This window comes from Tenebrio molitor, chromosome 9, assembly GCF_963966145.1.
Source record: "Tenebrio molitor chromosome 9, icTenMoli1.1, whole genome shotgun sequence".
NCBI lineage: Eukaryota > Metazoa > Arthropoda > Insecta > Coleoptera > Tenebrionidae > Tenebrio > Tenebrio molitor.
The window spans coordinates 13,103,448-13,247,626 of record NC_091054.1 but is presented as its reverse complement, the minus strand read 5'-3'; the positions used below and the strand labels follow the sequence as shown (position 1 = coordinate 13,247,626).

The following is a 144,179-nucleotide window of genomic DNA, read 5'->3' as shown; positions in this document are numbered from 1 at the left end:
GAGGGAAGATGAAGGGATTTACAGCCACCTCCAAACACTGTAGGTGTTCTCCAATTACGGCTGAGGATAGCGTACCACAGGCAAAAAGCATTGATTGGCTTATTTCGAATGTGTCTAACCAATTAGCTGAATAAGTAAGAAACAGAGGAGGACCGACATATTAATTACTAGTGATTACATAAATACTGACAATTGTATCTTGCTGAAATAGTCATCGTTTCTTAGTACAAATAAAATAAATGTTTCATGAAAATTTTCTTCAAACTTACTGACGGTTACTGGGCATTTATTCGTGACAGGCAGTATTTTTAAAGTTCGGAAAATTCGTGGAAGACACTAAGGCAACCAAACACCTATTCTCACTCACTCTCTCCTCTTTCTCTCTCGCAGATGCAGATCAAAAGCATTTACCTATAAAATGATAAAGTAACGTAGGATTATAATATGACTAAACGTTCTGTTGTTTCACTGTAAAATATTTAAAAAAATTCTTTTGTTGATACTTCACTAGAAAGTGAGTCTGTATCCATAGTTACCACTGATTGAAGGTTTCTCTTTCGTTCACTTCACTTTCGCTCATCGTTTTTCGCTCACTGTCTTTCACTCACTGGTTTTCATTGTACACGGTACAGAACTCATTCAAATGTATAGCATTTATACGCAGTGTACTTCCAGTCATTCATTTTCGTCTTATGATGACTTTTTTAGAGAAAATAGTTGACTTTTTCCTTCTTCCCATCTCAAGATACCTTATGCTTCCCCATTTTGTTCCGGACTTTTTTTAGACTTTAGAACGAGGATGTTTTCTACCCCCATTCAATACCATATGAGTAACATAGAAGAAAATTAATACCGTTTTTATCACCAAGATAGTGTTTGTTTACAATTTAGGAACATTTTCCTCTAAAACTAAAACCATGTTGGTACAACAACTTAAAAAGTTTTCAAATACACTTTTTCAAACTTAAAAAATAACTTCTAAAATGAGCACTCCACGAAATTCGCAACTTGGGAGTCCTCCATTAGACAGTCAGGATTCCCAGGGAAGTCCTTTTGACCTTTCTAACTTGGTAAAATAACAATTTCAACAGTAAGTACTAATAACCTCAAATTTGAATCTTCTTCAGGTACGATCCGTAATTCTCAACGAAGACATCCCAGCTCTCAAAAAATTGATGACCAAGCATGGAGAATTACGGGACACGGAAGGCAATAATCTTCTCCAAATATCCGTTATTTTAGAAAAGTAGATATAACTAAGTACCAAAAAATGTGATACTTCAAGTAACTACTTTCTTCAATTCCAGGAAGAAGATTTTCGACTATTTGTTATCCCTCGATTTGTTTCCTTTGGAAGGGTTGAATATGAGAGGAGAAACACCTCTGTACTTAGCCCTAAGTCGCTATTCCTTCAACTGGAGGTTCTTCAGCGAGCACTACGCCTTGGAGCTGATAAACAAGAAAGCCTGCGTGAACGTCAGCTACCCTTTTAAGCAGACAGTCCTGCATCTTGCACTACAGCGTCATTACATCCAAGTCGTTCACTTCCTGCTGCGCATCGGGGCCGATCCCGACGTCTTGGATGAATTCGGAGATTCACCCTTCCACAAGCTCTTCCGATTTGGAGGCAACTCGAGCGGAGTGTGCCAAGGAGTGTCCTTGATGCTCTACTACGGAGCGGATGCAACAATTCGGGACCGAAGAGGCGCCGCCCCTTTGGAGTTGGCACTGATGTACGACGGTCGTACCACTCCCAACGAAAAGGTCTCTCCAAGTTTAGTAAGTGCTCAGAACCATCTTCTAACCCACTCGTACAACTACTACGATAAATACCAAATGGTGGCTCCCATATTCTTCAAGCTGATGATGGAAGAGTCGCCTCTGTTATGCCAAATTGCACATCTCGTACAAGTAGTACTGACTCCCGGGATGCAGGCATTTGCGCTCACTTTCTTCTCTATCGATACAGGGTACTTGTCCATGATTATAGACAACTACGCGTACGTCATTGGTGGTACTTTTATGAGCGTGAATCGTATAGCGTGGGCGGATCCCATCAAGCCTGTCCTCCCTGGGAATTTTTTTGCTTTGATCAAAAGCCCACTGTGTACCCAGACAAAGGACTTCATTAGAAGAATAGACACCAACTTCTTCGTTAATAAGCTCGTCGAGTGTCAAGTCCCGAACAAAGTGGCCACAGAGTTAATATTGTATTTATCGCAATATGGCCTTGACCTCAGCCGCCTGAACATGAACCGTGTCCGCTCAGCTTTCGGAAGAAGCACCAAATTCATGAGAGCGCTTCAAATGCAGATTCAAGCGCTTTCGAAGGACAACTAGTGCGCTGTCCTGTTTACTCGTCATTCTTTTGTAAAAAATGGCGTCCTACAACCAGGGCTCCATTGACAATACTGCCAACTTAAAATTTCACACCCATGATAGGGTTTTTTCGTTTAGTCGTTGAGAATCACAGTTTAAATATTTGTAAGAGGTTTTAAGAAACTTTCTCAAAATTTTTATATTTACTTGTATTATAGAAACAATTCAATAAAAATGCTTGAAAATTTGAAAGATTTATTTTTGATTTTGTCCATTTTTCGTTACCCAGTCGACCACTTTCGAGTAAAAGGGTGACTCAAGCAACTTCTCTATCGACTGAAAAACGATCTCTGGTATTGGCCCCACACCCAAATAATTCGCAATGTGGTCGGTAAAGTTGTTGCAGTTGTGTTCAAAAGGGTGATACGATGAGGCACTGAAAAGCGACTGTTAGGCCCGAACCAACAAAATAATTTGCAAATTACGTCCAAGTGGTGTATTTTAATTCCTTGACGTACAGCTTGAATTCCAACGCAGAGATGTTAGTTTTCCCTAATTCAATTTTTTTCTGAGGAATTCCCTGCAAGAAACATGTTATTGTCTCATTTATTGCATATTGTCACAATTACCGGATTGTGAAATTTAATGCCGTTGTTACCAAACACGTATTCTTTGCCGAAGACTACGATACTGGTGTGCCAGACCGCCTTGACGGGACAGAGAGGCCCCAAATTACCACACCACCCATCTGACAAGTCGTACATATATAATTCTACAGTAGTCATTTCTAAGACTGATGTAGTATTTTCCGTGAGAAATTCAAGACCGAAATTGGTTTCAAGCGAATTAAAATTGATTTAGGAAAGACATACCTAACCTTACATTATTGGGACGAAGTCAGATACAAAAATTTACTCATTTTGGTAAGAACACGATGAAAAGGGATTTCAAATGTCTGATGAATGGAGTTTTATGGAATTTTTTATGTGATTTGACGGCATTTTTATGTCAAGTATTATATGTGTAGCCCGCAACACAAACTACAATATATTTCGTTCAATATCGCCAAACACTATTTGGCCTTATTTTCAATTTTTAGACTCATTTTCTTTTGAAATAACTAATAATGAGATTAATAATAAGACTATTTTTGTTTGGATTGCATAGGTTTACGCATTAATTTGATTACTTTTGAAATATTCCCACACAAAATTAAATAATGCTCATTGTTCCTTCTATGCAAACTTCCTTCCACAGCTTGTGTATGTTGGGTTGCATAGGCACCCCGTGTTAACCGTACACAACTGGAAAATATTCTTTTATTTAATATAACAAATATTAAAATACCCTATTGCTGTTATATTGTTATTCTCAAACAGTTAGTGTAGTTTCATCCTTATATAGATCAAAATTTTTAAATCGATCAGGGTTTTTTAATGATTTTATTAACCTATCCTAATCCGATTTGATTTTTTTTTCAACCACTAACAATTTTTTTAAATCCTTAGTTTGTTCTATCATACACAATGTTTCACATTTTTCACCTATTCCCAAGTATCTATTTGCCTAGTCCGTCTATAAAAACCTCAACAAACCTCAGGTCATTTCTACAATGTCTCTTCCTTTTTTATGAGTCAAATTTAATTATATTTATTTTCCACAACACTGTTCCCGTTTTTTCACTTCGCTGTTCTCCACTCCTTTTTCATTCTCTCAATTCCTGTAACCTTTTTTAATCTTTATTTCATTGCTGTTGTCGTTTTTTTAATGTTTATGTGCCATAAATAACTCGTTCGTTTTTATTTTGGCAGCGTAATTTTACAGGAGTGGTTAATAAAAATTATGTATAGACATCAAACACCCGGTCTCGGGGGTTGTTTCATTATAATGTTATTAGTGCTTGCATTAACGGATGACGTAATTTAGAAGATAGGGCGCCGGTGTATTAGCTTTTATTAAAATAATTGATTTGCGCACACTTTACAAAAAGGTGGATGAACTCTCAAACTTCCAAGATTTTAACGTTAATTACCTGTGATTATTTTAATGGGGGTTGTTGACTTAATTTTGTGCAAAAACAAGTTTGTCGTCAAAGCAGAATGATACCTACGCAGTTGATAGGCGATGTGTGAATAAGTGAATTTAGCTGAAAGTGCTGAAACATGCAACAAACAAAGTATTGCTTGAATTAAATTTAAAACATGTTTGCAATTCTGTCGTTGTAATATGTTTTTAATTACTTAGATCGTGTTACTATTTAACCAGCATAATTGAAAATAAAATAATAAAAATTTCAAATAAATGTTGGGAACAATGTTGGTCCAACAACTGACTCTTGCGGTGCTCCGCGATAGAGAGGCATGGACAAAGAGTTATTTGAATTATTGAAACTATTTTCTGATACGTTACCGCCGATCCAAGTAACAATGTTTATTTTTTAATCAAACTGATGCATACATTGTGCATTCAGTGCATTACCATGCCACATTTCGTTAAAAAAAGACCGACACGGTTGTTATTGTAGGGCGTAATGGAACAAATCTGCATATGCAAATGTGCCATTTATGGTCATGAAAATGCAACGCGCTCGTCTCCGAATCAATAATTAGATTAGAGCGGTATCAGTTTGGTTATTTTGTTTGTTTTCCAATTACGAAACCATTTAACAATTTATTAGCGAGCAATAACTACTGACCAAACAAGGCCCCTCCTGTTTGATCGCTGATTTATGTGGTTTTGGCAGTTTTGGTAAACAACCCTATTTATAACTAGGCCACTAAGTGGCGCAACCCTGAGCCTAGATCCGGGAACTCGTCCTCATTAAACACTATTGTTCATCTTCGTCTTCACACATCATAAACAATTATTGTTCAGGTGAAACGGGGAATTTTCCACGGGAGGTCTAAAAATAGAGGAGACGTTGGCGGGAGTCGCTTTTGTTTACTGGGACGGGGATGATTACTCCATTGACGCTGCCGGTTTCAGGAACGACACTCTTTAACGAGAAGTGACAGCAAATGTTGCTCCACGAAGTGTATGGAAAGGTTTAATAAGCAAGTTGTTGATCAGTTCAACGTGCGCAACCTTCAATAATATCATGTGTCAAATGGTTTTCGTAAACCATCTCAGAGTATTGGTACAAAACACGCTGTTCAACAACGTGCAACAGTTGCTGCATCGTCCTGTTGCTCCTTGACAAAGAAAATAAAATTAAATAATGAAATACATGCATTTTTGTATATGTAATAAAGAAATACATCAGAATAAGAATAGTTAAATGGACGGGTTTAAATTTGGTGTTTACGCTAACTCTAAGAATTTCACTTTTTCCCAAGCACATGCAATTCTGTTGACTTCAAAATTGTTCTACTTTTTATTGGAGATCAATCAAACCCTTCCAATAAATTTGCAATTTTTATTTACACTCCTCTCACTCATACATTTTATTTCCACGTAGATAACGTCGCTGCTGCGTCTTTAATTTCGTGAACTAATTTTCACTTTTATTTTGTTCGTGTTCTGAATACACCTGCAAGCAAATTTGTTAATTTCTACGTTGAAGCAATTTCTTTATAATTAACAATTCTCGTCTTTTAATCTTACTTTTGATAAAGTTTAAACATCATTAAAAAAGTCATCTAAAGTAATGAACATTTAAGTGATTCTCTCAATCAATATTTTTACTCATTTTCTCGTGAACATTTATTAATTAGGTAGGTATTCTTGTCACCACCCGAGATTTATCTGTTAGGGCTTCTAATATACAGGGTGCATCCGAATTCGACCGACAAACTTTCAGGGCAGATTCTAAGATCAAAAATAAGCATAAAATTCTTAATACATATGGGGTGAAAAATGCTTAGTTTGCGAGATAATCGACTAAAAAGTTCTACCAGCAACAAAAGGAATCAGGTGGAATTTTTTGATGAAACGTACAAAAATAAAAAGGAGCTAAATATGTACAATTTAGAAAAATTGTTAAAATTTCGCCCCCCCTGTTCAATGCTCAGATAACCCCATAAAATCCAAGGAATTCAGATCGTACCTAATTGGTTTGAGGTTTTTGTTTATTATCTCGCAAACTAAGCGTTTTTGACCCCATATGTATTAAGAGTTTTATGGTCATTTTTTATCGTAAAATCTGCCCTGAAAGTTTGTCGGTCGAATTCGGATACACCCTGTATAGTTATTTTTCTACTAGAGTTTGGAAAACTAATATATTTGAATACTAACTTGAGTTAGGAAAAGTAGAATATTTTTTCTAACAATAATATTTCAACACTAAAAGTTCAATTTTGATCGTTTCCTGAGATACGTAACTTGAAATCTGTCAAAGATAACCTCAAAATTTACAACTGATTAATGATATTTTAAGACTTTCCTTGAACTAACGAAAAACGTTGTTCAATATTCGTGCGCTGTTACTTTTCAGGTATTCGGCCTGTTTCACAAATTCTTCAATATCAAACGATTCACTATAGCAGTCATTTTAATAGAATCTCCTTAAATTTACTCGAGCGAACACCTTAAACGCTATCACAAATTTTGTTTTTTTTTTATAAACAAAATTGTTTCTCTATAGTAACGAAAACAGAAGAATTTAGATTCCACTTTTTAATTTAGAATAATTACTATAGAATATTGAAAATATCCAAATTTAATTTATTTTTCAAAACTCCAGTAGAAAAAATCATGTGTGCAAAACGTAGGAAATATATTTTTTCCGTACACGGCATGTTTTTCATCTCGACTATTGTCTCGATCAAAAATCCCATGCCTAATACGGAAAAAAATACATTTCCTAACTTATTGCGCAAATAGCTATTACCTATCCCTAACGTATGCGGAAAGAGACATTTTGCACTAATGTGCTCACGCAGGAAATTTCTTCCCCCTAAAGTTAGGTAAGTATTTTTTTGTATTTTTTATGAAATACAATATTTTTTGTAAAAGGTAAAATTATTATGTAAACACAGATAGATAGTCTATTTTTTTAATCAGAGAACCACGACCTGTTGATTTAGGTTTGTAAATATAAAATTGTAATAAATTTAGGGAATTTAATGATATTTATTGGCTATACCAGCCAACGTCTGTCATTTTTAATGTCCTTGAAGTACGCAAACCCGTAGCTAAAATTTGAACGAGTTATTAAAAATGCCTCGCAAAGTAAGACATTTATTAAACTCTCAAATTAGTTGTTATTAGTTGTTATTAACTTTATTAACATGCTGCGCTACTAATATCTCTAATAACCTCAATTTTTATATGATGAGCTTTTTCACCCTATGTCAAAAGTGTACAATGTTGTCAGCTCTATTTTGGGTGTAAATTGCGGTGTTGTGGTTCTTTGATTAAAAAATAGACTATATGGACTATTGCGGGCATAAAAAGTGGGACATCAAATTTCTGTCAGTTTTGAAAAATTCGATGTAGTTCAAGCTTTATTGTCATTTTGAATTTGACACTATTGTAACAGACAGTTTAAAAATTTATTTCATACTCCTATTTTCCTTTTCCAAATACCCTCTTCTTTTGATAAAGGTAAATTTTGATTGGGACTTTGCATTAAATAAATATTCACTACGTGCTTACTTACACTCATTCCCTACAATACTTAATGACAACGTCAATCAATTCAAAGTAGGGTTAGAAACAGATAGAGGTCAAGACAGTAATGTTGATGTCCCACTTTTTTTGCTCCCAATAGTACTTACATTCTTCAGTTATTACCTTGTCATTATTTTTTCTTTTATTGGTTAGTATTATTATAACGGGCCTTCAAATAAATTTATATTTCGAGCAACCTATGGAAATTCAATTGTTTGTAACATTTTTCCAGCGTAGAAAATGACACAAGAAACGCCTGACATTTTAACGAAATAAAGTTAGGTTAGAAAATATTTTTAATTTTTGTAGTGCATTCTCCCTATTCCCCCTCCACGGAATATGACAATATGAAATTGGGAAAAAGCTTACTATGTAAGCTGTATAACTCCGGAGAATAATTGGTTACGTACAAAAATTACTTTACCCTGTTAACAGAATTAAAATGTCGCCTACGCCTACTCTAAATATATATTTATTTGAAGGCCCGATAGCTTGCAAAAAATGAGTACACATTTTGTTTTATATTCATTATACAAAAGCGAGGAAGATTAATATAACTTCAGAACAAGTAGGATATTTATTTTTAACATTTAGAACATGCTTTTGCAAGTCCAAAATGAATTTTGTCATAAAGCAAGTAAAGGGACAAGGAATTAAGCGTTGTAGAACAAACAGATAATATTTTAAATCTTCTTTACATTAAGTCACTCAAAATGTACGTCAGTAAACAAGAAAAACCATTTCCTATTTAATTTTAATTTAACTTACATTAACATCCTTGATAAACAAATAGTTTATATTCAAAATATTTGTTTAGTTAGTAAACGTCAAAGATATTGGGCCACCTTTGGGTTCTTAACCACCAGGTAAATATAAATAACTGTAGGTACTTTATCTCACCCCCCATGATGGTCACAATATTTTTAACGTCAAAGTTCACTTCAGTTATAGTGTATATAGTGTCCGTGACAAAATATTCTTGTTGTCCAGAAGATAGTTTGAAAATTTTCTTATTATAAGCTATGCGGTAAGAACATTGCGTAATTATAGATAGCATTGAATTTTTTTGAGCTTTTCCATCCATTTTATCTTGATATTATGTTATATTTTGTCATACGTTGTAACTTTATTGCTGAAATTTTATAATCAATGTAAAGACAGGTGCTTGACAATATTAAAAATTTGACCAAAAATAAGCTAAAAATTATTTCATAAACGAAATTATCAACATTTGAAATTGTCAAGAAAAACTGATAGTTGCAAACACTTTGCAACCATTTTTCCAGAGAAACAATATCTAGGTCGAAGTTATTTAGAAAACACGCTGTAATTCAGATTGTTCGATGACACGACGCATGAAAGTAATTTCTGGTTGCTATGACACTGTCTTATAGAATCCTATTTCAGCAATTAGGATAATTTGTAATCGATACGTGGCTTTCAAAAAAATGCAAAAACGTTTCACTTTTAATCCAGCTAATTTATCTCCCAGGTTAAAAAATATTATACACGAGTATTTTTAGACACACCACCGTGAAAAAATAGTTAAGGTGCGTCCTTTGTCGTTACAATTAAAGTGTCCTTTGCGCCCTTGACCGGTTTTTCTTCTTAAATCAATATCACGAGTAATTACTTATTTGTTATTGTTGATGTGTTTTTTATATCTCGTTAAGTAATTTCTTCGTGTTGGAACATGGTTAGGTACAAATAAACTAAAATTCGCTCGATGGGAATAGCCGTTGTAAATTTTCGTACCCTTGCGAATAATTTCTTAGCCATCGTCGTCGTAATTCTGTCAGGAGCGATAATAAATTTCAGCTTTAGATCAAAATCCGTAAATAATGATGGCGGTGTGGTAGAAGCTGTAACGAGCATTCAAGCAAAAAACATCAAAGTCTGACTTTCAATGGTAATTTGTTGTCTGGAACTTGCGACGTTGAATTCAACTGAATATAAAGATTTCTCAAGTCAACTTAACGTTTATTCGAGTTGTGTTGTTGCACTTTTGCACCTGAGCAGGTCGTATTCGTAAAGATTTTATTGGCAAATTCTTATCAGTATTGATACAAATAACAAATTAGGTACACTTAAAGCAAATAGGCCGCGAAATTCAATTTGCTTTTAATGCCGGCCGTTAACGTAACCGTCATTTTAATAGTTTTCATGTAAAACCTTAACATCCTCGAGATTGTCCTGCCCCTACCGCAAGAGGCCTCGCTGACAATTTTTCTCTCGGTATGTTAATAGTATATTAAAGAACGAGTTTTATAAGGGTTGATTTGGCGCACGAGTCCCAAATGTAGAAAACGAGCCGTAGGGGAGTTTTCTATGGGACGAGTGCGCCAATGCCCTTATAAAACGAGTTTTTTATGTTATTTTTTCGAATTTGCACACTTGTTTTAAATAAAAAAAATAAATTTTCAAATTCTAGGGAATTTTGTATTAATTGGTAATTCAAGGTAACGGATGCAACTACATCTGCAACAGATGTTAAAAAGTAGAGTTGGAACATTAATATTGGAAGTTTTTTTGTGTAAATGACAATAATACACTGAAATATTGCTGAATAGCTTTACACTGAAGTAAAAAAATCTAAATTTTTTGTAATTTTTCTTAAAAATGAAACGGCAACGTAGCTTGAATAGTATTTTATTACTGTGGATATGCAGGTTGCTATGAATTGAACAAAATTAAAGTGCTTATGTCTTCTTCAGGAAGAGCGAATTTTTTTTTTCTAAGTGTTTATGAACTTCACTGGGTCCTTCCCTACCACGCTCTGAATTCGGAATTCGCAAATTTTGGAACACCCTGTATAATCAATTCTAAAATATAAAAAATAATTTCATAAATTCAGTACAATATGAGGCAACTTAACATTATGTTTTTCAAGACATTTTTTTATTTTTGTTATGTCATTGACATTAAAATGCCACAAGAATGGAGAGAAAAACAAGCTATTTTCGTGTTGTTTTCCTTGCTTCATCACAACTTAGCTTCAGCTTGTTTGTCATTAGAAATAAAATTATAAGTCTTCTATTTACGATCTCAGCAAAAAAAAGCAAAAGAAAATCACAATCTTTCGAGGGAAGATTATGTAGAAACAGTTTTTCAAATAGCCACAAGAGTAAAAATGGTGTCTCTACTAATTTTCAGTATATATATTTTTTATAATTATGGACGTTTACTTATCCAAAACAGATGTAAAGGTTTATTTTAATTTTTTTATTGTGAAACAAAATTTTTAATAAAAAAAAATAATTTTCATAATCAAAAATGATACAGTTTGAATTATTAACAACACGAACTCGCAAGACGAATTATCATGCTGATGACGTTCCCGAATTGACGAAATGCGTCAGAGCTGTCTTTAGCTGTTTGATGTACAAGACATGTCCTGCGTTCAAGATTCAGTCATTATCATCGTTAAGTAATTATTTGCTTCGTTATCGGGGAACAAATTTTAACGGAGCGAGTGGGAGGCAGGATCCAAGCGATAAAACGGTTTAGTCACAGTCGAATGAGTGGTCCATCCCCTGCGCTTTCATCCTCTCGTGTCCATCCAGCAACCCTTGATTGTTATTAAATCCGCAAGTCCGTCTGGGCGCCGAGTGCAAATGCCTTTGCACGGAGGGTGACGGCGTAAAAAACCTCCCCACCGAAAGATCTAGGTATTATTGATTTCTTATGACATCATGGGGTTGCTAGGAGACGCGACGCCGGCGCTCCGCCACCGCCAGGATCGACCCCTGGGCCGTCATTGCAGTCCGGGCCGCCCCCAGCGTACGAACCGTGCGAAAGATGTGCTAGACCCTCCCCGAAGATGGGCACGGTGTTGAGTTTCTCGCCCCGCGAACGCCGACCGGTGTACACGACGAGCTCCACCGGCGACTTCACTCTCAATAACTTCTCGTACGAGCAGCTGAACAACGCCAAGAACAGGGAGAACAAGAACACCACCACCAACAACTCGAACAACAACCTGAACAACATCAACAACAACGACAATGCCAGGATCATCTCGGAGAAGAACGCCCTCGAGAAGAACCTCAAGAAGCACTCGCTCTTCATCAACGCTCTCTCGTGGAAGCGGTTCTCCACCGCCAACAACAACAAGAAGAAACTAGACAACAAGAACAAGAACGTGACCGTGTTCAGGCAGCCGCTCGTCGACAACATCCACACCGTCATCGACAAGAACAAGAACATACAGAGCAAGCAGGGCTCCTACTATTCGAACTCGAAGAGCACCTCGGCGCTCGCCTTGGACATTGTTAGGGTTAATAACGCGAACAACAACACTAACCACCACGCGAACTGCGAAAAGTTGACCAACAAATCGCTGTTGCTCAACCAGAACTCCGTTAGTAATTCGCAGAACCAAGTGGTTCCTGTGGCCGCCCCCAAGAAGACTGTCATCCAAGCTTCCACCTCCGAACTGTTGAAATGTTTAGGCATGTATCTCCACACCAAATGCTACAAGTTGAGGGATTTCCAGGCGGGAGACGCGGTCATGTGGCTCAGGACCGTCGACAGGAGTCTACTCTTGCAGGGATGGCAGGTCTGTATCCAATCGATAAGTTATCGCCCCCGGACAGAAATTCTTTGGCGAATAATGCCTGGCTGGAATCTCACAAACCCTTGAACCCTTCAACTACGACGCAATTAAAAACAATGACATTTGCAAAGGGACGCCCACACAACTCGTTTGTTGTTTTCAATGCGGATTTTTGAAAATAACTCACACGACTGACAACAACAAAGTACACGAGTCTTTGGTGATAACAATTATCACGGGATAACATTGCAAATTGGTTCGTTCCTCTCTCATTTTTCTATTTATGAAATTAGAATAAACAATTTAAAATATTGCCTTATTCTGATTTTTCAAAAAAATTACTGCAACAGTAACGGAGGTACCTATTGTATGGATAATATGTATGTTTGGAAAAGCAGATTACTTATTTTACAAAGACTCAACCAAAGATATTATCAATACGATGACTACGTACAATTTTGATTTTTTTTTAAATAATGAAACAATTAAAAAAATCATCTTGCATTTTTCAAATAAAAAACTTCCCATAATACGAGTATAAGCAAAAATGATGAAAACTATTAGGAGTATTCGCAAAAAGGACAGTTTTTTGTAAATAACCTCATCAATATTTTAGATTTTTTGGAAACCTTACATGAATGTTCCAATGAGAAAAACAAATTACGAAACAATTTTTTCTTCAAACGTCAGTAAAATATGACATTATACTGCTGGATTGATAATAAGTGTCACTTCATTGTCTTGGCATCTGCAAGCTAGCGAGCGGCAGATAAAGTTATTATCTCCGCTGACGAGCGGCAGATAAAGTAATCTAGCTAAATCATTTGAAATTCCTAATTCAAATTTTAACAAATCCTGTTATTACTTAACAGTATTTATTGATAAAGTAAACAAAATTTTCCGATTATTGCAAAATCTGTTTTTGCAATGTTAAATATTTTTTTTCGACACTGTCAGAATTTGAGAATTTTCTCCTGTGTGAACGGATTTTGATAAATTTGTCAACTTGTCAAAACGAAACGTCAAGCTAATTTTAAAGATTTTCAGCGATTTAGAGCCTTTGGGGGCTCGTCGAACTAAAAACCTTGTATTCAACTCGTTCTTGCGTAATTTGGGCTTTTTTTGGCACTCGTGGACCTTTAAAACTCTCGTTTCACTCGAGTTTTAAACTGGCCCACTCATGCCAAAAAAAGCCCAAATTACACACGAACTCGTTAAATAAACTACTATTTCAAAATTGTGAATACTATGAAAAATTTGAACAAAAACATAAGTACCTACTTATAAAAAATTGACAAAAAAATTGCAATCATGTGGAGTCCAATAAAAAAATTATAGTTTAATGCATTACTTGTTTATTGCTTGTTTATTCATGAAATATTCATATTTTCAAAATGTATCAGTTTTGCACCTCCGTTTTCGTCGGAAATGACACCTTTTTGTTTTATAATGTGACATTATCCGGTGCCCTCGTAATATGGAGGATGTGGTAGTAAACACAAATTATTTATGAAAACGAGAATCATATAAAAATAGCTCCCGCAGAAAAAAATTGCTTTATCGGCAACTACCCAATTTGAGCCATAATTAGAAAGGGTTGCCCCTCTTTTGAGGTTGATGCAAATTTAATCAGACCCTTTGGCAACCGTGCTTGTTTCAACCCGGCGCATCCACCAATTTTTTTCTAAATTAAATGGAGGGTCTTTATTATATCATGACTTGACGTAGTATATTATCTGAATTCTTAAAAGGTTGAGGGGAAGGTGTCGAGGGAATTGTTAAGGGCTGAAGGGTAAAAGTGGCGAAGCCACCCTATTCTATGTAACGACAACACGGCTGAATGTTTCATGAGCCCAGCGTTGTTTTATCCCCGATGTGTGTATTTTTTTATTTGATTTTAATCAGGAATGAAACGAATTTTAGGGTGCGTTTTGGGCTTGGAACAAGCAATATATCGAAACAAGACATTTTTTGAACGATTCAGTGTCAAACATGTATGCTTGCTTTAGAATTTGTCTGGTCATATTATTAGAAAAAGTAATCAAAAAAGATAATTGAAATGAGTGGACGCGGCTCGAAATAGTTTTAATTTCTCGTGGGATTTCCCGGTTTAATTTTAATTGAAAACGTCCAATACCGACACTTGTTAAAACATGTACATTTTTATAGAATCTTAGATATTCGTAGAGCGCTAAGTAGAAGCGACAGAAATTATGACTAACGAAATTTAGAGCTAATATAATGGCTGCTGTGGTTGCTCACTGCGAGAAGATTTAATTATTTCAATTAGTGCGAAGTGGCGAATTCTCCTAATTGCTAATTACTTTGCAGATTAACACGTCGTCAGAATGAAAGGATTTGGATTTTCTTCATTTACAGATTTTCTCGCGTCACTTTATTCAGCCCCATAAACGGTATACTAAAGGTGCGTCTACACCCAAATTTACGTTTACAATTCGGTACAAAGCCACCTTTAAATAAGTAATGTGTCCACACGTATCGGATTTTCCATGGCAACCAATGGAAAATGCAAATTTTCATTTAATTTTAAACGAGCCACTGTTTCCCCTCTATAATTCATAATTTTACAGCATATTTGAGAATTTATGAACTCCACCAGATTTCATTATCAATATCGATTCTACTCCGGAAATTCCATCACGAATATTGACATTCTTACAACGTGAATTTAAAATTCGAATAGTCCAGTGTTGGAGATGGACTGACGTGTGGATTCCTTTGCGTTTGTGTTTTGTTTGTCTTCGCCCCACCCTGGATACCAAGACCTCAATAGCTTGGCACGTGTTAAAAATTTAGCGCCTCTCTGGAGCTTTCTGGTTTATTCAAAGTCGACTCTTGAGTTTTTGTTTGCTTATTCAACGCACATACCGCAAACTGTGTTCCTGCAGAGTTTACAATCTGATGTTTGCGTTCAGAGGATGTGCCGCAAAAATTCTCCCTTGAAGTAGCAACTTTTGCGTACCAAATCGGATCAATTTGCTGGCTCGTTTTCCGTGCAACCGCAACAGTTTTAATTTAGTAAATTTCAGAGCTAATTTTGTGGTATTAAGTTTTTTGTCATTAAAATTGTGACAAAGTAGTACTGTCTGGCACCGTAGTATATATTTTTATTAATACTTTTTACCAAGACATTTTCAATTTTAACAATTTATACCAATACCTTGGTTTGTTTGAATTTTCATTACATTTATTTACTGTTCTACATTCTTAACAGAATAAAACGTATCTTACTTTTATATTTCTGCATAAATATGAAACGTGTAAATACACGTTTTAAATTGGATTTTTTTCTGATCGTCATACTGACGTGTTGCGTTAACTAGCTCTTTTACATTTATATTGTCTTTTTATTTCTAACTAAAAACGGTACCATTTCATATTACAAAAATAATTTATTTTTTCTACACCTATTGGATAACACTGTAATTATTAATTCATTACCCACGGCCCGTTGAATAATAATTTCAAAACTCACTGCAAATATCATAGGAACTAGTTTATGAAGTCCAATTACAAATTTTCATGCAATGTTATCAAGTATACAAAGTAATAATTTTAAAACGTCAGTTTCAGTCTGTCTAATAATGAAACTTATTTATCTTTTTTTTTTCATAGTCGTAGAAAAAGTATAGTATTCTATTCGCCGATAATGGCTATTACTCGCTCGGATAAATTACGCCACTCGCCTACGGCTCGTGACACAAAATCATCCTCACGAGTAATAGACATCATTATCCGCTCATTCAATAATATACGATTGTTATTGTTTCATTATAAGATGGTTTGTATTTGCTAGGTTTACTTTTATATTTTCACACATTCTTTTACTGCTTTCCATTAACTGGGTATCTCCGTTGGGAATAAATAAATACATAAAAAAGAGGCACGGCATCGAGCCCGAGTTTATTTATAATAATCAAGTAATGATAATTTCATTGACAACACTCTTTTTATATTATCACTTTTTCTCTACAAGGTCACTTTTTACACGACATCTAGGTCGGAATTTATGCATACGATATTACGGATTGCAGACACATACTGGAATCAAGTAATGAAGCTATGAAATATTGACATCACAATGAAACGCGGTTTCCCTGGCGGCCACCCAACCAAATGCTAACCGCGCCCGATGTTGCTCAACATTAAAATAAAATTTGATTTTCGTGTTTTAACTAGATACCAAATACTTTATACATACTTACTTAATTGTTATTCTTTCCTCTAAGTTCTTGGTCTGCCTTTTATTAAAACAATATCTTTAGGTCTATTGTATTATATTTTTGATTTTATATTTTTCTTCGTTTCCTTAAAATTTATTTTACAATCATTTATTATCATGAATATTGTTTCTTTATTTCTTTTTTTATAGTTTCATAGGTACACTTCTGTGCAATAAAATTAAGTACAGCAAATATTTTATACACTGACCGGCACAAAAAACGACTCACTTCGCGACTCACTTTGAATTTTAAGTAATTCATTGTCTTAGAATTTTTTTTTGGTATCATGTTGTATTGGTAGGTGCTATTTAAGTTATTTTTTGCCAAAGAATATCCGACAAACAAAACATTAAACACAGCAAATAAAATTTTAATGAAAAAAAAATAAAAGTAATTTTCCAGAAAAAAATTTATGTTATGAAAAATTGCCAAAATTTGAACAGCATTTTAAATTAGTATCTCGTATTGTCACATTAAATCTTTTAACACGTAAATCAACCGACAAAAACACACCGTGGAAAAACGCAAATTTTCTAATTATTTATTTAAACAAAACAATTCGGTTGCCATGGTGACCATAGCACTCCCGATCATTGAAAATATCCCAATTTAACTATAATAAAGAAAAATAAGCACAAATATAATTTCAAGATCATTTATTTAAGAAATCATAATGAGTCGTTTTTTGTGCCGGTGAGTGTAGTTTAAACGGGACATGACGAAATTTTTAGCAACAAAAATATTTAAGTAAATCAGTAAATTTTTTTAGGAATGTCAAAATGACGCATCATTTCAAATGTTTTATCAGTTACCATAGACCCGTATTATACAACTGAAATATTGTTAAAATTAGTCATAAGACTTGTGCTTAATTTTATTGCACAGAGTGTACCTTCAAGTTGTTATTTCCCTTTAATTATTACTTTTTCACTACTTTTACGTCTCAGACTTTATCATAGATATTCTTATTTTAGTCCCTATCTTTTGATATTCTTTTATCCTTTCTTTTTTTATCATCATGTTTTCCTACTTTGTCGTTTCTTATCTGTTGTTTGTTTTTTATTATTGTCTTACTCCATCCTTCTTTCTTATTCTGTTCTCACACTCCCTTACTTTCTTCCACATTCATTTCTATGACACTGGCCATTGAACTTCTTTCAATAGTGTTAAATAAAGTCATTTAATTTTTCTTTTTCAACTAATATGACGTATATACATATTTTACTTTTTTACCAATTTAGCGAACATAAAACATTATGTTCTTTTGCCAAACAATTTTTTCTCAAAATCTCCGATTTTCTCTAGGATTGTACCTAATTACTTTTTTAAGTTTAATTTTGTCTGTTCCTTTCTCTTTTGCACCAATGCGCAATGTTGAGACATTTAATAATTTTTTATTGCACCACTGGAATTCTTTCCTTTGCAGTGTCTTCTAAATACAATTACAGTACAACCTCGATAATCCGAACCAATTCAGCACGAGCGTGTTCGGATTTGGCTTTTGTTCGGATTAAAGAAAACTATCCAAAAAGACTACAAACAAACTGAAAAATAATATTTATTCCAAAAAATAACATCAGAGCCTACTCGTTAAGAAAAAAATCTTTAATTGACGTTTGTTTGAAGATATTTGATTTATTAATGTGTAGTTTCATCGCTTTTTCTCGCATTTGCCTTAGCAATAATATTTGATTCAATGGAATGCCATTTTCCGTTGCCCATTGGATACAAATATTGAAACCAGCTAATGCTGTGCTGTGAAGAGTTGATCCTTCTTCAGTATCTGGTTCATCTTCTTCTGGTTCATTTTGTTCCACGACCTCAGCAACAATTTCATCGTCTGTAAATGTGATGTCTTGTTTTTCATCTTCATTGTCGATTGCCCATATTCTAACTTCATTTCTAGTTAGATTTCCTCCTTTAGACAAGTTATTTAGGAGTCCAGTCATAATAGCTAATTCGTTTTCTTTTGTGTTCTCATCCGGACGATTCCCTCTCAGTAGTGTGGATAATGGAAGCAGATCTTCTTCATCATAGGAATTATCTTGATTATCGTTAATGAAAGATGCGTCTTGAAAGCGATTGGGCCAAAGATTCTTCCAAGATTTTGTAATTAAGTTTACACTAACAGATTGCCATGCTTCCTCCAGTGAATAAACAACGTCTTTTAGGTTTAATTTTTTCAAAGTCTCAGAGATGTCATTTTCTGCACTTACAACTTGCAGCAGCAGAGTCTTGCGATAATGTAGCTTAATGGCTTGGATGACGTTCTGATCCATGGGCTGCAATATCGGTGTACAATTTGGTGGTAAAAACATGGTGGTAATTTGACCATCGTCACTAAGTAACTCGTCTTCACTGGGATGCCCAGGAGCGTTGTCCAGAACAAGAAGTGCTTTCTTCGGCAATTTTAATTCTGACATTTTTCTTCTCACGGCTGGTACAAATTCTTCGAAGAACCATTCCTTGAATATATCTTGAGTGACCCAAGCTCTAGGCTGTCCTTTGTAAATCACTGGTAAGGAACCAGTCTTAGTAAAAGCTCTCGGTTTTCTGGCTTTCCCAATTACGAGCAGTTTCAGTTTGTGGGTGCCCGTTGAGTTGGCACAGGGCATAAATGTTATCCTTTCTTTACTAATCTTACGCCCCGGAGCAGAATCTTCATTTTTGTGTACTAGAGTCTTATTTGGAAGAACCCTCCAAAATAATCCACTTTCGTCTGCATTGTACACTTGATCTGGTGTCAACCCGAGTTCTCCAATTTTCTGCAGAAATTTATTCTTGAATGGTTCAATGGCGGTTATGTCCGAAGAAAGTTTTTCCCCACTTACAGTCAGCTGTCGAATACCGAATCTATTTTTAAATTTGTCAAGCCAACCCAAACTAGCTTGAAAATCATTTTTTCCTGTAATTTTTTGATAAAAATATCTTGCCTTTTCTCTCAAAATTTCTCCAGATATCGGGGTATTTCGGCATCTTTCTTGAAGAAACCACGTGTAAACTGCAGAATCTACTGCTGGGTAAAATGCTTGCTTTATGGTTTTTCTTTTACTTGTTTCGGCTTCGCTAGATGCAATAAATTGTTTTATTTTCTCTTTTTTCTTTTTAATATCCGAAATTGTAGCTTTTCCTACTCCATATTCTTTTGAAAGTGCTGTGACCGTTTGTCCGTCTTCGAGTTTTTGTAAAATGTTATACTTTTGTAACAGAGTAAGGGTACGATGTTTTCTTTTTTCTGCCATAATTTTGTGTAATAAAGCAACGATACTCTCACAAAGACGCACTTCTTGTAACTGAAAATGCATTCATTGTTTTGTTCTCCCCACTTTCTTCTAACAGCTAGTCAAAACAAACATGTTATGACGGTGTTCGGATTAGCGAATTTGAACAACTGGTTTTGTTCGGATTATAGAAACAAAATATTTGTTCGGATTACTGGAGTTTCGGATTACCGGGGGTTCGGATTATCGAGGTTGTACTGTACAATTACAATTACATATAAAAGACAAATACAGTTGCTATCTTAACCTAACAAAAAAAAAACCATCCTTTACTTAATTGCTGTAAGGCCATGATGCAGTCATTTTACCATATCGAAAATGTAATAAATTAAAAATTAAATTAAACGATTAATAAGATAACAGAACGAAAATCAAAGGATGATTAACAAATGCCAACTACAGAAGAATATTCTGCATATATTCCATAGCTTAATTTGCTTGTTATTTATCTCTTCATTTTACAGCTCGTGTGTCTGCAGATTGTCTTCATCTATTCCATATTCTTCACTTAATTTTTTGCGTTCACGATCTTCTATTGGTTTTTAACCTTTTTTAGATGTAGGTATACAATTGTATTTCCTTTCCTTACATACATTTTCGTCTCATTCGCAAGTTTTTTAATTAATTATATTATGTTGGTTATTTTCACAATCACAATTCATCTAGAAAGAATTTTTGTTTTCCCCTTTTTTTCTATTTGCTTACAAAGCTACAATTAAATGAATTATTTGTTGCCTCATCTCGTATATCTTATTTAGGTTCACTCTGTAGTTATTTTCTTTTTTCTCCTATTTATAACTACTCGTACAGTCGATGGACAAATAAAACTGGGACAAAAATGACAATCACATAAGTCAAAATTTACAAATTTGCATGGTTTAATTACGGCTTTATCACAAATAGGTTAACTTTGGTATGACATATTATATAGACACTGACAAATATATTGACAATTCAATGATCTGATTTACATAGATTAAATTTTAAGTGTCCCAGTTTTATTTGTCTACCGACCGTACATATAGTATTGCCGTTATAACTTTTTATCTGCTCCGCCCACATAATTTGAACAATGAGAATCAAAGCCAGATTTAATCTGTATAATTTTTCATCACATTTGCCACGTAAAAAAGTTAAGGTTAGAATTTTGCTGTCAAGTCCACAATTATTGTTTTAGGTTCTAAAAAATTAAATGTCATTAAACCAATTCGAATGTCGGAAATTTTTACTGCGTAAATCAGATCGTCTTAACCTATTTGATCGGTAACTAAGAAAATGTAATGGGCGGGTCAGATAAAATGCTACGTTGTCCTTAGTATAAACTTATAATTAATTTATCATCCTGCGTAGTGTTGCATGTAGCAAACTTTTTTTTGATTTTTTTTTTGCAAAACATCAATTCAAATTTTTTTTCGTAATTTCTTCATTTACTTTTTCTCTCTCACTTTATATTTGAAAACCCAGCTTGTGTTATTTTTAGAAAATTAAGAATTAAAGGAATGCCAAAAAAGGCGTTTTTTGTTCGACACTGTCAGAATTTGAGAATTTTCTCCTGTGTGAACGGATTTTGATAAATGTCACAACTTGTCATAATGAAACGTCAAGTTAATTTTAAAGATTTTAAGCGATTTGGAGCCTTTTTAAGGGGCTCGTCGAACAAAAAAACGTTGGGCCTTTAAACTGACCCACACATGCCATAAAGAGCCCAATTTACGCACGAACTCGTTAAATAAACTACAATTTTTACTATATATTAAGGTTTTAAAATTATTTTCTGTGGTGTCTTTCTAAAAACGCTTTTTATTCAAGGCTAAAATTGATCCCAAACTTGTAAAATATTTTTTCCTGGAGCGCCATCCGCGTCCTCGTCCCCTCATTGCTTATTTTGCTCGTTTTTGTAGCATTTTCCGGTAGATTGGTTCAACTTTGAAGCTCCTCTCGTCGGCATAATTTCCTGTACGCTCTTCGGACCTGATTAGTGATCACCACCGAATTATAAAAAAAATAGCGAGCCGTATCGCGAAGAAAAGAACGCCACCTTTTGACATTCGCGGTGAAGGTCTGAAAGGTCATTAGTGTATGAAAGCGTTGTGTATTGTGATCGTCGGACGAAACCACCCCTCGCGTGTGGACTCGTCGGGTAATGATGCAGTTCGCCAACGAGGACCACGTTATCCTTGCCAGTTGACCAAGTTCAGGACTAAATTGGAACACTGCGCGCTATATAAGGATCGATCTCGATACACGGCGCCGTCTGACGCCCGATAAAAATTTAAATTCGACGCGATTTTTTTCGATACAGCCCTAATTTGCCGGGGGGTGGAAGATGCTGATTTGTGGCGGGCGACTATAAATAAAGAGGTGCAAACAGACGGGGTATTTTCGGCGGGGCTGTTACAATAGGTGTCAGGTGCAGAGACAGCGGTGCTTGTGGAATCGATAAAATATGGGGATTATTGTTCATGACAGCTAGAATAAATTGCAAAAATAGACCGAATTTTGACAGGACCATTCAACCCTTCAACCCCGTTTTCGGGTTAATTCGACGTGGAAGGCTAGATTAAAATAGAGCACCTGCTACAATACAAAATACAATACAATATTTGTCCTACAACAACCAATAGGAAATGGGTAATGAATTGCAAAAATTAATTTAGAAGTAAACAGCGAGAATGCAAAAATGGGAGTTGGGCGAGGAAGTCCTTTGGATTTCACATTGTTAATCATTTTTATGTGAAGAATCTTACAAATCATTCTTGCGTAATTGGTACTTGGTTATTCAGTTCGTAAATAAACTTAATGGTGATAATAAGTTTGAAATTAAATCCGAAAATCTCGTCCTTTTAGTGTGAAATAAACGTTTTTCAGTTTTGTAATTTCGTTTCCAGGACGTGGCCTTCATTAATCCAGCCAACGTGGTGTTCGTGTACATGTTGGTACGCGACCTCGTCGAGGAGGAGATCGAGTGCGAGCAGGACCTCCAAGCCGTCGTCCTGACTTGCCTTTACCTGTCCTACTCGTACATGGGCAACGAGATCTCCTACCCCCTGAAGCCGTTCCTGGTCGAGGACTCCAAAGAGAAATTCTGGGACCGTTGTTTAGACATAGTGAATAGACTCTCATCGAATATGTTACGGATCAACGCCGAGCCCGGCTACTTCACCGAGATCTTCACCGAACTGAAAGCCTGCGGCATCGGCAACATAAACAATATGGCGACGATGGCCTGCCAGACGGTACCTGTGGTTCCCTGCAACGCCGGCACGATGGCGGCTTGACGCAAAGAGGTGACAGTAGTTAAATTGACTCTGGCCGAGATGCCCACCGTTCCATGTGAAGTCTAACCATCACCGACACCATTTGTTTTTGTGATGGGGGAGCCAGTAGTACCTATACTTTGTATGACGGAAAATGTGTTCATGTTTATATTTTCGCAGGAAGACATTAACTTACCACAAGGGCGTCCGCAGAAATGCCGAATGTTAAACACGAACTAGCCGCAAAGGCAAAAACTATCTTCTCAAACAATTTCCGCCTCGCAAAACTGTTTCAGTGCAGACTGCCAACTTTATCAAACTAATTGTTGGAAAGTACACGACTTTAGACGTTAAACAACCCACAACTGTGACCTTCTCGACCAAATGTCACAGCGTAGGTCGCAAATAAAATCACAACAGCAAAAATTTCACAAATGCGAAATAGGTACCTAACGTTATGCAGGCTGTACATTTTCTCTCAATTTATTTTTTAAAGAAACATTTTAATTTACATTTAATGTCGAATAGTCGAATGTCGATAAAGTCGTCCACTACCACTGTCGATGTTTGACAGTCGTGTGCTGATTGAAACAATGTGACAAAATGAATCAAATTATATTACGGTGAATTAATTAACGCCTTCTAATTCAAAGTTTTTGTAGTTTTGTCTGACGTGAAAACGTCTTGTGATTTTACCGCCAGTGACGCAGGTATGAATTTTTCTTTGGGTTAACCTCAATATAAATCTGGACGTCAACATATTAAAGAGTAACAACAATTTGGACATGTTTTACAAAATTAAACATATTTCAAACAATTAAGATTTCTAAAGCTGGCTCTTCACTGGTGCGTAAATAAGTGCGCAGTACGTGATCACGTGATTTGTATCGACGAATCAGAATACGATCAATATTCCTAAAAAACACTCTCAGCTTGTGATTGGTTTACTCGAATCACGTGATTCTCTAAGATCGAAGTTTACACGTTAATATGACATATTCTATCGTTATTGCACGTTGCTGCAGGCAATGAGAGTAACTACCGCCAAAAATTTAAATATTTTACCAAAACTAAGGGAAAGAGACGACCTACGATTATTATTTAGTTCAAGTTTGCAGTCTACATTTTGACAGTTTTGTGTGGTAGACTGTCAGTTTTTACGTGCCGTGCCAACTTATCGCATAGTTTTTCGTTGGAACATTCCTAAAATAAGAATTCGTATTTCTGTCGACGCCCTATCACACTCTCAGAGTTGATAGTTCACGAGGTCGTAGAGTAAGGAGTTAGGTTTATATGAGTTTGCGTGTCGATGAACATGTAAATTTATGTGTTTCATGCGTCCATTCCATGTTTTCGTTCTTGTATCGATCACAGAGTTGGGTTTTGTAAATAATTGTTGTTGTGGAAAGTCACTTTTACTTGATTGGTTGGTCCGGGGTCCTTTTCGTGCACGCTATTCGGTTCATGGAGCTTTTTCGTCCCGCAAACGGGAGTGAGCCACTTCATTCATCCAAAAAAGCGTCTGTGGAGATCCAGCGGGTCATGAAACATATTTCTCTCTAGGTGTTACGTAACCATATCCGACACAAGTGTTTTGAATTTATTTTTGTGCGAGATCAAGAGATTTTGCGACATGGCCTGCTGGACCACCAGCGCCAGTAGTGGCGTTGTTGAAAATAACTGTGACAGTCGACGCTTCAATTTTTATGAGAATGAAGTGGCGCACTCTTTTTTCCACTGTAAAAGACATTGTAATCGACTTTTGTATTTTGTACAGCTTCGCGGGTAAGAGTGTGTTGTGTGCGCGGCTTTTACCCTCGAAAAATTTAATTTCTTACTGTTAAATAGGGAAAAATCGGTCGGGAGCGTGCAATTTGTATAATAGACTCACTCAGATGAGGTGAATTCACTTGAAATTTGCCATATTCTAGGAAATAAGTCTTAGAGAAATCGAAACGTATTTACTTTTAACCGTTGTTGTTACAATGTAACAATTGTAGAGATTTCATCAGGTGCGAGCGAACGTTTCGAATTCACCAAATGATTCGATTCGTGTCGTTTCGTTCGGGTATAACGTAATATTATATTTAAATATTTAAAAAAAATATCCGATGATAGGTATAAACCGTAATTTACAAATTTTTCTTACATGAAACTCTTAGGAAGAATGTTACGTTGGAGTCGTGCGTTATTCAGTTGTTACATGAGGCAATGTTTGTTTCTTTTTGGGTTTTCTTTTGCTTGTATTTGTTGAATGATGGATGTTACTTATTTTGTATTTTTGAAAACTATTTTTGTAATGATATATCGCGACACTAAACGGAGGAAATATTCTCGAAACAAGATCGAGTACAGTTTTCGATCAACAGACGAGAATAAACACGTGATATTTATTATAAATTACAAAAATTAGTTCGATAAGACTCGAAACAATGATATTAAAGAAATTTGTTTTTGTATGGAAATCCATTAGGCATGATGTGAGTGATACTATTGTCAAGTGACGTTGAGGGGTTATCGTTGGATAAATAAATGTAGGAAATATTTACTTTGTCTTCTTTTATTTATGTATCAAATGCATTGTACGGCGTTCAAATGAATTTCACATAAGCAATCAACACGGCGAAAGAAAAAATAAACTTAATTACTTAAAGTAAATGTTTGTTGAAGCAACAGGAACAAAACAAAGAATTCTGAAGTGGTTTGCATATAAAAAAAAAACATTATGGAAAATGACATCATTAGAATACATTAGGCGCTATCAACAAATCACAACACATAGTACCTGTTTCTGTAGGTATTAGGTCAAAGTCAAATATTTTTTTATTGCAGGTACATTGTTATTTCCATATTTATCAATTTTTTATTAACGACGTGTTCTGTAGGTTTTATTGGGTTTATGAATATCTCTAACTTATACTCAATTTCATATAAATGTGCATCTAAGCAAGCCATGAAAATCTGATTTTCTGTTGGTAGTAAAGCTAAAGCTAGTGACTTTGACTTTCAAAGTTGCTTGCTCTGCGCGAACCCCATTTTACTAATTTTTCAGTTTTTGTCCATTTTAACATTACTGATTTCAAAAGCAATGTTACGTCTTTTTACTGATTAAATTAAAGTAATTCTTATTTGTTTTTGTCTTTGTATTTTTACCAATTAAAGATTTATTGGACATGACCTTCATAAATGTGACTTTTGTAATGTATGTAACTAAATTAAAGGTGCTTTTACAAATGCACAGCTCACTTGATGAACATTTATATGAAATCAATTATATCTTGTGCTAAAACCTTCTGAAGAATAAGTAATACAATTTGATAATCAAGTACTGGTGTCAACAGAGCAATTCTAGTCTCAACTCAGTAGGAAACTTTCTAGCTCCATTTGAAAATGCTGGTGCTCATTTGTTCCATCACCTAACCTGTTCCGATATCCATCACTTTGTTGATGTTTTTTCGCAAGACTTTATCACATCTTTTCGTTATATCGTGTAATTTGTCATACGGTAGGTACATCAGTCTCACGTAGTAATGTCTTTATTTGATGCTGACACCGTCAACGTAATGTCAGTGTATTACCATCTTGTATACGTCGCTCCATCTTTGTAAATTGGGTTTAATTCTTGTCTTACGTCGTTACATGGCATTCTGTATTTCCATGCATCCTTTTGTTGCTATTAGGAAACACATTTTCTGGAATTGTATTTTGCTTCCGTTCATTGTTGCTATTGTTCAAGTCTCACCTCCCATTCGTTAGTAGTAGAACTGTTATTATGTTGCAAAGGCTTATTTGTGTTTCCGTTCTTGTCTTCCTCTCTTTAGATGTCTCGATTTGGTGAATTTCGCAAGTTTGTCGTTCATCTCGTTATTCCTCTTCATAGATACATTACCATTACATTGCAGATTTTATTCTTTAAAGGTCATGGTCAAAAATCATTTATCTTATAACTTTTCCATAAATTGTTCAATTGGATGATAACATTTACAAACAGTGTCGGATTTTTTACGTTGTCATTGTCATATAGGACTGTATTTTTTTTTAGCTGTCCAGAAAATACTTTTTTGTATTCAAATTCTTCAATCGATCGTTCTTTTTCCTTGTTATATCTGTAAGGAAGGTGATTATGTCAGTGTTTTTTTTCCTTGTGGAACAACAAAAAAAGCAGTTTTTCTTCAAATGTCCGTAAAATATGAGATTGCACAGCTGCATTGATAATGCTAAAGTGTCACTTCATTGTCATGGCATCTAACGAGCAGACCAGCGTCCGTGAAGTTATTATCTCCGCTGAGGAGCGTCCGTGAAGTTATTATTTCCGTTGAGAGCGTCCGTGAAGTTATTATCTCCGCTGATGAGCGGCTGTAAAGTAAACTAGCTAAATCATTTGAAATTCCTACCTGGTTTCTTAACATGTCTTGAATAATTTGTTATGAAGGTTTGAAGAAAAAATAATATAATGTTATTTGGAGTAAAAATGAAGTTTTATGTGCTTTGGCTGGTTTCGTCTGCCTCACTGAGTTCGGCAGCCAATCTACCAGCCGCAGCACATAAAACTTCATTTTTGCTCCTCATAACATAATATACTATTATAGATCGAAGTTTTAAATTGTCATCAAGTCTGCTTCTTTCCTTTTCCTTTTATAAATCTATTTCATCAGATACAACTCGTGAGTCGTGATTTCTTGAAAGCATAATCAAATATGAAAAGCGAATTAGGGTACAATGATTGCACTCTTATAAAGGAAGTGGCTGTCACATTCGTGATTTGTAGACATTCGCCAGGAGACCTTGTGCCTTACATATTTGTACAAACTCGATTAGAGGCCATTAAGTGGAAGTAGAGGGCTTCCGGTCGCGTGTCAGCGTCAACAACTAAGAAAAAAATCAATATCACGCAGAGAAGTTCATAAATTTTAAAAATAAATTCATTAAACTTCTGGACGAAAGTTTCGCGACATTATTCGATTAGATCCCCAACTGATGGATAAGTGGAAACAACAATAAACTTTTTCAACTGTCTGAAGTACTCGATGAGGATTTACTTTCAATCAAAGTGAATAAAGGTTTTGTGAGAAAATATATACCTATCCGTAATCTATTTATATTCCTCACGTAATGCAGAATCTTGATTCTGGTACAGATTTCATTTCCGTCTCGCATGTCGACACTTAAATTCGTAGTTTATGAATTACTTCAGTCAAAAAGGAGATCTAGGATTGTAGGTTAATTTAAAATTGTAGATTGTACTTTCCCCACTTAGATAACATCACTCTATAGGTAGGTACATTACACTGAAGTATGTAATGTATTTTTGTTGTTGTAGTTGTATATTTATGCAAATTGTATTAAAATCAACACTTTATTCACCTCAATAACCAGAAAATTCAAAATACAGTAAATATAAAAACATTTACAGTTTGGACTCGGTAAGCCAGCTGAAAGTTTGCGGCTTCCTGTCCGCTGAAGGACTGATTATAACATTAATGATGCTCGGTCCATCTGTCACTTTGAGCGCTTCTTTTACAGCATTTTGCAATTCGGAAATGCTGGTACAATAGAATCCTTTCCGTCCAAACAAGTTCATCATGTTTTCGTAACGAGTGGAAACAGATAGACTGGTTGGAGGTGTCCTGAAAATTATATTAATTATGTGTATGTTAATACAAGTGTGTAAACCACGGCCTCCTAGATTCATAAGAGACTCGTCTCTTATCCGGCCTGTCGCATTCGATAAATGTCTGTTTTTGAAAATTCCCCGTATAGTATATCCATCTAGCGACTTTAATGTGACCCATATATTAGTATATGCAACTAAAAATACGTATGAATAATGACATTTTATATAATAAATTGTCAATTTGAAAAACTAAGTGCAGTCGAAACTTTAAAAAATGCCACAAACAAAGAAAAAATGCGGCATGGAAGATAGGACTGAGAGATCATACTGGTAATATCATGAGTGCCCCAGAATATGCAAGTAGTAAAATTTTACCAAGATTCCAAAATTTAAGGACCAATGTAAATATTTCAGTTACCTTGCAAGATAGTTCTCTGGAAAAACTAGAAAAATTGTCTTTTTTTACTTATTCGGCAAGTACCCATTTTCAAATTGAGACGGCGGCAACAGCTTTTTTATGTGGCTACTTAATTATGAAAATAACGAAGCCAATCCATGGATGTGATTATTGCTTGTCACATTTACAAGATTCAAATTCGAAAAAGAAAATCCTTTTACTGGAATTAATTTATTACGAAGATAGAGGAAGACTAAGTTACCCCAATGATCAATTTGTGGGTCTAGTATAGTTTGGAAATGAGAAATTGGAATTTTAGCTTCTTCACTTGCAATGGGTTTTGGGTAGGCTCATGGACCTAGTATTAATACTACCTCCATGGGTAGGCTAAACATTATTGATTATAGATAATAATGAAGATTTACTACTATGAGCAGTTCATTCCAGGAGGGACAAACAATCTGCAGTTTGCCGATATTCGGCATCCCTTTTTAGTAACTAGCAGGTAGATAAACTTAACACTATCGTAAATCTTCATTTTTATAATCTACCCTAAACCCATTGCAAGTGAAGAAGCTAAAATTCCAATTTCCCGTTCGCAAACTATACAATTTACAATAATTTCAATAATAGTAGAAATTCTACCAAGCATTCCAAAGGAAAATATAAATTTTGTTTTGAAGAATATCTTGGCCTCATATCTTTCGGGAAATCCACTAATTCATTGTCCTGTTCGTGGTAAAATGTGAGTGAGACACTTATTTAAAAATTAGAGCTTCCTGTCATTGTAAATTTTTGTAACTTGCACTCATAGACAAATAAAAAAAAATAAGAAAAAAGAAAGTTGTTTACCGTTCATAAAAAATGTTTTGAGATTTTGAAAAAGTGTCAGATGTATGTGGGTTAAAACTTGAAAACACGCCTATAAAACAATAATTTCCTGCAAGGCAGGCAAACAGTACAACACATAAGCCCCGTATTGTGGCGCACCCTATAAAACAAAAATAATGCTTTGAACTACGAATGCGGCAGGCCGGATAAGAGACGAGTCTCTTATGAATCTAGGAGGCCGTGGTGTAAACACTTCCACAGGTTTGGTTTGAAACTGCGCTAATAAAACAGACATCCTGTAAGATCACAATTAAAGATACTTACACTTTAGTGACTTCACCGCTGTCTTGCAAATCATTGTAGACGTCTTCGGGTAGTCCCCCGTAAATCCCAGAATTGTTGACTACAACAATGACTACCGGCAGCTTGTACCTCACCATGGTCTCGATCTCCATCCCAGAAAATCCGAAAGCTGAGTCTCCCTCAACACAGATGACTCTCTTCTCTGGTTGGAAATGTCTGCAGTAGAGAGCGGCGGCAATCGCGAATCCCAATCCCACACCCATGGTGCCGAAAGTACCAGCGTCGAGTCTGTGTCTGGGTAAATCATTCATGAGTATCGATCTTCCGATGTCCATGGTGTTAGCCCCTTCGCTGACGATGATGGGGTTCTGGGGCAAAACCTGTTGTAGATGGTGAAAAACTGCGTAGTAGTTCAACGGTTCCGAGATGTCTAGAGCCATCTCTTCGACTTTCTTCTTATTATCTTCAATTTTTTTGTTAAGATCCGTCCACCAATCGGATCGCCTGTCGAAGACGAAGCCCCGCATTTTCAAGCCTTCGGCCAATTGCGCCACGGCGGGTTTAAGATCTGACTGGATGGCCACTGAAGATTTGACACTGTTGTGCAATTCCTCAGCGGTGATATCAATCTGGATGACTTTGACGTCAGAGCGGTATCTAGGGGGGCGGCCGAAGTGCAAAATCCAGTTCAACCTAAGCCGGAGAAAAAGACAAATTGGAGACATGAATAGAGACATTTGTATTGTGTCGATCCATTTACCTTGCTCCCAATAACAAAACGACATCGGCACGCTGCAAGGCCAACGACCTCGCCGGTTGTATCGAGTTGGGGTGAGTGTCTGGAACCACCCCTTTTCCCATGGGGGTGGCTAAGAACGGTAAATTAGTCGAGTCGATCAAATCGCGGACTTCTGGTTCGGCACGTGCGTAAGCAGCCCCTTTACCAACAATCACCAAGGGGTTCTGAGCCCGGGCCAACAACGCAACGGCTTCTTCGATGCGTCGGGGTTCGGGGAACGCCAGAGGAATTTCGGGGGAGGTGTATTGTGTGGGAATCTGATCGACTGTTGTCCTGGCTTGGAGCAAATTTCCGGGGAAGTCCAGATAGACGGCTCCGGGACGGCCGTACGTTGCCAGTCTGACGGCTTTCTCGACGTGCTGGGGAATGAGGGAGAGGCTGGGGGGGCGTGCGGCGTATTTGCAATAAGGGCGGGCCAGCTCCACCTATCACAATTAAAAAAAAAAAACGATTAGAACCGGATTGGCTGGATTTGATAAGAAAACGAGCCCATTACGCAACAGTTGAAAAACGCGTTACTCGTTGGACGCTTTTCGTTTCTTTAAACAAGGAAATGACAAAGAAAGGTGTGTTAATTTGTTCTGAAATTGTGACCAGACCTGATAACATTCTTGAAATCCTCCTATTCCCTCGTGGTCCTGCGGGCAAGATCCACCAATAACCAAAACGGGCCAACAGTTCACCTGGGCATTGGCCATTCCGGCGCACACGTGTAGTAATCCGGGCCCGGAAACGACCAACACACCTCCGGGCACTCCAGTTAAGTAACCGATGGCTTGTGCTGCGTAGCAGGCGGCCTGTTCGTTGCGCATCCCTATATAATGTATGCCGGCCGTTTGCAAAGCCATGCTGAGTTCGATCACCGGAAAACCGCAGATGCCGAAGACATATTCGATGCCCTAAATTGAAAAAAATATATTTTAACGCGTTTTGTAAATGGCAAGATATGTGTATTATTGGTTGCATACCTACGTCTCTGTTTACAATACAAAGTATTTTGGTTTATTTTTGCATAATGCATTTGGTCAAGTTCAATTTTGAACGCATTATACATCACAAACGAAAGATTGTAGATATATTAAAGCTACCATAATTAGGTTGCGCAGGTTTAGTGGACTTGAATGTTGTTTCAATTTTTTTATTTTGGTACAAGGTCCAAAGTTTTTGTTCTTAAACGTCACTCAGACTACATATCAGTGAGTTAGCACATTTTTGTCTTCCAAATGTGTACTGTTTTATAACAAAGATGAGCTTTACTGGTTTATAGATATACAAGGTGATTCACGAATAATAATGAGCCTAACAATACATGTCCCCCACAGTTTTTTAGTTTGTGTTTTTATTGATTATTCCACACAATGATTTAGATTAAATTTGACAAATGTAATGTTGGGCATGTTGACTATCTGTGACTATTGATTATGCTGTATAAAATTAAAATACAAAATATTTTTTACATCCACATAATTGGTACAAATGTAATGTTGGCTGCATCACAAATTTCGTTAGGCTTATTATTACTCGTGAATCACTCTGTATGTGGATATCCACATCACGAAAATGAATAAACTTGGTGAATTTAAAATCTAAGAAGCCTAGTTACGATATTTGTGGCGACATCTTTGAAGAGTATTAGGAAATTATGAGAGAGAACTACTACACCATGACATAAGTTTTATAGGTTGTGGTTGACTTGTTTACATGGGTTTGACAAATTTTACCTGTTCTTTGAGTGCCTGGGCAACAATAGCATTTCCATCGATTTCTTCCATTTTCTTAGCTCCTGTCAGTGTAACTGTTGCACCTTTGAGAACTTGTATAACTCTGATAACAACACAGCACAATTCACTTTGGCGTTTATCGTAACCAGTTCAACAACAACCTTCATAGGGGAGACACCTGCTCAGTAGCACGAAATCACAATGAATGAAATCGGTAGATTGATTGACTTTTTACTTATTAATCTACAATAAATCCACTGTTCTGTAATATTTTTGTTACAATCGCCTGTCTGTCAGTATTTTCTTTGGTAGGTGATTTAAAATAAACAAAGTATCACATTTTTCCAGTGTCCCCTAGATGATAATGTTTGAACTTTGAATGTTCGCTCACTTGTTAAGTCATTTGCAAATCTTTACTTAAATAAAATCAATCTAATCTCAAGAGTTGTTGTTTAACTATTTTAGTACAAGCATGCCACTACCTAGTACAATGTCGACAATATTTTTTTGTCCTGATACAGGCTTATTATACAGAGTGATCAAAAATAAAACAAATCAGAATCGATATATTAAAATCAGCATTGTCGTATACAAATTGACCAATGAACGACCATGGGTTTTTTAAAAATTGCGAACGTTTTATACCGGGACATTTTTTTTAACATTGAACATAGTCCATACTTATTCCCTATGTTCAGTTTTAAAAAACACAGGTCAATGCATGTATGTAATCACGTAACCAAGGTAACGAAAATAAGTACTTGACAATTTAACAAAATGGTCAAGTTGTTTGAAGAAGAAATACACATAATGCAGTTATTCTATGCCAATCAGAGCATTAGAAATGTGCCTGACATTTACATTTCCAATGCAACACATGATAGACCAATTCCATCAATCGGAACAATTTTTAATATTATTTCAAAATCTCTGGTGTTCGGTATAGTTGGTTGCATAACAACTCACAATGCATTGATCTGTGTTTTTTAAAATTGAACATAGGGAATAAGTATGGACTATGTTCAGAGTTAAAAAAATGTCCCGGTATAACTTTGCTTCTTTGTAAGACGCACTAAATCGTAAACTGTTACATATGTCAAGATTTTTTTGTACTCAACCTCAAAATCGATATTTCCCGGTTGTCCTCGGAGTGCGGGAAAAACGATTTCCCACAAGCGGTGGTTTTTACTTTGCAGCAGAAACTAGGGGAAATTGCATTGTAAGGTTGGTATTTAATGACGTACACAGACGGAAATGGACGGAAACGTCTGTGGGAAACGTCAATTCACATTGAACAAAATGAACGTTTCGTCGCATTTACAGTTGTAACATAAATTCTCATCAACACAATAAAGAAGTAATTTTATTAATTAATATAATATGTACAATTCAAATAGGTAAGAGTAATAACAGGGCCCTGAAAATAATTATTATTTTCAAGTGAAGAGGAAAAATTTGTTCGATATGTTGTGTGATCATGATCAATGATCATAGAAGGCGCTTGAAATTTTAATAATCGAGTAATCAGCGCGGAAGGTGCTACTAACCCAACAGTAAAAAGTTATTAATGTTAAATTTATGAAGATACTTTTTTAAATATTTTTGAGTTATTCGTTACAAAAAATATTGTACTCAACTTTTGCGGGAAGAGCAATGATTAATGAATTCAGTTGAAAAGGTGTTTTTATTTCTGTTGTTGGAACCATTTCAGAAACACCAGCAATAATATTGATTTAAAAATATGTAGCTCTCCCTATTCTTCTGTTGCATCTTCCTTAATCTCGTTCCACGGCTGAACTTCTGCACTTCCAAACAGAATGAATGCGAGGCCACAAACCGCGAACACGATTCCGCCAATCATGTAGATGATGGTCGATGCTATCAACTCATTATTCTAAAAAAAATCTCGACTGCTCTACTATCCAAAAACATCACTCTACAATCATTACATATTTTATATTCAGGGCTCCGCTTATCACGGGCACAAACATCCCTGTGGTCATCCCTATAGTATTCATGATCCCGTAACAACTCCCCGCAAAGTTCGGGGTTAGATCTTGGGAATTGATCAAGTGGCTAACCACCACGGCTCCGTTGAAGCCCTGGTTCATGACCAGGAGGACTATCACTCCCTCGTGCTGACAACCAGCGATTCGTATCAAAATCATGCACGCCGCGGGGATGAAGTGTGCTGCAATCTGATCGATTTAATGGGAAGACGAGAAGAGTCGAGAGTTTACAGAAGATTATGAAGAACTTTCGGATCTTGGTAACAGACATGACGTTCTTCTTCCTCATGCGGTCACCGATGATGCCGAAGATTTGGCTGCAGATGAGTCGCGCGAGGTAGGGGAGGGCGGCCAGCCCAGCCGAAGCCTTAATGTTGAAACCCAAGGTTTCCGCCATGAACTTGGGGGCGTAGGTCAGAATTAGATTGAGGCCCCACAAGTTGCCGAATTGGGCGGTGCACAAAGCCCAGAATGGAATGGACTTGAACATCTTGAGATAGGGGGGTACAGCCTAGAACGATAACTGTTATCGCCGCGGTCTTAGTGGGAAGATGTTGATGACTTTTTTTTTGGAAACGTGTCCTTCCTGGGAGTCAGCGATGTACTTGCGTTCCGCTTCGGACGTCCAGCGGGATTTTTCGGGGGTGTCCGTCACCAAAATGAAGAATACGATGCAGTAGACGGCCATAAATATTACCAGACAATAGAAACCCCACGCCCATCCACACATAGCGGTCACCCAGCCTACTAGATTAAATGTAACGACTGTTCCCAGAGTGTTGCCCATCATGGCGGCCAGAAACTTTCCTTTTTCGACGGGCGGAGCCCATTTGGCGATCAAGACGTTGACGGCTGGATAAGCCACGCCCTGGAAAGTGCTTTGTGGTAAATTGACACTTGGTGGTTAGTTTTGACGGACTCCCAGCATGCCGATCACGAATCTGTTGGCGATCACTCCTGCCGAGCCTCCCAACGTCGACAGTGGGGTCAGACCTGTCAAAATCGCTGAAGCTAAGCTAGTCCACATTATCACATGGAAAGGTCCTAAGAGCTCGGACAAAATCCCCCCAGCAATACACGTAGTCAGGTACCCCCAAAAGTAGGCAGCTAAGATGTTGCCCACTTCGCTTTCGTCCCATACAAATTTTTCCTCCATCTGCAATTCAACAATAATGGAGCTAGTGGAGACTTTGAAAAAAATACGCTTACCACTTCATCACTGCTGGCTTTCTTTTGATTGACGGTTGTGTTTTCCCCTCGCTTACATGGAGGAGTGCGATTCGATGACTTCCTGTCTACCATACTAATGATGCTGACTGACATATTGGACCTCATCATGTAATTTGTAAAAGTGGTCATGAAGATCATTACACCGATCCAGAATCGTACCGGAGGCGCCTCTGGATGAACGAGTCGTTTCGTTACAAATGAGATACGGGATAGTGTGGAACTTACTCATTTTGCTAATTTTGCAAACACAAAAATGCCAATACTGACAAACACTGACTTATCGCGTTGTTGATTTTTTATTTTTGAAACTGTAAATACTCCAAACAAATGAAGACTTCTGGTTTTGATAGATCTTGAAAATTCTGTGATAACATTATATGGAAACTTACACCAAATGGAAATCGTCACAGAAAACTGCGCATTCTACGCATTTGAGACAATCAGTTTCTTAAAATAATTTGCACACATTTGTGACGCTCCGAATTACTTAACTGTAAAATAAATTTATAGCCGAGTATTAAACTGTAAATAATTACACACTTATTGCGTAATTAGCTTTTGTTCGTGTATATTAAGGAATGTAACAACGTCAGTATCAAACTGAATTGTGTTTGAAGGTGTCTCCAGAAGTTTAAGTAAATATCGGTCATAATAAACATTGAAGTATTCTTTATAGTTATTTATGTATTAAGGGCATAATCAGGAGATTATGGCACGAGGGAATGTTTAATGCCCGAGGAACGAGGACTTTTAAATTCCCGAGGGCCATAATCGACAATTATGCCCGTGGTAGAATTACGGCCACGGAATTTTGGCCGTCACTTGTCATTCCATTGACATGAGATGTAAAGCGGCCCTTACTTATTCGTAACCTCACTTTCTACTATTACAAGACTTGTCATTTTGATGCTTACTAACTTGCAAGAAAACGCGCTTCCTCATTTCGTGCAACTTTGGAACAGGCAACAGGGATACTATCTGCACTTTATTGAAATTGGGGGTATTGGTAGCATGTTCGCAACTATGAATGAAGTATGACATTGACAAATTTTTGGATGTCAATTGCTAATGACAATAAAGCATGGACTACATCCATTTTTTTTTAATTGACATGAAAGTGACGGCCAAAATTCCATGGCCGCAATTGTACATACAGTGTGATTGAAAAAGAATGAGGACAATTTGAATTTGGCGCCTAGCACAGACAATTAAACATAGTAGGTGCGTTTTGTTGGGTCATCCAGACTGAACGGAATGCATCCCACCAACAAAACGGCTTAAAATTTTTGACAGTTTTGTCATAAAATCCCCACTTTCTAACACATTCCAACCGATCATTCTATGTAGTTTAACGGAATGAAAAGTTTCGTCGGAGTCGGTTTTGTGCACCAATAAAACGGTCGTTCCACCATAAACCGATTCCGGTTATGTACCAACAAAACGTACCTAGTAAGACTGTCTAGATCTATTCAAATTTCAGCGACGCGCGATACTAGCGACGCGCTAACGTAGGGCCGAACTAGATGTATAATAAGTTGCATATTCTTCAATTATTGCAATCGAATGTATAATTAGTTGCATACGGACATATTTTTTTGTTTTTATTTACCTATTTTTCATATTATGGTTTTATTTATTAAAACACAAAGACAAACAATTATCCAAACATTTTATTTCATTATTTTTAGTTTTCTTATAAAGTTTTTAATTTTGAAATTGTTTTTCGCTTATAACGATCCATGTAATAGATTATCTTTTCTCTGAGATTGAGTTCACAAATTTTGGTACGTTGAAAAACCTATAACACTTTGCCTGAGAATTTTGATGAATATGCACGTTCTGGGACAACTACAGGATCAGGAATCACAACTTCTGTAATTCACATAGTCATTAAAATCTTCGAATTGTCTGGAAAAACTGTATATATATATATATATATTCGTATGAAGAAAATTACAATTAAAATTCGAAATTCATAAAATAATTATGGTAAATTATATGTTTTTAATTTGTTGTAGCCAATTTAGGGCGTCTTCGGTAAGTAGATGTAGTTTGGAGAAACCTTGCTGGAATTTAGTAAGGGGACATTCTTCCACAATGTGTTGGATGGTTTCTTTTTCTGCACCGCATTCACAAGAAGGGTTTTCACGAACGTTCCAGTGAAACAACATATTATTGCATTTGCCATGCCCGGTTCTAAAACGATTTAATTTACACCAGATTTTCCTAGGTAGGTCAAATCCCGGAAGTTGTTTTGTAGGATCCTCAATTAGATTTTTATTGAAAATATCTACGTCTTGCCAGGCTGCTTTCCAATAGTCAGATTTGGAAAATGGTTCCATGAGAAATTCTTCTTTCCAAAGTGGTTTACGCGATTTTAATCTAAAGGGTGGTAAATTTGCCATGTCTTGTGTTATGGAGTACATGTTCGGTGAATTTTGAAATTTATCTCAAATTCGTTTTGTTACGTATTTTCTTCTAATATCGTACGGAATAATGTGCGCTAGGACATGTAGCCATGGTGTTGGAGTAGATTTTAAAGTACCCGTTATTATTCGAAGTGTGGTATTCAATTGAGCATCTATTTTGTTCACGTGTGCACTGTTCTTCCAGACAGGGCAACAATATTCTGCCGTTGAATATACTAGAGCTAGTCCTGTGATACGTAAAGTGTGTGCATTCGCTCCCCAACTTGTGCCTGCGAGTTTATGTATAATGTTGTTTCTCGTTTTCAGTTTCTGTCGTAACTTTTCGATGTGTAATTTGAAGGTTAGAGATGAATCAAGAGTTACTCCTAGATATGTCGGAGAATAATTATGCTTAATTGTAGTTTCGTTAAAGACTACTTTCAGTTTTCTATTTTTCTGGTTGTTTACGAGATGGAAACAGCAAACTTCTGTCTTTTGAGGATTTGGGCAAAGTCGCCATTTTGTGAAATATTTATTTAAAGGTATTAAATCTTCTGACAGTCGGTTTTCTACATTTTCAAAATTCTGATGTTGGTAAGCCATTGCTAGGTCGTCAGCATAGATGAAAAACTGTTATTTTGTGACACTGTGAATTTGGAACGAAAAACTGATGGGAATGGCACGGCACACATATAAAATCTAGTTTTTTGAGAACTTGGAAAATAATTTTCTGAAAAGTGGTCTTGCCAAATGAGTGAATTTTGTAGTTTTGAAGGAAGTATTCCAGAAGTATCTAAAACCTTTATCCACCTTTTTTCAATTCTGAAAATAACATTTTTTGTAATAACTTTTTTTTTCGAAAGTATTACTTACCGAATACGAACTTTTTGGTCAAAAACTATTCAAACAAGTTATAGTCAGGCTTCGACATCGCAGGTAGAAGAGGCTCGGGACAAGTACGAAAGTGGTTTTGGATTATTTAATAATTTTTATCATAACGAAATTGATTAGCAAATTTTTGACAATGATTAATAAAGATTTTTGAAACGAACAAATTTGATTTTTTGAATAAATCAAATTTCTCGCTGTCAACGTAAATAGCCGACTCATCATCGACTAAATACGGTTATTTAGTTCGGCCCTACGCTAGGGTTGCGCTAGCATCGTCCACGTCTCCTAGGTTTTATATGGACTTTAACAGTCTTAATTCGTTATTGGTCTGTGGCGCCTAGTGAATAATTTGTCATGTTGGTAACAAGTATTGACAGCAAAAATAAAGCACACACAACGTTTTATTCTATTTTATGATTTCTAAAAGATTGCATTGTGAAAATAAAAACCTAATGAAAGCTGAGGTTACCTATGTTGGTATTAGAGATGTTCCACCCAATATATCCTTAGCGGAATGATCTGACTCACTGACTCAGATAGGTATGGGAAGCGATTTTCAATTTTGGTTATTGTTTAGTTTTTATCTGTTTTTAAGTTTGTCTGTTTTTCTTTGTGTTTTTTATAAACTTGATTAAATTGCTCCAGTTCTTTTAGTTGCTGCATTTCGTTTCAAGTGTTCAAAACATTTTTAGTTCAATGATTAAAACGGAAAACATAACCTAGATATATTTTGTAACTAGATTTTGACGTGGGTACACTCTAGTGAAAAATTTTTATTCCCAAGTACAGTCAAAACAAGCATTTTATTTAAAATTTAATTTTGACAGTCCAGGAGTTTTTTGAATTTACTATACATTGTCGATTTAGATTTTTTTGACGTTTGTTTCAATTTTAAAAATTACGTGTCATGCCAACGATGTTGCCAACTAAAGATTTCAAATGTGTTACCAACATAACAAAATAATTTTCAATCATTTATAGTCACTCGGTATTTCATCACCTCGAGATGCCCTTCTGGGATTGGTAGAATTACAAGTCTTGTAACTCAGTTATGAAAGCAGTAGTAAATTTTTTGTTCTATTTTTTGACAACTTATTGTCGTCGACAGGTGCCCTTTTTCTCTAGGGCGCGAGTTGTGAAAGGCCCTGTATTCCCATTTTGCGACGTGTTAAAATGATTATTATATTGAAAAAAAATGAGCAGGGCTCTTTTTTACACAAAAGTATACAGAAACGGCATACTTATTTGTAAAGTAAAACTGAAACCTGAAAAATCCTCGTCTTGAATTTTTTTGCGAATCTTGCGACGATCAGCAGGGTGCATATTCCACAGAATCGTATTGTTAAGTCATGCTTGCGTCAATCCGAAGAAGACAAAAAAATGTATAACTGGTACAAATTGGTTCATTTCACCTTATGCATTTATATCAGAGACAAGTCCACTCAGAAAATTTCAACCAATCAGTTTGTAGTATTTTGAATCATTGGACCAATTAGGAACGAATTACACCGATTATTTCATTCATCATCGTTTTCGACCAGTCGTAAGACTTTATTTTTTGGATTATAATGATAATTCGATAATTCGTCAAGTAGGTTTCTCAGATGTTTTCAATCCTATTGCTAAAGTAATAAAATAAATACTGTTGTCAAATGGTACTATTTAATTCATGAAATAATCAACCGAATTACACTCTAGCTTTTGAAATGATCTGATTTAACACTCAAGCTCTCAAAATAGGTAACCACTCGTGTCACTTTGACATAATTAATACTGTCAAAGTGACACTCGTTGTTACCTAGGAGAGCTTTCGTGTTAAAAATCGATCATTTCAGAGCTCTCGTGGAATTACAACCGATAATTTAGTATGCTCCTCGAATTATCGCTGTAATTCTCTCCTCCTTCCCGGAATTATCATATACATTTTCTTCTCTTCCTTTTTGATAAACTCATATTTGACCCACAGTAAAATTTTTGTTGTTTGATAACTAAAGCTAGTTTGACACGATGCTAAATTTTCTAGAAAATTTGTTAGAAAATGAGAGAGACCCTCGATCAGGACCAATGAACGATCAGGATCATAGTCTGTCTTTGTCATTTTTACACAATTTTCTGTGAAATTTAGTATCGTGTCATACTAGCTTAAGTTAACTAACGCTTTTAGAGTCATAAGATTACGTATAAATAAAAAAAAATTGTGTAAAAGATGAAAATGAAATTTTCTTTTGTGAAATTGTCATGTCGAATACAACTCGGTGGTACGAAATTGCGGGAAATTTTCTCCTCTTTTACTCGTATTTGTTTCTTAGACAATTTCCACTCGTACGCTCACTACGGTATACAGGGTGTTAGGGAATGGTCTCCCAAGAATTTCAGGGTGAGTTTATCAGGGAAAATGTAGTCGAAAACCTTTATACCGCTTTTAGATAAATTGAATCGTTTTCTGAAAATAAAATTGTTCCCTGCTGTTTTGGGACTGCTGAAATATTGCTTTGTGCACGAAAAAATCTTGCATGTTTCGATTTAAAAATGATTGCTTGGTAACGATTTGAAATTTACCACTGTCAAAGTCTACACTTTGACTTGATCTATCTTTTATCCGTCACCTGCAAAGATTACAATAGTTTACAACGCCAGAATATTCTATCGAGGAGTATGCAGATATGCATTTTGTGTAGGTGTAGGAAATGTAACTGGAATGCCAATGCTGCTGTCCGGAGGTATGCTTATGTAATGGCAAACGGAGGATATTTTAAGCATTTATTATTAATGTTTTCAATACAAATACAAATCAATGAAGTTACACAGAAATTAACAAATCTTATTAGGGTCAGTGCTCGATTTCAAATCACTTCAGAGGTTGATCGAGATGTGGTATCACAAATGAAGCTGCACAAATAATTTCAGTTCATTGCAGCAATAAAAGGGGACTTACCTCAAGGTTGTGGCGAATTTAGATAAATATTTCGAATATAATTATTGATTTTGTCAATAAAAAATGCAGTCCTGGTAGTTTTTGATGATCTATTATCCAAGGGAAATATTTAAAAAACCGAAACATCATTGTGACAGTAGGTACTCGATAAAATCTGACATGAGGCATTGTTGTTTTTGATTGCTAAGCAACTGACTTTCATTACAAAATGTTAACTATTTATTTAATTATCACAACAATAAAATGGTGCAAAAGCTCTCAAACAGTGGGGCACTATTTAAAATTTTTATTTTTAAGAAAACCATTCATGTTAGGAAAAAATGGTGTTAAGGTTTTTGACCACATTTTCCCTCACAAACTCACCCTGAAATTCTTGGGAGACCATTCCCTAACACCCTGTATAAATTGTCGTCGAAACAAATACTGGTATGCGATCGAAAAGTTCCGGCAATTTCGTACCCACGTACTATTCCGGACACGGAATCTTGGCCACGACTGACTTTTAACTGACAAATATGTGTGAACTGGCCTTTATGAATCTAACCCAACTTTTGACTCGATAAAGCCATTTCCTTACTTTTTTAATGTCACAAGAAAAACTTCAAAGTGATTTTTAATAATTGTTATTTATTAATGACACTAATGACTGGTTTACATCATTTTTTTAGAAATGTCTAAAAAATGTTGGCCAAGATTCCGTGTCCGGAATAGTACGTAACTACGTCCACTGATAGAATGCTGTTTTTTAAATATCCTTAGATAACAAAATCCCCAAACCATTACATTAAAATACAGGGTGTTTTCGAAGTTGAGGAGTTCCTTTTAACATGTGATAGTATGCGTTGTTCTAAAGAGTTTTAGCCAAAATCACCTTAGTAAAATGTGTACGGCAATGAAGATACAATAAGTTAATTTTTTTGAAATTTTTGAAACCGGTCCTGCTCAAATTTGCGCTGATTTGTTAGAAATTAGAATTGACAAAAAAAATCAAATTAGCATGGACGTTAATCAAAAATACTGTCAGAGTTGTCACCTAATTAGTCGGAATTGCTTTATCATTACGAAAATAATGAGCTCACGGATATGTTGCTAATGTATATAGGCAATGTTATCACGTTATCAAAATGCAGCTGCGGCGTCCAGAGTACGAAGAGCGATTTCCGGAAAGATACCATCCTGGGCCACGTCAGTTATTAATCTAATAGTATAGCGGAGAAATAGACAGGACCGGACTCAAAATTGTAGAAAACCATAAAAATATACAATAAATTATCTCCGTTAATACAAACATTTTACTAAGAAGATTAAGGCTAAAATTCTTAAGAATAATGTATAGTACCTCGTGTTACAAGGAACTCCTCAACTTCGAAAACACCCTGTATTTACAAAATATCATGGATTGTATTGGTAATATCTTGAAACATTCGCGCCACTGATTCTTATTGGTTGTTATGAAATCCACGCGAAAAATAAATTATGACATTTGCAATTTGAAATTGTCAGTGCTGTCAAGTGGTTTAAGCATTTAGATTTGCGATTTTTCATCTTTAGAGCTTTGTTTTGTTTGTGTTTAGCCATTGCCGAAAAAAGCTGGATATTTTAATTTCAGTAGCCAGTTTTTTTCGGAAATTCGAAAATGTGTTGTGGGTTGCATTTTTAATTCTGTCGTTCTCATTATCACTCGTGAATACCCTGTATGAATAAAACGTAATATATTACTCCTACTATACTGAAGTTTTCTTTCGTCTTTCCTAAGTGCCAACATGCAGAATAATAATAAAACATCACGTGCAAACTTGCTCTTTCCATTTTTTTTTTAAATTTCGCGCCGAACCTATTTGTTGTAGCGTAGAGTGAACATTTTTAGTAACATTTATGTCAAGCAATCGATGAGTGGACATAGTATACCATCAATTTATAAAAATATGAAAATCACGTTTGATCATACATCAGGAAATTAAATATGACAAAAGCATAACATCTCTTCCTTCTACTGTTGATCAGTCTTGAACAAATTTAGATGGTAATTAAGTTTTGCACGGCTTAAATTTCATTAGAAAACGAAACATCTCAATCTGTTGGTTTTCTACTTTCACATTTATTTTATTACAAAATTTCTAATTTTGTATGTATTTACAGTTAATTTGAAAATTATAGAGTACACCTAATTTTCTACAGTGTGAAATGCACTTACATTTTTTGTCAATAATCAATGTCAATTTTGAGAAACAAAATGCCTAATCTAACCGAAAACGTGAAAGTGCTCATTCTTTCCAAATTAGAAGAAGGATGGTCGATCCGGAAGGTAGCCCAGTATAATAACATCGCGAAGAGCACCGTGCAGAGGATAGAACAGACAATATTATGGTGTTCTACAATATCAGCGACATTTTATGTTGTCAAACTTACCTAATTTATATAAAAAATATGACGCTCAAATTTCAAAAAGGCATCTTTACATGTGAAAAAAATTGTAACAAATCGACTTCTTGATTTTTGAGGTGTACTCGATAATTTTGAAATTAACTGCACATATTCCTTGTACATCATAAAATCCATATTAAAATAAACACTAATCCGAAAATAAATTACATGTTGACGTTACAGCCTACAATAAAGCAAAATTACATAGGTATGTACTATGGCGGACAAAAAATTTTGAACGATCAAATTTTGGCATATCAAAAAATGTCAATGTAAGCTGCCCTTTACTGTTATTATGACGTTTATAAATTAAGTCGAAAAATTGACAGTTTGAAGTAAACGTCTCTCAAGTTTATAATAATAATTTAGTGATACAATGCCAGCCGTATCTGAATTTACTAAAGCCAAAATAGTAACCCTTCACCAGAGGGGTATGTCGTATGGGCAAATTTCGACGAATTTAGGGTTATCGAAGGGCACTATCCATGCCATTATGCGGAAGTGGGAACACACTGGGACGGTGGTTCGGCGTCCAGGTTCTGGAAGAAGGCGGGTGTCTTCCGTGGAACAGAACGCGGCACCCCCCAACTATCATCGAAATCTGTGCCTGTCCATGAGGAATAGATTTTAATTGTAAAGTTTTTTTATTTTAAACTTTTAATTTTATGTTTAATAAATACATGTTATAATTTGTTAGTATTGTGGATTGATCTGTACTTTGAATTTTTTGATATTTGCGTACCAAAATACAACCTGTTGGGTCTTTCTGTCTTGACGTAAAGAGAACTAAATTTGGTTTCATCTATGATGAAGACATTCCTGATTTTGTGTTGATGCTAAACCTCTAAGAACTAGATAGGTACGCATCTACATTCTACACCACTCAATAGTCGAGGGGCTGCAGCAACTTTCGCAATTTCGGCGGCAAAGACGAAACGATTAAGATTCATCCACGTTCACCATTCGTGAGCCGACATAGGCACACCAAAATTTTTGTGTTAATCTATGATTGACTAATCTGTCACTGGTGACATGACAAAAAAGGCAAAAATAAAAAATGAGGTTAGTTGACCATAAAGCCAGTTTTACATTTATATGTCAAAGGAATAACAAGTCGTTCAAAATTTTTTGTCCGCCATAGTACTATTGCGGGCAAAAAAAGTGGGACATCAACGTCAGTGCCTTGACTTTTAATGTGAAATAACCCTTATCTGATGCTAACCCTACTTTGAATTGTCATTAAGTATTGGAGATTGTAGGGAATAAGTGTAAGTAAGCACGTAGTGAATATTTATTTAATGCAAAGTCCCAATAAAAATCTACCTTTATGAAAAGAAGAGGGCATTTGAAAAGGAAAATAGGAGTATAAAATAAAATTTTAAACTGTCAGCTAGAGTAGTGTCAAATTTCTATGACAATAAGCAAAGGCAAAATGACAATAAAGCTTGAACTACATTGAATTTTTCAAAACTGACAGAAGTTTGATGTCCCACTTTTTTTGCTCGCAATAGTACATACTTAAATTGCAAATACATATTAAAAAATTGCTATACTCCGTACGGTGATAGATTGCACGTTTTTAAATTCTAGTTCCAAAACATAAAGCAGTGAAAAATACTAAACTCTCCATCTCAATTGTTTCACGTTATGTAGAAAACCATTGTATCCCTGCAGATTAATTCCCGCCAAACCGGTTTCTGTGTCTGTCTTCTGCCAAAAAACGTGCAATCTACCAGAGTACGGAGTATACCATTTTATCCACTACTGAACAGATTTGTTGATTGTTTTTTCTCATTCCTAGTTTCCTGTCTTTCTTTACTATTTTGCTTCCACCATATATTTCTTTAGCCTTTAATCCAGGAAGTAATTCAACATCTCCTTTTTATCATCACAAAACCTCTGCTGTCTCCATCAGTTTTCTTCTTCAATTTTCTTTTGCCGCACATAATCAACCTAGAGACATAGTAACATATCTTTATATTTACTTTATCTTACCGTTTGATTTGGTAACAAATTTTTTGGTAATTGTTCACTTTAACTACTTCTGGAATTTTCGCGTTTTTTCTAGCTAAACAGCCTCAGGGCGTCCTTCTAGATTGTTTCCCATCATTCAAACCTTGTGCAAATGCCTTTTTTTTTCTCTCTTGATGTGTTTCAAGGTCGCGCCAATGTCTTAGTAAAACTAAAGGGTAAGGAAAATTAATTTGCACAAGGTTTGAGTGGTGGGAAACGATGTAGGAGGAAGCCCTGTGGCTGTCTAGCCAGAAAAAACGCGACAATTCCAGAAGTAGTTAAAGTGAACAATGACCAATTTTTTGAATTGAATTAAAATCCACTTTTTTTTCTTGAAAGTAATCTGAAATGTCATCCACTTGTAGGTGCTTTTGAAAAATTCACATATTGCTCTTCCATGGACGAACTATACCGACAAACTTAACCATGTGTGTAAAATGAATATGACAGGGCGTCAATTTTTCCTCTTTTTTTTGTTTCAAAAATGTCGCCACGGAATTTGGATATCTAAAATTTCTTATCGAGCGGACGTGTTATGTAAAAACACACCTTTCTGTAAACAGACGGTTCTCACACCTGTCATTGGTGCTGCTGTAATAGAAAATTTCAAGAATCGCCGTTAAAATACCGGAAAATGATCGTGAAAAATAAACAACTTGTTTAAAGAGTTTACTTATTATTATTTAGTATAATCATACATCGAGTAACTGAAATATAGGCCTGGACATTCACAGCGAAACTTAGAATACGATAAAACATACTACTTATATCAATATCATAGTAGTCCAGGCCACTACGCATTGCATTTTCAATATTTCTAACAAGACCAAAATAATCTGGTCGAAATCTATCACCGAAACGATTCGAAAATTTTTGTTGGATAAAAACCATAAAAAGAAAAAAAAAACAGTAAAAACAATAAATTGCAAAATTTACCTAATGAACACGTAATGTTTTGAATTTCTTAATAAACAATCTAAAACCTAACACAATACACAATTACATACACTCCGACATTCTATACCTCACGAGAGGCCATTGGATGGCCCGGATTCAGTAGTAATGCAAAAAAATCTTATACACTCAGTGTTGCCAGACCTACCGAATTATCGGTAAAATCTCTCAAGAAAATTTTCCAAACCTACATTTTGCAAAAATACGTAGTTTAATATTTCAATTAATTATGTGATTTCCACATTTTCAGTGTTAAATCAGAAACCTTTAATTCTGCAGCAAAAAGTGGCGACATCTGCAGGTTGGTTATCAGTAACACTGTAAATTGTGTCGCGTCTTTTTCGATCAGTTTATTTAAACAATAATTTTATTAAAACCTGCATGACCAACAAAAAAATGAGTAAAACCCCCGAAAAATAAAGGTTATAAATACGGGCAAAAAAAAAATCTTGTGACGTCATTTTCAACCGACAATTGCGTGAAAAAAATTATCGAGAAAAGATAATATAAAACGTAGCGTATTTAATTTTTGTTCATATGTATTTTTTTATATTTTTTTAAATAAAAATCTTTATGTAAAATTAAATCGTTTTATTGTCCAGCTAGGAAAAATTAAAAATCTACTGAAAAGTCCCGAGCTTATATACCGAAATGTCACCCGATGGGTTTGGCAACACTGTATACACTCTTAAAAATTATCGTTAATCTCATAGAACAGAGCAGTCGATTGTTCATATCAGACATAAATTATGGTGTAATAAGACTGGCACTAACTAAATATTTACAAAAATAATCTAATATTCTTACATACAAGTAATATTATCTTGGTGTAATTCCATCCAGCTTCGATAAATGTACAAACAAGACCGGCTACGCCGCCGCACTCGGCTGCAGAGGTCGCCACCCGAACCCGTCCGTCGATCTCGCGACCGCCGCGCCCTCTTTCGTTGTCGTCGCACGTTCCCGTGACGTCCTCTGTACTCCGCTGCGAAAATTTCGTTAAAAAAACATCCATTTTTATACTCGTCGATCGCGATCCTGCCGAGTAGTACACCCCAAAAAGGTTAAAATCTATCTTGTAAAGCTATAATCAGGAAGCCGTGCCGAGAATATAAGTTAAGAAGACTGAGTTACAACTATGTACACCATATGGCATTGTTCTCTCAACCAGCAGCAGCAGCAGACAAGTTGGCTTGTCCCGAGATCAGGGAGTTTTCATTTGTTTGCTTTTTTTCTTCCGGAGGATGGGAAGTGGTGCCATGACGCTCGTAATCTCGATTGCTTTTCTGTTGTTGTTGTTGTTTTACAAAATCAATGAAAAAATTCAATCGTACCAATCACAGCACAAATATAGAACTAGCGAAGACTTGAGTGTCCAACTATAACGAAATGATAAAAAAAAATCCCTAAACGAAAAACGTCCGCGTCGTTATTTGGTTACTCTTGCTCTACATTTGACAGCTGACACGATCGGATAATAAAATTGTCTCCAAACACTTCACTGCACTAAAACACACCGTGTCCGCTGTTATTATCTGCGATCTCTGTACAAGAGGTAAGTCTGTAGGGCCTGGGGCAGCTGCAGGCTCATCACTTTCTCTTCGAGGTGCTGCTTGCCTAAGCGTTGGCGAATCACGCGCCGACACAGGTCCATCAGCGGCAGCGGTTCAGCTGAAAAAGCAAAAAAAATAAATCAAAAACTACATTTATTTTCGTGAAGCTATTCGTGCGGCGGCGACCTTCGGGTCAACCGACGTGTCTCAATGATTCAATTAGCACGACTATATTAGCAAAAGTGATTCACCGGCTGTTATTGATGAATACATATGGAGACGACGCACACTAATGCCGCCAATTTAGACACAAATATGGTAACCCCATACGAAAATGAAGAAACAGGCTACGGATGCGGAAATTTCCACTCGTTGAAATCTTTCAAGGGTCCTGCATTTTCCCAGCGATTGGTCTTAATTTTTTTCGGCGAGGGACGCAGCGCTCCTCATTGGGACCGATCTTGTCACAGTATATTCTTTGTTGTTAACCCCAGACAACTTTTTACGTTGTTTGCGATCGTTAAAAAACTTATCGGCTCACATTTATTATTTATGTCGCCCTGATAAGCAACGATTATTTTTAATTGTTAACGTAGCTCATTTAAATTATCATACGGACAAATTAGTTACATTGTTTGTCGATGATTCAATTACAAGGTGCAATGTTATCGCTTTGTAAAACTACAACAACTAAAACGATTCCGATAATGGCGGCACGATTAATTCTCGCGGTCAAAGTGAGCGACAAAAGTCATAAATAATTTGATGGCGACGAATACGTGAAAAATAAATAGATACAACGAACTTTTTGCACGTGTGGAATTTGTGGCGAGTATTTATTTTGCGGGGAAAAAATGAAACGACTCCCTTTTCTGCTGAGCTCGACTGTCGGAAGTTTTCGTTTATTTAAAGCGTGCACACCCCAGTAAAGCTTATTACTTTCATTATTATTATCCTCGCGAGTGAAACGTAGTATTTGCAGAGCGTTTCGGCCGGTTTATTAGCTTTTCAGTTTTAATTAAATAACAACGCAGTAAACATTTAACAAGATCAATGTCAAACGAGGGTCGATTCGGAAGCCAATCTAGGAAAACCCGCTCAAACCGACTGTGCATTATCCTAGACCAAGGAAAATTGGAACAGGATCAGTCAATTAATCTCGGGATTAAAATCGAATTAGTTTTCGATGGGAAATAACCGAAAATTTCGTTTTCGCCGACAAATACATAAATATTTTCGCCATTTCCGAAGAAGCGCCTCCTCTTCTCGTTTCCATTGTTGTTTGCACAATTTAATTAGTGTGTCAAGTTTATACAATCACAAATCTATCGCGTTATGTAATTAGCATTGTTTACTGAAGCAAATTCTGCAATCGGGGAAAATGTCAAGGATCCCTTCGAAATCCGGCGATTTTCATTTCGACAGGAAATAAGGAAATACTTACGGTCGAGTCCTCCGATGTACCTCATCGTGATCTCGCAATGTCCCCAAACGGCACTAACGATCGGATACAGTTTCCTCCCCTTGAGTCCCCTGAACGCTACTCCCAAGTACTGGCCGTCCACCACAAAACTAAGCGTCCCCTCATCCATATCTAACACCACTAAAAACTTATCGGGCACTATGAAAGTCTCGTCCGGCTTTAACAAAGTCGGATACGTCACTCCGGGGCAATTTTTCACATCGTGGTACAATTTGTTACGACCTGAAAAGCCACCATTTAGGATCACGTTGGACAAAATCCAAAAGCAAAATTGCACAAGTAAGATTGTTCCACACAAAAAGGCCAGTTGTGCTTGTACGGCCAGCAGGACGTCCAGATTTTGATTCTATGGAGTGCTTGATGGCCATACAAGCTGGGCAAATGAACCAAAATTTTGACAAAATCTCTGTGTGATTTTTGCAATCTCTCTAAGCTACTTTTGATTGATCGTCTCGATTACCTAGATCCCACCCCCACGATGTGTCCGTACTGCCGACCAAACTCTGGTAGCCCACCGAATGAAGAGGTGCCTCCGCCGTGGCGACTCCCACCACCGCGTGCGTCCCTCGTTGTCGCGTCGACCAGCACACCTCCCAACAGTGCATCCCCTTCGTGAAGCCCACTTTGCCCCTTATACAGTCCGTGCTCTGCGCCACCGGATGTCTGTGGAAGGTCAGTTTGTCGTCCTCTTTGACGAAGATGTTGAGAGAGCGGTCGTCCTGGTTCCAACTGTGCTTCAGCTGGGTCTCCCTGAGGGCCGCCGGCATATCCAGCAGCATGTCCAGCCGTGGAGGACGGGCGAAATCCTGGCAAACACATCCAGATACAGATCAGGTACGTAACTAGGGCAACAATATCAGGCAAAAAAGGTACCTCACAACATGACAGGTACACCTCCATCAAAGGTACTTTTACGCCAGCAAAACCGACAATCAGAAAGACGAAAAAATCAAGGTGAGCGATGATAACGTCGCGTTAAAAATAAACGGAGACGGCGTACATCAAATTACCGGCGACAACCATGGTGATTTCGCCTGCTATAACGGGAACGGTTGATGGACGTTCTTTTTTTTTTAGAGGCGCCACCTTGGGAATCCTGAGATTACACTCCGTCGGGCGAAAAAATGACTGCGATTTTCTTTTAGTTAATTTGTAAGCGTCAACAAGATTTTTCAACGCCCACGGTGTGTATTTTCTGATACGCGGCGAAAAAAACGTGTCGTTCGTGGTCTTACTGTATCGCCCTGTCGGTCGATCGATCTAGGGGGCGGTGGAACAGTGAAAAACCCACCGACTCAGATCATGTCGTCTGGGCTTTAGCCACAGTTTAACGGAACGTCAAAAGTGACGTTTATCAGACAAGGAAAGAAGGATGTGTTCCCAACTGGAATTTTGGTCGTGGCGGTTTCCACCTACTCCACCCGTTGGCTTTGTTAGCTTTGATCTGTATTATTGGAAATTTATTAGTGTCTCTGTCAACGTCACGGTCCCGAGACTAATGTGATTTATTTAGTCGGCCCGTTGTCAGTGTACGGATGCTCCGTGCGTTGTAATTACACAAATTGTTCATTATCGCCGACCGTAGGATGTGGTGTGCTGTTTCCGAAGATATAGCGCGATTGTACTTCATTCACGAACTTCGTGCTCCATTCCAGAATTCTGCACAACTCGCTTGTGTGGAACTTTAAGTTAGGAAGTGGTTAGAGATACGACTCCGCTACTCCGCATTTGAAATGTCAAAATAAAAATGGCACTGCATCTCTGGAAGCGGCACAATGTGATGCGAACGTCGGTTTTCATTATTGAAAAGCAGTATAATTTATCACTATTAGAAAAAATATAACCGTGACGTCACATCCTAAAAATAAACCAATAAACACCTTGAAACCTGCCAAGTAATGGCGATTTTCCTCTCAACGAGAAAAACTTTCAACGATCCCCGTCGTTCACATTCACATTGGATCGCGTAATTTCATCCTTGATTAAATTTGGAACGGTCAGACTCGCTTTTTAGAATAAACACGGATTTTTTTTGCAGTTTACGAAACCGTTTCAATGCCGCACGCTCCCGGATTATCCTGTGCGAGTTGTCCTTCGAGGTGGTTCGGAGTGAGGAAACGACGTCTTGGAGGGGTCGAAAGTCGAATGTACCTGCGCTAGTTCCCTTGGGATGACGGGCTTGTAGGGTGCGGCTGCATCCCGGTTGACAGCCTTGACTCCTGACACCTTCTGGCCCATGCTCATGCCCCGGGCCCTGCGACGGCCCGTTTTGCACGGCACCACGGCCGCCTTGTACGCTCGCCTCACTTCGCACAGTCTCCCGCTGCCCCCGCCTCCGCCGCCGCCGCCTCCGCTGGCTACCACGCTGCTTCTCACTGCGCTGCTGCGGATCCCGCTTTTGTACCTGAAAACAACCACAAACGATCAGGACACGGCTCATACACATTTCAAAGTTATGTACGTGCTACATCACGTTCGTTACATATCACGGTTACATCTCTCCCACATCACAGATTCAGTCAACCCCCCCTTTGCTCGCGCTATTGCGCTGGGCCGTTAGGTAAACAACGCTTTTTGGCTCCTTGATGAGGTTTTAATTAACGCCGCTCGTGGAACTTTGTGATTCGGTTTTCTTCGTTTTTCTTTTTCGTCGACTAACGCTGTTATAATGGGTGTTTTTTGTCAGGGACGGCTTGCGTAATTTTTCTCCGGGCATGTTTATGTCGCATAAACGACGGCGCTTTAGTGCCGAGGCCGGGCTAATGGGGTTGAAAATTCACGATGGATGCTTTTTACCATCGTCGTTTGTTGGGGAAATGGAGGCGAAAAAGAAACGTTAACTTCGATTTATCGGCAATAATTCAGGGGGTTAATTTATTGCCGAGGTGCCCGAAAAGGTGTACAAAGTTTCGAGACGAACGGGGGTGGATAAAGAGTCGCCGAAAGTGCCGGGGCAGTTGAAAAAGTAGAACAGAGACGAACTGGATCCCAAAGCCAACAACGAAAAGCTCTCAAACAAGGAGATTTTTTATCCCCAATTTTGATAATGTAAAAAGATTAAATTTGTTTTTTTAAAAATTGTTACTGAACGAAAATCACTCATTCAAAATGTAAAATTTAAGTAAAGTATTTTTTTGCGCAATTAAAGAAAGAACGAATTTTATAAGGGTTGATTTGGCGCACGAGTCCCAAGTGTAGAAAACGAGCCGTAGGAGAGTTTTCTGTGGGACGAGTGCGCCAATGCCCTTATAAAACGAGTTTTTTATGTTATTTTTTCGAATTTGGACTCTTGTTTTAATTTTTAAATAAATAATTAAAATTCCAAATTCTAGGGAATTTTGTATTAATTGGTAATTCAAAGTAACGGATGCAACTACATTTGCAACAGATGTTAAAAAGTAGAGTTTGAACGTTAATATTGGAAGAAGTTTTTTGGTGTAAATGACAATAATACGTACACTGAAATATTGATAAAAAAATTCTTAGAGATCTATATATTAAACCACGAGTGCTTTAATAGATTGCCATAAACGACTCAAAATTGAATACAATAATAGACCTATTAGAGACGCAAATTCTAAAAAGTTAATACATATCGCTTTCGGCGAATGCTCCTAATCTTTTTTTTAATATTCGCAATATCCGATTAATTTATCACTTGATTATGTCACACTTTTTCCTCGTCTGCATTTTTTTTATATCGGTTTAGGCGGAATAACCTCAACTTAAATTGCAACGCCCACTCTGCTATTGTCGACTTACGCATAAGACAAAGTGAAGCAATTCTGGCCTGCCATCGACACCGCACCTTCACTTTTTTTCCCGACGTGGTTCACAGGCGAAAATAAAAGTTTCGAGTTTCATTAAAAAATCAAGTTGCGGTTTGTCGGTCGGTGAAACCGCAGTTCCGCAGTAATGGTACCACCATTTCACAACTTGTAACCGCCGATACCCTCATCGCTGGGACACCAGCGCCCATCAACGTGCGCTCGCGAATCTTCTGACAGCTGTCACTTGACTCGGAGGTTACGTCAACGACCGTCCGGGCGGCGGTGACGGGCCGCCACTGATCGGAACGCTTTCAAATGCAGCCTTCCACCATCATATATAATAATTACACATCGTTAAAGCGGAAACGTGTCATTCCGAGGGAAGGTCAATGTTTATTATTTGTGCCGCGACTTTTGTGCAGGAAATTCCACGGTGTTGTCACCCGAAACGTCAAAGTCAGCTGACCGGTTTGGTCGCGACGTACGCCACTGCACTTCGGGAGAAAAATCGTATCGACACGCGGCTAATTTTCGTCGCTTCTGAGAGAACACGTGTCAACGTCCCCCTTTTTTGACCGCGGTGGGGGCCACCCGACGCACATGGTATAAATAGGCCCCCACCTCCCTCCGAGGCACATGTGTGCGATCAGCTGTTCACAACTGGTGCAGAAAAAGCTTTCTCGTCGAGTTGAAATTCTCTCCGACAAAGGGAGTTGCGCAACCGATGCGCCGCCACTGCCGCCCGGCTTTCACAATTTCCATCGATTATGTAAGAAAGCGCGGAACGATGATGATCGCCGCCGTCGTCATCGTCGTGATCTTGACCTTGACGGGAGCCTCTCACTTCGGGGCGTCGCCGCCCGAAACCAGAAAAACAGTCATCGCCGAGGCGATTCCCCTCTTCGTCGAGGACAATCGCCATTGAAAAATCGTGTGGCAACATGGCCGGTTGCTCCACGACGTGACGCAACGCAGCTTTCTACAAACACACACGCAGACGTGTCGAAACGCAACGCAACAATAGACGAAAGAAAAAATAAATTGTTAAGGCCCGATCCGACGATGACTAACCGAAGGAGGAAATCGTCGTGGGGTCTTCGTGTCGTCGCTTCAATTAAACGAAATTCGTGGTCTTTTGATTGGCCGAACGAGGCAAATTTAATAATGACGTTCCTTAGTCACGGCTTAAACGAACCGTCGACAAGGAATTGTCCAATTGTCAGAGAGGATGACGTGTTGCGACAACAATAAATCGATACGAGACCGGTTAATGGGTGCAGATTAAAAAAAAAAACAAACGCATTTTAACAGGGCGCCGCGTGTAAAGGTTAATTTACATCGGACGCGTCACGCCCAGTCCGCCGCCATTAAGCGGCAGAAATTTCACTCGACGCCGAAATATCGATTCGGAATGTTGCCCACGATTTATTTGTTTCGACACGAGACACGCTTGAAATCTTGGCGAAATGATTCCGACGAAGAAAAAACAGTCAGAGAGACATTTTTTACGGTACAGGATACGCGACAAGGTGATCGTGTTGTGTGAGAGTCGCGTGGACCTGGACGAAATGCTGGATTCTTTTGCAATTCCGTCATTTTCTGAATTTTTGGTGATTGTTCAACTCACAATGTGTTCGTTGAAAATTGTTGATTTTTTGAAACGGCGTACCATCACGAAGTCAAAATTTTTATTGTTTTTTAAAAACTTTTGTTTTTCTAAGTTTGAGGTTATAAATAGCGTAATGTCTGGTGCATTGTTGTCAGTTTTACTTGTTTGCAATAGAAGAATACTCAGGCATCAGGGGCGCATGTCAGGCACTTTGGTGACAGAAATCAAACAGTGCCTCCAACGGTAAAAAAACAATTCATGGCCTCCCATTATACCAAAACAACGTGAACGGTGGTTAGTTACTTAATTTTTTATTAAAACTACTTTGTATGATATTATAACCGTTCAATATTGTACGTCGTTTAAAAAATACAATGGAGTAAGGAAAGTTATAAATAAAGCTAACAAAGGGACAGGACTAAATGACGCATCAAAATTCCATTGTTTTCATGTTTCTCGAAATTGTCCCTTATTATAAAAGCAAATTATGATATTGCAAAATTTTGGCGCCATATGCTTGGGATTAGAATGCCAAAAATTAGAGCTAAACCATTCAAGCATTAAATCAAATGTATTAATTTAAAATTATCTCATTTTAGGCTAGGTACTTTTTCCAAATTATGTATTTGTATTAAAATATTTTCTTCAAGTTCCATATTACTTTCTTACTCTTCCAAGAGTAGTAGATTGCCTCAAAACTTTGTCCAAACTTTGTTGTTTTGTACACTGACAGCTATAATTTCGTTGGAATTATTGTCGAATGTAATTACACAATAGCTTTTTCTTTTATCTGATAACTTTTTGTTTTCAACGAAAGCTTGTTGCCAAGAAATTTAACATGAAGAACTATTACGTTAAATTTCTGCTTGCTTGCAGAAAATTATCTGAAGCAAAAAAGTTCCGAATGAAATTCAACAAGATCATTTTGTAATCCTGGAATAAAAGACACAAAATCTACTTTTATTTTACAATACTTATTGGATCATCATTAAAAAAGGAAGGCACATTTTTCTTGCCCAATTATATCGCGTGTTCAAATAAAATCCTGGGCTGAGTAGGCGTTGAAAAAATTGAACGGTTTACAACAGTGTAAAGTTTGAATTTCCCGCCGTTTGATACGAATGACATTTGTTTATGTTTAATCGGGACATAATTGAACATGTCTGTTTTCAACAAAGGGTGCCTTTCGATATTTGCTTCGAGAATAACAATCGTTAAGGTATTCCATTTTTGATGAAAAAAAAATTTTTTGGCTCTAAATTTTAGGTTAGCTGTCAAAATGCTCCAATTAATCTACGCTTTAAAAAAAGCACACAATTGACGGTTTCCTACGCCTTCCCAGCCCAGGATTTTATTTGAACGCGCCACAGAGGGTTTGATCTTGAGAATATGTAGATGTTTGGTGATTGAAATACTTTTGCCAATAAAGTGCATTCTGAAAGAAATTGTCTATAACTGGTACAAAGGACTTAACATGGTTCCACTTAGGAGGTAATCACTTCTAGAAGAAAACCCAGAACTGTTCGAAGATTAACGCAAGATGATAAGCGAGTCGTGTGCGCAGTTATAGAAAGAAGTACCTCCTTACTGGTAAGGATCCGGCACTACTTCTTGCATGCCAGAAAAACTTGTTCATGTTGTCTGCTTCATGTCATGATTTGACAAATGCGCAAACGCAACAATGCATCAAATAGTAGTGCAAAGAAACTAAAAGAAGAGTTCTGATAAAACAGTATACAACAGCACGGGAGGTGACGAAAACTAGATAAATGCATTTAAACCTGAATCTAAAAGGCAACCGACACAATGGATGTCTATCATAGACATCAATTCAACGGCTTAATGTCTTCTAACGTCAAAGATCAAGATATTCCCTTGAGGGTAGAATCAAGACTTTGATCTAGCCAAAGTTAAACAATCTAGAAGTGTCCTGATAGAAAGCTCTTTCTTTCTTTGTACTGTCAATGCAAAATGGTGAAACAGACAGACGATCAAAAGACGTTGTCACTATTAGTGAACGTGTCAATTGATTGTGTAAGACAATGCAGTTCGTCAATATGTATTTATTGATAACATTCCAGAAATGGTGGCATCCCGAGAGATTCGCCACAGAAATGGTACGAATTTGGGACATTGTCGACAAGCATTTCTTGGGGAGCTGCATCGTCTGCCAAAACACAAAATGCTTACTGAAGAACTCAACAGGAAAATAATTACAACAGCTCCCTAAAAGCCTAATTTGACACCTTGCTAGAACGAGTGGAAATTTTCTTTTGATGATTGGTTCGATCAATTGCCCAAATGTTTGAAATACATATACATAATACAAATGTTCTTTTAAAATAACAAACGTCCATTAGATTGTAAAAACTTCTGGTGTAACCTACGAGTTAGAGTAATTCCCACTATTTACTGTACAATTGAGCTGCGCTTTTCTCCAATTACGTAACACTCATTTATTGATGTTTGCTGTCGTTCCAAATGACATTTAGATCTAGTTTAAATATTAATGCCATTATTTACAACTTAATGTCTAGTGATTTTCAACAAAAATTTCTCTTTATATAATCCCGAACTAGATAATTTCACGTGAAAGCGAACGGGGAAAAATAACTAATCCACAAAATCCCGAATTACACACAAAAAAAATTAATTTTACATCAACGTTCGTTCACTAACGACACTGTGATTGCGACTCGCTTTACGACATCGAAATCATCAAAATTACAAATTTTTCGTATAAACACTTAATTTTTCATTAAGATTTGACGAATGATGACTTCACTGAAGGTCACTCGTGATCATTTCAACAACACGATGACACTCAAGGTCGTCCTATTAAAAGAAAAACGTACAAAACACAAACCACCGGTCGTACCGCACTGGTAAGAACTGCGACGAAAAATCCCTTTCAACGTGTAAACTCGCCTTTAGTGACCGGCCAACGTCACAAGAAATTGCGGATTTCTATTAGCGCAAATCGATACATATGACTATTTACGAGCGTGGAAGGTGTGTTCCGACAATTTTACCATAATCGGGTCGATAAAAAAAAAACTCGACCAGACCAATTAAAAACCGACCAATCCATTATTCAACGATTAATTGAAAGTAAGCACTAATTAGCGGACGATTGTGTTGAATTTTAATCGTCGGATTCATCCGGATCGAGGATATCCGGTCGCGGTAATGAATATGGTAAAAAAAAAGAGTAAAGAAACAAAACGGAGAATCTGACGGCGAGAATTACATAAGAAAAACTAGACGGATTTACGAAATTCGGCCCAGAAAATGACGTTGTTTATTGGCGCGACGATTAAAATTTATCCGCGACCTTTATACGAAATAGTGACGATGATGTGTTTTAACCCAGTTTTCTTCGCGTCTGTTTCCCCGTAAATAAACGAAACGAGTTCATTGAAGAACACGACGAGGCGGGGAATCACGGGATTTGGGATTGTGAAGGAGTAAATGAAAGGACGAGAATTTTGATGACGGAGGTGTTACGCAAAGGTTCGTGCGAATTGCAGCTTAATCAATTCCGGAAACGTGTATGAGTGGACTTAATAAAATACGTAGAGAATGTCGATGGCAGTTTGACGTTTGGATGAGTTGTCCACAACAAACTAGATTTCTCTTGCAAATTCGTTGCAAAATTTTTGAAATTTCAACTCCACGTATTTTCACAATACATATCTAGATATTTAACAAAATTGAAAAAGTACAAATTAACGAAATACATACATAATTTAATTAAATTGGATTTAGTGTATTTCCTATAAAAAGCAAAACCACAAATTGCAGAATTTAAATAAATATAAAAAAAAAATAAAATTCGAATTTACTCTCTTCTAAGGTCATTCTTAATTATATTGGATTAAAATAAAAATAAACTAACAAATTAATGAAAGAGTCATAAAATCCTTTTAATAGTCTTATTTCTTAATTAGAATATTTTTAACCAACATATTTTACTGACGATTTATTTAATAAATTTTTTTTTGTTATCATTTCGCCAAATTTTTACAACAAAATTTTTAAGCAATTAAAAAACGACATGTAGACATTACTGGTAATAAATTGATATTTTGACAGTCCTGATTTCATCGGAAGTGATCTTAACTTTTTATTTATTAAATAGAATACCCGAAATATTTATGAGTAAAATATGTACATAATTGTAAAAAAAAGTTAAAAAAAAAAAATGGAATTTGGAAGTTAATTAGTCTCATTAATTTGTTACAAATAACGGAAAATAAAGTTTGAGTAACTAATTGCACTTTTTTTAATATGTAACTAATTATGTAATTATAATTCATTTGAAAATAATAATTAATCGTGTATTGCGCAATTCAAAATTAATTAAATTAAAAATTTTGTTTAAATTTTATCCGTAATAATCTAATTTAACGTAGCTAGTTACTGGAACAGCTTAGTTTCTACTTTCTGACTCATTATTCTTTGAATGACGTCGCCTAGAAGAAAAGTCATATTTCTGGTGAATGAATTTAAATAAATTATTCAATTACAAAACGTTCCAGCGCCTTTCCTGACAGAAAAAAGCTTATCAAATGACAATCAGCAATTACGGCAAGAGCTGTTCTTCGTAATTCTAATGGTCTGTTCTGTTGGGGAATTATTCTGAAATTAAACTGGGTATTCCCTTGAAAATGACTTGGCAAAGCTACAACAATTATCAGAAATCCTTGAGCAATTAGAAAGAAGTCGTTGAAAATCGCCAGAATCCTTGAAAATAATCAAAATTTTTATCGTCGCCACTGAATGTAAATAAAATCACTGTTTGTTACAAAGAGTTAATTTTGGCATTCCTGTACAAAACTCACGACCACTTTTACGTCTCGACATTTTCCAATTGGACCGAGTAGTTCCACCCATTCGAACACTTTCCCCGAATCTGTTGGTCATCGAAATGCGGGGAAAAAAACTCCAAAAAAAAACCCCAGTAAAATTCAATTCATTTTTGGATAACACTGGAACCTCACACCGTGCACCGTTTCGCCATTGTCCGCCTCGAATTGGGCAACCAATTGAGAAACACAGAAAAATTTCGTAAAAACGCGATTTCTCCCCGTGGAAAAAACACTCTTGAAAAAGCACACGCGGTACGAAAAGCCGTCACAGAGGCCACCCCGCGGGGACGGGACGCGTCCCCCTCGGTGGGACTGGGAACCAACACGTGAAAAACTTACTTCCGCCTGGCGTACTCCATTTTCTCGCTTTTCCAATGGTGAAAAATCACTGAAACACCGACAGCACCAGCAACGGACGTGACGTTACACCGACGGTTGGCATGCCGGAGCGGTAACTGAAGCGCGAGCACGTGTTCTGTGAACGCGAACAAAGAACTTGAATGAGCGACGGAGAGGGAACCACTATGTAGACAAAGATGGAGACACACACAGATGCACACACACACACACAAACGAGTAGAGTGCGAACCGCCGAATTTGATTGAGGATGGGCAGAAGAGCGCACCAAACGCCGGAACACAAATATGGAATCGTGTGGTGTCGCCTTCACTTTCTATTTCAATTGAGAAATTTCGAACGGTCGCGTTTATGTAAACGCGGCCTGCGCTGCTGTTTCGGACGGTGTCGAAAAATCGGGTGAAAGTACTTTTTCTGTGGAAATGGCGCCGCTCAGGGTGGCCCCCGCGACTAGAGTCGATTACATCTGGTACAATCGTTTATAATAACTTTTACGGAAGTAAGCTTAAAAAATAGATCTAAAAGAGTCAGGATCACAGGAGTTGCTCGCAGAAATCTTGCGCTATTCCTGCAGGAATTTTTGCGCTATTACCGCTAGAATTTTTGCGCTATTACTGTTAGAATTTTTGCGCTATTCCTGCTGTTCGAAATTTAGTTTAGGGTAACTACAAAAGAGGTACATATGTCCAAACAAACTTAATTTTGCGGGGATTGTTTGCAGAAATTTTGCACAATTCCTGTTTAAATAGTGCTCGGAAGTGAGAAAATCCAGAAAACATTTAATTTGAAAAGAATACATTTTGCAGGAATATTTTTACAATTTTTTTTTTTTGCTACAGCTCTCAATCAACTCTCCAACGCCAACTTTGGGGATAAATTTAAATGAACGCACGATACAATACTACAATATACCTACAAAGATGATGCTTGCTCATCCAAAAACTATTCAGTTTTCGAAATTGCAAAATCGTTGGAATTCATCGCAGACGTATTTGTGTACCTAATTTCAGTTCACTAGGGTTTAGTGAAGACGTAAGTAAAGTCAATGACGAGACATCTGACGACTTTTGATTTTGCAGAAGCAGCAAGGAAATCCAAGAATGATTTTAACGGTCTGAACTTTGCAGGAATTGCTCGCGGCATTATTTATACAATTCCTGCTTGCTGGAATTTAGAGCTGTTAAAAAACCGTCACCAGTCTCGTGAGAAAATGTAAAACTATTCGATATTGAAAAGACGAAATTTGGCAGGAATTGCTTATAGAAATATTTGTACATTTTTTTTTAACCGAGATTTAAACTTTCAACCGGTTGGATCGGGTTAAATGTGATGTAACACGCTGAAAGACCACAAGGTCGGAAAAATCCGAAATTTATTTGATTTAAAAAAAAACGAATCTCACAGTAATATTTTTGTTTGCTGAGTTTTAACATTGACCCAAACTTTCAGATAAGGGCGATTTCAGTTCCACGTGTGTTGTATTTGTAAATAAAACTTTTATTTTTGGAAGTCTTGATTAATTATATCAATTTGTAGATATAATTAATTATACAGAAAAATTGTTGTTTCTGGTAATCAATTGTTGTTATTCACACAACATATAGGAAATAGTTATTTGTGTATCAAGGCCAAAAAGTGTCCGACTGGGTTTTCTAGTTGAAACTTGAAAACAGGCGAGGACAAAAGGCACTTTTTGGTCGAGGTGCACATTAAATTTTTTAGGCAACCGCACGAACTACAAAGCAAAAGATATCATTGGAAAAATTGCAAATTCATTTCGTATCACCTTTTTTCAAATACATAGATACATTTATTAAAACGTATTAACAATTTTTTTATAGTACATATTTTTTATCACCTGACCAACAAAACGAGAAATTTACTATTTGCAATACAATTACTTATTTACATAATTTATAGTGGCAGGACAATTATTGCGATTATCATCTGCGATGTCAGGCGGCGTATTAGACATCACTTTGGCTGTTGTATTAGATATTTCTTCATCACGCTGTTGCTATCGATTATATGAACGTTCATTTTCTTATTATGTACCAAATAAGCACCAGAAATAAACGATACTTTTTCCGGCAAATAAAAAAAAAATACTTTGGTTAAATTGTACTGTCAAATATTGATTATTTTTCAGTCTGTTTGCTCGGTTTTGTCGGTTTCGTTGTTAACTTATTAAATAGACCAACAGATGGCGCCACGGTCCATGCCATGAAAAGTGCGTCCGAAAAAGAGTTACTTCTTGTCCGCATGGGAGTACGTAAAATTACCTTTTACATTAAGGGTGCCTAAAAAATATTTTTCTGTCAATCTGACGCATAAAATTAAAATAACCCTCATATTACTCACAATTTTCCACAAAATAATTTACATATATCTCTGGTTAGTTTTTTTATTTTAAATTATTGTATGTAAATGTTATAATCTCAATTATTGTGGTAAGTCTTTAAAATGCGTCACTTGGATCACAGACGAGATATTGCTCAATAAGTAACAGCTGTTCCGTAAAAAAAACAAATTTAAAAAAAATCATAAATAATTTACATGAAAAAGTACATTGTCCATACACTTTCAAAAATCCTTAAAATTTTGATATTTTTTCTAATTTTTATAAAACATTACGGATAGGAAAAACAACAGAACAAACATTTCCCCAATGTGCAATCTTTTTGATTGATTTTCAGAATAAAGGTTATTATCCTTCATATAACCCTGCACTGGAAATGTATTTATTGACGAGATCAATGACTCGAAACACGTAAAACGAATATTGATCTAATCAACAATAATGACCTTAGCAAATAATTCTTAACAAAAAACCAGAACCAGTATTCTATTGAAGTATTTTTTCTCTCTGCCATTATTTCGAACGAATCATTAAGAGGTGATAATTACATTTAAAAAGAGTCACGCGATCTTGTTATCAAACCTTTTAACAAAAGTAATATGTATGTATTAACTTTCAATGGCTCCGTCATTCCATTTTGAAAATTATTGTTCATATAGTGCTGACACATGCAAACATTTAAACATTAAAAAATGTATTACGAATATTTTGATTTTCGAATTACCAATTTTACATCTTTTATACGTTATAACGGGTGTTCAAATAATGGCACGTTTGCAGTTTCCTCTGGTTTGGAACAAGCTTCTTGTTTTACTTATCCTATAGAACATAAAGTTAAACTTACGAATATGAATAAAAACGCCAATTGCGTCTTAAACAGGCGTACCTTTAAAAATATAGAGACTGCTTCAAACAGATTAGTTTCTGAACGCACGCTAGTTACAGTGCGATGTAAAAAAATACTTAAGGAGGAATAAAGTCTACCTAGCCGAAAATCTCGTGGATTTCAGCAAGAAAACGATTTTTGGGAACTTTAGGAGTGCTTTTGATTGACTATAATTTACTGAATGCACAATAAAACAGCAAAGAGGTGTTGTTCCACCAGGACGCTTCTCTAGTTCACACAAACTAAATTACCATAGTTTAAAAAATATTAATCTAGTTCTTAGCGAGTACTTATTGTTTATTTCCAAAATTAAAAAAGCACTTTCATGCTACTAACTGTTTGGGTGGTTCAACAGTGACTACAGAAGGTGAAAGAATATCCAGAGACGCAAACAAGAATTTTTCAAGACATCAAGGATAACATCGTAAGATATTTACGTTACGAAATAAAACTGTTTGAATTTTACCAGTTCTTTGCCTCAGGGACAATACATGGCAAACCACCCTCTCGTCCCTCTCATATGTCAATTTACAATGTCAGTTCTTCGACTTTATGTTCTGAGAAGACAAACTCGAGAAAAATGTTTGCTATTTGGTATTTTTACGCTTACTATCGCAACTCCTGTACTGAAAGATCTGGGAATCACATTGTCACGGAAATATTTTATGAAATCATATTTATCTACCTAGTTTACTTGTTTACTGAAAATATCAAAACAAATATTATTTCCGGTGACACCACTGAAAATAAAAAATATTAAATTCAAATTGCAATACATGCACCCCTGGACTGAATTTTGTTCTAGCAGACTAACTTAATTAATTAATAACTGCAAGGCTGGCCCGTGATACAATTTCACCTCCTAGGATATATTTATTTAACTTAAATTTCATAAACATAACTTTACATAATTTGAAATTTATACAGTTTATAAAAATCTAAACATTTATTCTTTACGTAAATTTAACTCTATATCAACAGAGTAAAACGGGAAACAAGTTTTATATTTTAAACATGACACAATAAAAAATTAATTGTAAGTTTTACCACGTCAAAAATTCTAAAACGAAATAGCACAGATGAAGAATTTTTGGAGAAAGTGAACAGAACGAAAATCAAAAACAATGAAGCAATAAATAGAAAAGTGTTTAAGAAAATATGTAGTGAAGGGTTGTGACGATTTAAATTCTTTCACTTGAATCTGGCCCCTTTTTCTCTTCAAGCGCGGCACACCCCACACTTCAACCTCCCGAGTCCGCCATATTTAATGACGTTTTTACGCAACAAAGTCGCCCATTTTACAAGCCGACACACAAACTGAAAAAAAATCCCTCTTTCTCGACACCGAATCGATTCAAAATTAAAACATCCATCCAACAAAGACGCCTCCATCTGAAGCAAATGGCGGGCGTCGCTTTTACGCAATCGATCGATCCGTCCGTTAATTAAGAGAGGCAGTTTTAAGCCCCGACTTCCGCCCGGCCTGCGACACACGTGAGCGACAGAACGCGAACCCCGATAACCGATATATAGGACGACGACTTGTACAGGTGGCCTAAAAATTTTGTTCCCTCCGCTCCGGTTCCACTTCCCGTCCGGATTTGGTACTAGGAGGAGGGTGGCAGGTGTCGCACCGTTAATTTCTATCCCTCTCGACAGGGGCGGCGACGTAAATCGCAATAATCAAGTTGGCGACGATGCGAATTCGATACGGCCACGTCTGCACGACGGACGGGGTTCGACGTTCCGTTTGCACCGGAAAAATCCGGAGGAAAACGACCACGGTCGACAACAGTTCTCGGAACCGCCACAGACGACAAATCTAGTTTTTTAACGGTGCAGTAATTAATAAAGCACTCGAAAAAGCCCCCCCGAAAGAAGTTTCATTTCTGTCTGCCGCAAATGAGCTTTCCGCCATTTTAATGTACTGTCAATCTCGCAAAGAAACAATCGACTATCGCATTATAAAACTAGTCGGATAGGCGATTTACGACGTCCGTTGTGGCGAAGACCTGACGGCGAAAAAACTTGAACTAGTCGCGTTTAGTTCTTGCGATTCATAAATACATTGTGTAGCGATTATTGCAAGTATACCGGGTGAGACACCAATATGATTCGTTTCGTTTCAAACTACGACACTTATTATTATCAAACATGGCCGAACTGACGCATACAGTTAGTCCCAAACTAACAACAAAAGCGAATCAATTTTTGCAGTTAAAAAACTTACAGTATTGGGCGTGGAAACGAGTGAAATGAACAAAACTGTAAAAACAAACGAATGCACTTCGTGCCGTTTGTTTTTATGACTCACCACGTTTTTTTTTCATTTGTTTTCTTGGCACACAATTGCATTATGGTAATGCAATGACAGGTGTTTATTTACGGTTCACATGAAAACATTCAGTTTTAAGACAAATAAAAACGCTTTCTTTGCTTTGTTAACGATTTTTTACACTATTTCTAAAAAGTTTATACGTTAAACGTTAAAACAATGAATAGTGTTAAGCAATATACATCATGTCAAAAATTAAACAAGAACTATCTCAGAATACAGAGTTTATAAATCAAATAAAAATGCTGTTCAGACGAACATACAATAAATAAAATGAATTTTCTGTTGTTTTTTTATATAAAAAATATTTCAAAAAAAACAACATAGATATTGGTATGTACGAGCAGGTTGTACAAAGTTCACCAACCTTTTATCAGACAATTAGAGCAATCGATTGTTGTTTTTTTGCTTTCACAAGAATCTCACTGTACACAAAATTATAAAAATCACCGATAAGAAATTTTACTCTAAAGCTTGTTTGACACGATGCTAAATTTCGTAGTAAATTTGTTAGAAAATGAGAGAGACCCTCGACAGGACCAATGAACGATCAGGATCATAGTCTGTCTTTGTAAGATCCTGATCGTTCATTGGTCCTCTCTCATTTACCAGTAAATTTTCTCATAAATTTAGCATCGTGTCAAACAGGCTTTACAAATATAAACAGCATTCATGTTGTTTTGGCATAATGGGAGGCCATGGAAATTTTGTATTTAATTTGATAGTGAAGTTGTCTGCCGAATTAGGTTATGTTTTTCTAAGTTTGAGGTTATAAATAGCGTCAATGTCTAGTGCATTGTTGTCAGTTTTACTAGTCGAATACTAGAAGAATGCTCAGACATCGCGGGAAATTCGGCAACATGTTAAGTTCATTTTGACAGGTCTACATGTCAGACACTTTAGTGACAGAAATCAAACAGTGTGTCCAACGTTAAAAAAATAAATCATGGCCTCTCATGCCAAAACAACGTGGACGGTGTTCACATCTTTCAGTTTTTGAATTTTTAATGGTGATGTTTAGAAACAAAGAGTTATTTTAGCCACCACCATGTATATGGAAAAATATCAAAGAAAAATGTCTTTCAATATTTTTAATATGGATTTGAAAAGCCGTTACAAATGAACGTTTTACCCTTGACAAAATTATTAAACGCGAACGTTTTTCCTAAAGGCATTAATAAATCTAAACCAATCTGGCCATTTTTGAACTCTGAACTTTCCTCCGAACGATTTTCCCCGTTACGGGAAACATTTCACTTAAACTTTTCTGAATCCCACCTGAAATATTTACGCCGAGAAGAAGTGAAACCGAAAGTCTCTTAAAAAATTCCCATTCTAAAACCTGTCACAAATGTCACTTTCGAACCATTTTAGACCACATGCGTGTTAATCATTCATGCAGATGTTCGTAAAATTTTTACTTGAGACACCTGTACATAATTTTTTATGGAGAAAAGTCGCCGTTACGGCGCAAATTTTCACCGAATTGTCATTTGCTCCCAATAAAATTTCGCCCAACCTAATGACGCCATAAAGAACACATAAATTTTGTAAGGAAAAAATAGATAAATAAACACGACTCACTTGAGGTTATTCATAATAAAACCGAGTGTCCCACGCGATGCGAATCCTGAAATCTTGTTTACGAGCCTTAAAAACGAACCTCGGAAAAAATCTGCTGTTTATGCGAACCAGTGTACTAAACCTTGATAGATAATAAACTGCTGTGTTGATTCATTGGAAATGACGTAAACGAAGTTGGAATTTTTTTTTTGAAAAACGCGCCGAAAAAACCATCACACCTGTTGAGTGTGTGCGATTCAAATCATCGACACCATTTCTAATCGTATCGAGAAAGCACATGTCCGAATGCAGTTACGACACAACCGTCACGTCCGAAAACCATCCGACACCTGTCTTTCCTTCACCATTCCCACCGAACGAAAAACCACTAAATCCTTTCCGACAACGATTTTGTACAACCCTGTTCCAGACACATGAATCATGAAAGCATCCATCGAATTAAACACCCCCTTCCTTCAGCAGTCTCACCAACAGCTGACCGAGAGATCGTTCACCCCCGACACTGGGGTGCGCACCGGATTTGTTGTTTTTTTTTCTTCGTCCTGTTTCAAACAAAATCCCACAAAATCGATCCGATCACGTCACATTGAAAAGCCGCCACCCGGGTCGGGGGCTGAAACGGAGACCGATCGATAAGTTTCGGTTGTCACGTCGCCGTATTTGCATCGGGGGCGGCGACGCGATCCCCCGTTTCCATTTCCCAACAGAAAGAGTGCCGGCATTCGGGCAAAAAGGGTTGACGGCATTATACATGTCCAATTGTTATCGGTTCGGATTAAAGAGAAAACGACGATTTCTGGAACTTTTGAACACATTTTGAAAAATGTGTTTGTGAAGGAAAGAATGAACGATCCACCGTAAATAGCAAAATTGTGCTGATAAATTTAATTTTTGCACGAGATTTGCACAAAGCGCTATTTTAGTTCTTTAAAAGAGGGGGTAAAGTAGCACTTTACTCCCTTGGGTGTACAAGGACAGCCGAGTTAATTATTGCTAGTATGCCTTGTTTTGTTATTTTCTTGCACAAATTTCTTTCACGATTAAATGCATTACCACGGAACTAAAGTATCTACTCATCCCTCGTGTAATTATTGCCCTCTCCGCACTTACGGACTGAAAAGATGCATTTTAATCCCTTGTCACACGATATACTGTTTCGTCGTTTTTTTCTGTTTGTGTTACAGTCTGTTAGATCCGTTGCTATTTGTAAATATGTTTTGATCAGTCGCTTAACCTTCGCCAAGGTCTACATATGAAAGGCGATTTGAAAATTAGAGACGTTCCAAACACTCCGCCTATCTGTTAAAAAAAATTACCGTCAGATGATTGATTAAACATCACACCTATGGCAATTAATCCAAACTGATTTCTTTAATTACCACCGTACGATTACTAATTACGTCATAAATTAAGCCCGCCCGCTCGCGTAGGCACCAGAAAAAAACTTTCAAAACTCGTTGATTATGGAAGACTGGAGGTTAAACTTTCGAAAATGTTTGTCTTTTTTTCGGAATACCGTCAAGGACAGGGTCGACTCGAAATTTCGTTAATTGAAGGCAAAAACTAGCCGATGGAGTAGAGAATACACACTCGAAGGTTGTCGGACGCAAGACGAGCAAGCGTTCTTCAATTGTAATTTTTTTGTTTTGTTGAAGAAACGACGCGTTGCATCGGTCACGTGATCTTCATTATCTTGTTCGCCGGCGATGACGGTTTGTTTTGCTGACTACCTCTTAAAACAATCTTTTACTTTATTGATCTGTCGCAACAGACTCCTCGATTAACATAATTGAATAATTCACACAAGGCCATTGGACACCGAACAAAAACACAAGAAAATCCATCACCAGAGCACCAAGAGAGTTTTTCTACTCACGAATTCTTCGCGGCAATATCCATCAGAAATTGCAGATTACAGGGCATCCAGAGATAAAAGGCGCACTCCACATCGATCCACCACGGCCATTTACGATCCATTTTCGTTCGGATCCATCATACGTTAGTATGGGAGAGTGGAACGAGCCCGACCACGTCGTGCACTCTATTTAGACTGAACGAACGGAGAAAGCAACCCTCCATTGTGACGACGGTGGGACGGTATCGAAACTGCTTTCCGCACCGAGTTCGCCCCAAGAATACTAATGGTTTCAACGCAAAGTTTGGGTGTTACCAAGGGTCCCCGAGGCGGAGGGGTCGGAACACGATAAGGAGAACAAATAGCTCCACGCAAAAGGCGAACGAAAGAAGGGAAGGAGAAAAAAAAAACAAAAGGAATTTCCAACGAAGGTTTTCACAAGTTTTCCTTCGAACCGCTCGTTACTAACTGTGGACGGAACTTTTCACAATTATTGTCAGTTGTGAAATGGCGACCTCCACCACCGCCTTGGCCTATAACGAATCCGGTACGTTCGCCATATTTCGAAAAAATCGCGACGGACAAGGCAAATCTGCTCGGGGAAGAACAAAGCTTGAAAAAACGAAAACTGACACTTTCAACAGAATAATAATAATAATACATAATAGCAATAATGGATGGTCAGTAGTCAAGCTCAACTGGGTTTTGGGGCTGTCATTGCTTCAGGTAATTATCTATTTGCTAGTTACGAGTATTAGTTAATAGCAATACCCGTGATAAGTTCTTCTTCGAAAAGTCGTTAGCAATACATAAATGCTACTAGGCTTAATTTTGGAAGAAAATATATTCTGTGAAACCAATTTTGGTCCTTTTAACCTACACATTGTGTTTTTTCACTGCTACAAGCTGTAGTCTTGCTAAAAATAATTCGATTAATCTTTTCAAAAATTGTGCAGTACGAAAGAACGGTGCACCGCAAGGATTTGCATTGGTGTCCTTCATATTTGCACGGTCTACACTCCAAAATTGCTAAATCCTCGATCTTCGTTACGTTTACCTCCAGAGTGCCACAAGCAAATTATGTATTTGAAAGTATTGAGGTTGAAAACAGTTTTATCTGGTCGAATTTTTGCACAATTCCACAAAGAAACTTTACCCAGAAACCACTCTCCTTTGAAAAAATCTATTATTCAAATTTACATTTCTATTTGGAAGCGTGTAATTCCCAATCAATTTCCTGCGTGTCCTTGAAACGAACACAGTCGATCACGTTTCACACGAAAAAAAAGTCTTCTTTGTGTTCACCTGTTCCGACCGATTCGTAATCAACATCGTATCACCAGAATGAAATAACTAGTTTTCTAGAATCAGTGCGAATTATTGGATATTTTCATAAGGCAATAACACGATTTATGCGTCAAATTAACCGATAAATCGCCTCGATTTCGCCATGCTCCTTGTTGTCGGGTAGGTCCTCTCTGTGGCAAAACCTACCACCGCCCCTGTTTAGCATATTTTACTCGTCCTTACCGTTATGACTGGCATCAAATCGTAATGATCTCACAAGTTCTTTAGAATTTATCAACAATATGGCCAAGGGACGATCTTAACGACTCTAAATCGTGCACAGGATTCGAAAACCGGTTTTACCATAGAAACTCATGGGAAAACGGAGTCAAAGGGTTAAGGATGGACTGGAGACCTACATAGTTTCGGCGCAGGTAGATGGTCGCTGGTGGACGTGGTGAAGAAACCGAAAAGGCGGTTGAAATTTCGAAAAGGCTCCAACAGCGTGGGCGTGCTCGGTTTGGTTAATTGGATGAGGTCGAAACACGTGTAAACTGCTACGATTTCAATTTGGCGCATGGCTGGAGTTCCAGGCACTAAAAATACATTATGCACCGGATATGTAATCCGTGCAGCACAAGACCCGCATCGCCGGAAACAGCCAGACTCCCAGTGTTTTAATCAGCGCAAACACCATGAATGTACCACCATGAGGAGGAATCGGAAAATACGTCACCTCTCCGGAGCCGGACCAGCGTCCGGGGTCGCCACCACCACATACCTGCAACAAGACGAGAATCAGAAGATAAGACACCGACGACCTTACTCTACTATCTTAAAACTATCTCGGCTCGAACTTTCTACTTTCGCCTCGACCGTAAATCATACCCTGGAAATTATGTGCCCTTCCAATTTTCGATTTGTGCCGACCGATTTGAATAAAGCCAACAGCCTATTCCCACTGTTCAGGTACACGTAACGGTTTTGCCCCCCCTGAAGGGAAAAAATTAATAACGGGGAGGGTACTAATTTAGGTAAACTTGGAATTAATGAATTCTCCTCAAAGTATAAATTAGTTGGAATTTTGTTTTGTATTAAAACGATTTTCCAGCGTCGCTTCGTTTTAGCGCTAATCCGGGATTTAGGGGATGATCCGCGATGCCCTCCACCGTTTGCTCTCAATTAAGTCGAGTTGACGAGAGACGTTAAACAAAATTTTTACGGTCACGCCTACATTGTTTTCTGTTTATCCGACTATAATTAGAACGACCTGTATTGTAAAATGTCAGAGAAGGGGATGATTTTATTAGATATTCGCTCACAAAATAATCAAATCAATACAATTATCTTGGTAAAAGAAATACTGTACGATTTGAAAAAAAAAAAATGTGAATAGAATCATGCTAATTAAAATATTCATATAGGGTGGGGGATAACAAAATTCGCCCTGAACTCTTTGTATGGTCCTGGAATTGAAATGGCTCAATAAATACTAAATTTTGACCTAATTAGAATAATTTCAGGGCTCACTAGATTTTATCAGCAATCGCTAACTTTTAATTTTTAATAACGGGTGACTATTAAAATTTTCACTTAGGGTTGGCTATGGATCATTCTTTGTTTTCCGTTGCACCTTAGACACTGACAAATTTGACATTTCAATAAATGTTTTTCTCTTAATTTGGTTATGTTTCAATTGTACTGACTGTCATTTGTCGTTCGTTCTTGCGTGTGTCTAAAGTAACAGAAAAAATAAAAACTCGTTCAAAGCCAACTCCAAGTGAAAATTTTAATAGTCACCCGTTATAAACACATTGTTTTGGCATACTGGGAGGCCATGATTTATTTTTTTAACGTTCGACACATTGTTTGATTTCCGTCTGACATGCGGACCTATCAAAATGAACATAACATGTTGCTAAATTTCCCGCGATATCTGAGTATTCTTCTATTGCAAACTAGTAAAACTGTCAACAATGCACTAGACATTGGCGCTATTTATAACCTCAAACTTAAAAAACATAACCTAATTCAACAGACAGTTTTACTACCAAATTAAATGCAAAATTTCAATGGCCTCTCATCATGCCAAAACAAACTGAATGCATTTTACGCCTGCAGCATTTTTTGTCAAATCTGACATAATTTTTAAATGTTAAAAAAGAATTATCGAAATTGATGCAACTGCGTTAACAATTTCGCAATTACTTACGCAGGTGGCTTTGGCCCGATAAACATTGAACATGTCAATGTAGATTTTTGTTTTTAATTAATCTTGTACAACTGTTGATGCTGTCAAAATGTTTAACGAGAGGTACAAATGATTCAGGTTTATTTTGAAAACCAAAAGAATTCTGATGTTGCACTGCACGAGGGCAAAGACAGTTAGACTGACCGGACACATTTTCCAGAAGAAAGTTCGGCTTATTACAACAAAAAACAAGAGATTCGTTTTAGGAAATTAAAATAAAACGTCAACTAAGGCTCGGAAATCTCAAACTAGATATTCTGTTATAGCAGTTCAGTCGCAACACTTAATTACTTCGAGTAGATGTTGGAGACTGTAGCTGAATGAAATCGCGATGGCTTGCATGGTCACCAGATCTAAACCCTTGCGACTTTTTCTAGAGTTCTTTAAAAGTTAAAGTTTGCATGACGGGACGTCACTAGAAACTCTTGAGCTTATAATTAATCGATTCTCAACTGCACATCGAGAAACTCCTTCAAACATACGAGAGTGATTCTATTAATCTGCCATTTAATTTAAATTACATTTTTTCTGCCTGTCTTTATAATTTATTATTTTACCATGTATGAATGAGTTAGAGCAATACCTGTGCAGGTGAACAAAGTAGAGAATTTAATTTGCCAGGTGAGTTATTAAATTTAAACGACACGAATAATTTAATTTACATTGAAATGTCACGTTGACAGACTTAACAATCATAAACTCAGCCTACTGTTTCAATTAACTGAATAGTAATAATAATTATTCGAACTGTTTCGAAAATTTATTATTTTTGAAATACGTTTTGAAAAGATTAGATTGATTTATTATCCCCTACTGAACTATGGATATTTTTTTTTAGATTTCACCAAAAAAAAACCGGCTTAAATTTCAAAATAAAAAGTTCCCTATCACTGCTGCTAAAATCTAGCAAGTCCTGAAATTATTTTAATTATCATTTAATATTACATATAGATTTGCAATGAAAGCTCTGGAGTGGAAGGAATTTGCTTTTTCCTCTTTTTCTTTAAAAACTTTGTGGGGACCGTAATTTATTATGGTAACCTGATGGTACGCATGTGTATGTTATTTGGTAGTAGGGGTATTCGATTATCTCATGGACTGTGACCTTGGAAATATGTGCGCGAAGGCGAAGCGATAAACCAAATGAAAAATCTGTTAATGAAAACTGAAAACGTCAACTACTTACATGCAAACAGACGAGAGAGAGACGACACTAACACAACGAATAACAATGTTTTCCGGTCGGTTTGTAGCACTTACTTGAGGGCGATATTCCTCGTTTGTGCAGATATGACTCATAGCCCATGAAAAAATCCACCTCCTACTTATATAAAATATACAAAATTTCATTGTAAAATTAATTCGTTTTTAGTTTTTTTTATTTTCTCAGTTCATTTACTAACTACTAAATGAAATAAATAAATTAATTAATATTTTTTTCGGATTGTTATCAAAATTTTATCAAATTATGCTTTTGAAATTTCTTTTTCTTTTACATCTTATGGATTTAAATCATATTTGACTCAATAGTAATTAAACATGACAAGAAACAACATTAAACTTGTCATTTTACACAGAATACCTCTTTTCGTTTTGAAATCTTTATCTTAAGTACATATGTATTACGTCATAATTATTAAATTAATTTTCAAATCCATTGCGAAAAATGTCTCTACGTTCGTATAAAACCTAGCCACAGGGTTAACGAAGTTAAAAATCTTTCTTAGGATGTCATTGGATTCTTTTAAAATGAAAAAAACTGATGTACGGAGTACACCAAAAATACATATTAGAAAGTTAAACAATTGTTCAAATATCATATTTGTAATTTAAATAAAAAAATAACATTTTCGACGTGTTGACAACACTAAATGTATTCTTTAAATCTAATTTATGTCTTTTATTGACTTGACCATAGACCAAAGTGACAATTTCCTTTTCATTGTGCAAAAGTTAACAAGGTTTCAATGTCATTATTAATATTATCATCATCATTAGTTAGTCGTACACAATGTTGCAGAACATGCTTAGAAAAAAAAAATGGAGCCACAAGAGACTTCAAATGACTGGATTTTCTCTTGGAAAATTTTGCAAAAATGAAAATCTTTCAACACAAGTCGGCATTATCTGGGGCGCCAACAAATTCGTCTGTTTTGAATAAACAAAACTGCAATAAATCGACAATTACCTCACGTGCTTCACCTTTTCGTTGGGTAATCGGAGAAAATGTCACCCGACCACAACCTTGACCGCGTCCGTCTCTCAACCCATTTATTCACGAAAAAAAAGAGCGACCCGACCGCCGCCGTACCATATGTCCGTAAAAAATTAATTTCGAAAGGGTGAAATTTTTATCTCGTTTTGAATGAGAAGCGCACAGACGACAGATGTCGAGCGTTTCGATGCCGGCGGCGGATGGATAAAAGCACGCATTAAAAATGCGTTCGAAATTTGAAAAATTTGCCGCTCAAAATGCCGGATAAATTTAGGCGGCGGACAGAACGCAGCTGCGTGACATACACGTCTGTGTTTACAAAACCATCTCCTGCCGCCACCAGCTCGACGCACTATAATTAAAGCAACCGTTCTGATAAAACTAGATAAAATAGAGTGCCAGATCCCGTCGGGGAGCTTGAAAGGGAAAAATACGGAGAGCCAATCGTAAAAAAAAAACTCGATTATGTTGGAGATAAAAATCGCGAAAGCAAACACGCACAACGGTAAAAGAAGACGAGATTTTTTCGCAAAAAAAATTCACACCCTCGGGGTTAGAGCGAGATTATTTCACGTGTGTGCAAGCTGTGATATGGGCGAAACATCAAAAAGCCCGAGGTCACAGGGCCGGTTTGTTTATATTCCAGTAAAGGGTTTTAATGTACACATCATAAAGCTAATAACACATGAGGCGATTCATGGGGGTTCCTTATGGACTGGCTGGTGGTCCGACATAAAATCCCGACTTAAAAAAAATCTTTATGGCGACTTATTTACTATTTCAGAACAGAAATAGAAATCATACCAGTCTGCAGCTAACTTCGGAAAATTCACAAAAAAGTTCTAACCTCCAGAACTGTCCAACAGTCTATTATGTTATTAGGAGCAAAAATAAAGTTTTATGTGCTGAGACTGGTAGTTTGGCTGCCGAATGAAGTGAGTGATTTATTCACTTCAGCTTTCAATATGTCAGATTCAGAAACAAATTTCTGATATTTGAGTCAGAAATTTCAAATGATTTTGCGGTTTACTTTATCTGCCGCTCGTCAGGGGAGATAATAACTTTATCTGCTGCTCGTCAGATGCCATGGCAATGAAGTGACACTTTAGCGTTATCAATCCAGCAGTATAATGTCATATTTTACTGACGTTTGAAGAAGAAAGTCATTTTTGATTCATAATAGTATATTACAGGCTGTTTGATAAAAAACGCCTCAACCCATAACTTTTTTATTTATTATCCGATTTCAATGAACAAAAAAATCGAAGATATGGTTTTTCATGCGCTACGAAGCAGCCATAAAATACTTTTTTTGGCGTTATTTTCAGTAGCTTACGATAGTCAACTTTTTTTTTTTTAATGGACACATGTAGTTTTTTAGGCTTGGTCTGGTAAGGTTTTTTTTTCTGGATCTAATGATGTATTGAAAGTTATCATTTGGTTCATAGCTAACTGAAAAAAAATAAAACATTTTTTTTTGTGGTTCAGCTTATTATACCTATCGTTAGCTATTGAAGATAACGCCAAAAAAAAAAACATTTTATGGCTGTTTTGTAGCGCTTGAAAAACCATATCTTTGATTTTTTTGTTCATTGAAATCGGGTAATAAATAACAAAGTTATGGGTTGAGGCGTTTTTCATCAAACAGCCTGTATATATTGAGGGAGAGAAATGCATGATTTTTCCTAAGGTGCAGTTTGTAGCCAGAGGGCGAAGCCCGAGGGCTACAAAGCACCGAGGGAAAAATGAGCATTCTCTCCAGAAGTATATATACTATTTTTTTCACGGTAGGGAGTAGAAACAGCACAAAAATCTCAAATTTTAAGAATAAAAAAATGATGACAAATGAGTTGTCATCTTTCGATGAATTTAATGGAATTTGTAGTTGCCTTGACAACACAATTAGATTTTTGTCACAACAGTCAAAAAAAATGAAAACTCCCATTAGATTTTTGTCACAACTGTCAAAAAAATGAAAACTCCCTAGAAAATGCTCTACTTCTGTCACGATGTTGACATCCGAAAAGTTGATTTCTACTCCCGATCGTGAAAAAAAAATGTTTTGCAAGCTGAAAAACGTTGGGTGCTAAATATCACTTGGTACGAAATATTTTTTCGTTTGGATGATCCCCATGCAGGTGCCCTCCAGATCTCGAATTAACGAGTTCCAAAACTAGGACCCTCTTATGCCAAACCTGCACACACACAACACCCCTCCTTATTCACCCCTTCAACTTTTCTCTCACAGTTTATCCTGTTTATTCGGCAATATCGCTCGAGTCTTGTTTATGGCAGGAACTGTCGAACTTTCTGCTGCCTCTCCGGAGATAATTTGTACGGCAAACCGTTACCTAGATCCCTGGTTTTAGTGATATGGCTCAACAAAACCGTTACAAAAAATGGGTCAATTGCCGGGGCGCGTCTGAAAAGAAAATGAATTTTCCAAAGAGAACACATCTATCAATCGTCGAAACGAAAATTCTCTCTTTGTTTTCCAGCTGGCCATTTTTCCGCTGCCACTTGTCGAGTAATTCCATCCGTCGTCGTGGAAATTCGCCCTTGTACAAAATCGACTTTTCTCACACGCGGGGAGATAAGGGAGGCGCACATGAGACAAATATTTGCCAGGTGTGAGACGTATTAAGGGGCTGAACTCTGAACGATTTGGTGGTCGGGGATGGCGACGAAAATGAGTTGTTAATGTGGATTTTGCCTGTTGCGTCCCTGGAATCCGGAGCCCTTCTTGCCCTTTATTCACCCCAAGACGCTCCGCTGCAGTTTAAATATGCAAAGAGCATTAAAACGGAAAGAAACAGTACATCATAAAGAAGATAAACGATGCAGACACTGAACACAAATGAATTAACAAAAAGGGAAGAGAAAGAGAATTGTACCAAATATCAGACTACACCAAAGGACATGAAGAGGTTATTCTTGTGGGAATAAAAAGACTAATTAAAACAGATCGCACAGAAAGAACCAAAACAGTCGAAAATACGGGATAAAAAAAATGATGAAAATAGAAATGGTACCAATGTTGATACACGAGTAGCTCCTTGGTCCAATGAAATTTAATTCAATTCGCTTTTAATTACCGTAGGTTACATGTTCTGTGTGTGGTAATGGATTGGTAAAAATTTTGCCACAATACAAGAACTCCTTTCATTTTTTCGCGTTTGCTCGTAATTCACACATTATTTCATAAAAAAATCCTCTTCACTTTCAACAAAAAAAGAGGGATTTCACAACTGCACTTTCGTCTCCGTTCTCACGCATTTCCTTTCCACCGGATGGCCAACCAACAGTCGCTCCAATGGTTGCGCCGATAATTATTTTGATTAATTAACGAAAATGTTTTAATTGTGCCCACCTTTCGCCTTCACGCCGGCAAGACAAAGAAGTTTTTTCGATTCCTCCGGATCAGGAAATGTGGAAACCAAGGACGATTCTGTTCGTTTACCACACACGTGTCGCGCACCTGAGGCTACCCGGAGGAAAAAACCTCACTCGTGACGACAATCTGAAAACGTTTCAGGGTCGGCGCGCGGCGAGAACGGCTGAAAAATTTTTCACTTTCGACCGAAAAATCGATTCGGCGACGATCGAGAGGTCGCCTGTGCCACCAAGAAATTGTAAAAAAAAAACCATTCCGTTCTCTCTCATTGTTCTCGACCAACAATACTCACATTGTTTCTTTTTATTTCCTCGTTTGTTGTCCGGACCCGGTATAATTACACGGAAAGTAATCGCGGTTTGATGTTGAATTTGGACGGTTCCTGGCGAATAAACCGATCTCTTCCCGTAACCGAAAACACGTGAAACGGCATTGTTCTCGACGGAAACGGACGTTGAACTTGGCCACAAAAGAAGCAGAAACACGAGCCCAGAGGAGAGATAAACCGAACTTGGGAAATTTATCTCTCGTCGGATGCTAATCTGGGACGGTTCCGGATTTTTCCCAAAACTTCGATCAATCAGGACCTTCAAAGCCGCATTTCCATTTTTACGCGATTTTTCAAAAATTCTCACTGTTCCTTGTGAATTATCACCAACGATAACCGACAAGAAAAAAATGCACCTCCCGGATTATCTACGGAAAGCAATTTAATCAGCGATGCGATTTTCCTCCCAGCAATTTAATCATTTCGCTACTTAATATCAATAAAATTTTGTTCCCGTTCCGCGTAATTGGAAAAGTGGCTACCTCTTCGTGTTGATTAAATAAAATACGATGTTTCTTGGATTCTTCCTCTTCGACCCTCTCCCATCTTACAAAAGTCGCTCACAATATTTAATTTTCAAATACGAACGCAAAACATACTTTTTACTTCTTTATTACCTTATCCGTATCGCCACAGTTTTTCCAATTTAGATCCTTTTACATTTACTTTTTCAAATGACGAAAAATGGAGTAAATATTTACTTTTCCATGTTTGCAGGGTACAAACCCCGGAACCGTGCCGCTCGAGGAAACGCGAGTGACAGCACAGCAGTATGACATTAAAGTGGTGCAACGCCTGCCGCTAGGGATCGTGACGCTTAACCACAATCCCGGATTGAGGCAAACTCCGGACGAAATTCACCACAGAGACCGAGCTCCGTCCAAAAATCCAAGTTCACGACGTACCAAACGGGAGGCGAGACCAAGAGAGAGTGAAATATTCGCATTTTCCGGTTGGAAAACGTCTCCGTGACAGTTGCCGGTGCTCCGGAAAAATTTCGTCCCGCTTCAGAGTTATAATAAGCCGGCACCGTTGCCAAATTTATTCAAAACGAGCGTCAGCTGTGAATATTTGGCGATTTTCACGGTATTTACAGCTCTGCAGGGCCGCAATAAAGCCTCGAGTGTAACGTCTGGAGCGACCATTCCTCTTCTCCGCGATAACGACGCAAGCAGAAAAAAGTGTCAAAGAGCCGCGACCATCTCCGTCCAGATAACCATCTGTCACATCGAAGTCTCGCAAAGAAAAGCAAAGCAAAAAAAAAATTGCTTGCCACTCGGCACTATTTTATCTCTTCGGTGCGTGCGTGACCTCACCAACTGGCCTTAACATCGGTTTGATAATCGCATGCCGCAGATGTCATCGTCGCCGTGCGTAAACAAAGGACGGAGCAAAGTCGTCCTTGTCGGCTGTCATTCGCCTTCGCGATGCATCCCGATGTGTGTCACCGGTTGGCCGCTCGCCTCGCGATATGTGCCGCTCGTGTCGGCCACCGTGCCGTACTAAGTGTGTCTGCGTGTCTGGGGGCCCCGCACACGAAAAAGACACAAAGAAAAAAATACGGGGAGAAAAAAAACCGAGATACCGTCGGGACTGAAAACATACCTCGCTCGCCTTGTGGCTCTTTCTTTCCTTTTGGAATACCTACTCCTGAAACCGTCGCGGTTTCAGGCGTTTCCGGCGAGACCATCCACACGACACAGAGAACGACCACGAACAATCGGTTTTAATTCCGAATATTGTTCATTGTTTGGAGGACGGCTCTGGAAAACAATTGTTAAAGCGTGCATGGTCCCCTCGTCCCGCACTCCAATCGTTCATTCCGCATATGGGAAAATTGATCGCGAACCGACGGGGCCCGGAGGTTGTAGCACGGGGGCGGCAACGCTTTGCGAAAAAATCAAACCTGCACTCGCGTGAAATCCGAGAGCGGAAGGCGGCGGCGGTAAACCACGCAACTTCAAGTGGACACGGATCGGGCTTTCAGCCGGCTCGATTCCGACGTTTTCAGTTTGGCTCGATTGGGAACATGAGCCACGCTGTCGGTACCGAAGTGACGTGTTTGTTTTGGGTGTCCGATTTTACTAGACGAGAAACAAAATTCCAACACCTGTTCCCCTCGGCGCTGACGAAACCCCTGCCGCCTTCCCCTTTTGGACGTCAATTTCGAACTTTTCACAATGGAAGCCATTAAATTTTAGTGCCCATCCGCCCGGGAAGAGGGTCCGTTATTTAGATCAACTCTTCTAAATCACCGACAGCGTCGTAGGGACCGAAATAGATCGCGTTCCCATCAAAGACGATCATCTTGCTATCGAAAAATCCGAAAATGTTGCGTTACTCATCTGATCCGTAAATAGGGAAAAGTGGGAAAACATGATTCATGAAACCGACTACGCACACGAAATAATCCAATTTGTTGGCGAAGAAAACTGGTGTCTTTCACCGATTTTCCAATTCCGACTTGTCCCGTTAAATTCCGTGAAATACACCGCAGACCAGAAAATTTACGACCGAACCGCAGCGGTTTTGCAATGGGTTATCAAGAGGAGCCTCTTTGGTACCCGCATGATTATGTATTTCTTTTTTCAGTCGTGAACGAACCACAGGCTCAACATGTTCGCAGAATCTTATCATTCGTGATAGTCCGAACGTGACGTTTCAGGTATTTCCCACCGAAAATCACTGACGCAGATTCTAGACAATAAGATAATTACGTGTTCGAGGAGATCTTTTACCTTGAGCGTCGAGAAATGTCCTTCGAAAGAAATCGAAACACAAAAGCTCCCATCACGTCAAAATTTTTTTGAAAGTGTATATAATTTCCGTTGATTCTACAGGTTTCAAAATTTGCAAAACAAAATATTCTGCACAATGATTTGCATACAAGACAACGAAAAGTAGTGACCAAGGTCAGTCTATACTGTCGTAACAACATTGACCAAATTGCATTCGTAATGTAGAGGGGGCCATCGACAGAACAAACCGAATGGCATAATTATGAATCGGAAAAATGTACAAATTATCGTCATCGATATGATAGAAACGTTGACCAAAACGAGATTTGTAAATAAATAAAATAGGAATCCGAAATTATCAATGATTGAAGAGATTCTTGCAAGTTTTTCCAAAAAAAAAAAACCAAAACATCACTGGAACTCTAAACTATGTGAGAATACATATTTTCTGAGTTGGAGGCGACCTTATGGATTTCAAACCGACATGGCACACATTTTTTCTCTGGAATTTTTGAAAATTTTTGTTTACATTGTTTCCAGTCCCGACACAGTTTCTCCATCAAATTCATCACTTTCGGGCCAAAGAACCGACGAATCTTTTCCGGTAGCAGGCAAAAGTGTCCCAAAAATCCAGGTGTTTTCTCCGATTATGTAACTTTGTATTGAGCACACAAAAAGCACCATCCCGAATGCAACCTCAGGGGCCGATTCCCATAAAAACTCCTCCGGTTCCCATTCATCTCTTGTTTACTCTAAAATATGTGAAAGTCGCGACCCTGGGAAGCCGAGATCTACAAAAGAACTCTGATCTCTTTTGTTACTTCTTTTTTGACATTGTCTACCCAACGGTCCCATCCCTGCAGCACGGAACCCGCGCCCCGCAATAATAGACGTGGGTGTCGACCAGCGAGTCCAAAGAAAAAAAAAGGAAAAAACCACCACCCCCCGACAAATCCGGACGATTAATTTCGGCCTCTCACGCACCGGAACCGCCCGGATCCGGAAAAATATGAGGGGCCCACCGGAGCCGGATCGATTGTCGAAAATTTGCGGGCGTCGCGACGCCTGACCCGTCATAAATACCTTGTTTCCATATTAAGAGGGTGTGATGATGGCTGAAAAATAGCGACACTATTCCAAAATCCGACATACGGAGTCACAGATTGGGCTTGTCCAATTGTCAAAAAACACTGATGGTTCCACACTAAACGTCCGAAAATTTTGTTGTTAACCTGAGCGCTGTGAACACTAACGACACGGTTATTAGGCAGCCAACAGAGTCCGAGCAGGGGAGAAGTTATCATGTCCGCTGCTCGCCAACACTAAACTCTAACCTTGGTGCGCCACAGTCGTCCGGAGCGGCGGAACGCGCCCATTGGTCCGGGGCGGGAGGCGCGGACGGCGCCCGCCAATCCGGGCCGGACTTTCGCCGCGGGAATTTACGAAATCGTGAGCGCCGGGCGCACCCCGCCGGAAAAAATCACCCGCGGCGGGTGCCGTCCAAAAACGAGTAAAGAAAAAAAACGCCAATTTGCAGAAACAAAACGAAGCGCAAAAATTCCACCAGCGAGGAGAGGTGCCAGTTTTGGGTACGGCGATTTAGAGAGTGGCCAAGTTCAAGGTCTACACCTTGGTAGAGGTTTTTAGTTTTGCGAGTAGGTGCGGGAGTCGAAAACCGAGTCCGCTCAGGAGGTTGGAAAAACGAAAATTCGATGACGATTTTGTCGGGACGATCGACCAGACACCGACTCAAATCGCCATTTTTACGGTGGAACAGATGGTGCCAGTGTGAACGGCACCGAAACAAAATACAATTAATAAAAATTTTATTGCACGTGTGTTCACGACAATTATCTACTATGCAAGCAGAAAATATCAACTTGTTATCTTTTTGGTTTCGCTATCGTAAATTAAACTAACAACCAATTGATACATTCGTTAATTAACCAAAAATTCGTATTGGATCAGTTGCAGCAAGCTGAGATTAGGTGGAAGTTGTTGAAATAAATATTTTCACAAATTCCATTCGATTAAATTTGAATTGAAAATTGAAATCGGAAAATGTCTTGCTTTCTAAACAAGATTAATGCCACAAGAAATCGAATTAAAAATACGCGTATATGCAACAAACAGCTGTTCATCTGGTTATCCATATTATTATTACAGAAAAAAGAGAATTACAACTTTTGCCAAAAATTTTGCAATATTTTCTAAATTTTGACAATTTTATGACTTTCTGCTGTATTTTCATTCATCTTAAAAAATCATACAAACATTGCTCCAACTGTTTTGGAATAGAAAAGCATAAAAGTCGTCACTATATACAGCGCTGAACATCTGCATCCAATCACATACTTAAAATTGTGTAGCAGAAGAAATACATTTTCAAAGACCTACTCAAAAATTCTTACATCTGAAATTTCAGTTGTACTGAAATAATTTCTTAAGAAACGTCCACAAACCTTTTCCCATATCGTTTTTTAATTTCACAATCTTTTCCAGCAATTCAAAAGTTTTTCAACATATCAGGTGTTGTTCATTTAACTTTATCCTCAAAGTTGGCGTTGAAGAATCGATTGTGAACGCACCACTCGCCAGTCTGCATAGTAAAAACACAAACAACGCAAAAAGTGAGGTTAGATTTAAGCTTGTTTGACACGATGCTAAATTTTGTAGAAAATTTGTTAGAAAATGAGAGAGACCCTCGATCAGGACCAATGAACGATCAGGATCATAGTCTGTCTTTGTCAGATCCTGATCGTTCATTGGTCCTCTCTCATTTACTACTAAATTTTCTCAAAAATTTAGTATCGTATCAAACAAGCTTTAAACATGATCTGTATCCGTGGTGCGTTCACAATCGACTCTTCAACGCCTACTTTAAAGATACATTTAAATGAACACCCGATATTTTCCTCAAAACATCTCTAAAAAAAATACAAAGGACAATTAATTAAATAAATAATTAAATTGCTGCCTTTTGTAAAATAAACCATCCAAATATGATTGTGATTTTTCTTCACTGTACGTTAATAGCCTTAGAAAATTAAATTCAACGTACATGTGAAACAGCTGCACCTGATTCTACCGAAGTTGTACAATGCCCGATTGTCAATAAAAACCCCGTGCGTTCCTTCGTTATTGTCGACCATCCTGTACACATTACGGTAATTTTTATCTAATTACCGCTGGAACTACCACAAGCACGCAAATATCGTTCCCGGTAAAACCTGGACGGATGTCAAAATGGGAAACTCGTTATGATAATTTTAAAGACCCAGAATCGCCACTTTATCTTAAACGACGCGAAATCACCGAACAAACTGTAACCTGGAAGTATCTCGACTCGATAAAATTCCAAGTTCGTGTGGTATTTGACCGGGATAATTATCGTTATCACGATAAGAATAAAAATTGTCGCTGACTGGTTGAAAGTTGCATTCGTACTGTTGAATAAAATGTCATCGTTTATTTTGATGGGGTCGCGTATGTTATTAGCCCGTCTGCAAAATGAAAAATAATCCTTGTGCAGTGGTTGGCGATAATAAAAACATAAAAAAAGATTTCCCCCTAGAATGAATAAAATATCAGGAGAGCGTGAAGAAAAAAAACCCGCCCCGTTTAAAGACGGCTCGATTTTTTATTCGCATCATAAAACATCGGAATTCGGACAAATTTAGCCGAAAACGTCAAGCCGCCACCGGAACTTTTGATCTGGACCGCCGCCCTCCCCCGGACGCTCGCCGTTCCCCTCCCTGAAAAATTTTCAGCCGGCCGAATTTGCGGTCGAGAGAAAAAGCGTCTCTGGATGACGACGGCGTCGCCCTCATCACAGACGTACGTTCGACGCCGACGCCGAGGGGGTAGTCGACGCTCGTTCCATCCTCCACAAGGGTAGAGACGCGCCAACGCCATTGGTGTACGCTGCCGTAATGACCAAAACCGATAGCGTACGGTATTGATCTGTTTCGTTGGGGGCGAAAATGGCACTTAAAAGTGCCGGGAAAAGGGGCGATTCTCGTCGGCCGCTGCGCGGTTATCCTTTTCAGGAGTCGAGGATTCCGGACGGGGTTCTCGACGACGAAATGCCTGGACGACTGCACAGTGTACTAGCCTTTGTGAATATGTGTCTCGACGAGTGTACTCGGGGAGAGATGATCGTAAAATGGTAGCGTGGACCTGGTGGTGTGGACGGAGGCCGTCTACGCCGTAGATGGGATGCAATCGACCAAAAACCCACCATAAATAAATGAATGCGGGATAAATAAAAAAAAAGACGACGATGTAATGGAAAAACGCTGTAAAATTGCAACACTGTTGTTTAACTACTTTTTCTGTGAAGCTCAAAATTTCATTGTTGCTTCGACACCTATTCTTTGCATCTTTATTATTCCTTACTTTAAGAAAAAAATGTCCTCTTTCAACTGGCTAGAATTAAAAATTCCAGCCTCTGTCTGGGATTATAGAGGGTGTATGTGAAATACGTGTGCTAATTTTAACCAGTGGAAGAACTCGCCAATTTATGAAACTTTTTCTCTATAACATTTTGCAAAATTCGCAAAAGTTTTACAAGATTTTTTGCCACCCACTTTTTACCAAACGAGTCGTTTTGTGTGATTAACTAGTCTGTATTTTTTTATAAGCATAAATTTTAATTTTAATTATTTAAGTTTTTCTAAGTATAACAATTGGAACTTTTTTGACAAGACTCTGTTTCTACAGCAACAGAAAATGTTCGCCCTTACCTATCATAGGCAGGTATAATTTTTTTTTTCACATTTTAAAATTTAAATCAATTGTGACGCTTTTTCGTAAAAAATTCAAATAGAAAAAAAAGTTTCATTTAACAAGCCCTGCGTGTTAATTAAAATTAACACACGCATTTTAGATACATTTGTATGCATTTCATTTGAAAAAAGTATAAATAAAATCTCCACCCTAAAAACGAAGATAAATATATTATTTTTCATGCAAACAGTATACAATTATGACAGAATGTAATTAATCCTGTAATGAAAGATTATTTTTAATTTATTTTTACACAAATTTAATTCTTTTATTTTCGGGTAGCAAAACTCAATTAACGTTTAATGGATTTTCATTATTAAATTATAATTAAAAAATTGATTGACAATTAAAATATTTATTTTTCAGAACGTTATACGTTTATGACCTCAACTTACAAAGTCACCAGTTTTGACCCCATCACGAATACAATTTTAAAATACATTTTTATCTTTAATAATAAAACAATCTTTATTTGTCTGGAGGGGTCTCCAAAATAGTACCGATTTAAAAAAATACAAATGTAATTCTTGTAATATGACGATATACAAGAGTGGATAACGTTATAAATTACTTTTGAGTATATTTTTATTTATTCTACACCAGTGGTACTGAACCTGTGGGTGCTGCTTCGAACTTTGAAGAACCACTATTCTCGACTGCTTTATCAATGTACTGTTTAACACGATTCTTCATTTTCTTGCTCAAGATTTAACGTTTTTTACCATTTAAATACAGTCTTTTGTAAATGACACCTGGATAACAAGATATCAGAAAATCTATTTTTCTTGAATTTATCGACTTATACTCCGTTTCTGAGTTCGATGCCGGTAAGTCGTAAAACCGGGGTTGTCATAAATCAGTAATAATCACCGCATACACGCAGATGCAAATTTTTTTGGTCGGCTCGCTCGGCTCACGGTAACAAATTGGCCATCCTGGTTCTGAAAACTGTGGGCGGGCGTAAGAGTGAGAAAACATTATGTTTGGAAGATGCCAGGTAAGGGATTGATTGGAATTGTTAACATTTTAATACCAGTAGAATGGCCTAGGCTCCTTATAATTAATTATTTTATTCATGAAATGTTTTGGACGCACCGGATTCTGTCAGCGCTTCGGTCGTTTTATAGCTTAGCGGCATAGGAGTAGCCAAAATAACACAAAAAAATATCGACCAGAAAATATCCACAACTTCCCAAAAATACACTTCAACAACTGGAATGAACAGACGGTGCGCTTAGCAAAACTAATAAAAAATCTATGCAAGTAAACATTTTTTGGGTGTGTAATTCACCGACAAGTAGAGTAGGTATTTGCCGACAAATTTGTGCCTAGAAGCACAAAACGGTTTTCCGCGGAACAAGTTCAGACTCTTGTTCATCAAGCTAACATTGGCAACTATCAAATTGCACATCATTCTCATTTTGCCTCTGACCATTTTTACAATTTCTTGTGATATTCTAATAAAATAACTCCTCACTTTTTACACAGTCGTACTTATGAAGAAGGTTGCTTTGAGTGCTACCTGTAAACCTGCTTTTGGCGACTTTGCTAGATTTTGAAAGAGGACTGACTGAACGAAATTAAACTGCAAGTAGCGTTAACATTTTTTTCATATACATACATACTTTTATTTCCACCTTTACAGGCATTTTTGGTAACTAAGTAAATTGGTAGTTACAAGCAGAGTCCTGTAATATTTAACAGACACGTAGAAGAGACCTCTAAAGACTTTACAAGGCTCATCAAAAAATAATAATTAATCCAAACTAATTAAATGATTTTTGAAAAAGTTTATTATAAACACAAACAAATTGAACTGTCAATTGTTGCAATTACATACGTTAATAATGCATTTTGACCCGTTTCGAAAGTCATTTTCATATCGCTCCTGGGATCGAATCAGTAGAGAACCGCACTTGCAACGTTGGTAATTCCGTGGTTATTTTCTTGCATTTCAAGAAAATCGCTTTGAAAGTTTTCATCGGACATTAAAGCCATTCTTTCTTTTCTTTCTTTTTGCAACAAATTTCACAAAACTTCTGACAGTTTTTTTGTTGTTTATCTCAACACCATGACGACGTAGATATAATTGCCCCACCGCCTTTCATTACAAAATTTTTATAAACATAAATAACAATTAAAAAACCAAATTTAAAGGCTGAAGGTGGAAATAAAAGTTTGTATGCAACTCGCGTAGCAATTAATCTTTACTGGGCTACTGGCTTATGGAGACTCGTTCCTTACGTCACTCGTCCCACAAGTGCCAGCGCGCCCGTAAAGATTAATTTACTAAGCGCCTCACATAATAACTATTACATCGGCAGTTTAACAATATATGTACAGACAATCCAATTAGTGATTAATGAAGAGTGGATTAAATAGTAAAATCGACATCAACAATGGATTAAATTAATTAAATTAATCGTGACCAGTACATTTAACAATATTTTTATCAATTAACAAATTAATCGAGCAACATCCAACACCATGTGGAAATCCTCTTACACTTCTCTCATTTTCTCTATCCTACTATGTGAACATCCAAAATACGATAATCTTAATTTACCCCATTCTAGAAACACATAACTGTTTGCCATTCTGCGTTTATTATGAGAATCTTGACCGATGCAACTCTGCAAGCTTCAGCTTTACTCCAGTTTCCCGAAATGCACAGAATACATCAAGATTCCTCGTCGGATGTGAGGCGTTGAAAGCGCAACTTGTCAAACTTTCTGTAATTACAAAGCTCCCAAGTAAGAACTCCGCTGCCAGCAACAAAGACCAACTATGAAAACACTGGAGGATGTAACGCTTGTCGGGTTGCACTTGCAACGTTTAATTATCCGCTTAGATCCGAGTGCGATTCTTTCGTCGACGTTTCGTCGAACACACCCTCGCCACTTCAGAGTTGCGAAAGTTCCTGGGGCCCGAGCCGTCCGCTTGCTTTTCCGAAGAGATCGCGTTAAATGTTTTATAATCGCTTTCAAAACGTTACCAAACACTTAATTCGCTCTCCTTATAAGATTCCGTGTAAAACAGAGAACTTCCAAACTGGAGTGAGAGTGAACCTTTGGGCGACCGATTCCGACAATCTAACGAACGGGTGAGAGTGAGAAAGTTACGAAACAGAAATGTGAACTTGCAATTATGCTAGTATTGCGATGGAGGAAAAACTCGTTACTATCACACGAAATTATTTGAACGGCGTCCAAGAGAAACACAACTGCCACATTATTTAAAAATCCGACCTTCGAGAGCCGCCATACGGCATTCATACAAAGACAATTACATAACTACAATTACACACACACACACACACACACATACACAGGGTCAGGCGCATTTAAATATTTTAAAATTATCGTCGTCCGTTAATGAAGGCAGATGTTTCAAAACCGTGACGCCTACGAACCGTTTCAAGTACATTTTAGAAGGTGCAATCGCTGAAACGCGCTTTTTGTTATTTCGAGAAGTTGGAAAATTTATTTGGACTCCACGGATGATTCCGGTATTGGGGAAAGAAAATAATAGCCATATTAGACGCCCGGGAAGTGCTAATTGCCCTTAATGTTCTGAACTTCAATTTCAAATACAGGAACAACGCAATCACAATAGACCTCGCAGAAAAACTCCTGAAGACATACCGGCAAATAAGGAAATAAGTTAAACAAGGCTGTTCAATTTCACCCACGCTTTATTTATTATTTGCATAGACGGATTTTTTAAATATGGAAGACAGAACAGACTCTGGCGTAACGGTAACTAAGTGCAACCTTATACGACAGAGACACCGTAATTACACAAGAACCACAACAGATGACCAGAACATAGAACAGGTAGTGCTTTTAAATATATATCTACTTAAAATATGATGCTTCTGCAAACGACATCAACAGTACATTCATCAAGAGCCGGTACATTTATGAAATAGTGAACGGATAATTCAAACAGAAACCAAGACAGATTACAAAAACAAAAAGTCAACAAACAATGCCAACTTCACTACTACAGTTTAGAAGTAAAACCAAAACGAAGAAGTGAAATAAAAACCCACGAAATCATTGTTTGCGAGCCAAGAAAAGATGTGTATCATGTAGTTACATAATCAAAGATGGAGCAAACATCTAGAATGACCGAATAGGAGCTCCATTGCCGAAAAATGAGAAAACATCATCAACCGCAAAACACGCTGACTTTCATGGAAATCGTAACTGTGGATTGATTTTGTGGCGTAAATTACTCTATTGTCTCCCCCATCAAATCCCAGGCACGTTCGATTAGGGACAAATCTGGAGACGGGCTATGGAAGGATGTCAACGTTAGCCCCTTCCAGGCAATGTGTCGTAGTCCTTGCCGCATGAGAGTCATTCTCATGCTGAAAATGGGGTTGTCCAAACCCTGAAGAAAAGAAGAACAACAGGGCTACAGCACATTGGTGATGTAAATTGTGGCGTTTACGTTGAACAAAGCGAAGACCAAAGAAGACCTCCTTGACATGTTACACCCGATACCATCACTCCCTGCGTAAGGACGATATGGCGTTGCACATAATATCCTGGACTTTTTCGTTCTCTACGCGTACGTCTCTTCATCGTGGACCCACATATAAAAATGGGAATTGTCACTGAATACCACTTGATGCCATTATTGCTATTATTAACTTGTTCGTTGCACCAATTTAGTCTGCGAGTGCGATGGATTGGGGTAAGAAGAAGACACAAAAAGGGACGGTAGATACGCAGTCCAAAGAGCTTATTTATTCGGCGACATACGAATGATATAGAGATTAGGATTCCTACATCTTCCCTCACTTCCAATAGTGCGTGTTGTGGATAATCTACCGCTTAGGACAAAAGTTCCAAGATGGCGTTCTTCCCAATGTGAAGTGCTACTTCGAGCTCCTGATCACGGCGACGATCATGAACCCTTTCTTGAGACCATCTGGACCAACATTCTAAAACCACTGGCACACGGTCAGCGATTGTTCAAATTGAAAGTGCGGCCTTAATTTTCTCGTTGACAAACACTAGCTATTTTATGAAACGTTTAGGAAACAAAATGTAACATTTTTGGATAGGTTTTACTAAAAATCATATCTTGTATCGATAATGTTATCGCTTCTAAAAGGGAATAAGTCAAAAAAATTTATGCAGGTAGTTTATTTTCTTTCAAACCGTAATAATTTGTTTCTTTTACTGAAATAAACATTTAGGAAAATTTTAATAAAACTGGTTCACAATGAAAGTCGCTGTATTTCAAAATTATCGAATGAAAAATTTAAAAAATCCAAATATCTAATTTTTACCTTTCTAAAATTGAGAATCCGAAATTTGATTGACAAATCTAAGTTTCTAAAGTTGTTTTAACTTCACACTACTTTAATTTGATATCAAAATTAATTAATTTTAGTTTAAATAGACATGATGTGATTTCAACCCTTTTGGTGAACCTAACTGCTCCGGTCATAAAATTGATGACACACCAGATTAGACAGGTACATATGATTTATGATTTCCCAATATTTTTCTAATTTCCGGATTAAATAACTTCAACCAAGACTTTTTGTAAATTTGAACTCCCATTTTCAACATTTTTATTTCAATATTCTCTATTTTCCCTCATATTCAAACAAACGAATACGAAAAGTTAAACAATTTTATTTCTCAACACGTTAACTAACCCAACACACCAACATGTCGGAATAATATTTCGATGAAACCAGCGTCATAAATTTTTATTCATAAAAATGATTTTTCTTTAACCAGTTAATCTTTTGAAAAAAGTTTTCCTTTTAACGAGTTCTTCAGTTCTGGAAATAAAAAGAAGTCACAGGAGACCATATCAGGTGAGTGTGGTGGGTGGGGGATGAGAGTGAGTTTTTATGAATTTCGCGTCGTTTTTTCCATTTTAATGCTTTACGTAACCACTTTAAAGTCCCCAATGTGCTGTTGGACTTGGTAATTCTTAGTGGCGATGAATAATCCTTGGAGAATCGAAAACTGTAATGATCATGCCTTTCATCATTTTGAAATTCTGTTTTCCTCAAAAGCTTCAAAACACGTAGTAGAACTTAGAGTACTTTATCCAAAGGGCTACTCTACAACTTTAGAAATCGCCGACGTAGAAGCTCGAATTCCAAAAACCGCATTAAGTAATAATAGTTATTTATTATACATCCAAGACGATAAAATCGTACGCTCGAGAAGATAATTAAATTTTATCGTCGTGTATAATATTCAATTTTTTTCTATAGCATTTGTATTTTATTATTAAAACATTTTTTTTAAATCATTACTAATCGTGTCAGGTTTTAAAATCTCATTAGTATGAGCATTGTTAGGGTAAGGTAAAAATAAATTACTTTTCTACCCTTGCTGTTAAAGTAGCACTTTATCTACCCTTACGATTAAAATGCTACTTGACCTTTTGATTTGAATAATAGATAAAAGCACATTTTAACATCTACTATAGAAAAAAGAAATTTTTGACAAACAATTAGCTTCACTAGATAAGTTTTGATCTCGATGCTATTTTATAAACGAAAACGAGTTACGCGAAGGTACTTTTTAAATTAATTTTTGAAATAATCACCCCGGGCAGGATCTGAGAAATAAAGTAGTTGTTGCAATATTGTAAAGCTAGTGTAAAGAGCACAGCTCGTCCCAATTTTTCCCTACTTTCATTCTGTCTGCGCATCAAACAAATGATCAAAGGCACTCCACCACAATTCCAAAATCGTTATTATACTTTTTATAATTTTTCTGGCGAAGTGATGAATCCTTGTTAACTTGAATTAAAGTGATGAACTCAAGTTTCATCTTCCCTAACGAATCCATACAAATGTTGGTTAACGATGTCTAAATTTGTCCCAGAAATCAGTTGTCAACAAGCTGATTTAGTGGTGATATTTTTGGTATCCATCGAGCAGCAAGCACCTTTTCTGGAAAACACTGTATCCAGAATCTAGAGTTGAAACGAAAAGTGCAGATTCGCGCAATCCTCACTCTTTTCTTTATAGGGTTCTTAGGGCGACAAGTCCTTTTACCATTTCTAACAAAATGTGATAAACTTCAATGAACAACTGACGCAGCTAATTATCAAAAACCAACAAAATTTCACGTGTTACTGTCGATAAAGAACTATTTGCTGGCAAATGGTTTTTTATTTCTGTATTTTATTGTGTCTAGTTTTCGCGCTGTAAAATACCCCTACGGTACTTTAATGTAAAGTCTAATAGAAATGTACGTTTTTCAAAATTGCGCTCCAACTAATCAGTCACTCGGCTCCGCCTCGAGCCTGAAACCTAGTTGCGCTGTAAAATACCCCAACCGTACTCTAATGTAAATATGTATAACTATTCTGATTTTGTATTTACACTATCTTATTTGATACTTATGATACTTTAACAAATTTGTTACCAATAATAAATTGGTTACCAAACACAACTAGACCACACAATTTTGAAAAACGTACAGTAGGGAATAGACAGATGGTAATGACCCCAACTATATTAAATTGATGATTCGACTAGATAAAAATGTAAATAGAATTTTTTTAAAAACTTCGATTTTTACTTTAATTCTGAGAGTTCTTAAGTGTTGAAAATTGAACGTCAAAATTTGAAAACTCTCCCGTCCAAACAACAGCTGGCGGCTATCTCACACCTCGAAATAATTTTCAATTCGCTCATTAATCCACCGACACGGTAATAAAACAGGAAAACATTCGGGTTTTCGTGTTGCACTTCGAAACCCCGAAGATAACGTTTCATACATTCGGATAAACTTCATAAATTTGCCCTCCCGAGCGGAATTAATTAAAAAACAAAACCCTCTCCACCCTATCGCTACCCGACATAGTAACAACCGCCCCTCTGCCGCCACCCCACCGCATCCGCACCCACCTCTACTCGCGCTGCAATTTTTCTCCCCACCCTTCGATTTTGATTTGTATGTAAACGTGATTCCGGCCGGATTATTACGGAGGTTTGCTGCTGTCGGGGTGCTCTTTGTTGCTCTCGGGGGTGGTTCGAGATCGGCGCGGACCGATTACGTCGAACACGTGCGCCCGAGGGTGGATGACGACCGAGCTGTTCGATCCGGTGGCCGTGAGCGACGTGTGAACCGGCCCTAACAACAAGATGCAAATGTCGCAGTGAAAAGTTTCGGGGCTGCCATAAATTTCATTAAACGTAATTAAAATGATGCAATCGGGGGGGAGAATGCGGGGTCGACGAACCCGTTTTTTAACCCAGCATAATGTGAATGTGTGTCATGGGGTGGCGACCCCCGCGCCCCAAATCGCGTGGCACCCCGCCAAATCGGTGGGGCCGGACGTAAACACGCTTTAATTCGGCTGATCTCGATTTATTAAAAACCGAAATTTCCAAACTCACCTAATAAATCCGAGGATTATACGTCAGGATTTTCGGATCCCTCATTTTCGTCGTCCTGCAACAGAAAAAAACACTGTTAGGCATGGCATTAATCAGTACGAGCTAATAGACAGAAGCGATATTTACGGATGACATGTGACGTGGATGAAATGCGAACGGCGGCGATAAACTCGAATTGGGTTTTTAATAAACTAGAAATTAAAATATACGACGTATCTGGATCAGGACTATAAATAATGTTCTCCCTGGAAGCGGTTCGTCACTTGAGAGCCAAATTTTGACAGGTCGCACTGCACATTTATAGAAACGGAAACAGAAAATTGTTCTCAGTTCCCAAAGAAGAACACCTCCTTGATCAAATTCTGCAGTAGCCATGAAAATCTATACAAATTCTCTTTGGCTCATTTTCGTCCGTTACTATAGACAATACAAACACAAATGTGTATACAGGCTCTCCCAGAACTGGCGGACCAAAATAATACGGTGAATTCATTATCTTCTGGGAATAATAGGAAAAATGTTCAAAAAAATCTATCTTAAATAGTGATTAGGAAAGAAGCAATTTAAACTGACCAATGTTGTTGTTGATGTTAAGTTACCTATTAATTAGTTTTCCTGCTTTATTTGTAACTATGGATACATTTCAAATGATGCATATGCATTGTTGGGTATCCGCATTGTTTGTGCAATGACGGACGTTTTTAGGTTATAGTATTTTTGAGGTTATAGTATTTCTGCTAGGATGTTCCCTATTGGGAAAACGAACTGCGTACTCCTGAGGAGCAACTGTGGCACTCTCATCACACTGTCCATATAAGACAAGCATATCAAAATATTCTGAAGCGGTAAACATTACGCGTTTTTAATGACTTGTCAGAATTGTCAGAAATAATTTATTATGACATAATATTCAATTATAATGTCTTTGCAACAATCAAATTTGTTTCGATAGTTACCAATATAATTTTTTAAGGTAATTTTATATCTACACGCGATTGGTCAATTAAAAACGTTCTTATTTTAAAATCCAATGAGAATGGATTTTTTAAAATATTTTTCCTATTATTGCCAGAAGATAATGATTTCACCGTGTTATTTAGGTCCGCCAGTTCTGGGAGACCCTGTATTTTGATGACCATGAACAATTTTTTACTACTTTTGTTCCATCTGAAACAACCTTAATTTATGTCTCCATTTCAATTCTGGGAAGAATTTAAAAAAATAACTTAACAAAATATTAATAATGGTAGCTTGGTCATAGAGAAAGAACATCACAGCAACAAAAATACGCAAAGAACGAAAACTCGTCGCACCACTTGATTTTATAGTTTTAAGTTTAAGTTTTCAGAACTACCTAATTATTGAAGATTTTCATTATACAGGGTGATTCATATGGTATCATATAAACTTTAACCCGTGGTAAATTCCAACCCCTAGACACTCTTACAAAAATGTCTAGGTTCTAACGTTAAAATTGTTGAAGATAAAGCATGTTGAAGAGCGTACTATCACCTTTTAAGAACTGCAATGAAAATATTTTACGTTTGGACAAACTGTCGGGCATTGATTGTTGTCTAAACTAAACTAAAGCGACCTTTATAGTACCAATATTTTCTCTATAGCAACAATTGTTTGATTCTATTATGATTTATGACATTTGTTATACATTGGAAGTAAAGCGGAATAAATTAGCGTGTAATGGCATTTACTAATATGTAGTGAAAAAATCGATATGGTAATTTTTGCCAATTTTTGATGTATGATTCAAAATTTTATTGTCAAGAGCCTTTTGAGACCGGAATCTGCCACTGGTTAAAATATTTATGAAACTGCATGAAATCACCCTGTATATCGCTCATGTTTCATTTCATTGTATGCTTGTTTTTTGTTTTACATAAAAGCATTAGTGCGGTTATATTTCATAACCGTACTGATCTTTACTTGTTTTTCATAAAAACCAGGTTTTTGTAAATGCAAAATATGACATATCAACAACGCTGTGAATACGTAAAAAAAAAACGATCGTGCGAAAAGTTCATTTTAAACAAAACTAAAACTTTCATAACGACTAACACACCTGTGACAATATTTTTTGCGCTATAAAAACAGCGGAAATAGCTTTATTACCATTCTGTATCTCACTGGAAATTTTTAAACTGATGATGATTGTTGAAACAAAAAAAAAATCTTTCATGCATAAAAGAATAGATTCAGTACATTTTGTTCTGGCGACAATATTTATATACACGTACATAAAAGATAAATTGATTATTTAAATAAATTAATCATATGACCAATATGTAAATCAAATTAAAGAAATGACTGATTGCAATTATTGTACAATTCATTGGTTTATCCATCAATCAAATAAATGACTGACATTTCATGTACCTAGGTGATCAATAAAATTTCAAATTCTGATTTCGCGAACCTTATTTATTCCCCTTTAAAACACTTGTTATTGGACGAAATGCAATCATTGCTCAATTAATAGATTGACTAACGTTTTGATTGATCGGTTATTTATTTTTACCACATAATTAACTATCAATTATGTCGACAATCGTTACTCGGTCAATATTAATAAGATTCTGTTCGAAATTATTCTACACATTTTACTCTTATCTTTTTCTCCCTAAAAAGTAAATTAATTCACTATCTCTAGGGCAGATAATTCCAGACAAAATTACTTGAAAATACATTATGTATTCATTGGAGCAATTAAAAGATTTAATTGTTTGACTGATCGATCTGACACTGATTTCATGATTAATTTGCTAAATAATACATGAATCTATTCAATTTAACTTCTATCGAAAATGTACCCAAATCTTGTCGGAAAACATCAAAATTTACTCTGGCAAAAGGTGCAAATAGAAAGGTACAGACCCAACATCCCATAACTGTACTTTGACGAACAAGAATCTTTAAACGACACCTTAGAAAGCTTGACGAGAAAGTTTCTTTGAAATGATAGATAATAAAAAAATTCTTCAAAAGCACTGATCCTTCTTCTCTTGAAGCGTCGTCTCTGTTACAGCAGAATCTAAGGCGCATTTTTAAAACCAAATTTAGTTTGGTCTGACATAATAACTTTCCCAATACTAATGCATACCTAATTCTGAATTGCAAGGTCCCCGTTTGGCCAAGTTACAAATTTTTATGCTTATTAACTGTGTGATTTGAACGTTTCCGCTTTGCGATGACAAAAAAAAAAGTTAAATGTAAATAAAAATTATACTAATTATGCTTTTAGGTAGGCGTTCGACTTTTTCTGTTTACATTTGCCAAAACTCGTAACGAACACCAATAATATTTGGCGAAAAACGTTTCGTCCTTGATGAAGTTTTGTATAATTATTATATCATATTATACAGCAGTCAAGGATAATTATTGGAGTGAAACCATTTTCAAGCGGCGAGTGTTGGTGAACATTTCTCAGGCAACATAAGAAAAATTGAAGCTATTTTCGATGGTAATCTTCTCCTTCCTGAACACTGACTGTAACTCTTCAATTACAAAATTAAGCAACAGTGTTATTTTGTGTTTTATAATTTCAATTTTGGCCGAAATTTTCTTAGTAATTAATATGCAAGGAACTAATTTCAGTCTTCGGCGACTTTGTAAATTGCGTTGAAGAGTGATGTGCAGCGATGGTGTGGGAACTACTGATCAATAAATTATTTTGAAGCTAATGACAGCAATCCCGTGTTATCGATGCGTGTAATGAACAAGAAAAGGCCGTGAGTACAGAAATGCAGACAGACATTGACCACAATGTTGCACGTAAATCAGCAACACAAATGGCACTAATATGAAAATTACATCGATTTTTAAAACAACTTTTGTGCGGTGCTATAACCGGGCAGCATTTTTTTTTTTGTACAAAATTGACATTCTAAATTTCAAAAATACGGTAATTAGAAAAAATGTGAATGTTTTCAAGAACTTGACTAATTAATCAAACTAGTAATATAGTTTCAAGGTCAGACAGAATGTTTCCGGGTCATTGATAAAATATCCAGGAGCAATGGCCGGGATATGGAAAATCGTTTCAAAGTCTAAAGCAATCTGGAGTTTCACAAATGAAACAAAAACAAATGTTCACACCAAAAAAAAACTAAAAAATGAAAAATCGTTACACAAAGAAGACTTGACAATCTTTTGTTAAAAAAAAACAGCAATAACTACAACGATATATGTAATGTATATGTATGTATATGTAATGTAACTCAAATAAAGAAGAGCTGTATTGTCGTAACACTCGTTTTAACATTAGAACAAATGCGTAAATCTTGAGAAAAATTACACAAAAGTAGTTTTGACACAATTTCTATCTCCTTCTCAATCAGACATTTTTCAAACAATCTTCGCTTAAAAAATAGACTAGATTTTAAAAATCTTAAGAAATTCTCCGTGTGATTCTTTGTTTCTGACCAAGATTGCTGTGGAAAGGGAAAGGACAGTACATTAAACATTTCTGTTCTCTAATTTATTCTTACTTCTAAAAAGTTAAAACAATGCAATAGCGCAACTAAATAAATTCAATTTGTTTTAAAAAATTAATCTTCTGTAAGGAAAATGTAAAAATGACACGTATTCGATAGTCCCTGTGAAAATACTAAGTTGGAGTTATCTACAAATACTTTGGAAAATAAAAACTACTTTCTCACTTCCTTTATTTCCAAAAGGCTGAAGTTGCAATTTTGTTTTATTAATCAATGTTTTTTTTAAATGCAAAGTTGATCATCTCACGTTATGAAACACCGGCTTACATTTTTTTTTGTCACACATATCGGGTGTTCATTTAAATTTCCCGTCAAATTTGGCGTTGGAGAGTCGATTGTGAACGCACCACTCCTCAGCCTGCACAGTAAAAACACAAACAACGCAAAAACTGATGTTAGATTTAAACAGCTGATCCATAATCCGTGGTGTGTTCACAATCGACTCTTCAACGCCAACTTTAACGGAAAATTTAAATGAACACCCGATACAACTATGTATGTATGTATGTATTTAAAGAATCCATGTGCATTTGCCTCAAAAAAACTAAAATATTAAATTAACTCGTTCAAAGATTGGTATAATGAATTCAGAAATAGACTGACATAAGAAATTTACTTTTACGAAGTACTCAATTTTTATTCCACGAAAAGGTAAATATCCCAGATTAACTTTCAAGTTCCCGCAATTTTTGCAAAGTTTCAAGTTTAAAATCGACGTTTTAATTCTTACAGAAACTTTCAAACGTCAAGGTTTCATTTTCAAGGTTAACGTGCAAATGACCCATTTCTAAGTATTCAAATGTCAATTTTTCACGTTTTTAGCATACAATTTCCATTCAAAATATAATTTGAAGTTTTTGTTAGCTCGGTTGTACTTCTTTAAACAAAAAGAAATACACACGAGTATTTTTACCAACGATTTGAATCAACTAACAGATGACGGCATTTCTGGAAATACGTGAAAATGTTCTTATTTTGTTTGTTTCTCCGCGACGTATCGCATTCTCTCGACGAAAATAATATTCTACGTTGCAACCTCCTGCGGCGTCCCTAAGGTCCGACGCCCATGCCCCGTTTCAGTAACACCGTTGCCCCCGAACAAAAATGTTTTCTTTGTGCGGTCGGAAGACCATCTGTTGGGTCTCCGGTCTAATCCATACCAACCTTTCACGTCAGCGTAGTCCATCCGACTCGCCTAATGGCCAATAACGCAGATCGACCACCTGAGCCCAGGTATACAAGTTAAAAATATCGAAAAACTCTACCTGCGAACCCCGAAAAAATCTCCTTTTCCCCTGTCGGAAATGTCTGCGATTGTTGCGGCGCAGCAGAAGGTGCTTGCCTGCTTTTGAGGAAGTCATGGCCGAACGTATGTGTATGGGAACGTGGAACGACTTAATTCTTGACATTGCGATTCGGAACAGGTCGCGATTTTGTCGAATATTCGAAACGGGAATGGCGGCTTTTGTGCCATTTCTGGACGTTGTGCAGCTCGCGTAGCCGGATAATGTCGTCGGGATGTTGCTTGTTTGTTCTGGGAACATCTGCGAAGATCGCTGTTTGGTTATCTGCTGCGAAATCCGCTCTTCGATTGATCAATTTGTCCGTTTTCGACTGACCTCGAACGGTTCAACGACTGCTTTCGAAAAAAAAAATTCTTCCTTGAGAGAGCTTTGCGCACAAATCGGCCGCAATCGATGACTTGCAACTGGATTTTTCGAAAGGATTCCGATCATGTGAACGACATCAAAATTCGCGAACTAGTCCTGCGACCGTTACACCGAAATGTTATTTCGTCGAATGTGCGAATTACGCTTGCTTTCGCTTTGGGAATTATAATGGAACCGTCTCACAATCACCACGATCTCGTCCAGATCGAGTGTATACGGAAATTTGTTTGTTACAAAATTATTTTTCAATGTCATCAGTGACGAAATCGCCGCACAATACCGGCTCCGTGCTTGGCGATTTCTAAACTTTCAAAGGTTAGCCCGTGGTTTTTCAGGAGGTTTTTCAGCTGCCGCCGTTAACCCAATATGGTTTCGGTGACTGTTTTGTAACCGGGCGAAGTGGGCCAAATTTAACATTAGGCTGGCTTTACGCGAGTACTTTTACTAATAGGAAAGTCAAACTGATGCTATCGACTGTTTTATTAAAACAGACAGTTGGAAGTTCACGGTTGGCAAAGCCCCACGATAAAAACGTCCAAATAATCCTATGCAAATAAATGTTGCTCGTAAAATTATATTTTACAGCGGCAATAGCCGCCAGCAAAATGATTTTGTAATTTTCATAATTTAATATAATATGTTAAAATCTACTTATATTTTGGTTTAAGTTACTTTTACTGTGTTTCGTCTTCGCAAGCTGTACAACACAGATATTTCATTATGAGCCTTTGTCTGGTAACCAAATGTCTGTCAATAATTTTAAAAATTCGGGTTCAACTGTTTCTATTTAAACTACTAAAATCATTTCCAGTTACTCATGTCTGTTGTTCATTTGATGTTTTTGAAGTGAAAACTTCTTTAGGCGCACCTCATACATTATTATTCACGGCCAGTGTATTAATTTTCGACCGTCACGCATCACTCCGTCACGTCACACGCTCCGAGGTGAAAGGCTCATTCAAGTAAGTTTAACCGAGCGAGCGAGAAACAGTCAGCTGTGCGTCACTTCCAAATTTTCATTGTACATATTTTCATTGTGTTGCTTAGAAGTAATAGAAGTTTTCACTTCTGTCGTGCGTTCTTAAACTTCCTTTCTTCCTAGCATGTTCTTTTCTCACGTGTGTAAGCATTTTATGAATAATAATAATAATATTTATTTGTGTTAGAGATATAGCACACTTTATTATGTAATAAAAGACTAAAAGAGACAAGTAAATCACACAGTAAAGAAGATAAGGTATTTCCTCATTACAGTAGAGCAAGAGCAACACATTTTGTAACTTCTACTTTGTGTAACACCATTACGTTAGCCAAACTTTTGGAAGTAAAGTAAAGCTGGGTTTAGAATGAACGCTGCAGTAAATATAAGAAGTGAAGGGTAGCCCGGCAGCGTGTGTTTTGGAACTTTTGCGATTTATAAACAATCTCATCGCCACGCTTCTCTGTTTTCTGTTAAACAATCTATCTTTGTGTCGGTCTCACCGGAAATGTTAAAAGCCCCCCAGGACCCTCCGCCCATGCTCGCAAACATGACGAATCGGTCGCAGTCGGCCACGCACCTTCCAAAAAATTTATTTAAACAAAATACCAACCATCTGTTCGGCACGGTTCCCCTCTCTGCTGGATCAATTCGGTCAGCTGAAACAAGATTAATAAAAAAAAAAAGGCAGGCTCCGCTTCAGGTGACGGCGTCGACGTTCACTTCCCGGAATTTCCTAAAGGAGAAACGCATTCTATCCGTCGACGACGCTGAAAGGCGAACCGGGCAAACAGAAACCCAATAAACAATAAATAATGGGGTCCGGAGGAGCAGCAGCAGAGCAACAGCAGCGCGACCAGCGTTGATAAAAGCACCAGCGGTGGATCGAGCTTATGGGATCTCGCCTCTCTGACAAAGGATCGAATTTTTCCCCATTAGCAGACCAAACTCAGACAGACCCAAGGCACAGGTAAACCAACCTTGGAAGCGGTCAACGTTCACCAGTACCTGGCGTAGTCGACCAAACGAGTAGTCGTCGCGGGAATGGGGGCCCCCGACGACCATTACACGACGGTGCCGTTGAACCTGCACTTTTAGAAGGGACTTTATTTGAGGATCGATGTTTTCAGGACGTGCAGTAGCGACGCCACAAGAAAGATAAGTTGAAGGACGGCCAATATTGTTTTATTCGGTGTAATAACAATTGTCTATGGCCATGTGCCGTATAATGAGGCGTTTTCGAGTCGGAGGCTCGACGAGATAAGCACCAGATCTTGGACGGCCGACGAGGGACATCGAGAGGGACTCTCGACGGCACTAAACGCTCGGTTTTGCTCTAAAACACTCCCAACTTACGAAAAAGAAAAATCTGTCTAGTTTGCACATCAGGATAACGACGAAGGAGATGTTAAACATGAATCTCTTTTATTTCCTTTTTTTGTACCTTTGCTGCCATTTGTTTGCGACGAAATCCCTTCTACTCACTCACAATGCCAACTCTTTTTTATTGTCTTTTTACCACCATTTGTTTGCTAATTTCTATATTATCATGATCCCCAATTCTGCTCTTCTTCAATCTGCCTCGTCAGACAAATGTACCACATTCATAACACCATACCTCATTTCATATTGTCATTCTCTTTATTTTTTATTTTTTACATTCTTGCAAGAGAACCTCATGTTTCCGACAGTACCCACAATTTGTAAGAGGTGACTCAACCAAGCTATATTTAAAGCATTAGTTGACTCAATATGTACATTACGGCGTGTCTCCTTTTGTTTATTCGCAACAAGTCGTACAATGCTTGAAGATTGATTATTACTGAATATTTTAGTCCGAATGAGTTTCCTTATTGTGTCAATGCAAATAACTGATCGCACAGTTACTCTAAACTGGCGTCTACTTTCCGGAAATTGCAGAAATATTTGGCTTCTAATTCTGGAAGCTCAACACACTCATTTCCGTTTCATTCTTTAACTTTTAGTTCTTTAACGAGTCAATCGTTAGTTAGTTCATCTAAACTTTTTATGTCCAGTTAATTCGACGCATTTATTGAATTATTAAACATGGTTTCACGAAAACTTTTGTTTGAAAGTTTTGATATCTCAACTTTTTGGTACATACTTAAACTAAACTAAATTGATACTTAATCGAAAAAAAAATCTCCCACCACAAAATATACTGAAATGTTTACATTAGCATTTTTCATCTTTCTATGTTGGTAAACATTTGCTTTGTTCATTAACAATGAACTAAATTTTGTTTGTTTTGTTTATTCCTGGTAATCAGATAATTTGTTTCCTTTTAGGAGCCTTCCAACTGTTTAAAATGTATTTTGAAGGTCGCTGTTATAAAACTTAACATCTCTTTATCAGTACGTTACTTCGACAATCCATCATTTTTCATTATTATTATAAAAAAGTGAGCATTGCAGCGAGACCGGATTTATTTTTCATTACGGATCTTTCTATCAAATATTATAACTCCTTTGAAAGCACCATTTTTCTTTTCATTTATTTTTGCTATACATCAACGTCATTACGGATTAATCAACCAATTGAGCCTTGAAGTTAGTTTTCCCAGCGGTCACCCATCCAAACATTCACCGCGCTCGAGATTGCTTAACTTCACTCATGACACTGTTTTCATATTATAGACCAATTCAAAAAATCTAATCATATTAGATTTCCTTATAATTTTTGAAAACATCCTTGTATGGTCACCAGTATCATCTTATCCATTCGAAGCAACTGTGCAAGTTAGATTTTCAAATTCTCTTCCTTCACACCTGAAAACATCCTGAAACCGCCAAGTTTTTGCCTCAGCACTCCTTACACGCTTTTCTAATCTGATTTCACGCTTTTGGCCATTTCTCTCGGGATTCATTCTTTTACTTTACGGTTTCGACATCTTTTCGACTTTCTGTAAGTAATTACAGGGCCGCCGACCATTTTCTTATTGCCTTTCCAAAACGAAATTCTTTGGGTCTTTTTTCGTTTATTGGGGGACATTTTCGAGAAATTGTCCGGTCGTAAACCGAATGGACTTGACGGTGTAGATCTCGTAAATGAATGCCCTCGAACACTAATGTCAAAATCACGCGTTCGGCTCAGATTGAGCGACTAATTAATTCGTAGAGGTCTTACAAAATTTTCAGTTGCAAAACTGATCTGAAATCTGAAAGTTGCGAGCCAAGAAAATGGTCGGTATCTTCACGTTTCGCTCTAGAAAATGTGCAAAATATCGACCGGGACCGAAATGACTACTTCTGCCGTATTTTGCATAAAAATCTGGAATTATAATGGGACACACCACACGGTTCGTCCAACTCCTGACGTCTGCTTGAACAATGCTTAATGGGCACATGCACCCATTCAAATTACCCAATAATGATCCGTTCCGTATTTCTATGTAATTTTTAATCATACATTCGAGTCGATTAATTTTGAAACGGAGAGTAAATATCATCAGCCTTTCACTTCAAGAAAGGTCAAATAATAGAGCGAAATGGTAACGACCATTTCAGGGTTAAACCCATAGACCGTTTTATACGTGAAAACATTTCAATGGCGGAGAATTATCTCTTGATATCGCTTTAAACGCCGCCATTACACTCCGGTTAATTATTATTTCACAGATCGCGGATTTTCCAGACGCGATGAAAAATTCAATCTCCGACAGTGTGGCGGGGCCACAAAAAACGGTCGAATTCTAATGACGAGGGATGATCATCGGTGCTAAAATAAAACCCATTAAAAATTAAACACATCCCTCGTTTTAGGGGTTGCTTGCATGCACGAGGGTCGCTACCCGACGAATCGATAGCGCAGAGTCCTTGCGGCAGGACGAGTTGGCGTCGAGTCATCGTTTTCCGTTTGCCCCGATGCCGTTACGCCCCTCCCGAGTGAGTTTTTCTTTTTCATTTGAATACACGTTCCGGACCGCCGGTGTGCGAAGAACTCTTGTCCTGAACGGACACTTTTCCGGGCGGCGACGACCGCTACTCTTTTCCGGGAAGCGATCGACGTACGCTTAATGAAGACATTAATATTAAAAGCCGGTGCCACCCTTTATTCATGCGGTTAAGTGAATGAAATAAAGGTGACGTCGACCGTTATCCTGCCAGGAGGTGAGACGCGCCATCTGCCGGGGGACCGGTTCACACGACGGAAAAATCGATCCGACGTTCGCTTAAAAAACTCTCCCAAGGAAACCCATCAACATTACAAAAAAAAAACACCAAAACTACTCTGCCCGCAGTCATCTATCACGTCTGATAACAGTTAGACTGATTAAACTACTATCGATTGTCCACCAACGATTTTCAGTGCTGTAAGCCCCTGATTGTTATACAACCAACATTACGATTCTCATTGAAACGTTTCGTACTCCGTTTTAGACATCTTCTCTGGCCGACATCACCATCTATCGTACGTCGTCCGCATCTATCTAGATCAGCTGTACCGACTGTCACCAGTGGATTCGTTCTCGCCTAGAGGGCGCTCTCACGATTACAGGTCTCTTCGGTCGTAATTTGATCGAAACGTCGAACGTTATGGAATAATAATTATCCAATGAAGGTGTGCGTGGGCCGCCGAACGTATTATCGGATAAATTATTATTTCCTGGGAAAAAATCTCACCGCTCAAGATTACTTCGGTAATTGATCAATTGACGTAATGATGATTCTGATCCGCCCGAAGGAGTGAAGGTCAATGTAATATACCCTAATCGTCGAGTAAGAAAAAGCGACCAAAGGAAATCACCTGCGGCTATATCCGATCACCAAGTATACATATTATAGGTACGACAGTTACGGATGACCTTTCTGTTATTATTCATGTGGTCCTATTGATTTACAAAATAAAAATATCCGTTGCACGAGCCGCGAAAAACGCGTGCATTTATTTTTTCGACAACTTTCTTTTAGTGTCGCTTCCAACCTTGTCGAACGTAATTTAGGTTTTTTTTGTTCGTCAAGGTTTCCAGTACGAATTGTTGGGTCAGTGTGTCAATTGATTTACACAAGGTCTCGACGAATTATTTAATAAAAAATAATGGTGTGCAACGCAAACCGTCAGGCGGCGATCATTGTTTGCAGAAATCGAAATTCGATTTCGCTTTTACGATCAGTAATAATAATAATAAGGCGATCATGTGTTTGGACGTCAGTCGTCGCAATGTGATCAACAACGTTTGCATGCGATACAGGTCGCTGCATTACCGATTTTTCCGAATGCTCCAAAGTCATTTCCGCGAGCTTGTTTATTAACATTGAACTTTGCGAAACGGATCGGTATTATAAAAATGGGAGGAAAAAAAAATTAAACGACCCTGATCTCGACACAAACTCGCCGCGTAACTTTCACAACTCCGACTGGCGGCTTGATTTTCATTCATCCAAGAGCGAAACCCTAGATGACGGTCGCTTTTGAGGCACTCCCGTTATCATTTACATATTTTCTATTACTTTTAAATACAATTGATATTTTCTCCCGAGATAACGAATGCTCACCGTATTTACATTGAATAATGTGATGTAGATTGTAATGGGTGGCAACCTTATAAGTTCAACAGTCTTTTGATAAATGAGAGATTACGACATTTTTATGTCGTCTCTGGGCGGAATTATTGCGCTTTTAGGTTGGTAAGTGGCACTCCTGGTACGGGGTGGAAACCTTCTACACTTCGACCAAACTCTGCAGAGAGGTGACCTCAAAAAAAGCCATTTCGACGACATGTTCAGATTAAACGAAAATGTGCTCGGACTACAACAACAAACGCTAACTATTTTACAATCCCATAAAAATTGAACAGTTAAAAAACTTGTCGAGTTATCGAAAATTAATTACTTAACAGCGACCTTCACCAAAATCTGATGTCACTTTCTCTCCCACATTTTTCGTTAAATATGTTGCCACCTTATTTAAATTTATTGTGTTCACGAAACGGCTAAATTTCTGCGTGACCTTCTGTTATTATAATGCATAATATGGACGAATTTCAAACTGATTAAATTTTGTTTGCAAAAGTGTACTGCTAATGAGGTTATCGTATTCTGTCACGATCTGACACACGATTAATAGCTAATTTTCTGTGTACAATATATAATATGTATGCAAAAATATTGATTAAAAACGTCCAGGTTATCTGCATTAGATACCGATCCGCTTTCGGTTCATTTCCTAGACAAAAGCGAGATAAGCGATCTTGTTTATTCATTTGCTATTCTTTAACTTTCAGTATTATCTAATAGAATTAAAACTAGTTGCGAATTGCACATTTGGCATTTCAACAGATGTAAAAAAAACATATACATAAATCTATTACTATTGAGCAGTCAAAGAAAATTATTTTCGACATAACGCAATCGTGGACAGTAATCCGTAACGCATAATTCTACGTGTTACGAGTTTAATTTTAAAAATTTCTTTCAAATCAATTTTTGATTTACTTTTCAAAATGACTTCTTCAAAAAACTCAATTTACTTCAGGTAAGTTATGAAAAAGGTGCAATTTTACTTTTACTTTTTTTCCTAAAACTACGATAATTCTATTTGTACACATAAATAATGCCGGGCATTTAATTTAATGGTAGTTCAACCATATTTTTAATATAATTTTATCACAAACCGTGTAAACATTCCCTAAAGTTTCCATTAAATTTTAAAAGACGTATAATTATATAATTTACAATTTACTTTATCTATCCATTTAAATTTTGTTCATCTTAACCATGTAAGTTTGAGAATTTTCAATTGAGTGTAATCATAAGAAATAAATGAAAGGATACGTATGTAACTTAAAAATAAAAAGAAAAACATTCAAAATTGTTTTATGGTAACATTTATTTATACATATTCAATATTAGCTGTGGATCTGGTTTCGCGCGGGTGTATTTCGGTAAAGAGTAAAGATAAAAATGATAAATATTCAGAGCAAGATAGAAATTTACGGCGGACTCAAGGCAAACATTATTATTAATAATTAATTACAAACATTCATGTAAGGGCTTCCTTGTAAACCACGTTTTGGATTTTTTTCGTGAACCAAGTTTTAAAATACATATACGATCACTGTCATTCATTTTACTACAGATCATATACACAGAACTGACCATGAATTGAATAGAATGCAATCGATTGTACTAAAATCGGAGCTAAAGAAACACTTTAATTATTTGAGAAACCTCCATCAAAATATGTTCAGTAGTTGTTTACTTATAAGCGCCTAAGAGATAAATACAAAGTAAGCAAAAAGAAAACAAATCAGAGCAGGCGTTGCAAATTATCGGTCATGTCGTAGAGGAATCCTATGCAAATAACCGTTCAATGCATGGGCGTAGACAATTTATGGTCTCAAACGCTACTTTATGATAAATCATATCTCATGAATTTTAGACGTTGGAATTATAACTATGCATTTTATTATTAATACGAGTATCCGATAATGGAGAAAATGTATAAAATAAACAAGAGCAACATTTTACATTGGTAAGAGTGGGTAATTTATCAGCTTTATTGCCAAAATGGGATTTACCGTTGAAAATAAAGCATTAATCATTATTAATAATCGATTAATCAATAATAATAGTTTTTTCGAGAGGTATAGCAAGGCAGACGTTTCGATAAAACAAAAGACAAAAGATGAGGTAGCATTCTTGATTTGTTTTCTTGTTGATCACTCTGTACATAGATATACAATTTCCATTTTATAATAGGTATATTAAAATTAAGATAAGAAGATTTATCACCTTTAAATACTACGAATATTTTCACTACAAAGAAAAAGTTGTAATCCGTTCAAAAGAGGAATAAACTTAAATTCAATTCGTAATAAATATTCGTACCGAACTGTTGAGCAAACTTCTTGAAAAATTTGTTGTTTGTAATACGAACAAATATTGTGAAATACTTGAATTAAACTATTATTATGTCTATTAATAATGTTCAAGGAAAAAATCAAGAAGAATAACAACAGAAAAAGAAGATAAAAAAATTGCATCAGTATCAAAGAAAAATGCGCAGATGACTGCATAGGACACCAGAGAAAATACGTATGGAAATGAGAGTCCATTTCTGTATGCAAACAGTTCATGGTTATCCTTGAGAGCTTTAGCTTCCTGGTAAAACCGATAGGTGGAAACCACGTCTTTCCAAGAAAAATCAATTCAATTTACTGGAATCATCTTCACCAGACAATCCAAAAGATAAAATGCTAAAAATAAAATTTTTAAAACTATATCGTTTATGACAGAAAATTTTATAAGCGAAGACCTCAAAACCGGAAATTTGATTCTCGGTACACAGTAGTGAAATGAAGATGGTTTCATGGTGGTGTGGGTCTATCTATCATTGATAGGAGATCCACAATGTACGTAATTAGATTTTCGACATCCAGACGGGCACTTACCAATTATTTGGAACAACATGATAACGATCTAAGTAAAGCATACCAGTAAATAATTTTCTAGATAGGATCAACGATGCACGAGGGTTATTCAACATTTTCGATGACGAAGCAGATGCGATCGATTGAAATTGAAATTACGGAAAAAATGTTTTTTTCTTTTCCGTTTTAATCTGGGAGCTAAATAGACTTCGGTCTCAGCTTCGATTTAACGAATAATAATAATAATAATTTATTCTCCCCCACCAAACTAGAAAAACTGACACACGAAAATAGCGAATGGTCATTTAGTGGCGGTTACGTAAATTTTGGTTCAGTACCACTTTTTAATTCAAGAATTAGCCACTGCAGTCTTCATTCAGTACAACGTAACTGTTTTTAAAATCGAAGAAAATCAATATTCAGTCAGGAGAGAAAAGACGTCTGTAAAGAAAACTTGTCGCCGAGAAAAATACAAACGTACTTTACCTACTGGGCAAATTGATTTTTTCATATTAAGTACATACATAGTTGAGAACTGGTGCTGAACCTTGTAAACAAAAACATGCACCTGGCGCCGGATATCACAGAACCATTGTGACCCAAGAAAATGTTACCTTGATCCACAATTTGATTCTCTACGATAGACGAATCGCAGTGAAATTTATAATTATAGAGTTATGAACTATAAACTTTTTTGCAGAACGAATTAGACTTTAAAAAACTGACCAGACAGAAACGCATTCTACAAATTTTTCCATCATTAATCATGCTCCGGTTATTTGCCTTTACAGATATGTTTACGGCGGATTAAACTCAGAGTCCAAACCGTAATCCAGAGTTTACAAAGACGAACTGTGAACCATAGACACAACTACTAACTCCTCCAAAATTTCGCGAACCGCTTCAACGCGAAGAAAAAGTTAACACAAGAGTTTCTTGGAGGATTTCTTGAGTACTTTTCATTGATCATTTGTCGCTATGGTACTATTTGACTGTACTCGTATGTTGGCTACATTGTATTAAATAATTGTCAAATAAGCAATACCGTCAAGGACAAAAAGAAGAGAAACCGAAGTGAGCTGTTCCATTAGGACACTAACAAGAATTGCCCGTCGATGAGTACTTTGCATAGTACTAATTTCAAAATGTTATATCAACACCTTTAATGCCCAGATTTAGCCTCTAGTGATGGCGGTTATTAGATTATAATATTAAAATAGCACTTCGTGGTACTAATTTTTCGGACGATGAAGCTCATGGCGCGGTTTGCTTTCGCTGAACAGTAACAATAAACAGTGAATTTACCTGAATCAAGGCTAAGGCTATTATTAATTAATTGCAAAGATTAAAACTGCGAGAAGAGCGATTTTCACGTAGACCAATGTATAGTTGAAAGCTGTTAAAATGTGTGTTGATCATGTGTAAATGTGAAATCAGAAATATTCTTTATATCAACTGTAACTGTACAGAATTAAAGCAGGAAAATGTAATTGCAGTAACCCCCACACAGTCATACAAAAATTGGTTACTGTCACAAATTTAGATCAACGAACTCTGCTTTACGATTTCTTGTAAACACCCCGTAACTAAGCAACTGTCCCGAATGCTTGCTACATAAATTCCTCGACTTGCTTCGCCATTTTTGTTATTACTCAACCCTCTTCCAAGATGGAGAAATGGTTTGTTTACTAAAACTGAAGTCAATAAAGCACTCTAACTATTAGCAAAAACCCTCATCAAAATATGTTGTGGGTTTTTTAGTTCTATGAGGACAAGGGATGCATACGTAGACATATTTAAATTTTACCTGTTATAGGGGCGTATTCTGTAACTGTAACTAAATTTTAAAGCCCGTAAAATTTAGTTGTCATAGCAATGACCAATCAGGCCTTGAAATTTTAAATTTTAAAGGGCGCTAAAATTTTAACGCCCCTTTAAAAATTACAGAATACGCCCCATAATGGGTTAAGTGACTGTATGTCAAAATAAAATATGCTTTCACCATCGTTAACAAAAGTTAGTTTTTAATCGAAATATGTATCCATTATGGGCATTTTTTTTTCATAGTGTAAAATAAAAAGAAATACTTTACAGTATTTTTCTTGAGGCATCAAATCATTTTAATTTTAACATCGTCACATCAAACCGATCAGTGTTTTAAACGACGATCGTCCTAGTCTTTTACTTATCTGTCAGGATCAACAAATAATGAACCACCCTCCTAAACAAAAAGCTCATTAACGACCCCATTTAAATCCCATAGAAAGTGTTTGGGGCCTAATGGGGGCTCCAGGAATTGCTCGGAACCAAATGGGGCTCCTGGGTTTGCTCAGCCTAATGGAGGCTTCACTGGTTTGACTGTAGGCGCGCGTGAACTGACACACCGTATCGCTTTGTGTAAAACCTTTATTTACATTTATACAATTCTTTGGACCGTACGACCGTACTCGAGATGTTGGGTAAGAATGACTTCTGACTTGTGACTCTGACTGTTCTACCCTGAGTCCATCTCGGTACTGTCGTCTCAAATCTCTCTCTTCACCCACGCAGGGGTGGTTCTCGGTTCTGAAAGGAGGGGGGTGGCTCTACGCCCCGACATCCTGCCCCCGATTGAAACAATCGTTTCAATGAACAAGATTATACGAGCTATTAAATTACAAAATATTCATAACTACGAACTACGTATCTACATTTTATCATTTTACGAATACAAATTTCAAAAAACCTAATATGTGACCTTAAATTAATTCAATTGATTAATTATCCTTAACTAATGAGTAATGACAGTCTTTTCTGATAAAAATTGCGCCACTTCACTGCACAAAATTGCCCATGAAACATATCACCACTGCACTAATCGTCGATGGGGAGTGTACAAAATAATGTAATTTTGAATGTTATTGTTAGAAAGAGGTACTGTAGCAGGTAGTCCTGCCTACTTTCTTTGTGAGAGGGGTGAAATCACCCACCCTTATTTAAGTCGAGATATAGCGGTAAAAACCAGAGTCTACCACTATCCTTGGTACGTAACACTTGTACATCAACATTTTGTCATACAATAAAGTTTTTAAGTAGTTATACAAAGACGACTATATCATTTGAACGGCTAATATCACCACCCAACAGTGATTAATCGTTCATAATTTTGGTCCTTCGAGCCGGATGATTAAATCCATATCACACGACGGTCGTCTAGTGTAATAACAAGTGTAATACAACAACAATTCAAGAAACAGTTTCGACACCCAGAGGGCAGTAACGATTTCGTCACCTTCAGCAAGGGCAAAAGGGCAGCACGAATAGTCACCGAATTGGGTAGCAGCGAAGCGATCATCACTCAAGACATCAACAAAGGTTAGTGGCTCTCAATCCTTTCAATTTCCCTTCCAAACTGCATTACTACGTACGACTTTTTCTATTGTTCCTAATTTCGCAAATTTTCATCTCGACCACGTAAATCAAATCAATCATTATGCCCGAGACATCCTTATTAGATGAATCAATTGCCAAATTAGAGGCTCTAAAAAGGAAAAGAACCTCATTAAAAGCTAGAATTACGCGTATTCAGAACTTTGTGTCTAATTTTCAATCAAATGATAATGATGTGTCTCCACTAGAAACTAGAAAAACATTCATCGAACAAATATTCAAAGAATATGACGAGGTACAGACTGAAATTGAATCACTCGATCTTTCATCAGAGGCGATTGAGACACAGACTCAGGACCGCGACGAAATTGATTTAAAGTATCTCGATGTATTATCATCAATTCAAACAAAAATTAGACAAACGACGCCTCCACCGCACACTGCGGCCACAGCGAATCCTAACGGTAGTTGTTCCAGCGCTAATTCACATTGCTCTAATCGTGATCAATCAATCAAATTGAATCTGCCAACTTTAAATTTAAAATCTTTCACTGGTTGCTATAAGGAATGGTTGTCATTTCAAAATTCATTTAAATCCATTATTGAAGACGAAAACAACATGCTAAACAACTGTCAACGTTTCCAATATTTGCGATCATGTTTATCTGGTGAAGCTTTGCGAGCAGTCGAGTCATTAACGGTGTCATCAGAAAATTATAATGTAGCGTGGGATATCTTAAAGAAACGGTTCTGCAACAAACGGCTGATCGTTCACGATCACATAATAGCCATCACAAAGACACCCCAAGTAATTAAAGCCTCGCATTCGTCACTTAGGTGTTTTTTAGATACGTTGAATTCAAATGTTGCCGCGTTAAGACAGCTAGAAGTACCAATTGATACTTGGCACGCTCTTCTAGTCGTAATAATTGTGGACAAATTAGACGACAATCTTGCAAGAGAATGGCAGGCTACATTAACCGACGAGGTTCCAACTTACGGTCAAACGATCGAATTTTTAGAAAAGAAATGTCAGTTGTTGGAATCCTTAAATCTATTGCACCCCAAATCGAACGTCAATCCGAATCACAATAATGCAAAAAACAATATGTCACAAAAACGAAGCACTACATCTTATGTTGCCACAAACAAACTACATTGTACATTTTGTAAAAATGACGATCATACAATCTTTCAATGCAATGAATTTACAAAATTAAATGTAGAGGAAAGAAACGCTCAAGCTCGAAACCTGAAGTTATGTCTTAATTGTCTAAGAACCAATCATTTTGTTAACAACTGTCAGTCCAAATTCAAATGCCGTAAATGCAATCAAAGCCACAATACGCTGCTTCACAAAGAAAGACAAATCACGCAAACCAATGAAACACCAGCACAGGTAGAAAGTTTAAACGCTCATTCTATGAGGTCCCAATCATCAATTATTTTGTTATCAACCGCGATCGTTCTCATAGAAGATCGTAATAATAAGTCACATAAATGTAGAGCTCTCCTGGATGCAGGGTCCATGAACAGTTATATTACGTCATCATTTTCCAAAAAATTACGTCTACAGCAGAAAGCCGTAAATATAACCGTTGGCGGAATTGGTCAAATTTCGACGAACATCAAACAGGCCGTCCAGGTAAACATCAAGTCTCAGTACAATAAGTTTTCGGCGAACTTAAGTTGTTTTGTTCTGGAAAAAATAACCGAAAATCTTCCCCTGGTGACCATAAACATGTCTGCAATAAATATTCCAAAGGAATTACAGCTAGCCGATCCGAAATTCTTAGAAACTGCACCAGTAGACTTACTTATCGGGGCTGATTTGTTTTGGAACCTTTTATGTCAAGACCGCAAGGAAATAACACTGAAGAACCATAACAAACTAATGCTGCAAAATACCCATTTAGGTTTCATTGCGGGTGGGTCACTAAATATGAACAATAACAATAGCTCAAGCACCTGCTCGCTTTCTCTAACGTCGGTAACCGACATTTTAGAGAACCAGGTGCAGAAATTCTTCGAACTAGAACAATGCAGCAACCCTTCCGAACAAAAATGCTTTTCAAATAAAGAGATTATGTGCGAGCAACATTTTATTCAAAATACGTGCAGACAAACAAACGGAAAGTTTCTTGTTAAACTGCCATTAAAAAATGATCCTCCAATTCTCAAGTCAAACCGCGATAGTGCTGTAAAGTTTTTTAACAATCTGGAACGAAACCTAAACAAAAGGCCTACACTAAAATCAGATTATGTGCAATTCATGCGGGATTACATCTCTTTGGGTCACATGGAGGAAGTTCCGGGTTGCGAATTAAATAAACCGAACTGTACATATTTGCCCCATCACGCGGTACTCAAGGATTCTACATCGACCAAGTTAAGAGTTGTTTTTAACGCGTCATTTCGCTCAGCTGATGCATTAAGTCTAAATGACAATCTTATGGCAGGACCTACAATCCAGCCAGAGCTTTTTGCAATTTTGTTGAGATTCAGAACTTTTAAATACGTCGTAAACGGGGACATAGCTAAAATGTACCGTATGATAGAAATACATCCCGATCACAGTGACTATCAACGAATTGTTTGGCGCGAGAACACCGAAGATCCGCTAAAAACGTATAGATTAACCACTCTAACCTACGGTACAAAACCGGCCAGTTTTCTAGCAACAAGATGTCTTAAAGAACTAGCTCTTCAAAACGTAAATCAGTACCCGGAAGCCGCTAAAGCAATTCAACAGGATTTTTACGTAGACGATCTTCTGACGGGAGGAGACTCACTTGAAAACCTAATCACTTTACGAGATCAAATAATTCAAATTTTAGCTCATGGTGGTTTCTTATTACGTAAATGGGCCGCCAATCATCCTGCATTAATTCCAGATAGTCACGAGCCTAACCTCAACGTCAGTTTCGATAAGGATGCTTACACTAAAACGTTAGGGCTTTTTTGGAATCCTAATCACGATTCGTTACGCTATCAGGTAAAACAGTGCGACATTCCGAAAAGACTAACAAAACGCGAAATCCTGTCTAAAACTGCCCAGGTATTCGATCCATTGGGTCTTGTGGCGCCAGTAGTAGTAAAAGCAAAAATAATCCTTCAACAGTGCTGGAGTTTGAAAATTGGATGGGACGATCTATTACCTGAAACTATTTATTGTGCATGGGTTAAGATCTTGCAAGAACTCGCTCACTTAAACGAAATCGAAATTCCCAGAAACATAATAAAATCAAGCCCCGTACAGGTGCAACTACATGGTTTTGGTGACGCATCACAAATCGCATATGGCGCTGCTGTCTATCTAAGAACAACTGATCATAGTGGCAATCATCAAGTTCACTTAATTTGCGCTAAATCTCGTGTGGCTCCTCTTCGCGCTGTTACGTTACCACGCTTGGAGCTGTGTGCCGCCTTAACGTTGTCGCGATTATTTAATACAGTTTTACGAACGATAAATGTCAAAATTGATCAGCAATTTCTCTGGACAGATTCCACAGTCGTTCTGGCATGGATAAACGCTACATCTTCAAACTTACAAACATTTGTAGGAAATCGAGTTTCCGAAATTCAAACGCTAACGGATGCGAAAGATTGGTATCATGTCAAAAGCGAAAGTAACCCTGCGGATGTACTAAGCCGAGGTGCTTTACCTGGTCAACTCAAAACTAATAAACTGTGGTGGAACGGTCCTGATTGGCTGTCAGAAAACAACGACACTTGGCCCGTATCTAACGTAAATCTTTCGGATATTGAAATTCCAGAACGGCGAACTGTCACTCTGACCAATATTCATTCTCGCGAAAGACAACTACCGCTTCTTACAAAATTTTCAAATTACAAAAAAACTGAACGCGTAATGTCATGGGTATTACGGTTCATCAACAATTGTAGGAAGCCAAACCAAAGGCAAATCTCTAGTTCTTTAACATGTGAAGAATTAAAAGATTCCATGAAGGCCATCATGCGTTTAATTCAAGAAGTTGCATTCAACGATGAATTAGCTTGCCTTAAACAAAACAAACCGATTAACAAGAAATCACGTTTACTGTGCTTAAATATTTTTCTCGACAAGAATGATAATTTAATTCGCGCGGGAGGTAGGTTGCAAAACTCATCCTTAACTTACGATGTCAAACATCCCATCGTGCTACCAAACGATCACCATTTGATTAAGGCATTAGTCAAACACGTGCACATTGAGCAACTGCACGCTGGTGTTCAGGGAACTTTAGCCGCGTTACGTCAAATTTTTTGGATAATTTCTCCACGCAGTGTGGTACGCAAGATTTTGCACCAGTGTTTGCAATGTTCTAAAGTCAAACCAAGCGTTATGTATCCTATTATGGGTAATTTGCCCAAATCCCGTGTCGAACCAACCAGACCATTTTCAATCAGTGGCGTAGATTATGCCGGGCCTATTTACATCAAGGAATGTCGTGGTCGCAGTAAGCGTACTGTGAAGGCATATATTTGCGTCTTTGTCTGTTTTTCAACTAAAGCCGTTCATTTAGAACTAGTTGGTGACTTAACGACTCAAACCTTTTTGAATGCGCTAAAACGCTTCATATCAAGACGTGGTCATGTGTACCATCTTTATTCGGACAATGCTACAAATTTCGTTGGCGCCAATAGAGAATTACTGGAACTAAGAACATTTCTAAAGTCAGCTTCATTTAGTCAAATTACAGAAAATCTGGCTAATAAGGGTATCTCGTGGCATTTCATTCCCCCCAGATCCCCGCACATGGGCGGTATTTGGGAAATAAACGTAAAATCCATTAAAGGTCATTTAAAGAGAACAATTGGAGAAGTCGTGCTTTCCTACGAAGAATTGTATACCCTGTTAACAAGAATTGAAGCAGTCCTAAACTCCAGACCCTTGTGTCCCCTGAGTAATGATCCTAATGACCTTAATCCCATAACCCCTGGTCACTTCCTCATCGGAGAGCCATTAACTTCTATAAGCGAAAGAGATCTTACGACGACGAGGATCAACCGATTGACGCAATGGCAAAGAGTGGAACAGATGAGGCAGCACTTTTGGCACCGCTGGCAAAGGGAGTACCTTGTTCAAAACATCAATCGTTCCAAGCAGCTCCGTGGTTCCGGTTCCAGACCGTCCACCCCCGCCTTGGAAGTTGGTTCCATGGTGATTCTAGTTGAGGACAACACGCCGCCACTACAATGGAAATTGGGACGCATCGTAGAACTTCATCCCGGAAGTGACGGTGTTGTGCGCGTAGTGTCCGTAAAGACTGTCAATGGCATCTTCAAAAGAGCCACGCGAAAGGTGTGCGTTCTGCCAGCGAATGAATAGACTATGTTTGTATCGTGTAAATATTTGTTATAATTATGCATCAACCCTTTTTTTTACAATTGACTTCAATGTTTGTATTTTTTAATGTTTTTTGTCATGTTTATTATGTAACAATCCTTTTTCTAATAACCATGTTCGATCTTTGCTAATTCCAATATTTTTGAAGTCCGTGCCTTCAAGGGGGGCGGTATATGTACAAAATAATGTAATTTTGAATGTTATTGTTAGAAAGAGGTACTGTAGCAGGTAGTCCTGCCTACTTTCTTTGTGAGAGGGGTGAAATCACCCACCCTTATTTAAGTCGAGATATAGCGGTAAAAACCAGAGTCTACCACTATCCTTGGTACGTAACACTTGTACATCAACATTTTGTCATACAATAAAGTTTTTAAGTAGTTATACAAAGACGACTATATCATTTGAACGGCTAATATCACCACCCAACAGTGATTAATCGTTCAGGGAGTACGCACAGATTTCTGACGGCTCGTTTCGTGGTGCCTGAGTCCGTCTTCACCGTGGCCACGCGGATGATGTCGTCGGCGCCTGGGTGGACGGCTGTGACGCGACCAAGTTTCCAGGTGAGCGGGGGTGTGACCTCCTTCAGAACTACCAGATCGCCTTCTTTGATTGCTGCGCTGGAATTGCCCTTCTGCCATTTTGGCCGCTCTTGCAGCTGGCCGACGTACTCCTTGGACCAGCGGTTCCAGAAGTGCTGTCTCATCTGCTCTAGGTGCTGCCATCGCGTCAAGCGGTTCTGGGGAACGTCGACGATTTGATGCTCCAGTGGGGATGTCATCGCCGTGCCAATCAGGAAGTGTCCGGGTGTTAAGACGTTTAAATCGCTCGGATCTTCAGTCAGCGGGCACAAGGGTCGCGAATTGAGGCAAGCTTCAATACCTGTCAACAATGTGTACATTTCCTCATATGTTAACGAGGTTTGGCCAATTACGCGTTTGATATGCCCCTTTACTGCTTTAATTCCGGCTTCCCAAAGACCTCCGAAATGAGGTGACCGGGCGGGTATGAAATGCCAATTGATATTAAACTCCGCTAGGTGTCTTAACACGATGTTGCCGAATTCGTCAGCCAAAAACACGTCACGTAGGTCCCGTTGAGCTCCAACAAAATTGGTGGCGTTGTCGGAGTAGATATTCGCTACCATTCCTCTACGCGCGATAAATCGTTTTAGGCCGTTCAAAAAATTCGCCGCGGTCAAATCGCTGACGAGTTCTGCGTGAATCGCCTTCGTTGAAAAGCATACGAACAGACATATGTAAGCTTTGGTAGTTTTTTTACTACGAATCCCGCCGATTTTCAAGAATATGGGACCGCCAAAATCAACGCCACAGTTAGTGAACGGCCTGCTCGCTTTAACTCGGTGCGATGGTAGATTGCCCATAATCGGGTTATTGTCGTGCGGTTTTGTTCTGAAACATGGGATGCACCTGTGCACGACTTTCCGAATTTCACTGCGGCCATCTAACGGCCAGAATTTTTCGCGTACCGCCGCTAGTGTGGCCGTTGGTCCAGCATGTAGTTGATCGCGATGTGTGTTTTCAAGTATCAGTCGGGTTACGTGACCCTTTGGCAAAACAATGGGATATTTTTTGTCGTGTGGGTATTGTGAATTGGACAATCGTCCTCCCACTCTTATCATCCCCGAATTGTCAATGAATGGGTTTAACAGTTTTAATTTACTCTTCGAGTTTACCTGTCTACCTGCTTTTAGGTCCCGTATTTCGTGTTCGAAATTCGCCTTTTGCACCAGAAGTATTATTTTCTCTTCCGCGTTTTGCAGTTCCGCTGTCGATGGATGATTATAACCGTTTTTTGTTATTCTCTTTTTGCAAAGATCGGCAAATCGAAGACATAAGGCTATTATCCGTCGTAGTTTCCGAAATGTGGAAAATTGATTGATAACCCAAAGATTTGGGTGACTATCATCCGTCCCGGTGACCGTAAAGGTTACTACCTGTCGTAATTCCGGTACTTCGTCCGTGATTTGTTGTGCCGTCTGTGAGGGCCAACCATCTGGGTTTTGCGACAGCCAGTGCGGTCCCGTGAACCATAATTTATTTATCAATAATTCGGAGGGATAGACTCCGCGCGATATGATGTCTGCTGGGTTATCCGCCGAGTTTACGTGCTTCCAATTTTGTATGTTCGACAGATTTAGAATTTCGCTCACTCTATTCGCAACAAAGGTTTTAAAACTACCGGGAGATCCTGTCAGCCACGCGAGTACTATCGTAGAATCTGTCCAGTAGTGAACCGTATCAGCTTTGATTTTTATTATATCTTGTATGTTTGATATTAACCTTGCTAATAGGACAGCTGCGGCTAATTCCAAACGCGGTATGGAAATAGTTTTTAACGGTGCTACCCGCGACTTCGCACATAACAATTTTACGGATATTTTTCCGTTTGCATCAATTACCCTTACATATACGCAGCATCCATATGCAACTTGGGATGCATCTGAAAACCCGTGAATTTCGAGTGACTTATACGGATAACTTTCAATGACTTTCCTCGGTATTCTGATTTGGTTTAGCAAGTGTAATTGATTCAGAATTATGGTCCAGCTGGTTTTGAGGTCCTCAGGTAGTTCTTCGTCCCAACCGATTTCCCGTTTCCATAACTCTTGCATAATGAGCTTTGCTTTTACGATGACCGGACCGATTAATTGTAAGGGGTCGTAAATTTTTACAATCGCCGACAAAACCTTGCGCTTGGTACATATTGATTGAGGATTTTCGCTTTTGACTTCGTATCTTAGGTTATCGTCACGACAATTCCACCATAACCCTAAAATTTTTGTGTCGCCGTTTTTATCAAAGTTTATTAAATGCGAATCAGCGTTATTTAGGTCCGGCAGAAGTTGGTCGTGGTTCGCCGCGAATTTCCTAAGTTCGAATCCGCCGCTCGCTAATAACCTTGTTAGTTGTTCGCGTATTTGATTGGTTTCTTCTATGCTGTTAGCGCCGGTTAATGCGTCGTCCATAAAGAAATCGTTTAATAGGGCCGGGTAAGCTGCAGGGTATTTATCTTTTTCTTCTTCTGCGAGTTGTTGTAAGCAACGTATCGCGAGAAAAGGTGCGCAATTTAACCCGTAAGTAACCGTCGCCAGTTGATATTCTCGAATCGGTATATCTGGACTTTCTCTCCACAAAATGGTTTGATATTTCCGATGTTGATCCGCGACAATTATCTGCCGGTACATCTTGTTGATATCCGCCGTGAAAACGTACTGGTGCGTCCGAAACCGAATGATGATATCAAACAAGTCGTTTTGTAGTTTTGGACCGACCATAACCGCGTCATTTAGACTAACACCTGTGGTCGTTTTCGCGGAGGCGTCGAAAACTACCCTCAGCTTTGTGGTGGTGCTCGTTTCCTTCGTGACCGCGTGATGCGGAAGAAACACCCGTTCGTTAACGTTCATTTGAGTTGGTGGTACTAGCTCCATATGATTGAGTCGGATGTACTCCTTAATAAATTCCGTGTAATCACGCTTCAACGCTGGGTCTTTTCGGAACTTATTTTCCAATGATAAAAAACGTTTTATGGCCATCTCTTTTGAGACGCCGATATTGGGGCCATTTAGCTTGAATGGTATTTCGACCGTAAATCTACCCTCAGCATTTCGAGAACACGTGTTTTTGAAATGGGTTTCGCACTCGATGTCCTCCTTTTTTACAATTACGACTCTTTTGTTCGTTGGATATTCGTCCACGTCCCAAAATTTGGAAAGTTGTTTATTGATGGAGTTCAATGACACGTTACAAAGAGTCCCGTAAGATGGTTTACGACCTGCAACCATATCGCCCCCAACAACCCACCCCAGGATTGTTTCTTGCAGATGTGGGTTGTTTCGAGTTGCCTTGATTTGGCCGACACTTAAAACACGCCAGAAAATACTGGACCCCAATAAAACGTCTACTTTTCTGGACACATTGAATTCTGGGTCCGCCAGATTTATGTTACCCGGAATTTGCCGTGACTCGAACTCAAAGGAAGATAACGGTAATTCTTCCGTAATTTTATTTAACACCAAACAATCGATGTGAGCATTGAATGGGTTATGTAGCGATTTGAAATGAATTTGCGCTAACTGCCGTGCACAACCCTGCAACCCTTCTACCGTCGTTATCGGCCAGTTAACCGGCTTCGTTCCGATCCCTAACCTTTTGACCGTTTCCTCACTGATGAAGTTAGACTGGGAGCCTGGGTCTAATAGCCCACGGCATCGCTGCCAGTTGCCCTGACTATCGCGAATTAAAATCTCCGCCGTTGCGAGTAGATTTTGTTTGGCTTTTCCGACTGATGAGTAAGTAACAACTGAAGTCTGCACGTTATTTTCTACATGCAAAAGAGAATTATGTTTCTCCTTGCAGTACCGACATGCTCGCGATTTGCATTGTGAGGCTTCGTGGCCTTTTCGGAAGCAGTTTTCGCAGACCTTCCATTCTTTGACCTGTGTGACCCGCTGCGCGATAACTAAATTCAAAAATTGAGGACATTGGTACAGTCCGTGCGCCTCTTTGCACATGTAGCACTGTATTTGTTTGTTTGTGCTAGCGTTGCACAGCGTCCTGTCCTTGCTGAAATGGTTCGCGGAGGTCTTGTTATTTGATTTGGGCGTCGCGTTGTTGGTTTTTGCGCTCTGTTGCTCTGCGACGCTGAGCGATTCCAAAGTTACGCATTTTTTCTGCAAAAAGGATTTTAACGTCTCAACAGTCGGTGGATCCGGACCCAATTGAGCTTCCCATTCGCGCTTTGTGAAAAAGTCCATTTTCTGACTTATGATAGGTACTAATAAACCCGACCAATGTTCCGTGGGTTGCCCTAGATTCGTCAACGCTGCGAGGTTGATGTTGAAATCGTCAACTAATTTTCTCAGCGACTGATACGAGTTTTTCACCAGCGGAGGCAGGTTTATTATGGCGTACGCGTGTTCTTGTATTATGAGGCGTTTGTTTTCAAATCGAGTGATTAGTGTTTCCCATGCTACCCTATAGTTTGCCTCTGAAACCGCAATTGATTCTATTGCCTTAAGGGCTTCGTCTTTTAAGCAACTTCTAAGGTAGTGGAATTTCTCGATACTCGTGTACAGATTGCTATCATGTATCAACGCCGTGAATGTGTCGCGAAATGACAACCAATCCCGATAATTACCACTGAATGTGGGTAATTCTAGTATGGGCAATCTAACATTGCTGTTACCGGTACCATGGCTTGATACCGATGGGGTGAAGCCCGTCGCGTTAGCGATAGTCGCGGCTTCATTAACGGTGGCGGTTTCTATTTTCTCTAAAATGGTCGATTCAATGTTGTAGTACGCGTTCTCAAAATCGGCGCGCTCGTTGCCTTGTAAGGCCGTTTCGTCGAGTACTTCGATTTGTAATTGAACCGCGTCAAATTCTTTGAACGCCTCCCGTAAATTCACGAGACGTGTCTTTAGCTGAAAAATGTTACCGTCGCCGAAATCCCTTACGAAGTTAGATACACGCGTGACGGCGCTCTTGATCGTACCGCGACGTATTCTAAGTGATTTCAATTCTTGCTCGTTAGCCATGTTTTTTGGAAATGTACACACTAATCAACAGATAAAAAAGGCATGCACTCTACCTTTGCCTCTGTCGCTGTGGCTTCCTCGATGTCGATACGATCCGGCTCGAAGGACCAATGTTTGGGGCCTAATGGGGGCTCCAGGAATTGCTCGGAACCAAATGGGGCTCCTGGGTTTGCTCAGCCTAATGGAGGCTTCACTGGTTTGACTGTAGGCGCGCGTGAACTGACACACCGTATCGCTTTGTGTAAAACCTTTATTTACATTTATACAATTCTTTGGACCGTACGACCGTACTCGAGATGTTGGGTAAGAATGACTTCTGACTTGTGACTCTGACTGTTCTACCCTGAGTCCATCTCGGTACTGTCGTCTCAAATCTCTCTCTTCACCCACGCAGGGGTGGTTCTCGGTTCTGAAAGGAGGGGGGTGGCTCTACGCCCCGACAGAAAGTTTATTCAAAGACGCTAAAACAATTATTGCCAAGAAAGTTCAAAAACATAATAAAACTTCTACCAGTAGATGCTGCAGAGATGGTTCCCGCTAAAAGGTGCCAACATCTGAAAGAGTCCGTGCCAAGAAAATGTCTCACAAGATGGGAAAATACGTGTTTTCGGATATTATCCCTAAACTATTGTAAATTAAATATTCGAAATCCTTGCTAAAGTCGACTCAAGTTGCAAAAAACCACTTGTCATTTGCAACAGCATTTTTTCAATATTTTTGAACCAAATAAAGGCACAAAGGGACCTGAAAATCATAGTTTGGATTGAATATTTCCCATATAAGTACAGTTTTAAAGTAATTTCAAACGACTAATGCCATAAAATTGCTGTTGCAAATCCAAATTGGTTTTTTGCAACTTGAGTCAACTTTACGCCAAATTAAGGTTTTTGTATTTGAAAAAAGTCACCTATTGACTTGAGATCAAAGCCAACTTAGTTTTTCGCCGCGCCCAAACTTTAAGGTTACCTAATATTATTTGTCTCGTTTTTATTTAATTGTCCGCTATTGTAAATTTAACGTTTCACTCTTGCTAATAATAGTTAATAGAGATTTAATGCAGTAACTGAAATTTTAAGTCACAAGTTTTCACATTAAGATGGTATCTTACTGCGCAAATTACTCCGCATGAGGGTGCTGACACACGAGTCGCCGCCTTTTGACGCAAGAAACATCTTCGCGTAAAAGCTGGACTTTGAGTGTCGTTATGCGTAACGTCACAATTCACAGATAATTTCTCTTATTCAGTTTTGTCCGCTTGCCTCGACGTAACGCAGAAAACCTAACTAAAGGCGGATTTATACGGCCTAGTCATCCTAGGTACTTACTTACACATCACAAATTAGTTGATTGGTTTTTCTGACGTCACAAATCCTGTCATTACTTCGTACATTTCCGCCACCGTGACTCAGATTCTTGAAAATTTCATTGACTCGACGTGCCGTAACGTACGAGCAATTTACAAATTTTAACGTAAAGAGCACACGTCATTTACAATTGCGCGCACAACCCCTTTTGTGGAATACCACAAAAACAAATTAACTATCGCAGATTGTCGTTTCTGTGAAGCGCTTTTATTCGTGTGGACGACACAATGGACACAATCATCTGCTAACATCCTGTTTTCTTGTCAATAATCGTCAGTTTACGCCTCGGACGTCGAAAAATTCCTATTCCGTCTCGCTCCTAGAAAGAAGAAGTCTCTGGAGTTACGAAATTGTCGATCAGAAGTGAGATCCGAACACCCGGGGGGGCCACCTGTGCACCGTAACGTCTCCCGTCCGACCTTTAGTCTGCGACCTTGTGAACGGTAATTATGCCCAGGACGCTAAGTGACAAAAATTCATCATCGTGAAGCACAATTACGACAAAGGTCGCACCTTTACGTCGAAAAACCGTCGCAATATTGACACTGGCGTTTATCGAGCAGCAACTAAAGTGCATAACGAGCGAAGCAATCGACATTAACCTCGATGTTAATTGCGAAAATCGCCCCGTTCACGTTTCCTGATTCCTGCGAAATTCGGGAGTCGCGCAGGAATTCCATCTCGACGACCATCGATGTGTCCGATAAATGTGCACTAAAGAAGTTTTTGAGGAAACGGCGCCGACATTAATTCATTTTTAATGGTTCAACATCCGAGTAACAGTTAGTTTATGGGTCGATAACACTCGACAACAACAGAAATTTATCAATAACAGGACACTTTCAGGTTAAAGCACCACATTGTGACGGTACTACTCCTTTGTCAACCGGGGTCGCAATGTTAATTTTAACGATCACTGCGTAGGTATATTATGCAAATGTAAACAAGTGAACATAAAAATGACCAGTTAGTTAAGGCTAATGATACAATATGTCGGAATACTCTTGTTTATAAACAATTCCGCATTTTTATAACTAATGGAATGGTCCCACCGACTGACAAAAAAACACTCGAATAAAAATGAAAAATCCGTGTTTAAATGTTTAAACCGGGAAAAAAAAAGACGAAAACTCGGAATTCCAGTTCTGTATTTACACAAAAACGCAATTTTGACGGCGCGTGTGAGCTCAACCCACCAGACTGGAAAATTGAAGGGATACGGTGGGCTTCGTTGTTCCAGATAACTCCGAGTTAACCCCGCAAGATGTTGCGTTATTTATTACATAGGCCTGCGATTTTAGTAGCCACTTTGATTTGGTATTTTTAGAAATTGAACGATTAAATTATTCCCTGACACTAATGTTATCACTGTTTTATAAAAGATTTCGCTCAATTTATTAAACATTATGTTTTCTAAATTCCGCAGCCAACAATAATACAATTCCGCTACAAAATTTTAATTCAAACTGAAAATTCATGAAGCAACTTACAATCACGACCTCTCACACCTCCAATTATTACAAACTATATTTATTTTGTATCGGGCGTTCAAAATGAAATCCTAAAGTGTAAATTGACAGTTGTAGTAAGAGCCTGTTGACAGCTAACCTAAAATTTATAAACAAAAAATCTTTGTTTTTTCCTTTGCACTGTTTTACATTAAAAATAGAATAACCAAGGATTTCCTATTCTCCTATTCCTTTGCTAAAAATAAACATGTGCCGATTAAACTTAAACAAATGTCATTAGTGTCAAACCGGGCGGGACATTCAAATTTTACACTGTTCCAAATGGTTTAATTTTTTCAACGCCTAGATTTTCATTTGAACGTACGATATACTGTTGATTTTGGAGATTACGCCATTGCGACTACTCTCGTTTCCTTGTTTACCGAAAACGTTTCCATCTTCGTCACTCAAATGTAAACAGAGTGATTAATGTTGTATTGATGATGAAAATTGTAAAATTAACTTCCTCTACCGAATCTTGCATCCGCTGAGAACGAAAACACGGAGGAAATTTTGTTTGAACTCGTAGGATTTCCATGACAATTGCAGTCGAGCGAAGTACGGAAATGATGGCCTCTTGGTTCACCCAATTTATCTCCAATTGAACATGTCTGAGGCATGATTCAAAAACGATTGAGGAGTTTATTCCACCCTTCCGACAAGCCAATTTGAAACGAGACTGTTGTTAAAATCTCTATTAAGCCGGCTTCACACTGCGAGAGAATGTAGGTCAGAGCTCGCCGAGCAACGTTCATTCTCTCCATGTGCACAAAATGTACACGCAACACAATAATCGCAATCGATTAATTGTTAATTCGTAACAATTACAAATGAGATCATTTTATATTTAAGATCTTTGTAAATGGTTAATCGGCAAACTTGAAAAGGTTGTTAAATTTAAATAGGTAATTTCCATCTGTCGCACTACACTCATTTGCTGCCAAAAATAGTTTTATGTGGAGTTACCTCTTTGTTTGTGTACTGTGAATAGTTAAAAATACGTCATGTATGACTGTACAAACTCACTTGAAATACAAAGAAGAAACTAAGTCTGAGAGACGAAACACACTCAGAGAATAAAAATTGTACATTGAGTTGCTGAATAATTTTTGTATTACTTGAAGTTAATTTTTCCACCAGAGGTGGTTAACTGCGGTCTTCACTAAATAAATATTTCCAATTTTCGCTGGAAATAGCGGTCGTTTGGCAATTCCAGCTGCAATGATTTGACGCGCTATATATAACCGATTATGAAAGACAAGATATTTAAGAATCTGAAACATTTAAGAGCGTAACATCAACACTCCCAGAGAGCGCTAATGTACTCAATTGGTTTCAATTCTGTAAGACTCATTTTTCAGCTGTTTCGAAAAAATTCATCCGAACGAAATACGTATTTTGAAAAATTTTCACATCGATTCTGTCATCGAGACCGGCTCCCCGCACCCATAAATGACGGATTCTTAGTCATTGCAATCAATTTACATTACACTGACACGATTTGAACAATTAAAGGAATGCTAAAAATAGCAACAACACCATCAAAAACATGACATTCATAAAACGTTCCAAGCATACAACTGTCTCCATCAAAAATACACAAACAACAGGTACGACCAAGAGGAAAATTTATTTTTAGAGACAACACCAAACTCGCAACAAAAATATAACAACAGTCACTCGGAGAAAATATTTTTTCTAACGTGGTTCGCAAAATTGGGGCGATATGACAACTGTTGAAAAATAGCACTAGCAAGCATCCTTGGACTGTGCATTTGTCCGAATCGAAAATTTCCATTTTCCGTTGTAACAGCGTGGGGGTGTGGGTGCGCCTCATACTTCCCCCAGAAGAATCTGATTACCGCCTGACATTCGAAGGTTAATTTATTAATTCAAAACGAATCGAATTATTTTAATGAAGTCACATTCGCTACGAATTGCGTTCGTTATTTTACGGAAAACGCTTGTTCTTATTAAAATGTAGATATCAAATTGCGATTGCGAAATTCGACCAATGTGCAACAATTGGTTATTTGTTGTATGCGTGGTGAATAAACTCGATTTTTCGACGACGCTATTTTCAATAATATCGAAAATCTGTTCGCTAATTGGCAAAGCTAAGACAGTCGGGGTCACGTCCACGTGTTACAAATATTGTTGTTGTTATTGTGCACTTTAGTAAGATGATTGATCGGCGGTGGTTGTGGTGCAATTTCCAGAAAATAACTCCACTCGCGGAACTCGTGTAAGTCACAATTTCAAAAACCGCACCGATTCAATTCCGTTAAGTAAGAATCGCCGCCTCCGCGCCGTCGTCTTGAAGGATTGAGCTCAATTCTTTCCTTGACGGGACATCCACCATTAGCAAACAAAATTTTACCTGAACGACTCAATTTCGCATAAATCAATAAATCCATGGACTGATAACGGCACCCAAAAAAAATTTTCTATCCGGCACACACACACTATGACAGTATGAAAATTAGGCACGCACGTTGGGTCTCATCTAAAAATAAACAAACCTAATGCACCAACTCCACGGCGACACAGTTTCGACACATCACGTTAACCTCGCGGATACGCTCTTTCGCACCTTCAACCGGACGAAGAGGTTCAGTTTACCCGGACCACGCGGAGTCAGGACCGCACTATCACATTTTTGGAAACGGCCGAGCCGCAGAGTCGCGAGTGCGCGGTGCGCATGCGCCGACAGTGATGCGCGCTTTTTGGGGTTAGAAGTGCGCATTCAACCGGGTTTAAAGTACCGAGAGATAAAGGAAATGGGGAAGACGGTTCTTCCGCGATTGATAAAATAGTTTGCGACGATTCTTGTTGGAGAATTTCCGATAGCCATCGAGTTCGTTATGCTAGTTTCCGGGCAATACGAGATTTAAGAAAATGGCGCGTCTACTACGAAGTGAATGTTTTGTGTTTTCTGGCATTTTTCGTGTCGTTAAAGACGGATAGTTTTCAATTCGAAATTGCCGGAAAAGAGTTTTCAAAATCCACGAAAAGTTAATGTGCGTGTCGGTGTTCGAATGCAGTTTTAATAAAACTGATAGTGTATCAGCGAAATAAAACACAATAAAAATATTTGCTTTAGTAATCTGGAACGCTATTGTTTTGAGATAAAACAAGCCAAAATTTCATTTTACCCAGTCTAAACTTGTGTATTTTTTTTCTGAAAAATCATGCAATTTATTTATTTTTTCTCTAGTTTTGGATTACTTTCGGTTAGTTATACAACAGATAATGACATACGTCAAACGAGCGTTGTAAACTGATAACTTTAAATTCTTTAAATCCGATAAATATTTGCAGCAATATTTATCTAATTTCATTTAAGTATATGTATACAATTTTGTAAAAACGGAAAAATCATCAATGTTAAAAATTATTTGCAAAGAAACTCTAAGTCTAAACGGACACATCAAGACGAATCTTAAAAATTATTGTTATTTGGGAACGGAAAAATTACAATTTTTTTTTCAAACGAGAAGCAAATCCTGAAAATATTCTTGTCTTACAAAGCTGTTTCTCATTGTCATTACGAACTCGAAATGTTCAGCTTTTTCGTGTTTTGCTAATGAATTTGGAACCTGATCGGCTGTAGAATACATTAAACTTCATTTCTGACAGTTTTTCTTACAAAAAATAAATAATATGTGATATAAAAACATTTTTAATAGCTACAACATTTTGCAAATACTCCACGTCTTAGAAATAACGTTTTTTTAAGAAATTTTCGCGCAGTGTTTTTGAGTAAAACATTGACTTGTCAAAAGTAACTTTTTAAGTTATTAATAGATTTTTAATGTCTTAAATCTAAGAACACATCGAAAAAAAAATTGAACGATTAGAAATAAATACGATTAATTCCCACCTACATCAAACGTGCGTGTTCAGCCAATCAGAGTGCTTGCTTTCATAATAAAAAATGTCTACCGCGATAAAACCGTCCTACTACTCTGTCATCTCTCAAAAGTCATTAAAAATGCATGCTCCTCCTATCGTCAGATTCTCAAATTATTTTTAATAGTTGTGTTTTTAATAACTGTATAATAAATAAATAATTACCTAACGTTAAAGTTTGTTTTCTGGAATTAATCTTGCCAAAAATAACACGACCTAATTTTTTATATCTGATAAATTTCCCACTTAAACATTTTTGCTTGAGACAATTTTACTTGTTGATATTTGGGCATTTTTATTCAAAGGTAAAATGCCCAAATTCAACTCGAAAAATTGTCAAAGCTGAGTTTTCGTAAAACTGAAAAATTTATCCGATAAAAAAAAATTAGGTCTTGTTATTTTACCTTCGAATAAAATCGTTTATAAACCAAAAATAAATTCAAAAATAAAATTAATTAATGATGGTATTTTATGAAATAGCTGTTTTCCACCAAGAACTCCAATTATCCAGCGGCGGCGCTCATCGTGAAAATTACATTTTCTTGTTTTAATAATCTTCAAAATGTAAAAAAAAATTGTGATAAAATGTTATTAACATAATGTGACAAATTGTTACTCGAACAACTTAATCTTAGAAATGTAAAATAGGTTTAAAAATAGAATTTAAAGCTTTAAATCAGGAAACAAATGAACGGATTAAGACGATAAAAAACAATAGCTAAGACAATAATACAGAAAAATAAGATTCGAGTTCATGAAGACACTAAAATTTACACATTTTATCAACAAAGTAGTCCTGTTTTATGCAAGATCATGCTCAAAGAACATACATACTATCATAGCTGCAACAACATGAATAAAGTTGAAAAAATATGAACATAAAGATATTTAAAGTGTAGGTATAGCAGTGTGAACAATTAAAAAAAAAAGTAGCGGCATCACAAGTAAAATTATTGTGAATAGAGAATGCCAGAGTGAAGAAGGGAGAAAAAAGAAATGGGATAATATGAGAACTTAGAATGGATAGAAAGATACCGTGCGATCAACAATTTACTTAGATAAGGGGCCGCTATGACTTTGACAGTGTCTAATTTTTCGTTTCTTTACGTATAGGTATGTATCGAGCGATCCATTAAATTTGTTATTAAAGTTGGCGCTGGAACTGAAGCCGTAGGTCTTCTTGAATCAATACACTTATGTGTGTATAAATTAATGTTACAAAATGTTATCAGTGGAGTTAAACGAAGGGCCCGTTTGTGCTTAGAACAAAATGGTGAACACTTTTGAGCATCTGTTGTAACATTGTTTAATAAAATAAACATTACTATTGTAACTTTTCTCTTAATTCCTCGAATCTTAATTCGCCATTTTCTGTTTTACAATTGTCATTAAATGTGACGTTTGCTGCGATAGTTCAAAATTAGACATGCGTTGACAGTTCCAGCGCCAACTCTAATAACAAATTTAATGGATCGCACGATATATGTAACCAAAAATACTTCGTATCCAAAGCATCTGAACGTCTAGATTTGGAAATACGTCCAAAATCCCAAAGGCTCCTTTGATCTAAATTATTGTTGATCGCCACATGCTGAAGAGAGTTCAAATATTTGGCTAGAAATTATAAGAAAAGATTCGAGAGTGCAGGAAACACTTAATGGAAGAAAGCACACAAAGAATAATCTAAATTAAGGAGGATGAGTGCAGAAGAGACAAAAAGCACTTACGGTAAAAATGTTGAAAAAAAAACAAAAATGACTGTTTCGGTTCTAGAATTTAAAAAATATAAATATCTTCCGCAATTATTCGATTGGAACTTTCACAATTAACAAAAACGTGTACTTTCTGCCGTACTTAAGTCATTCACCAGTCCAAAAACTGTAACATGGAAGTTACCAAAACCTCTACCCAATTAGGACTCGTCCAGAATTCAGGCAGCACTGTGATCCCAGTCCGCCTATAATTTTTGATTACATTAATTAAATCCTCTCGAGTATCCACACTGGCCGACATAAACAGCACTTCAGGAAGTCCACACCGTACAACTCCAGAAATGGAATGGACATAAAACTATATTGACTGAATGTCCTCGTTTATAATAATAAAAAAACACACGCTTGCGTTATTTATTAATTGATAAATTAAATTATTGCTGATAGCGTTATATTAATAGCGATTACTGCGCCTCATGGAAGTTTTTCGCGACTCGACAAGAAACAATGCTCTTCCATTATGAAACTCCGTTACTCAACGTCGATAGCGGAAGACTCTCTTCTGTTTCGTGCCAAAGACATGCCTGATCACGTACCTCGACAGGGGGAACGTATGCCTGGTCATGTCTTCGACGGGTCGATTTTCTCGCGGAAACTGACCCTAATTAGTCGAGACTTTCGCAAGTCGACCAGTTGCAAAACCAAAAACTGCAGTCTACACTTGACCTTGTCTGACTTTTTGGGATTTGGTGTCAAGTCGAAATGTCGAATCGACGAGACCTTGACTATTCCCTTTAATTTTTTTCGCACGGGTCCACCCACGACCGCCAATTTGCCGGCCAACAGTGAGCACTTGTTAATAACATGAATCATCCTCGTTGTCCTAGACGACAATGAACCCCTTGCTGGAAGAAGATGCTCAAGACGGGAGACAGGTAGGACGCAACGTGTTTGATCAAGATAACACTTGTAAAAATGTAAATAACACCGGGTGAGCAAACAAAATATTGCCGTAATAATTACTTTTCGTGCGAGATTTACATTCTCTAAAAGTTGCAAAGTTCAAATAAATCAGGTGGTTTTGGTGGCGACAAAAATCGCGATCCACTTCGGGATCAGAACAATTTCAAGGCGACCGTGTGTTCGTTCTTTTTACGGTGTTTGTTGTTTAAATTAGAATTTTTCTATCGATCCGGTCGGAAAATCAACGTCGATGTCTCTTGATTAAATTTTCACGCCACGGACTTGTCCGAAGGCTAATTGTTCCACGGAATATCCAATCTATCCTGTTTAATCCCGAAACAAACTGTCTCGTGGGCGTGAGCAAACATTTTGTCCAAAGGTTCGATGGTAATTATTATTGATGAGTGTGCGCCGTCGAAATATGAAGAGGGTAAAGGAAGTTTGGACGGTTGAAGAAACAACCTTTTTGCACTTTTTCCTTCAAATTGCAATCTCCTATATGAAAATGATACTTTTCAGTTAAAATCTTTCAAATTTTCCATTCCACATGTACAGTTTTGTTGTCTGAAAATTTAAATTTCCTAGAATTTTATTAATTTATGAGTTTTAAATAAACTTTCTAGACACTTTTATGTTGAAGTCTGATTTTACGACAATATCCTTTATGTAACATCATACCGATTTTACTTTTGTATTCTTAGACATTTTTCATACACAATAAACGTACGATTCTTTTCATTCCTTCTGTTAATTGTTATTCTCCATTTTATAAAATAAATGTGTTAGCAGTAAACCATGACCGATTAAAACAACTGAAAAAAGTAGAACAATATACACATACATATGTGTATACATAAGTATGTATGTATTTGCAAAAACGATTCACAAGAATTGCACAATATTATCTCCACTTTTGACCTAATACGGTAAACCTACAAATTCATACGTAAAAACCTGTCTAATCTATTCTCAAAGGTTTTGCACACCGACAGACCACAAATTTACACTGCATTTGATGCTGAACTGGAAAAAGCAACGTCGATTGTTAAGGTCATGCAAAAAACTGCTTGTCGATAATTATAATCGACTTAATATATTTGCATGAATCTACTTTTACCAAAATTTGGGCCATGAATTATGTATTTCTAAAAAGAATTAATGCAGGTAATGTTTTGCCTGTTTGGCAAATGGCCGTCGCGTGACCTTGAAACTTCACATCTGTGAAGTTGGTACTGCTTTTTGAAAGCTGTTCTGAAATCTAGCAATTTTTAAATAAAAAAACAAAAGAAAAGACTGGGGACAAACGTCAACACTCAAAAGATCATATTAATTTCTTGTATTTTCTACACCTAATTATAAGAAGTTCATTTTCTCTAATGTTTTGCTTTATAGAAGAACAATACTATCAAAATGATCAAAAAAATTGTAATTATTTCTAAATTATCTATCCAATAATATTTCAACATGAAACTGAAAATATTTTACAAAGCCTGTCACAGCACCAACACAAATTGATTTATACTTTCTACAGTTAATAACATTCGACTGATCCATTACGAGTGAGTCATGTTTTACTATTTACTCTTCAACACTGATAGAACCAACATGCTTCTATATTATCGATATTTCTATTAATGGAAACTCGAGCTTTTTTCCTAATCGTAAAAATAGTATTACTTATCCTTGAATAGCATTGACATGAGCGATTCCCATGGAACACGATAGTTCCGACATTTCGTTGGATTGAACATTTCTATTTCTAATCCGAGGCGATATCGAGAAAATCCCCGACTAACCTTCCAGAGTTATCATTATCAATTCCACTCCTAGTCGAGCAATCCTTGGGGAAAACTACATTCCCGAAATAGTTCTATGTTTACGGCAGTAAACGCGAATCTTTCGGTTATCGCAATGTGACAGTGACGATTTTGCAAAAAAAAAACGAAAGCGAGGTTGTAAAAGCAAAGGAAAAATACTGGCGGCGCACAAAACTCAACAATTATTTTTTTTCTTCGAACATTAACGCACCACAGGAAGACCTTAATTATTATTAAAAATAATTTGTACACGTGTTTCGTACTTGGAACGACGATAAACTCGCTTTATTTACATTTTGTCTAATGCCACCGTTTCATGTTTATGTTGTCAGACGTTTGTTTCATGGGAATCACTATCAGAGAGACCTTACTTAATTCGAGCCTCTTCCTTGGATGTGTAACACGTTTGAAAAATCTTCAGGAATGTATGTAAAAGCAAACGGTTTTTGAGAACTTTCTCATGGATCTAGTTGTACTTAAACCAGATTCTCACAGCAGCTCTCGTATTATTTTTTTTTTATGTAATAAAGCAAATGTCATTAGACTCCGCGTTTAATTGCACATGTTTGTTATTGTAAGAATTCATGTTGTTTAATAGTTTGGACGATGGTGTCGTTTTGTACAGAGAAACGGTTCAATTTTTGCTTTTTATGTGACCTGCAGAAGCCAGCGTTATTATCTCTTTCAACAGATTAAAACTGAACTTCTGCAAATAGTAAATTAAGTTTTTACGGACAAGTTCTATTTAATGAAACATTTATCAAATTAACAGAAACTTTTCTTACCATCACCGATAACATATCCATTGAAAAATATGACTTCCAACAGAAGCTGAGAGATTTATTTATTACATTCTTCGAACTTGGACAAATCCTTGCAAAATGAAGATTTAATTTTCACGGAGCAAGTCGTAATTTAAATTTCTACCTATTGCTTCGTTCCTTTATGAACTAAGCAATATACGAAAGTATTAACGAGATATTTCTCTCTTAAATATGAAATACAAAAAATTCATTTGGACACAAAATAGCAACAAATTCTTTCTTAAGTTTATCCGTATAAAATTGTTCATTGGTAGCGACGACACTCTTGATTGGCTGCCGTATTTAGAAAAAACCCACCTGAGTAATGTAGTTCAACAATGGACATTAGGGAAAAAACAAACGGGTGTATAAGTATCAACAAGACTGTAATTCCCCGATTTATACAAATGTTTGTTTTAATCGACCCCATTTGAATCATGCGGTGTCCAGGAAGAACACACAGTGTGCCAAACAAGAGCAATTCCTCAGCTGCGATTCTTATTTGCATTTGCAATATATTTAAAAATAACAAGAAAAACAGTAGGAAATGTATCGTTTTTGTGGTCGTACAAAAAACAGTGTACACAACCAGTTGAAAAGTGTCTTTCGAGCACTCATGTCATTACCGCACCTAGCACCTCGCGCATCAACATTTCAACTGGCGCGAAATGTATCAGTTTCCACGTTTTTTATGTAAACTACTATTTCATATTAATTTAAGTATAAAGGTGCAAATCCACGATGAGATATTTTCATGCAATTTTGGTCTCATGATACAAACATTTCACGAACAACTAAATTTTATTGTGGAAACACTCGTGAGAGACATGAAACACTGAAACATAGCATAGAGATATTGTCTCCTGCAAGTTGTTCGTGAAATGTTTGTATCATGAGACCAAAATTGCATGAAAATATCTCATCGTGGATTTGCACCTTAATAGTATATTAAAAGACAAGTTTCATAAGACCAGTCTTGAAGCACGAATTCAAGATTAAAAAACGAGTGGCCTAGCCACGAGTTATTTTAAAGAATGAGTGCTTCAAGGTCTTATGAAACGAGTTTTTTATACTATTTTTTGTGATTTGCCCTTTTTAAGCCGTTTTTAAACAAAAATGTTTACTTTCCTCGATTTAGGGATTTTCGTGGCGGTTGGTAATGTCTTAATTTTAAAAGTGAAAATTTGATCAAGTCTTCAAAGTCGCCTTTTGTTTTATCCAAATTCTGTCACAAAACACGAATATGAAAGAAAATCTTTCATGTACGCCCGCTGAAATACGTGAAATTCCCAAAAATACGGTCGCGAATTTGTTGCTTGATAAATCCTGATAAATAATTCTTTGCACATTTTGTAATTTAAACTGACACGCATGACGAATCAAGCTTTGCCAAGCTAAAAATATTCATAAAATGTTCCGTGAAATAATGGCTATAAGGACATCCCAGATGATGACGTCGCGTTCGTTAATATGTCTATTAGAGAATCAAAATGGAGGCAAATTACAAACATTATTTTTTAAATGTGTATCAATGTTTTGTCTATGCTTCGTTTTCGAAGAGGACATTTTCCTGATCTGTTTCTACAATTTTCATTTTACTTAAACAGACATTCTATACACTTTGTAATTTACTAGTAACTTTCACAGTAATCATCAAGTCAATCTTGTAAAATAACTGTAACAACAGTTTACATTTAAGGTCTCTAAAGAATGGTTTATCTGTTATGTCTAATGAAATGAGATATTGTCGTGGTACACAACTTCTTATCTTATTTTTACGTTCCTTCTAGCAGACATATTGTTAATGTGCATTGATTTATACAATTGCAACGGATGAAAACTACGACAAAAATTCGTCTATTTTGATTCTGCACGACTGTACCAAACATACTTTGTGTTAAATGCTATTTTTGAATCAAAATAGAACACATATGTCTCTAGATTTCGTCACCAATTATCACGCTACAAGTTGTTTTGCTTCCATCGATACATTAGTATATATTGTTGACACTAACATTTCGATTACTCAATAATTCTAATACTTCTGTAAGACTTTACCTAAGTAACTTGGTCATTATGCAGTATTACTTCTTGAACAAAAACTATACAATGTATACAATGCAAGAATTAATCTTCCTTCACGTAAGCATAATTGCTAGGTGAAATTGTTTCAAACGTAAATTAGTTCATCAGTTGTAAATAATTTTTTGAGAAAGTAATTCTTTATCAAAAAGATGATGGAATTCTTAGATACATTACTTTCGAAAGAGATCACTTAAAATCGTAATAGAGAAAGGTTCTTAACTTTTCTACAGCTAAATGGTACTTTACAAAAATTTTATGGCACAACAGCGAAGTCATAAATGATACAAGATACAACTATTTTAACCAAAATTTAAATTATTTAATTTATTTTTATCTCGAAAACGAAAAACTTTTATTAGATAATTTTTTTGTGTATGGATTCTACTCATCATCACCTATTACCAGTCCTTTTTTGTTCTAGCATTTAAAAAACACCCTGTATATACGAGTAATTGCTATATCAATGTCATCTACGAATACATCATTGAGTTTGTAACAATGTTAGTTGTTTGATTTTATTCTTAGAAATATGTCTATGGCTATCACCTATTATTTTTGTCGTTACAAATTTAATTTGAATCTGATCACAAAGAAGAACACCATAAGGTTTTCAAAACTTATCTCTAATAATAATTGGGGGAATAAAAAAAAATCACAAGGTCAGGGCCAGAAGTCAGATATTCTAGTGACTTTATTCTTAAGGCGTTTGTTTTTTGCTGAGATGAAGCATTGTTGTGGTAGAAAACAATCTCCCTTTTTCGACGTAGTACTATTTTGACTTTTGCCGGGCATATTGTTGTGAACCATTGTGTATCAACTGTGCCAATGCAATCAATATTGCATGATGAATAACGAATCAATATTGATTAAAGCAACATTTACATCGAATACAGATTTGGAAAAAAAAAAGAAAGACAATTAGTTTTTTCTACAATTTTATACTTTAATTGATGGATTAGGTCCTGCGAAAAACCAGCATTATGCCGATTCTTTTAGATTCAAATGTAAATTTGTATATCTATCCATGTTTCATCACCAGTATGACGTCGTGGACTGCTTTGGAGGCGTTATTGATTTTAGGCATCTCTTAAATCATGAAACAGAAAGCGACAACAAATTTTCCGAACGTCCAATGCAATGCCCAAAGTACACCATTCCTCGTCGAATAAGGTTTTATGACTCCCACAAACCCTCTGACTCATGGAGAAGAATAGGGTTCATGAACGCTCGTCCTATTTCAAGAGGAATAGGATAGAGGATAATCGAATGACATGGAACAACTGTAAGGTTATAGTGCACTTTAACATCCATAATAAGAAGATTTTTATTTGAAACTCCTACTCCAATAGATACTATATCTGGCACCCTCTAAGAGTAAGAAATAATAGCACTCTTGTGAAGACACTCCTTAGAATGTAAGTCATCCAATATTTGATCTTTAAAAAAGGTTCCACAAGCTGCCTAACAATGTCTTGAGCTTTTACAGATTGCCTTAAATTCACGTCGAGTGCTAGGATTATTGACACGTGTGGATGGACACCCGTAGTGAATACAATTTTATTGTGGTTAATCAGATGTTACTTTCAATTTATTTGAAATCCTGGTATTTGATTTAACGCGCGTATTCTTTGTAACCCGATTCTCTTCTACTTCTTGTAATTGTACACCTGACTCTTTTATCTTCTTCTATCATCCTTAGAGCAACAGTTATCTTCTTCAAAAACATCTTTTGCGCAAATCATTCCTAATTTATACTTCCTCAATTTAATTGTAGGGTCTGACAATAGTTCTAGTAAAATGATTTTTAAAAGCGGAAATCGTCACACTTTCATTAATAGAATTAGAAATGATACTTGATAAATGAGTATAAGTAATTGATGAGTCTAGGTACTTTTCCGGAAACTACATGAACTCATAAATTACTTATGATCGTTTACCAACCCTATCATTTCCAATCTATTATTGCAATAAGTGTATTATTCTAGACTTTGGAAGTCATTCCAGTAGGAGTTTCGGACGACCAGTTTTAAGAGTTCTTTCAAAGATGATTTATTGTCCAAAATCAGAATAAAGCCTTTCTACACATTCTTTCGGTAAGCTTTTTAACTATCTCGTTAAATGTATCGGGTTATCGGGTGTTTTTTTTTTTTTTTTAATTTCATCTCAAAGTAGGCGTTGGACAGTCGACTGTGAACGCACCAGTCGTATAAAAACGTAAAATTTAAACAGCTGATCCGTGATCCGTATTCCGTATAGTGTATAGTGCGTTCACAATCGACTCTTCAACGCCTACTTTGAGGTGAAATTTAAAAAAACACCCGATACTTTTATTTCCCAGCATCTCTTTTAATAATGTGAAATAAAAATTAAGGGTGACAGTTTTGTAAGAAAATTACAATAATTATGAAGTCCCAATCTCCAAAAAACAATTGTTTCATGGTCTGTTTCATTCTATAGATGCAATTGACATATTAGCAAAGAATAAAGACTTTGATTTTGGCCTTTGTTTACTTTTTTTTTTCATCAGTTTTTTGAAAACCTAGGCACCCCTTGTCACTATTATTTCTTTGCAGAAATCTTTAGTTTAACCTGCCTAAAAATTAATTTTGAAAAGTTACAACCTAATTTATTTCGAAACCTGTTTATTAAGTTTCTTTAAAATTACAATGTCTAGACCACAAGACAATATTATTTTATTTATTATTACGGGTATACTCGTAAACTAGATGTCTTATCTGTAAGAAAATATGTACGTAAAATGATTATTTAAAAATTTGTGATGATCTATGTATTATACACATGTTCTGAACGTTACTTCTCCTTTTACTGTTTTACTGAACAACTTCTACCCTCTCAGTCTTCCTTATTAATTACTCACTCCTATTGGCAAATATAAATGGTATATCTTAAGCAGGCAAACATAAAAATGGGTAATAAAGTGAAACATCGTTTATTAGGTATTGCCGCAGACTAAATACAGACTCCCCAAAATAAGTCTTCCTCATTTGCTAATTTGCATTTTACGACAGTTTACGGATCCAAATATCAAACAATCTAGCATTAAAGTCCATTACCCAAATTAGTGACTTAATAGGGCATGTCCTAGTCAAATATCGTCCATTTTTATTTTTATAGCTCCCCTGCTAAATTTACTGCACATTTAAAATAAACGATCATTATGCAAAACAACCTGCTTTATCTGATAAAGGATTAAACAATAGTACTAATTCTTGTCCAAGATTGCGATAGCACGGGCGCACATGAATGTTAATTAAAGGTGACGAAGAAAAGTCAATTTCTCCCAGAAGTTCGATCAAACTCAACACCAATGACCTCATCATCAAACTGCCATTTTTACAAATTAGAGTCAATGTTGTCACAGACAATGTCAAAACAACGGCCACGTGACCACCAGACAACGACCTGTCGTCTTGTCAACAGCAACATTCTGGAAACCCCAAAAGATAAAACAATTACCAGTGCCACTTACTTCATTGTTGACCATTATGACCAGTGAAAATTCGATACAAAAACAGTACTAAGGTCAGCTGAGCCTTAAACGGCTAATATATACAGAAAGCAAGGTTATTATTTTAATTTCTCGCGATACGAACGCAATTCGCGACGGACAACTGTTGACCGTGTAAACAACCCCATCGGTTCGAAATGCTGTTAGGGCGAATGCTAAACAAACATGGCGGGTTTAACCCCCGCCGAGCGTCGTCGGGGTTGTTTTTGTCGCGTTGGTCTCCGGCGAAACTCCAAGGTTGCCTTCAGTACCCCACACGGAGTGACAAGGATGTCGAAACCAGCCACCCCCGAGTCCAACCCCCGGTAATAGAGCAAAAAAAACTCACCGATTCGTTCCGTCGCTTGACCCGGGTTTTTACAGCACGGACGGCACTAACGCACTAGTTTTTTCCCAGTGGAAGCCACAAAGATCGCAACGGTCACTTTTACATTAATTAACAACAAATTAAAGAACTAACATCGTACCAAATACCTTGTGATATCTACATAAACATAACTGTGCGCTACAACTGTTGGCCAATTGTCAACTGGCGTTCGCGACACGTCACGTGACCACTGAGCGGATCCTGTTATCGGTGATATTTGGTGAGCGTCCCGACTAGTGGTTTTTCCTGTGACTAGGCGAGGGCGCAGGTAAATGTCGTTGTTCGGATTTTGGAAAGTTTCCTGTAATTTCAAATAAATAAATTATTTGTTGTAATTAAATACTTGTCAAGGAAACATGAAGTAATTTGTTTATTTCAAGAAACAAATCATTTCTCCTAATGGTGTGTCGAGTTTGTTTGTTTACATTCAGCAAT

At 37.2% G+C, this 144,179-nt stretch overlaps 5 protein-coding genes across 8 annotated transcripts; 2 read left to right on the top strand and 3 right to left on the bottom strand.

The window, feature by feature from the left end:
- The first annotated feature begins 880 nt into the window (after positions 1 to 880).
- LOC138139111 (uncharacterized) lies at positions 881 to 2,571 on the top strand. Its single transcript, XM_069059275.1, has 3 exons — positions 881 to 1,070; positions 1,128 to 1,246; positions 1,308 to 2,571. The coding sequence occupies exons 1-3, from the start codon at positions 984 to 986 to the stop codon at positions 2,338 to 2,340; spliced, it is 1,239 nt and encodes a 412-aa protein (XP_068915376.1). The 5' UTR covers positions 881 to 983; the 3' UTR covers positions 2,341 to 2,571.
- Positions 2,572 to 11,633: 9,062 nt separating this feature from the next.
- Positions 11,634 to 25,814, top strand: Cdk5alpha (Cdk5 activator-like protein). The gene is made up of 2 exons (XM_069057987.1): positions 11,634 to 12,487; positions 22,898 to 25,814. The coding sequence occupies exons 1-2, from the start codon at positions 11,750 to 11,752 to the stop codon at positions 23,285 to 23,287; spliced, it is 1,128 nt and encodes a 375-aa protein (XP_068914088.1). The 5' UTR covers positions 11,634 to 11,749; the 3' UTR covers positions 23,288 to 25,814.
- Positions 25,815 to 28,603: 2,789 nt separating this feature from the next.
- Positions 28,604 to 33,111, bottom strand: Hacl (2-hydroxyacyl-CoA lyase). Its single transcript, XM_069058052.1, has 5 exons — positions 32,932 to 33,111; positions 31,810 to 32,109; positions 31,172 to 31,635; positions 30,433 to 31,104; positions 28,604 to 28,893 (listed from the first exon to the last, which is right to left on the bottom strand). The coding sequence occupies exons 1-5, from the start codon at positions 32,980 to 32,982 to the stop codon at positions 28,674 to 28,676; spliced, it is 1,707 nt and encodes a 568-aa protein (XP_068914153.1). The 5' UTR covers positions 32,983 to 33,111; the 3' UTR covers positions 28,604 to 28,673.
- Positions 33,112 to 34,596: 1,485 nt separating this feature from the next.
- LOC138138593 (putative inorganic phosphate cotransporter) lies at positions 34,597 to 36,660 on the bottom strand. Its single transcript, XM_069058582.1, has 7 exons — positions 36,396 to 36,660; positions 36,150 to 36,340; positions 35,860 to 36,096; positions 35,503 to 35,808; positions 35,172 to 35,451; positions 34,881 to 35,122; positions 34,597 to 34,825 (listed from the first exon to the last, which is right to left on the bottom strand). Exons 1-7 carry the CDS (start codon positions 36,397 to 36,399, stop codon positions 34,685 to 34,687), a joined length of 1,401 nt encoding a protein of 466 aa, XP_068914683.1. The 5' UTR covers positions 36,400 to 36,660; the 3' UTR covers positions 34,597 to 34,684.
- Positions 36,661 to 47,497: 10,837 nt separating this feature from the next.
- On the bottom strand, positions 47,498 to 143,897 carry gus (gustavus). 4 transcript variants are annotated; one of them, XM_069059540.1, is made up of 6 exons: positions 143,706 to 143,897; positions 95,854 to 95,908; positions 52,983 to 53,235; positions 51,292 to 51,637; positions 50,793 to 51,053; positions 47,498 to 49,466 (listed from the first exon to the last, which is right to left on the bottom strand). In XM_069059540.1, exons 3-6 carry the CDS (start codon positions 53,073 to 53,075, stop codon positions 49,327 to 49,329), a joined length of 840 nt encoding a protein of 279 aa, XP_068915641.1. In that variant the 5' UTR covers positions 53,076 to 53,235; positions 95,854 to 95,908; positions 143,706 to 143,897; the 3' UTR covers positions 47,498 to 49,326. The 4 variants fall into 4 exon arrangements, with proteins under 4 accessions (XP_068915641.1, XP_068915640.1, XP_068915638.1 ...); XM_069059539.1 differs by lacking the exon at positions 143,706 to 143,897 and adding an exon at positions 130,937 to 131,202; XM_069059537.1 differs by lacking the exons at positions 95,854 to 95,908; positions 143,706 to 143,897 and adding an exon at positions 83,754 to 83,999.
- Positions 143,898 to 144,179: the final 282 nt, after the last annotated feature.

What these genes read in the sequence shown, in the direction of transcription:
- LOC138139111 (XM_069059275.1), top strand. Translation starts at nt 984, where the DNA reads ATGAGCACTCCACGAAATTCGCAACTTGGGAGTCCTCCATTAGACAGT. An exon ending in CTTTTGACCTTTCTAACTTG is followed by an intron (nt 1,071 to 1,127) that starts GTAAAATAACAA and finishes AATCTTCTTCAG; the next exon opens with GTACGATCCGTAATTCTCAA. An exon ending in ATATCCGTTATTTTAGAAAA is followed by an intron (nt 1,247 to 1,307) that starts GTAGATATAACT and finishes CTTCAATTCCAG; the next exon opens with GAAGAAGATTTTCGACTATT.
- Cdk5alpha (XM_069057987.1), top strand. Translation starts at nt 11,750, where the DNA reads ATGGGCACGGTGTTGAGTTTCTCGCCCCGCGAACGCCGACCGGTGTAC. An exon ending in TACTCTTGCAGGGATGGCAG is followed by an intron (nt 12,488 to 22,897) that starts GTCTGTATCCAA and finishes TTTCGTTTCCAG; the next exon opens with GACGTGGCCTTCATTAATCC.
- Hacl (XM_069058052.1), bottom strand. Translation starts at nt 32,982, where the DNA reads ATGGAAGAAATCGATGGAAATGCTATTGTTGCCCAGGCACTCAAAGAA. An exon ending in CCCAGGCACTCAAAGAACAG is followed by an intron (nt 32,110 to 32,931) that starts GTAAAATTTGTC and finishes TTTTCAATTTAG; the next exon opens with GGCATCGAATATGTCTTCGG. An exon ending in GTTTTGTTATTGGGAGCAAG is followed by an intron (nt 31,105 to 31,171) that starts GTAAATGGATCG and finishes TCTCCGGCTTAG; the next exon opens with GTTGAACTGGATTTTGCACT.
- LOC138138593 (XM_069058582.1), bottom strand. An exon ending in AAGCCAGCAGTGATGAAGTG is followed by an intron (nt 36,097 to 36,149) that starts GTAAGCGTATTT and finishes GTTGAATTGCAG; the next exon opens with ATGGAGGAAAAATTTGTATG. An exon ending in GAGCCCTGAATATAAAATAT is followed by an intron (nt 34,826 to 34,880) that starts GTAATGATTGTA and finishes GATTTTTTTTAG; the next exon opens with AATAATGAGTTGATAGCATC.
- gus (XM_069059537.1), bottom strand. Translation starts at nt 83,974, where the DNA reads ATGATAACTTCTCCCCTGCTCGGACTCTGTTGGCTGCCTAATAACCGT. An exon ending in TCCCAAGGGAACTAGCGCAG is followed by an intron (nt 51,638 to 52,982) that starts GTACATTCGACT and finishes TGTGTTTGCCAG; the next exon opens with GATTTCGCCCGTCCTCCACG. An exon ending in GTACATCGGAGGACTCGACC is followed by an intron (nt 49,467 to 50,792) that starts GTAAGTATTTCC and finishes TTGCTTTTTCAG; the next exon opens with CTGAACCGCTGCCGCTGATG.